The sequence below is a fragment of the Chenopodium album genome, chromosome 9 (assembly GCF_948465745.1).
Source record: "Chenopodium album chromosome 9, dcCheAlbu1.1, whole genome shotgun sequence".
Classification (NCBI taxonomy): Eukaryota; Viridiplantae; Streptophyta; class Magnoliopsida; order Caryophyllales; family Amaranthaceae; genus Chenopodium; species Chenopodium album.
Window position 1 is genome coordinate 19,562,942 of NC_137842.1, and position 144,179 is coordinate 19,707,120.

Below are 144,179 nucleotides of genomic sequence, written 5' to 3' on the forward strand. Positions count from 1 at the left end.
ACTTTGTATGATTCAACTTTAGCCATACAACGTTAAAAAGTAATAAAATTTAAAATTAATCTCACAACTACTGTTTCACAATTCAACTTGCATTAGAAATCATGTATACACCATCGTTCAACTTGCTTCAATCTCACAACTACTGTTTCACAATTCATAAATGCACTTATACAATAATTCATAGGTTTCGACTTATATACAATAATTCAGAGGTTTCCACTTATAGCCATGCAAAGAAATAATAATTATATATTTTCATATTTAATATAATCCATTACTATATACTTCCATTTTCCGGGTAATGAACTGAAATAATTATCCAATGTAAGGAAATAAATCATCAATATCTGTAATGAACCTATTCCAACATTAAGTTTTCCATTATATCAAAATATTTAAATTTTCTTTACAAAAAATGCCAACACATATACCCACCAGCATACTCACAAGTTGTCAAAATATGCAAGTTAGAATTTCTTTACAAAAAATAGACCTGAAGGAAGACCATTTTCCTACAACATAAAGCCCAACTAAAATAACAGGCTTTTCAATTCACTTCAGGTGGCTGTTAGACAACTAACTCTACCCACATCCCAGCAATTCTACACAAAAAGGGTGGGGTCATTGCTACACAAAGTTACTGTGTACTGTTGTTAGACCGACCAAGGTGCGGAGTTTCACTCACACTTCCAGGAGTTGCGCGATTTGCAGGCCTCAGCTAGTACGGGAACTGAGACACGGCCGTATTAGGCGACATATAACCATCCATTTACATCGGAAATCCCTACATTTGACAGAACTGTTGGAACGCCATATAATATGGGGGAAAAAGGGGCCTTTGAGTTCGAGAAACAGCAGCCCTAACAGAAGGAGGACGCTGAACTCCAGACAACGAAGTGAAGTAGCCCAAAGAACCATCCCCATCTGTCATTTGAATGCCTCCAACACAATGTGGACTAAAACCCATCATATGAAATGAATGTTGTTCCTATGTACATAATGAATAACGAATCAATAACACATACACCTTCTAATTTCAACTTACATAAATTTATGAGTTAATTACCTGTGGAAAAGAGGATTGTGGGTTGTTAAGACTACCCCCTCCAGCGGCTGTGGCTTGTTTCTTCTTACCCGATTTCTTCGATTTTTCAACACAAGTCTTGTACCTCGAATCTATAGTACGGTGAGGAGGTTTCTTCGGAATTGGCGGGACCTTTATGGTAGCAAGTTGTAGAGACAGGTCCTTCGCACAACTGCCTTGCTTTTCAGTAGTAGGTGGTGTAGCCTCCTTTTCCAAACACATAGAGGATGGTGTCCCGTTACACCCCATAAGATCAGATCTATTCCGGGTCAGCATGGACAGTTTCTCTTCAATTTGGATATCAAGCAACTGTAGACCGTTTAACACAACATCAGAGGCACTCTTGCAAATCGATGCCTTAGAACAAATAGGAGAAAACTTCACCATTATCTTATCAAATCTACACACCGCCTCCGTCTTACTCGGATCATGGTACTTCACTTTCACTCTAGTGTGCTTCCTAATAACATCTTTCCGCCAACGACGTAGGATGTACTTGTCGGGAATTTCTGTACAGTCGTTCATTTGGTACACCATAATCATATGGCGAAACATGATACCATGGCAATGAAAGCACCTGCATTCACAATCTGCTTCTTTTGTGCTTCTGTTGTATGTAACCTTGTACATCCGTTTCCTCTGCGAGGGAACTTCTTTTCTTGAATTCTTTGGTTTGAACCAAACAATATCCTCAAGAACATGTTCTATCATTGTGTCTGATAATTGCCTCTTCTCCAGACCCGTCACATATAACAACCTACTACATTCCCTTTGGACTTCTTTGAATTTGGCATCGGTATAAATTTTGCAAAACACAGACTCGGCTGGGAAGGCTATCATGGGTTGCCTAACAAATCTGGAATTGTTGTCATCGGCTCTTTTCTCACTAATAGCTCTAACCTCCAGAGCTTCACAATATCTCTCCACAAATTCACAAAGCAATGTATGTCTGCTCAAATAACCATCGAAGAAACTATGTATACTCTCAACCCTTTGGGTTGTTTTCATGCCGGCCCAAAACAGATGCTTCACGAAAGCAGGTATCCACATATCACATTCAACATACAGGCCTAAAAACAGAAGGTAAAAGGCCAAAACCAGAAGGTAAAAATTGTATACGACAAACAGTAGAAAAATTAGGGTATAATTTGCAAAAGGCATCAACATATCAGGTCCTGTTCCAGAATTATATCACAATTACAACCATAAATGAAATTTTACCAAATTAACACCATGAATGCTGATTCAGAGACAACAAAAACAGAGGTGTACGGTACAAAATTGAAATTACCACAAAAATCATCAACCACAAAAATCATAACCTCATACCAGATAAAAGCCATGTTATAGTAAGCCATTCAATATCAACCTACTTCAACCATACTGAAATTTAAAAATATTAAATGTTAAGATGGATAATGGATAAATAACCATTTAAGTTCCTTCATATGGATACATAACCATTTAGCATGTTAAGATGGATACATAACCATTTAATTATATTATGTAACATAATTGACATGAATTGTGGCCTTTACTCATTTAGCTACTACTACTTAATGGAGTTGTTATAAACAATGACAAAATTGAAGGAAGAGAGGTGGAACCTACCCTGAACTATTGGTAGACAGCAATATTATGATAACAAATCAGAAAGTCGATTTATTGGACTATTACTTATTCATGATCTCTTTCTGCAATATTTGTTATATACTTCACATTTGTCTGATAAGTATTTGCCTAATTTTAGCCTCTCAATATTTACAACATGAGTTACTTCATTGTAGTCATTAATATTTAAGAATTTATAATAAATAGTAAAATCACACAAAAAATTAAGATTTTATCCAAACCATCTAACCTTCCAGCCACTCGTCCATTTCACATTTGTGTTTCTTGATCACTTCTTGCCACCGTCTTTCAAACTCTTCACAATCCAAACTATCATACACAACACTCTCTAACTCTTCCTTCAACTCAGGATATTTTGGATGCTTCCCCAGTTTTGTAGAAAATTTTTGCAAAATATGCCAAATACACCATCTATGTGTAGTCCCTTTCATTGTAGTCTTAAGCGCTTTCCTCATGGAAGGGTCCTGATCTGTAAGTATTGCAACAGGGGTTTTGTTCTCCATACAACGCAACCAATTGCTAAACACCCAATCAAAGGTCTCAGCGGTCTCTCTACTGACAAGCGCGCATCCAAAAAGAATGGTTTGGCCATGATGGTTAACTCCCACAAAGTTGCAAAACGGTAACTTGTACTCGTTAGTCAAGTAGGCGGAGTCAAAACAAACTACATCGCCAAACTCCTCGTATGCCATGCGACACCTTGCATCTACCCAAAGTACATCCTTCAACCTACCCTCTTCATCCACTCGATATGTGTAAAAAAAATTTGGGTTATCTTCAACCATACTTTGGAAATAGGTAAACATTGCTTTAGCATCACCTTCTTCAAATATTTTTTTCTTCTGCTTCGCCACTTATTCATGTAGATCTTTCTGGGCAAAGGGCATGTTCTCCAACCCATTACGCTCCCTGGCCATTTTTTTATAGATTTTTTCCACGGGAACCTCGCATCTCTTTTCGTTGAAAAGCTGCCTGACAACATGAGGATTCTCAACCAAATTTTTTTTCCTCAACCTACTAATATTCTTAGCCTTCCCTGGAGTAGGGGTGTGTCCAACATGCTTCATATGTGCCCTTTGAACAACCCATTCACCACGTTCATTAACATTTGCATACACATTCATAGGACATTGAACTTTCTTACTCCTCTTCACACCAACCGCTTCATCCTCAACAATCTGAGCATCCGTCACTAACTTATCCTCCACCTTCCTCCGCTTCCTATTAGGCAACCCAAAGCACTCACACGTCCACAAACAATTCCTTCTCATTTTTGCGTTAGCCCATTTCCCTACTTTACAAGCACTTGTACGAACTACCCCAAATCCATTTTGCTTCCCATATACCCTAAAATATTCATCAAGTTCCTGCCATGACTGGAAGACCATCCCAATTGATGGAGGAGGAAGACCAACTTCTACTTCAACATACTTCTCTATCTCAACAGATATTGCAACACTACTAAAGCCTTTCTTGGGAGTCTTATAAGACTCTTCACCAACCACAACCTTTCATTGAAATACCCAAATAATTGAAAACAATTAAAATTAACAACAAACACAAATAATTGATTACCATACACATATACCAGAGAACTACATCAAATACATCTAACATACCCAAACAAAACATAGAAAATGCTAATACCCAAATGACAACCCACCTCTACCAATTTCAATTTTCCATTTTTATTGTCAATTCCAAATTCAATTTTACACTCCTATACAACCCTATATTGAATTTCTTCCAAATTCTGACTAATATTTAATTAGACTAACACAACATTAACAATAATTCACATTTCTTATCAAACTTTGGTTAGCTCAATTACAATGTTCGACTGCAATCAATAAATTATAAATTTTTCGAATACATTAAAAAAAAACCCTAATATTTCAAAAATTAATTTCAGACTAAAATTCCCATATACTGTTAGTAATTAAATTCTTACCCCTTTCATCAGCTCCCTTAAAGTAGCACCGTCGCACGACTCTTTGAACTGACCTCCGTCTACACCGCCACCTCCATCATTCACCACCTCCAGACCATCATCGCCGGTGTTACTAACGACACTATCGTCGTCAGTAACACCATCCATTGTATTAATTCGATAGAATAAACAATTGTTTTTTTGGTGCTCTCACGACTTCTTCCCTCTGCAATGGTGTTATCAAATATAACAGAAGGAAGAAGAAAGCTGAGTTTTTTGCTTTTCCAAATACTGAAGTTGAAGTACACTTTTCTTTTTTGATGAAGAAGTAGAAGTACACTTTCTCTTTGAGCTGTCACTTTCTTTCCTTCTTTCAATTGGGACCACCACGTTCTTTTTTTTTACTATTCCGTTAACTTTTCCCTCCAAATACCAGCCCCGTTTTACTTTATTTTCCACTTAATTGCAAAATTGCCATTGTGAGACATCTTTAACTTGTCTCACAACCCTGGGTTTTTACTTCCTCTTGATTTAAAGGCCCAAAATGTCAATGTGGCTTAAAAATGGTTTGTGCTATTGTGATCACATTTTTGGCCCTTTATCACATTATAATTGGCAAATGTAAGTACTTTATACTCATTCTTTTCAATCAAAAGTTCTACCCTGTATATATACTTATTAATTTCAATTAATTAAAACTGATATTTATAAAACATGTATATTTTTGTCTTTCTTAGTCCCTACAGAGTGAGTAGTATTTCTTTGCTTATTTTCTCACTTGTAGATCTGAATGAGTAAAAGTTTATGAAATTGCTAATCTATTAATTATTACTAAAACAAAACACGCTGACATCATTAAAGGACACTTATCAATTTCTTATGAAATTTTTTCCCGCCAAAAGTAATTTTGACATCATCATTTTTTTTCTCCTAAGTTCTAAAACTAAACAATTACAATATTTCTTACAAAATTAATAAATAAGATTATGATTAAACTTTTTTTTTTGAATCCTTCACAAAAAAAAAATTGGGGTACACTTTTTTAATAAAGAATATTGACAACTATTTTAAACAAATAACATCTATTTAAACCGTGCAATGCATGGGATTAATCTAGTTAGTTTTATAAAGTGTTATAGTATTGCAAATGACCCTTTATAATTGTAATTCTTGAAATTAACGCTTTTTTTTTATTATTTTTTTTACAAAACTATGTATCTTTGCAGGGGTGGTTGAGATTTGAGCTTTGAGGAAAAATTATTGCATTTTTTGATGAGCGTCATTAACGAAAATTGTAATTTGTAGCATATTCTCAAGTGTAATACAGATTTTCATTAGCAAAAATTGTTTAGATATGATTTTTTTTAAAATTTATATATATAGTTGTTCACTTAGTCTTGTTCCACAACATTTACTAACTCAATGTGAAAATAACATACTTTGTTGTTAAGCATAAGATTCAAATGTCCTCAACAATCTAAGCTAACAATTCTTATTGACTTATTGTATGTATATTATGAAAATCAATCCCATGCCAATTTTATTTTTAATAAATGTGAATTATGATTATTTCTTGAAAGTTGTTAAATATTACCAACAAGACTTAAATTAAGAGTTTTTTTTACTAGTTGTCCCATCACGCGCAGGCGCGCGATCGGCCAATATTGAATATATCAGGTGTCGATAGTGTTCATAGGATTCCTCGGTTAAAGCTTTATTTTGGTATTTTATTTTTGTGAAACAAATGATAGATTTTAGTTTTTTTTAAAGTTGAGTTGAATATGGAAAAATTTGGAATGATTTAAATTCAAAATGGGAAATATCGGGTGTTGATATCAAAAATTCATACTATAGCACTTGTTAGGAATATATGAAAGTAAATTATTGTTGGAAATCATTCAAGCATTATTAAGTTTTTGGTTTATTAACTTATAGATCATGCATTCTCAACGCTTGAATGTTTACACAAAATACAGTAAGCTGCAAATAAATAAGTCAGACACGAGAATGCTAAATCAAGGAACTTTATTATACCTTAAACGATAAATACTCGAGTTATAGGAATACATATGAAGCAATTACAGAGGCTAAAATGAAAAATCAACCTGCTAAAGATAAACCTCTTCTCTACTTATCATATTCCTATTAACAGCTGCACTTATGCAACAACAGCGAACTAAAACGTTTTACATTATTAGCTCTTGTGCCAACAGAATACCACATAAACTAAATTTCAATTCCCACTATACAGGAACAAGGGTAGACCAACATTTCGTAATCTATCTTTCTATTAGTATTTCCTACCCTGAATCCCCTGCGGAGGACCATTAACTGTTTTTGAACTTTGTTCTGTCTCGGATTGCTTAGCCTGTTCGCGACGATTCTGTCCATCCATCCTAGCAGCATCAACAACAGCCTGAAGTTCTTCCATCCTTCTACCTGTCTGCAGAATATCTTCATCCACCTGCAGCATCGACCTTTGCAATGTAGCCATTTCTTCCCCCAATTCACTCTTCCGAGATTGCAAATTCTTTAAACGACGACGTAGCAAAGGTATCTGCATCCAGCATCCAGGTGGCCAAATGTGAAAAAGGAACATTTGTAGGCACTTTAGATGATAAAGATGACCTGTCAATCCTATTTTCCATTCTAAAATTGAACAAACCTTTGAGTAGGTTAGTATACAGAGAAACACGAAATTATAAACCTAAAATTTTTCCAGGAATTCAAAAAATAACCACAGTCAAATTACAATGACCCAGGCTTTTATAGAGTTCTTAACATTCATTATTATGCCTTTCATACATATACAAAAACAATACAACATTACATAGGAAAGATAAACACAAGCTATAGCAGTCTTGCTGTAATTAATATTCCATTCCATCTTTATTCTGTACAACAAATATAGCCTAGAATTGTACCTCTTGACATGCAATTATACATTGCGATTCCTTCCTTTTGAAAACAAGCACAATAAATACTTCTGGTACAAAGCACCTGCTCCTACTTAGCTAACTGGATAAGCACGTGGAATACACAGAATGTGCCATAGAACCCAAGATTCACTGCATTATATCCTTGAACTTTGTACAAAGTCCAAAACTACAGAACTCCTAAGACCAAACTATATTTAGACGAATGTAGTAAGAAACCAAAAGGCAGATAGAAGACCCATATAATTAGTCACACATTAACTATAAACAAGAAAAGGAATGTATAGACAAAAATGGGACACAATTAACAAGCTACTTCAACATGAAATGAATACTCTACATTAAAAGATTTATAAAGTGTCTTCTTAAACCAAGACTAACCTTTTCCTAAAACCAAAAACAACCTAACTTCTGCTATCATTATTGTACAATATAGTGTTCAAGACAAAATTGGTCCCATTATTAACCTGAATTCCATTTAAATTCAAAATGGGAAATATCGGGTGTTGATATAAAAAGTTCATACTATAGCAATGTATTGTATTTTTGGGAAATGTTAAAATATTATTATTTATAAGTTTATAGTATATAATTTTCTTATAATTATTTTTTTGGCTTTATTTGTGTTTTTAATGTAGGTATAATCGTGGAACTTAAGGTGAACGAATTCTTTTATTGCGTTCCTATGGTCTAGAATTTAAAGTTATTAATGAGAAGGATCTTGATGTTGAAATTGTTATTCATGACTTTTGATACGGTGTTTAATTTGTTTTTTCAATTGATTTGAAGTTGAATGAGGATATAGTAAAGAAGTGAGGTAGACATTTTAGTTTAACTGAATTGGTTTAAGATGTTGTACCAATTAAAGTATTAGATGTTAGAAAGGTGTGTTATTATTTATTTAAAATATTGGGTATCGATAGTCCAAAGTATTTAAAAGATTTCATGGAGAGGAAAGTTTGGTTTAGAATAAAGAGAAAGGTTATGACATAAATGAATGTTGTAGTTAGTAAGAGTTGAAAGCAAGGGCAGTTTCGAAAAGAAAAGAAAAAAAAAAGGCAAGGGAAAAAACGGCAAGTCACTATTCCTTTGGAGAAACACTGTTCACAAAGCATGGAATTCCTGTTTATAATTTTTTAAAAAGTAAGTAACTTGATTAAAATGATATTTTTATGGGTCGAACTAATAATGTGAATTTAATTATGGGTAACTGTAAATTATAGCTTGTGTGTTACATCTTTGCCAAAGGTGTCAATTTTTTAATCTAAGATCAAAGATGCTATTTGCTAATCTAATCTGTAATTGGGATATTACTTTGAAAGGCCACATTAAAACCAAGGTTGCACCCTTTCCAAACATGGCTAGCAAAGGTACAGTCCCTAAATAAGTGTTATAGTGTCTCAAGATGATAGCTATTCTGATTCACATCATACCAGCAGAGAGGGCATTGATGTTTATCACCCAGACCTCGTTTTTCCCTTTCAATCCCAACAGGCAGTGCTTCGTTCAATATCTTCCAGTTGAAAGTTTTTTGCTTCAAGGTTCCAGAATATTTCCAAAACTTTTTCCATTTAGAGATGCTTGTATCCCTCGAAGATTGAATTGTGTAATATATTGTTATACTTTGCATCAAAAGCAAACCTGTAGCCATTTATGGACATTTTAGATAATTAATATGATCATGGTCTTATTGAATTATCTAATTTTAGTGTTTATTTACATTAAATACATTATTGTTACTCTTTTTATAATGTTTGTGATCATAGACAATATTGTTTATTTGATCATAGAAAAATGTAAGAGCAGAGATTCTTCAGTTCTCTGATAGACCCATATATCTTGTTGGAGAAACAATTGAAGGATGTCTTGGAGCTAACTTGTAGAAATTGTTTTGAAAATCTGATAAGTGATAGTTCTTGATTTAAAGCAAGGCTGGTCCTAGGTAGGATCTTTGTGTGAAATGTGGAGATTATATATAACATAGTATATCATACTATTTCAAAGGTAATTGCTCAAAAATTGGTCTTCATTAAGCTTATTGTAGGAAGATATACTTTGCATGCCTTTATAGCCTTTTTTTTTTTTGGAACAATTCTGGAAGTTATACTATGCCTTTATACTTTGCCTTTATAGCCTATTTTTGGAAGTAATAATTATTAAGCATCACTTAAGGCCAGTAGGGCAACAAAAGAATAACAAATGTATAATTGTAACCATAAGCAGCTATTTTTTTTCATAAAATATACATCAATAATAGTGTTGCTAATGGTTATTAAATCTGCTTGCCCGTGGAAGTCATTATTCATAGAGTACATATAAGATATCTTATAACCACTATTACCCATATTGTTTTACTTGTTTTACAATTTATGAAAAGAAATTGTTTCAAATTCGACTTGTAACTTTATAGGTAATTAATTAGTTTAATTGTTCTAAATTTAAGTCTTGTAAAAAAAAGTAGGATAATGCAAAATCCACTCTTTATTATTAATAATGTAAAAAAAAAAAAATCAAGTTAGAGTGGTACAATGTAGAATAATTTAAGTGGACTAATCTTTAGGATTATATCCCATTTAGGAAATTTTGTCAAATGTAAGTTAAATTTGGCGTTAGAGTATTAATTATACTAATTACTAAGTGTTGACGAATGGTTTTATTATTTAGTAATATTATTGGCCTACTTTGTAATATGAGAGTTATAAATTTGAAACCTTGTAAATGTGATTCTCTATTTTTTTTTGGGTTTTCGAATTTATTTATTTTTTTAACTTTTTTTTTGAAAAATGCATAAGAAGACTTATATGTTTTATAAGTCAATAGGTTGTATAATTTTTTCCTTTTTAAATACGCTTAATTAGGGTTTTATTGTTTGTATTTCATTCTCGCAGTCATTGAAGCATACTCCTCGTTTGTGCTCTGAATTGAATTTAGGTAAGGTTTTTTTTTATTATTATTTTTTTTTTTAGAAAAAAAAAAATCTTTGTTCTAATGTGTTTTATCAATTAGCATTTTGAATCACGATAATTTTATATGAAATGATCAAATAGTGTTTTTAAAATTTGTATTTTTAAAATCTTATTTGCTGATGAATAGATAGATGAAATTCGTTAATTGAGGGCTTGTTTGTCATCGTTTTTTATTTTCAGTTTTCATATTTTTTGAAAACAAAAAACCAAAAACAAGAAACAAGAAAAAGGTGTTTCCACTTTTCGGTTGTTAGTTTTCAAAATTATCATATATTTAATAAATTTGACTAATTTTTTATTCATTATATTACATATATCATATGATTTTGGAAAACAAAAAACAAAAAAACTGAAAACCACAGCGATGCCAAACGAACCCTGAGTTGTTCGATTTTTGATTTTGCTATTTTAAAAAAGGATATAATCAATAAGATGAGAAAGTTAAAGGAGGTTAGAGTTTTGTATGAACACATATTAATTTGTCTGTAAAAAATGAACTAAATTCTAAGATCAATTGAAGATGAAATAGAAAAACATACAACTTAAACCTTAATTGCTGAACTAATTGATCAAATTGTATTATATGCTATGTTTGATTTTTTTCATTTCTTGAATAGCTGTTGAGTCACTTAAGGTTTTGAGTGATGACAAACAGCTGACTAGCTGGTTCTTGTTGGTTTTATATCATATCAACTGACATTTTGAACAGGAACAGCTATCCCAAGTACTTGAGGCAATATGAAGTCCTTTTGAATCAAAGCATTCAAGAAATATGTATCAGAATGTTCTATCAAGGAAGGCCGTCAAGACTTGAAGATTATGAAGTCTCTCAGATTAGGATAGTTGATCTTTGTAGTCTTTATAATGTTAAGTGTGCATGGATGTTTGTACGTAAGCTATCTGTATCCCTTACTTAGAATATTTAGTGTTGTAGAGATCAGGAAAAGTTGACCTGATCTCTAGGACACTAACAGGTTAGGAAACAGCTGCTTCGTAGCTTGTTTCGTGAACCTGGACATTAGTTCAGTAAATATTTTCTGGAATATATATTTCCTATCCTTAGAGAATATTTACTAAACTAATTGATTCAGTTTATGCAGAGTTGGAGATGAATTATTTCGCATATAACTTAGAATATATTATTCTACCCATTTATGGAAAGTAGAATAATATCTTAGAATATCTCTTATTTACAAAATAAAAGATATTCTATTTTCCTAAGTTATGATCTGAAAAGATCACGAAAGAATTCATCTCCCAACCTTATAAAAGCATAAACTCGATCAGAATTTCGAGTTAGCTTTTCTGAAAAACTTCTCTATCTTTGAAAGCTCGAAATACACTCTAAGGGAAATAGTTAGCTCATCTCTTACAAACTATTTATGCACACAGTAAGAATTGTTTTGTAATTATCTCTTGTAAGCTTTGAGTGGAAGCATTTAGAGGGAAACAAAGGGTTTGTATTGAATCACTAAGAGGTTAGTGATTGGGTAGCATTTACGAGTGTGAGTGCAAGTACTTGTGAGTTCAAGTGCGAAGTGACACCTAGAGTTAGGTGTGGGGATCACGAGTGTGATCATTTGTAATTGCTTTTGTTTTTCAGAGTTGATTAATAAAAGTAATTAGGGTAGTGGAGGACGTAGGCTCAGAGTTGAGCTGAACCTCGTTAAATCTTTGTGTTGATTATTTATTGAATTTTCTGTTTCCGCTGCAGGACCAGTTCATCACCTGGTCCCCTTACTTAAATAGAGAAGAAAATCCAATAATTCTTAACACTGCCCTGTACTCAATTCAACCCCCCCCTTCTTGAGTACCAGCTGCACTTTCAATTGGTATCAGAGCCTCGGATTCTTGTAAGGGTAACACCTAGAGAAGTAGATCATGAGTACTCAGGAAATGAATGCTATGGGATATGACAACAAGACACCAAAGTTCAATGGGAAGAACTATGCATGGTGGAAGAACAGAATCAAGAACATCATCATTGGCATTGATTATGAATGCTGGTTGGTTGTTAAGAATGGTCCCTTGACCATTGAGAAGTCTGATCCAGAAGGGAAGCTAGTCCCAAAGGCTGAAGATGAATACATCTCCACTGATTACAAAAAGCTGGAGAAAAATGCTAAGGCTATGTCGATACTGCAACAGGCCATTGCTGAGAATGAGACAAACAGGATCTCAGCATGCACCACTGCCAAGGAGATCTGGGATACCCTTGAACTTGCCTTTGAGGGTACCAGTGAGGTGAAGAGGTCTAAAATTGATTTACTTATGTCAAAATATGAATCTTTTAATATGTTTAAGGATGAAGATATTAATACTTGTTTTGGTAGATTCATGACTATTGTAAATGATTTAAAATCTCTTGGTAAAAGCTTTACTGATGAAGATCTTGTTAGAAAGATTTTGAGAAGTTTGACAGGTGAATGGACTCCCAAGGTTACAGCCATTTATGAAGCAAAGGATCTTTCAATTCTTTCAGTTGAACAGTTGATAGGCTCCCTCATGACCCATGAAATGCTGGTTGGATCTAAGTCAGAGAAGGCACCAGCAAAAGGAATTGCTCTAAAGGGAACAGTCGAAGATGAGGATGATGAGATAGGAATGATGGCTAGAAGGTTTGAAAGAAGTTTCAGAAACCAGAAGGGAAAATTCATCAAGGGTAAGTTTAATAATGCATCAAATAAAAAATCTAACAACTTCTCTACAACAGGATGCTTTAAGTGTGGTGAGAAGGGACACCTTGTGAAGAATTGTCCTCAATGGAAGGACAACCAGTCCAAGGAAGCAGACAAGATGGCCTACAAAAAGGCCATGGTTGCTGCTGTCTGGGGAGATACAGACAGTGATGAAGAGGGAGATGATTCAAGTCAGTCAGATGTATGTATGACAGCAATACTGAATCAAAGTTCAGAAGAAGGTACCAGGAACAGCAGAGGAACTAGCTCAGATGTCCACTGCCTCATGGCAAAAAAGCACCCCTTGGATCAACATCAGGTAAACATTGATCAGATCAAAAAGGATATGCTCTTTTATGATAGAGAAAACTTGATGGAATGTGCTAGTAGTGCTTTAGATCAATGTTTAGAACTTGGAATTGCTTATCATAATTTTAAGAGAAAGTTTAAAGAAAAGTCTAAAGAATATGATATTGCTAATTCAAGTTGTGATTTGTTGGAAAGTGTCTGTGCTAACTTGAAACAGGAAGTGGCTGAACTAGAGATTGCTTTAGATCAAAGCAAACTTGAAATTCAGAGAATAAAATCTGATATGGGTTTGTGTGATGACAGTGATGATGAATGTGAGAAACAGTTTACAAATTGTGTCATTAACGTGCTTGATTATAGTGATGATGACTTGTACGACTTTGATAGTATAAAATCTAGGGCAAGTGTTCTAAATAGGTCTAAACTGTTAGAAGGATTCAACTTGTTAGTTGATGATGTAGAGAAACTATATAAAGCATATGTCCTAGTTAAGGACAGCAAAAGTACTGGTTCTGAAACTGTTTCTAGTAATATGCATGATGAATGTGAAGCTAAAATTTATAGCTTGCAGGTTGAGTTAGCCCAGCTTAGAAAGACTAATTCATGTGATTCTGTAGTTTTGCATGATTCAAGTATTTCAAAATTGCAAGCTGAGCTTGAAAGAGCTAAGCTTGACTTTGAGATAGTTGTTGACCAGAATTTATCCCTGCATGAGAAAATGAACTTAAAGGACAGAGAGTTCATAGAATTTAAGAAGAGAATGGATAAAGTCCTCCAATCCCAGAACTCATTGAACCAGTTAACCTTAACTGCTGGAAACAGTGGTAGAAGGGGACTTGGTTATACTGGGAAGGGGAACAGGAGGAACTGGTCTCCCAGAGATACTACATGGTTACAGGAGTATAAGAAAGGTAAGTATGTCTTAGCGAAAGACATGCATGTGTGCTATCATTGTGGCAAGAATGGCCATAAGAAATATGAGTGTAAAGACAGGAAAAGTAGATTGGATAAAAATGAGAAAAATGTTAAACAGATTTGGGTTAGAAAAGACTTGCTTGAATCTGTTGTTGGAAAGGGACCCAAAAAGATTTGGGTTCCTAAAGCTAACGTTTGAATTTTTCCTGTGCAGGCTGAAGTGAGAGACAATACCTACTGGTATTTGGACAGTGGCTGCTCAAGACACATGTCAGGGGATAGGAAACAGTTTCTCTCACTTACAGCTCATGAAGGGGGAAAGGTGACTTTTGGTGATAACAGCAAAGGTACCATTCTTGGAATTGGTAAGGTTGGTAAGTCACTTTCCCATGCTATTAGTGATGTATATTATGTTGATGGTTTACAACATAATCTCTTGAGTATTTCACAATTATGTGATAAAGGTAATAAAGTTGAGTTCAAAGACAACCTTTGTCACATAGTGAATTTGCAAACAAATGAACTTGTCTGCCAGGGATTCAGACATGAAAACGTTTACATTACTTATTTAAACCAAATCCCTGAGAACAAGTCCATCTGTTTGAGTGCTGTTTCTGATAGGGACCAGTGGCTTTGGCATAAAAGGATGGGACATGTCAGCTTTAGACTTCTTAACAAACTCAGGTCTCAAGAATTGGTGATAGGCCTGCCTAACATCAAGTTTGAAGCAGATAGAGTTTGTGAAGAATGTGCTAAAGGGAAACAAGTCAAATCCTTTTTTAAGCCAAAGAAAACTATCAGTACCAGCAGACCTCTAGAACTTATTCATATTGATTTATGTGGACCCATGAGAGTCCAAAGTAGAAATGGTTCTAGATATGTGTGTGTCATTGTTGATGATTATTCCAGATACACATGGATTCTATTTCTGTCTTCTAAAGATGAAACTTTTGATGAGTTTATTGTATTAGTAAAGCAGGTTCAGAACAAGATCAATCATCAACTGGCTTCCATAAGATCTGATCATGGATCAGAGTTTGATAACTCTAGCTTCATAGAGTTCTGCAGGGAACATGGAGTTTCTCACAATTTCTCTGCCCCAAGAACTCCTCAACAAAATGGAGTAGTTGAGAGGAAGAACAGGACTTTGGAAGAAATGGCAAGAACAATGCTCATTGAGAGTTGTCTCCCCAAGTCTTTTTGGGCAGAAGCTGTAAATACAGCTTGTCACATGTTAAATAGGTTGATGTTAAGGCCTCAAATGAAGAAGACTCCATACGAACTTCTTAGAGGAAGGAAACCAAACATAGCATACTTCAGAACCTTTGGTTGTAAGTGTTATGTGCATAATAATGGTAAGAACAACTTGGATAAATTTGATCCAAGAAGTGATGAAGCTGTTTTCCTTGGTTATTCTTCTCACAGTAAGGCATATAAAGTATTCAATAAGAAAACTTTATGTGTTGAAGAAAGTGTTCATGTAGTCTTTGATGAATTTAATATGTGTTGTGAGAATGTGCAGGTTGATGACTTAGATGAGATAGGACTTTTGTATTTTACAGGAGAATCAACTGATGTCTCCTTAGAAAAACCAGGTTCACATACTGGTTCACCTGATGCTGCTGGTGAAGGACTTGGTCACAATGAAGGAGATCCTCAACAAGTGGATACTCATGAGGATGGAGATGAAGGTCCCCAAGTAAATGGAGAAAGCAACACCTCAGGGGGAACAGAAAACTTTCAGGACAAGTTTTCCACCCAGGTAAGGGAGGTAGGGGGAACATCTCAGCATACTGGTCCATCTGCGCAAAACCAATTCGATGGCACAAATGAACCAGGGATGCATGATGGTTCTGATGGATTAAATGAGAATGCACCTAGATCTAGCATTTTTAAATATAAATCTTCTCATCCTTCTGAACAAATTCTGAGTGATATCAGTAAAGGCATTCAGACTAGGAGAGCAGTTTATGAAAACTTTTGTGCATTTTTCTCATTTTTATCTAATATAGAACCAACTGACTACAAGATGGCTTTAAAAGATCCTGATTGGGTTTTGGCTATGCAAGATGAATTAAATCAATTTGAAAGAAATAAAGTGTGGCATCTTGAGCCAAGACCTGAGAACAGGTCAGTCATAGGTACCATGTGGGTCTTCAGAAACAAATTGGATGATCTGGGTACTATAGTCAGAAACAAAGCTAGACTGGTCGTGCAAGGTTATAATCAGCAAGAAGGCATTGATTATGATGAAACCTTTGCCCCAGTAGCTAGACTTGAGGCAATAAGGATCTTGATTGCCTTTGCTGCTCATAAGAACATTAAGCTCTTTCAAATGGATGTTAAGACAGCATTTCTTAATGGTTATTTGAAAGAAGAAGTATATGTTGAGCAGCCCCCTGGCTTTGCTGATAGTCAATTCCCAAATCATGTATATAAGCTGGACAAGGCGCTCTATGGTCTTAAACAAGCTCCTAGAGCTTGGTATGAAAGGCTGTCCAACTTTCTGATGGAACATGACTATAGAAGAGGAACGGTTGATAAGACCCTCTTTATCAAAACCAGAAATTTTGATTTGATCGTAGTACAGATATATGTAGATGATATAATATTTGGTGCTACTAATCAAATTTTGTGTAGTGAGTTTGCAGATCTGATGCAAAGTGAATTTGAGATGAGCATGATGGGAGAACTAGGATTCTTCCTAGGATTGCAGATCAAGCAAACAGTTGATGGGATCATGATACATTAACAGAAGTATCTAAAGGAACTAATCAAGAAGTATGGATTGCAAGACAGTAAATCATATGCAACTCCAATTCCTACAAATGCAAAGCTAGACAGTGATGATAAAGGAGAGAGTGTGGAAGCTACACTGTTTAGAGGTATGATTGGTTCTCTTCTCTACTTGACAGCTAGTAGGCCAGATATAGTGTTTTCTGTGGGATTGTGTGCACGTTTTCAAAGCAATCCCAAAGAATCTCACCTAAAGGCTGTCAAGAGAATATTTAGATACTTAGTAGGAACAGATGACCTGTACTTGTGGTACCCCAAAGGTGGTTCAATTGAACTATTAGGATACACAGATGCAGATTATGCTGGATTCCTAGTAGACAGAAAGAGCACATCTGGTATGGCACATTTCTTAGGTCCCTGCTTGATTTCATGGGGATCAAAGAAACAAAATTCTGTTGCTTTATCCACAGCAGAATCTGAATACATAGCTGCTGCAGCTTGCTGCTCCCAGCTGTTGTGGATAAGGAACCAGTTGAAAGATTTTGGTATTTTCTATGAAAATGTACCTATTTTATGTGATAATACAAGTGCTATTAACATTTCTAAGAATCCTGTGCAGCATTCCAGGACAAAGCATATTGAGATAAGACATCATTTCCTAAGAGATAATGTTGAGAAAGGTCTTGTAGAGCTGAGTTTTTGCAACAGTGAAGAACAAATTGCAGATATCTTCACTAAGCCATTGGGTAAAGAGTCTTTCTGCAAGTTTAGAGTCATGTTAGGTCTGACTAGGTCAAACTAAGAGACCTCTCTCAGCTGTTTTCCCCAATGATTGGCTAATTAAGTATTCTTTAAATGTGTGCGTGCATCATACCTTTGCAATCTGTCTATTATCTCAATGTTAATTGCTTATCTCTATGTGAGCAATATTGCAGCTAATCACTTTCAGGATTGAAGGCCATATTGAACAGATGAGCAACTGTTTCAGTAACCCTACCAGCAGAGGAAACAGCAGCAAATACAAACGGATTAATTTTGAAATTAATTTCAAATTAAACCGTGAGAAAATATTTTTTATTCTTATTTGATTTTAAAATCTTTTAAATATGGCAGTTATTTTCCTCCAACGGCAATTTGTTCTGACAGTTGCAATTATGGGCAGTTGTTCATTTATGGAAGTTATTTCCAAATTAAAATAACTTCCAAATATCTTCTGATTCTCTGATTTTATTTCTGATTGTCTCTATAATTCCTCTTGCTATATATTTGCTTCCCTTTCCTTGCTCCGTGATTATTCATCATTCATCAAAAATTCTCAACTTCTCTCTCTACACAAGATCAATTCTTCGAAGCTTAGACAAGCAACAATGGTGAGAAAGGCTGGAACTGGAAGGAAAGGAGGAAGGAAAGGAGGTTCCAAAGCAAGTTTGGCTAGTTCCCCCTCGTCAAAATCTCAAGAAACAATCAAGGATGTTCTTATGAACGTCTCTGAGCAGACTCCTTCACAAGCAACACCAGAAATCAACCCCTCTGAAACTGAACCCATCAAGGCCGTTCCCTTGAGACAAACTCCTTCAAAAGAGAATGTCTTGAAGGAAAAACCTGCTTCACCATCAAAGACTAAAACTTTAAACCCTTCTCCACAAAAATCCAAATCCAAAAAGGCCCCAAAAGAGAAATCCATCGAAACCCTCACTCAAATAACTGAAACCGTTTCTTCAAACCCCAAATCACCTTCTGAGGGGGAACCTGTTAAAAAGATAGCCAAGAAACTTGAAAAACAGTTAGAGGAAGTGGCTGATGAAGGATTGGATGAGGAGAAGGAGGACAAGAAGATGGAGGAGGATCTAGATGTAGTGGTGACCAAGGTGGTTGCTGGTACCACTACTGGCTCTGTAAGGAAAAGGCAGACTAGGGCTGCTTCAAAGGTCATTAAGGGCTCAGAAGAGAAGGAGACTACACCATCTGAGCCTAAGAGAGGAGAGAAAAGGAAAGCAACATCATCTGTTTCCCGTATCTCCAAGGCTGCTAAAGGTAAACAACCTGTTAACCCCAGTACTGGTGCAACTTCTTTAAGTTCTAGGACTGTGTTATCTGGTTGTGGTGTTGAGAATGAATATTTTGATATTCCTGCTTTGAGTCAAGTTAAGGAACTTCTTGCGTTCCAAGGATGGATGTCTCTGTTTAATGATTTAAATGATGCTTTTGTTGGTCCTGTTCGTCAGTTTTTTTTTAATCTGAAGCAAAACATTGATATGTCTGTGGCATCAACTGTTTCTGGTAGTATTGTCCATGTTTCTGAGTCTGTTTTATCTGAGTTGCTGGGTATACCTAGAGATGGTTTTGGTAGATATAGCAGTGATGGGTGGCCCCTAATGGGAGGAGTAACACCTGAGGAGGTTACTCAGTTTTTGTTTGAAAAGAAGGAAGAAGAAAAGACAGCTGAGGAAGGTTCTGACTTCGAGGAGGAGATCAACCCAGAGGATGAAGAAGAGGATGAAGATGATGATGAATGATCACTTCAGTCTCCCCCTCCCCTTCCATTAACTGCCATAATATTTGCTGTTCCCCCACACTGCTAGACTGTTTTTCATGCAGTGTGGTTTCTATTATGTTTCTAACCTTCTGGTGTGTAATCCTGAACAGTTTTAAGCTTTTTCTGTTTCATGTGATTGAATAACCTGTTTGTGCTAACCTGCAGCATTGAGATTGATCAGTGGTTGAAACTACTGATTTTTGGCTTACTTGCGATATTTTGGTGTGCAATTCTATTTTTTGAATGCTTTTTAATGATGCCAAAAGGGGGAAAAGCAGGTTGAAGTTTCTGAAAAGGCCTTGTTAGACAATTAGATTGAGTCTTTTATTTCCTTGAGTTAGATAATCACAAAAACAAGTTAAAATAGAGAGAACAGTTAGATTAACTAACTGTTTCAGTGTCTTTTTCCAAAAATCCAAAAACAAGTTGTTTCTTTTAAATAAAGATGGCTATCCTGGTCAGTCATCAGTGTCATAAGTCTTTTACACAAGATATCCCTTGTGTAGAAAGTCTAGTAGAAAGTCTTGTCTTCTTAAGTGTAGATTAGAACTTTCTTTACTTTGCTGTTTCTCACTAACGTGCAGGTGCAGGAAACTTCAAAGTGTTTGTCATCATCAAAAAGGGGGAATTTGTTGAGTCACTTAAGGTTTTGAGTGATGACAAACAGCTGACTAGCTGGTTCTTGTTGGTTTTATATCATATCAACTGACATTTTGAACAGGAACAGCTATCCCAAGTACTTGAGGCAATATGAAGTCCTTTTGAATCAAAGCATTCAAGAAATATGTATCAGAATGTTCTATCAAGGAAGGCCGTCAAGACTTGAAGATTATGAAGTCTCTCAGATTAGGATAGTTGATCTTTGTAGTCTTTATAATGTTAAGTGTGCATGGATGTTTGTACGTAAGCTATCTGTATCCCTTACTTAGAATATTTAGTGTTGTAGAGATCAGGAAAAGTTGACCTGATCTCTAGGACACTAACAGGTTAGGAAACAGGACATTAGTTCAGTAAATATTTTCTGGAATATATATTTCCTATCCTTAGAGAATATTTACTAAACTAATTGATTCAGTTTATGCAGAGTTGGAGATGAATTATTTCGCATATAACTTAGAATATATTATTCTACCCATTTATGGAAAGTAGAATAATATCTTAGAATATCTCTTATTTACAAAATAAAAGATATTCTATTTTCCTAAGTTATGATCTGAAAAGATCACGAAAGAATTCATCTCCCAACCTTATAAAAGCATAAACTCGATCAGAATTTCGAGTTAGCTTTTCTGAAAAACTTCTCTATCTTTGAAAGCTCGAAATACACTCTAAGGGAAATAGTTAGTTCATCTCTTACAAACTATTTATGCACACAGTAAGAATTGTTTTGTAATTATCTCTTGTAAGCTTTGAGTGGAAGCATTTAGAGGGAAACAAAGGGTTTGTATTGAATCACTAAGAGGTTAGTGATTGGGTAGCATTTACGAGTGTGAGTGCAAGTACTTGTGAGTTCAAGTGCGAAGTGACACCTAGAGTTAGGTGTGGGGATCACGAGTGTGATCATTTGTAATTGCTTTTGTTTTTCAGAGTTGATTAATAAAAGTAATTAGGGTAGTGGAGGACGTAGGCTCAGAGTTGAGCTGAACCTCGTTAAATCTTTGTGTTGATTATTTATTGAATTTTCTGTTTCCGCTGCAGGACCAGTTCATCACCTGGTCCCCTTACTTAAATAGAGAAGAAAATCCAATAATTCTTAACACTGCCCTGTACTCAATTCAACCCCCCCCTTCTTGAGTACCAGCTGCACTTTCAATAGCTACGTCAAATATTTTGTTTACATATGTCTTAAACCTAAATTATTGAATTAATTGATGAGATAATATTAATGCTATGATTGTGTTTTTTCCTTTCTTGAATAGCTTCATGAAATTTTTTGTCTGGTGCTATGTTAATAAACAGGTTAATTGAATTATTTGATTTAAATTTGTTGCATTTGTAACATTTTTATATGATCCAATCAATGAGTAGAGTAACTATTAATTGGTTTCCCAACAATCTGATTATTATAGAATACTTTGTTGGTCATTCTTAGATCAATTGAAGATGAAACAAAAATACATATGCCTTAAATATCAATTACTGAATTTATTGATCAGATGATATTATATGCCATGTTTGATTTTTTTCTTTGTTTGAATAGCTACACCAAGTATTTTGTTTGATGCTATTAACTTGAAATTAATAATTAGATGATATGAGATTTCTTTTGGCTTTTGAATTTAAATTAGGTGATGGTAAGTTCTACATAATTAATGTTTTTAGTCAAGGCACTGGTCTATTTTTTTTCTATGTTAAATATGTGATGCTTTATTAGAAATTTCTTTTTCATTTGTTTTATATTTTTGGTATAGGTTTAGATGATTACGTTTTTATTCGAGTTTTTACATATATTTTTTGTATTGATTATTTTTACTTTCCATTAGGATGATGAAAACAAGAGCTAGTGTACTTAAAAAGCGTGGTCCCAAGCCTTTTGTACAAGGGTCTTCGGAGATAGTAGCTGAAACAAATGCTTGGTTTAATTATGTCGCGGCTAATTGCAATGGGTCATTTTTAAAATTGTGTTTTCGGAATCTTATCATACACAAGGGGTCATCGTATGTTTCAAATTTCAGTGTTAGTTTATATTTTAAATATGAATTTGTTTGGCTATTAATGTTTAATTATGTTAATGCCTTTACTTAAAAAAAAAAATAGAATGTTCCGTTGGACTTTGCTAAAGAACATTTTGGTGGGTTTCCAAAGTCGACTGATGTCGTTGTGCAACTTTATGATACGCGATTTGAAGCTTAATTGAAGATTCGGAAGAATGATAATAAGATTATTCAATGTTTTATTAAGAATGGAATTGATAAGTTAATTGATTATTACGATGTATTAGTCGATGAAGGTGCACTTGTTAAGTATTTGCATGGGAAGCGTATTGTGTTTGATGTAAAATTGCAATTGAACTGTGATGATTGATATATGATAAGCAATAAGGATGTTTATCTTTAGTAGTTTGATTTTTCGTTTAAGTCTTTGTAATTGGTTCATATGGATTTCTATAACTCTGAATATCTATCATTTAGGTTCTAATAAAGTTTCTTGTTTTAGCATTCTTGTGTTTGATTTATTTAGTTGCAGCTTATTGTCATTATTGTAAACATTCAAGATTGAGAATGCATGATTTGTAAAGATTTTATTGATAAGTGGTATATGTTAGTGAGAATGAGACATCGAAACATATCAAAGAATGGTGTTCTGCCGATATTGTATGCCAATGGTATGAAATATTGTAATAACAGAATGATTTTTCTAATAATGAAGAAATGTTAGGTTGTCATTGCAACATTAATCTGGGAACAATTACTAAACATGGCTTAGAAATGTTAGGTTGTCATTGCAAACATCAATGATTTGCTTAATTTTCCAGTTTTAATAAGTTGGATTTAATTTAAACATTATATTAAACAATTGTCACTCAATTAACATAACAAGGTCTTATAATAAACAAAAAAACTTATGAAACTTGTTTAGATCCATATTTACTTAATTAGTAATAGGTACACTTGTTTGTTTAATCAATACTAAAAATAAAACATGGTAAGTTGCTACTTTTAACTATCAAAAAATTATAACATTGTCAGTTGTTACTTTGTACTATTAAATATGAGTAAAGTTTCATTTGATTTGGTCAATTTTTAAGTTTTAATAAGTCGGACTTTAAACTAAACATTATATTAAACGAATGTCACATAATTGACATAAGAAGTCCTTATAATAAACAAAAATTCTTATGGAACTTGTTTTGTTTATATTCACTTAGTAATAGGCACACTTATTTGTTTATTTAATTGATATTAAGAATATAATACATATCATACATAAGTAAGGTCAATAGAAAACTTTAATTTAGCATATTTAGAATGAATTTTAATTTTTTTTAAAAAAACCAAGCCTTTTTTTTTTGGAAAAATGTTTTAAATTTATTTTACTTTGGGAATATGTGTAATGTAATTAATACACCTTGGAATATTTCCTTGTACCAAAGGTTGGGATATTTAAAGTTGATTACTGTTTGCTAAAATTACTTTATGTAGAAATTAGTTCTAAGAAATTTTTCATTGATTATTTTTGTCCAAAATTTGTATAAAGATGTGAGAATTAGAGGAGCGTGATGCTGCTATTGCTAAGTTTGAGGATTTCTGCGCTATCCATAGCCGTATCATGGAGGTCATTCAAGCTGGAGCGCAGTCACTACGAATGGAGGTTGACAAAAAAACTGCTAAAGTTAATGCGATTCTAAGAAATGCGTCTGAAGGTGTGCAAGAAGCTGTTGTGCAAGCACCTTATGTGATACCTAAATTTGTGATGTTTTTAGATCGGGTAGAGAAAACAGCTGCTGAAGGGGCTATTCAACTTGAACAATTGAAAGAGGATAAAGAAAAGGCAAGGAGTGATTTGGATGAGGTTTTGAAGAAGTTTAGAAAAGGGCTAGGGAATAGGAAGGGTTCTATATGATCAACAAATGAATTAAGTTGTAAGTTTTAGTTGGTTTGTCAACCAATTCAATTTGTAGAATATAAATATTGAAATTATTATTAGCCAATTATAATCAACTATTTTGCATCTTGATTGAGTTTGAAACGTGATTTAGTATTAACCTTTGTAAATAATAATTTAATTTTATGTTTTTGTACATGTTTTCGAGCAATTTTTTTTTTAATATTCGTGTATTTTATTATGTTAATATAAGTAATTTACATATTAACTTTAATTGATTGTTATAGAAGTGGACTTTTTCGTGTAGTTGTTTGTAGACACTAAATTATAGTAAAATACCAACTTTTTATATCTATTTTAAGAACGTTCTCATGTAGTATATTTAACAAACTTTTAATTATTAGAGAATTATAACTTTTTGTTCCTTGGTATATGTAAATTATGTGAATAGTTGCAAATATTTTTGTTGCGTAAAAGGGGGTTGGCAAAGGATATGAATTAACATGTATGTGAAAAAGTTGCAATTGACAGTTACATAAGCCAAGTTCTCTTCATTTGTTTTTATGTCAACAAACAAATCATTTCTTTGTAGACTCTTTTATCTTGTCAGTAAGAAAGTTTTATTTATTTTTTTTATTAACTTGTTTAAAGCCTAAAAAATGGGTGAAAACAATGGAAAAACTTCATTTTTGCATGCATGTTGCTGCTTTCTGGATCAAAAGAAGGCAAATATTAAAGAACAACTCTGTGCAATCCTGAAATTCCGAGTGGACTTGATACACAATGTTGATGAGTTGCTAAAAGAGCTCATTGAGGTAAACAAGCAGCTTAAGGATTGTGGTAATGATGATGAATTAGTTCCTCCTACGAAGTTTGGCTTTATTGTTGGTGAATCATCTCAAATGCAAGGTGGGGTTGATAATGGAAATGGTGTTGTGGCTAGTGATGTTAAGGCCGAAAAGTTGAACATGCATATAAGTGATGATGAGAAAGTGGTTAAAGAAGTTGTCCATAATAAAGTGGTTGTCTTGGGTAATCAAGTGGAGCAGATTTTTGTTTTGATGAATGAAGTAGAAGAACCTCTTACTGTGCCCATGCTAGAGGAAGAAGAGGAGCAGGAAATGGAAGAAGAAGAAGAAGAAGAAGAAGAAGAAGAAGAAGAAGAAGAAGAAGAGGAGCAAGAAATGGAGGAAGAAGTGAAATAGAACGATAATGATGATGAGGAGGGGGGTGAAGCTGATGGATATGGTTTTGAGGAGGAAGTCGATGATGATGATGAACATGATGATGGAGGACATCAATCTTCTAGTTCTGATAGTGGAAATTACTTTAGTAGTGATGATAAAATTTATGACTCTCAGTCTTCGATTGATTCAGATGCTTATCGTCTCTCTCCTAGAAATTTCGATGGTATTTGCTAGCTATGGAGTTTAGTTGGTGTAAGATTTAGGTATGGATCTTAATTAGTGCAGGATTTTGTCTATGGAATTTGCTTATTGTAGGAAGTTACGAATGAATTTAACTTAAGTAATTTTTTGAAGTATGCAAATGTATTTTGATGTTTAATGATTGTAATATATTTATTTATAAGTATTGATCATCAATGTGTTTCATGTTTTGTAGCATTGGTAGAGTTACAGGAATTCTATGGATATGTGAACAATTTCGACATCAAGATCCTTCTCATTAATAACTTTAAATTCCAAACCATAGGAATGCAATAAAAGATTTCGTTCACCTTAAGTTCCACGATCAAGATCCTTCAAATTTGATAGTAAGGACTTGGGTGAAAATATTGAAAACTTTGACAAGGATATATTTAGATGGCTTGTTTTGTTCCAATTTCTTAATACTTGATAATTATTGGTACATAACTATTAGAATTTAAGTGTCAGTTTAATGATAGTAGTTCACCATTATCCTTCATAAAAATAAGAGCTAGGGAAAAGGAAATATTATGACGTGATTTTTCTTTAATTAAATTACTTCTCTTTATCTTTGTAAATTTAGGAGTAGTCATAGCAATTTTCTTCTTCTAATGAATAGTGCAAATGAGGCAAATGTTCATATAATGAGTAATGCAAACAAGGCGAGGTTGATAGTAGGGATTTAGGTGAAGATATTGACAACTTTGACAAGGATGTAATTAAATGACTCATTTTTGTTCCATTTTCTTAAAACTTGTAAACTATAGGTGCATAACTATTAGAATTATAGTGTCTGTTTAATGATAGCGGTTTACCATTATACTTCATAAAAATAAGGGCTAGGGATCGGAGAAGGAAAGGCCATGACCTGGTTTTTCTTTAATTAAACTATTTCACTTTATCTTTGAAAATTTAGGGGCTTTATTGATGATTCATATGGATGGTAAAGTCGATTTCTGCATTGATTTAGATGCTTATTGCTGCTCTCTTAGTAAATTTGATGGTATTTGCTAACTATGGAGTTTATTTATTGTAAGATTTAGGTGTAGAGTGTAATTAGTGTAAGATATTGTTCATGGAATTTTTTCATTGTAGGAAGTTATGGATAATACTTTCTTATTTAAGTGTTTTTTTTTTAAAAATATGCTATTTAGGTATCTCAAGGTTTAATGATTGTAATATATTTTTAAAGTATTTATTGTTAGATTATCTTATGTTCTATGTTTTTCACAATGTTTGTATGGATTGATGTTTATTGGCAATAATTTTTAGTGACAATGCATCAAACCTATAAGTTTATGATAGACTCAAAGTAATTCATTTTGAACTATCGTGCCTCATCATGTTGGTTTCATTGAAATTGTTAATGATATTTGATAGTTATAGGCTTTAAGATAAAATGCATGCGTGAGCTTGATTAATTAGTGCAAGATATTACTTATAGATGTTGTTCATTGTAGGAAGTCATATGAAAAGTAATATGGGGAGTTATTTAAAGTTTTTTTACTAAAACTTTAAAGTATTATTTTCATAAGTTAACATTATTAACTTCTTCTCTTACATCTATTAATTAGTGTTTTGACATTAAATTGATTTAAGTGATCATTTGTTGTCAAAATGAAAAATAATCTGACTATCACGACAACTTTCTTCATCTGATGAGTAGCGCAAAAAATAAAGTTTTCAATTGGGAGTTGTGCAAAGGAGGCAAGATTGATAGTAAGAACTTAGATGAAGATATTGACAACTTTGACAAGGATATGTTTAAATGACTTATTCTTGTTCCACTTTCTTAAAACCTTGAAAAATATAGGTATATGACTATTAGAATTATAGTGTTTGTTTAATGACAATGATTAAAAGTAGATAACAATGATAAACATAGATGAAAAACTTAATAGAGTTACTCCCTCCGCCCCCTTTTGATAGTCCCTTATGGGCTATTTTCAGTCCCAAATTGATAGTCCCCTTTGATATTTTCAAGTACCATTAATATGTCAGTTTTACCAAAATACCCTCATTTTTTTGTCCTTTTCCTCTGTCCTTCCTATATTACCCCCGTAATTTAATTTGATTCATGTGCCATTTTTCTCCTAAATTTCTACACTCTTCCTCTTTCCTCTGGCGTTTAATTATTTTGTCCCCTCTTTTTCTCTCTTCATTTTTCTCTGTTATCTCTCCTAAATTCTTAAATAACCCTAGTTTTTTCTTGTTCTCTCTCCTAAATTCATGGGTTTCGAGTTACCATTTGGATGATCGAGTTGCAGATCGGTATATGCATGCGACCTGCGAAGCAAAGCCCCCTAAAAAAACAAAAAAAAAAATCGGCATTTTTCAGGCCAAGGTATGCGTATTAATCCTCCATGTTCGTTTTTTTTCTACTTTAGCAAGTATGTGATGATTTGGTACTTGGGGGTGTTTCATAGTGGCAAATTATTTGTTTATGCATTTGGGTTTGATAATCTGGATGGTTATGGTTTCGTATTTAATTTGATTTTTTTGTTATTATACTTTTCTCTCAATGTTTAGTTTAATTGTTGTTCAATTTGTAGATCTTGCTAAGTTATTGATGATGGTTATTGTAAATATTGAATATTCTAATTGCTCGTTTTGATGACTGCTCTTTTAGTTAATTCAAATTGAACCTTGTTTTGTCAATGTTTAGCTTAATTGATTTGTCTAAATTTATTAGTACTCCGTATATACTCCCTATAACATTAATTGGTTTGTTACTGTATTAGTCTGAATCTTGAGCCTTGTTAGTTAATTTGACTATCTATCATACTCTAAGTGGTCATGAATACTATCATTTAAATGTGTCATGGTTGAAACAGGAATGACAGATTAATGGCTGCTAATAGAGCTAAATAAAATTGATTATCGTCCTTGCATTTGCATTTTTCCTTCCTGTATTTCTCAATACCTATCATGTTGTCTAGCATGCCTTCTTATCATGTTTGATGAAATGTAATATGTGAGCTGCATCTTGAGTTGTTGTAATGATGTAGCCTTTGTGAGGTACATATGTTATTGGATTGATTTAGTCTATTGTTCATTCATGCACATATCATGAGTCAGTCCCCTGGTTCAGATGAGGAATCACACTCTCATCACACTTACAGTTATGAAATGTATAGAATGCAGAGGGCTAGTAAGGATTAGGTTGATAATCCCACCAAAACTCCAGCTACATCTCCTCCTAAATTTCCAGCCAAATCTCTAGTCAAATCTCCTCCTAAATCTCCTCCCAAATCTCCTCCCAAGTCTCATGCCAGAATCCCCATCCCCTTAGAGCAACAAACTAGTTCATTCATGGACAGGCTGTTTGCTGATTTTATATCACACTATACCTCTGAGCCCTATGAGTGCACTGACAGAGATTGTAAATTAGGAAGTGGGTGTGACGGTGAGCACAGCTACAACAATGAGACTTTGAGGCTTAGGTTTGGCATTGTCCCACCTTGAATGCCACCTGTAGATTCTGACTACTGGCCTCATAATTGGTACAGAAGGCAAGCAAGAAAACAGGGTTTGCCAAGAAGCTATGACAATGTTTATTTTGATTTCTCAGACTCTAATGATGATGATGGTGGTTGATCTCCTTCTAAGAATTCTAAGTCCCTTGTCAATGATTCTGATAATGAATCAAAGAGCTAAGTTGCATTTTGCCTTATCTTGTCAATATCTAAGATTGGAAAGCTAAATTAGGTATTCCTTAAAATGTTGTGGATTCAGCTTTGCATGTGAATTTATTCCTAAGGTTTTTTTTTTTTTTTTTTTTTTTTTTTTTTTTTTTTTTTAATTTTTTTATTCAATGTCCACTAAGTAACATGTTTGGATTCTAATGTTTGGATTTTGGAATTTGAAATATAGTTGGTTTTTGAATTATGGAATTAGTAATGCTTTGGTTGCCTTGATTTTGCCTTGCTTCCTTGTTGCCTTCATTTTGCCTTGCTACCTTGTTGCCTCAAACTTGCCTTGCTGTCTTTATATTACCTTGTTGACACCACACAATGATGAGTCTATTTTTGCTCAGATATCCAACTTTAAACGCCCTTAACTTCCGTTGTCCTTAGTGTACAAGACCAATTAAGTTGATTTGTTTGCTTTGCTGACTTTTGAGGTTAAGTGGCTGTTTGGTTGGATTGTCTATGAGAGATTGGGGACTTCTAAGTTGTTTAAAATGTTGTGCAATGATGACTTAAGCACAATATTTTAAAACACAATGTGTCTGTTTCCATTTCATGGAAAAAGATGTGATTACACTTTTCAAGTGACCTAAACTGAACCCATTACACTTTGAAATTTACATAGTTCCCTCCTAGTCATACTTAAATAAAAAAAAGAACATTAAAAACAGACTTGCATATGTTGTTCAAAAGATGATTAACTAGTCCCCTACTTTTGGATGTTCCTTGCATTTGCATTTGATGTTGATGCTTCATGGTCATTTGCCATTGCAAAAGAATGTTGTGATGCATTGTGCTGTGTGCCTTGGGTTTGTTGGTGCTCTTGTTCATCATCTGTGTCTTCTCTGTTTCACTGAACTCTTTCCCATGCATCAATCACTGCCCATAATGGTGCTTTAACTGGATCTTGAAGTCTACATTCTCTATCTAATTTAGCTTTCTTATTATGTGGAATTTCAAACTTATTTGAACCCTTAGCCTTTAACACTTCATTCATCACAAAGTATAATGTAACCCAGCACTTGAACAAAGTCTTTGCACTCAACTCAAAGTATGCATCTTTGACGGCCTTTAGTAGTTGATCTGGATTCCCATTTTTTTTGTTTTGAAGTGACTGAATGCTGTTGAAAAACCCCAAATCTAGAATGTTCAATTCTTGACTATTTGGTGGCTGTTGAATGAGAATGAATGTGAACCCTGGTTGTTCACAATGTTACTGCCACTCTAGATCTGATTGAAGTATATGTGCCTTAGCATTGTCTTGTTGGATATAAATTGTGTTGTGATGACCTGTGTGTGGCCACTTTGCCATAATGGCTAGTATGATATTTTGAATAAGCATCTTCCTTGATTCATCTCTGTTCACTCTTTCCACAACCTTTGTGACCATGTCTCCCTTCTTTCTGTATTTAGAGTTCCTTTGGGCTGGCTCGGTATATGTGAATGGGAATATACCAATCTTCCCATCCCAAACGCACTCCTTTTGTGCATTGTACCATGGCTTTGCAACAGCTCCTTGAAACATGAATTTGGGGATAAATTTGGTTGATTGAGCAAATCTATGAGCTCCCTTCTCCCCTTTAGCCAAGTATGCCCTTTGACTCTTTTTAGTTAAGCTGAACCATTTTTCATCAATCATTACTATGTTATACATGCTCTGATACTCTCTTTTTGTGCCTGGTGAGTCCCCTATGAGTTTACTTAAGCACCATCTGAGTCTTTCTTTTTTGTTTGCTGCTGTAAGGGCAGGTTTAAGGGCATTTGAGTGTGGCCTTATGTCTCCCCTCTTTACCATCCTTTGAACTGTACTTTTAGAGATACCAAGCATAGTTGCTAGATCTCTTTGTCATGATCTGTCACCCATAGCAATACTCTCCAATGGGTGACAGATCATGTCCAAGACTTGTATTAGCTTGTAGCTTAATCCTTTTTCTTCCAGCATTGTGAAATTTTGTTGTGACATTTTATGTTTGATCAGCTCCTTCATTCTTGTTTCTCTTGTTCCATATTCTGCTGATATACTTCCTGTTGATATTGAAATGTTGTGCATCAGCTTTATTAGCTCCCCTATCAAGTTTGCCATTTGTGGATCTATTTAAGAGCCACAAAAGGATATTCAACTTGTCCCTATTGTTGAGCCTGTGCTTCTGATGACCAACTGGTTGTTGATTTTGTGGCTGTTGATTCTGTGTTGGTTGCTCATGGTCTTCTTGCTGGTCATTGTTGAAGTCAGTCTTCTGGTCTGTTGTTTCCATGTCATGATTGTCTGGAGTTTGATTAAGATCAAGTCCATCCATGTCTTCCTCATCTTCACACCAGTAAGTTGCGTTAAGATCGAATTTAAAGATGGCATCCTCTTCTTCATGATATTCTTCTTCATTACCAACATCTTCAACATCAGCATTCAAATCGATAAACATGTCTGAAGCCATTGAATACAGGCAATGATGATAGTGGATATACTCAGATTTTTTTTTCCTTATTTTTGATGTTGTGAAATGTTTAAATTTAGTTTAGGAGGGAATGAAATTCTTTTTTTATAGAGTAATGATTTTCAAGTCTAATTTGATTAAGAAACAGCAATCTGTGTACTTTAATTTGATTGGGTATTGTAATAAAATACTCTAATTTCATTGGTCAAAATAAATTCACATGGATTCAGCTTTGCATGTGAATTTTTTAGTAGACAATGAATAAAAAAAAAACCCCTTTGGTTTCTTCTGAAAACGGAAAAACAGCAAAGCAAAACAATTTCTCTCTCTAGAATTTATTTGCTAATCATTATCCTTTTGTTTTCCCCATAGAGTTGTACTTCTTATTTAAGTTTCTTAATTCCCGCGAATCCGCGATTTCAGCCCATAAGGGACTATCAAAAGGGGACGGAGGGAGTATTATTTATGAGTAATATGATTAAGATTTTGTTATTATAATTTTCAATTAGATTAAATTGTTTGTTTCAAGTTGTTTGACAATTTAGTTTAAAAAGTCTTGTTTAATGTTAAATTCTTATTAATATAGTGAGATTATTTAAGTATTGGTAAGCATAATTAAGCATTAAGGTAATTTAATTTTTTAAGTATTGAATTCAGCTTAAAAAAAATCATATAATGCAAGAACCCACAACTTTAATATGTTTATCAACTATATAAATTATATTGCAATATAATATAATTAATAATTATATTTATAACTAAACAAAAGTTAAATTGTAATAGTATTAAAACTTGTAATTATTATTTTTATTGAATATTGGAGAAGAAAAGTTTTTGTAACTTAATCTTCTTAATGAGTTTTCTTGTCAAGATCATATATTTCGGTATATGTGCATTGCCAATAAATATTTTAATTAATAAAATACCTTCTTTCTTGCTCTATACTTTGCATGCCTTTATAGCCTAGCAAAACTTAATAAATTCTTTAAATTGAAACCATATGTGTATAGCTCAGAAATCTACATTGAAATTGCATGGCTGATTTTTCTTTCAAGTTTTCAGTTCCCTTTGAAGCAAAGAATAACAAATTTTTGATATGATTCAATAATATTTGCCTAAACTATCTTTTTTTTTGTAAATGTATTGTTAATGTTTCTTTTTTGGGTTTTTAATTTGTCCAATCTTGTATTTGTATATAGTGTATTCTTGATGGTTTCAAATATTTGTTAAATGATGGGAAGTTAGGCGTTGAGTTGTCAGTTCCTAATGATTCCAAAATTTGGTATGTTACTATGGTACACGAAGAAAAGAATGATGAATGGCAAGTTGTTTTGGGAAAGGGCTGGTCCAAATTCGTGAAGGGTAATAGTTTAAAGGCTGGTGATATTATGAATTTCAGTTATTCAAGTTACAGTTCATTTCTAGTTCAAATTGTTAGAGCAACAACAAATAAGAAAGTGCAAAGGTCAGAATACATCAAGGGTTCACCTAGTTCTAGTAAAAGGCATGGGCGCAAAGCTGCAATTGAAGGCAAATCAGAGAAGATGATTGAATTGAATGCTTGGATTGATGAAATTGTTGTTGATTGTCAGTTGCCAAATTATAAGTTCATTTTTAAAAAAGCTTATTTTCAGCAAGCCAAAATTTTAAGTCTTGATAAACTTAAACACATTTTAAAACTTAATTTGATTTTAGCATAAGCCTTTTTTGAATTCAGTTTTTGTGGTTTTAGTGTTGTTGTTTACCGAATGTTCATTTAGACTTTGCCAAGAAGTTTTTAAGTGGATTTGGTGAGACAACTGATGTTATTCTGCAAAACTTTGATGAACAATTTGAGATTCAGCTGAAAAATATGAGGAAAGGTAATATAATTACTAAATGCTCACTGAAAAATGGTGTGAGGCAATTCATTGAAAGATACAATGTTCAAGAGGATGAAGGTGCACTTATCAAGTTTATAAAATGTGACTCTAATATATTTGATGTTGATCTAGTGTTGAATTAATGTTAGTAGTATTCTGAGGTTGTTATTAGATGATTATATAAGGATGCTGGTGTTTTAATTAGATTTTGTGTTCTAAAACCTTAGATTTGCTTTTGGGACAAAGACTTATTATAAATTAAGTTATATGTTTAAATTTATTTTTGTCTTATGAACAATTAACTAATGCAATGATATTTAATTTGCTATGCTACTTATAATGTTGTAAGTTTTAAAATTAATAAGTTACTCTAGTGTGCCTTAAGTAGGAATATTATGTTTTATTGTAGATGGTTAGTTTATAAACCTAGTTAAGCTAACAATGAATAACTTAGTAAACTAAACATGTATAGACAATCATTCAAACGACTGAGGAGAAAATTGTTATACAAAAAGAAATAAGAAAAGAAATTCGGTTATAAAGTTTCTAAGCAAAAGAAGCACAATTTGGTAGCCTTTGTAAGCATATAGCAAAACTCTGTCATGTTTAAACTTTGTAGTAATTGGAATAAGCAAATTGGATACATGTAACCCAAAACAATAATTGAGGATGCTTTTCAATATTTTAAAATCACCAAATGATATTGGATAGCAATCAAGAAGGTAACAAACAAGAATATCTCAAAAGTGATAAGAAAAACTTATCATTAACTACGTGTTCTAATTTGAAACCATAGATTATCGAGATTGGTATTCAATCTCTGGCTATGGATTTTAGCAACCATCTTAGTACCTCCGCCCTGTCTAATGCTTGAAACGGTTAACTCGTGATATGCATTGGTTTGGATATGAAAACCTTGCATCTTTTAAGTCACCTTAATCATCCCAAAAATAAGTATATAGATAATAAATAAAATATATTGTGAAACCTTAGATTGATGAGAAATAAATAACATGATTACTCTATTTGATCAATATAATAAAACAATACAGTATAAAATCATTTGTGAATCAATATCATATCATTTAAATAACATTAAATTGGTATTGTGAGGTTTAAGTAAATACTTACTTCGTAGCAATTTAAAATCTACATTGTTAAGGTGAAGAAAATCAGGCTATAGTAAAAGAAAATGCAACATTATACTACTACCATGTGATTCCATTCTTTCCATATGACTCAACGCCATATGAGTACTATTACATGTAATAAATAGTCACCCGAAAATTCTTCATATATGTAATCAGATCATTATCAACCGTAACCTTTTACTACAATTATACATTATATATTTTATTAATAGACAATCAGCTTTCAATTTGTTTACTAATAGTAAATGAAATTACATAGATAACCTTAATACTTAATAAGATTAAAGATAGATCTCATGTAAGAGATTAAATGTAAAAGATTTAATGTAAAATATATTTAGGAGCAAGTACAATCAATCTATACTCGATATGTGTAAAAATTTATGTAATATGAATAGTTTAAGCCAACTTAGGGCCTGTTCTCATTGACTGAACTCAGCTGAACTGAAATGAACTGAACTGAACTGAACTGAACTGAACTGAACTGAACTGAACTGAACTGAGCTGAACTGAAATGAATATTATATAAGAGAAGGAAATTAGGATCTGAAGTGAACTGAACTGAGCTAAACTGAACTGAACTGAACTGAGCTTAACTGAGCTGAACTGAACTGAACTGAACTGAACTGAACTGAAATGAACTGAATTTCAACATAAGAGAACAAGCCCTTAATGTACTTTTGTCCATTTTTTTTTGTGAGATTAAATAAACCATTTTAATCTTTTATAATCTTAGCATGCAATGGGAAATATAAGTTTATGTAATGTGAATAGGCAAAGTTGTCTAAATATTTACTTTAATTTTGTGCATGAAATAAATATTATAACTCTATATAATTTTAACACAGAAATTGCTTAGTAAAAACTTTACGTCACAAATGTTAAAATTATAGATTTCCCAAAAAAAAGCTTAACGTCACAAATGTTAATATACGATAAACTTATAAATAATAATATTTTAACATTTCCCAAAAATACAATACATTGCTATAGTATGGATTTATTTTTAATTGATGATTTCTAGGCAAAAATAATAAATTTGGCGGCAATGTTGAGTTGAAAGGTGATTGATTTGCTCTTTGTTTTATGACTTTTGGTCTTCTTCAAAACCCCTTCTTTTCATTTCTCTTAACTTCTCATTTCTGTTTCTTTTTCAAATTTATTAAGTCTTATAATTTTCTTTGTCTAAGTTTATGGTTCACTAATTTTAAAATCATCTGTGTTTTTTCAAACATGGCTAACAACAAGGAATTACAAGATCTGGAAGCACGACTTGCTATGTTGTACAGGGATATGGATGTAATTGCAGAAGAGGAAAGGTAAAAGAAAGAAGAATTGGCAAATATTAGAGCAGCGTATACCAATAAGCTAAAGGAAGCTAAGGTTTTGTACGAATAGTCTCAGAGTATTCGACGAGAACGAATTACCGAACTAATCGGGCGTCTAAGTGAACGCCGTAAAAGGCAATATATAGAGCAGGGAGGAATTGGGCACAATATTGGATTCATGGGTATAAATGCGGTAGAAGAAGGTAACCATGAATACCAGAGGGATATTAGTGGTGTTAGAGGAGGGCCTTTAGAACCAGAGGTTGCTGTTGAGAATGTACAGATGGAGAGTCCTATTCAAATTGATAGTGACAGTGATGATCAACCAGTCAGAATGAGGAAAATAGTACGCTTTAAAGGCGAGTCATCTAAGAGAAGAGGCCAATGTAGCAATTCTCATGAGGTTAAAAATGTTGATGTTGAAGGAGGGAAAACTGATATGGAAATCAGTGATGATGATGCTGAAGTGAAACAAGTCATCTATTCTACAATTGTTGTTCGGGTTGAAGAAGTGCAGGAACAACCTGCAATTGGTGAAGGTAATGATGGTTTGGTACGACAGGAGCAACAACATCCGCAAATTTATCAGATGAGGGACTTAGAGGAGGAGCCAGAACACGAAGAGGAGGAAGGCGAGGATCAGGATGATTTATTGTACGATGATTCTGAAGAGGATATTGGTTATCCATACCATTATCACTCGCCTGAAGTTTCTGGTGACGATGATGATGCTTATGGGTTCGATTCTGATTAGTCCATTTAGTACAATGCTTAAGTAGATATCATTTTTGAGGCCATTTAGGTGTTAAAAGTACTCCTAATATAATTTAATCATCGAAAGTTCTAGCCTTTATATATTTTGACAAAAGTTTTTGTAACTAAGGAAGTTAATTCCAAAATTAAGCTGTAATGATCTAGATTTCAATAGATTATATAAATATCTTTTTTGAAATTTTCAATATTGATGGTTATATGAAAATCTTGGTTTCAATTGTTAGCTTATTTATTTATTTTAATCAAATAGTTACATATTGCATTACTAAAGAAACTATAATATTAGGCTATATTTGATCATAAAGTGTATTTTAATGTCTCATACATAGTATATCTACACTAACAAACATTTTTTCTGTGTTAAATTTCAACATGGTTAATAGAGTAATAGCCACATTACAAGGTGGTATATATTATTTTGTATAGAATCATTTGAATCATTCAGTCTATAGACTCAGTTTTTTCTGACTCAATTGTAGTATTCAGATTGAGCCTGCTTATTAGTTTTCCAATGCCATGTTAGAATCTAACATTCATAATCTGAGATGATTGAAGATAAGGATGGATTGTGGAAACATAAGCACTTTATGGTTGATAGTTGGAGAAAGTACTAATATTGAATGGTGAAGATGAGTTGAAGGATATTGTTTTTAGTAAATGATGCCAATAGAGTATTAAGTTGGAAAATAGTAGGAATGTTATCACTATTACCGCCATTCAGCTCCAAACAGCTAATCTTATGTGTCACAATAGTTCACAGAACAATATGCATTTTAAGTTGTTCCCCAATGTCACTATAGTCATAGACATGCACCTGAGTGCTAGATATAGTCATATTATAAAATTTTTGCTTGAGTTTGATCCAAAATAAAGTTACTTAGTGTATAAAGCAAGTACCTAAATTAGCTATATAAGACATGATATTGAAAGGCATAGATTAGATGGAATAAATATTATATTTCCATCATTATTAGAAGTCTATATTAACTTATAAAAACTTAGTGAAAGTTTGTTCAGGCTTGGATAACCGGAAGAATTTAATCAAGACATTATTCTCGTATTTTATCAATTGATTTACTCAAATCTGATTTAAGGCTTTATATATACGGATAAATTTGACAGCTTCCTTAGAACAACACTAACTTGCCGCTCCTGACCAAAGAGTTACTTCAAAAACAAGAGTGAATCTTACAATCCTGATGTTATGCAAAAGGAACTCTTCTTCGCTTTCAACTTAGATCAAGTCATTGGTGAATGATAACCTAATTTGAAAAGATAACAAAATGAATAGGCAAAAAAAAGGAGGACAACTCATTGTTCTCAAAATATTTTCCTCCTTAGCTTCTTCCTAAACCCATTTGAGAATAAAATTATTTAGAAACTGTAAGAGTGCCTTTAAATGATTTCATGATTTAAGGTGTATGTGTAGATGTATATGCTGGTTATGCAAACAATATTTTGCATGAGTAAGTGTAATCTCAGTTAAAAGAGAAATGACAACAGTAGGTTTAATGGTCTTATTTACATATGCTGGTAATTAAGATCTTAAATAACTGAAACTTGATATACATAGCAGAATGCATGCACTGATTGTGAAACATAAAAGTATATAATAAAACAATCTGCAAAATTCATGCATTAGTTAAGCATACAAAAGAAACATTGTCTGTAAGCCTAAGTAAAAGTGCATGCAAGGCAGTAACACTAAGCTTTATTGAAAATAATATTACCACCCTTTCCCTCTTCAATGATTGTGCTAAATAAAGTATGATGTCTATTGGTGTTGACTCCAGAGCTGCAGCAAGGTGATCAAATTGAGTCCAATCATCCTGAGAAGAGCAGAAGATAATGTCATGACTAAGATTAATAGAAGCAAGTGATTTTGCTAAATATATAAGCTATTAACATAGATTAATTAGGCACCTCAGTTTTCATGTCAAAAATTTCTGTTGCAGTAAGGTTAAGGATCTGCTCACACAATGGACCTCCCAATCCTAACTATTTTTTGTTATTTATGCTAACATTAGACCTATTTCCTGCTGTAATGTTATATACAAGAGCATCTCTTAAATCATTTTTGAGAGATTAAGACTGGTACTTCCAAAACTCATTGCTGAAATTCAAAGTTTTAATTCAATCAATCAAATCTGTTATGACTTACAATATAACAGATTTATTCTATAAACTCCCTAAATTTTCTAAAATAAAGGAAAAAGTTAAATGAAATAAAAGAACGTAAATATCAGTTTAAATAATTGCAATATGCCTCGAAAAATGATCGTGATATTTAACAACTATAGCTTAAATATCACTGTATATAATTACAATGTAATTTGTAAGATTATGAGAGCTTAAAAGGATTATATTTGTAAGAATATACTCTTTGCGGAATTTTTTTTTTTTAATTTATATAACAGCTATAGCAACTTGTTACAAAGGAAGATAAATCACCAAAACATTGCCATTCATATCAAGAAACAAAAAACATATTTCTTACCACCTACTTATAATAAACTAAAAACTTTACAAGTTCTAAATCGAATTCACTAAACAAAATAACTTAACTTATTTATCAAAATAGCAGTAACCTAAGTTAACAGATTACACCCGAATTTACGGAAGCCTTTTACTCGTAGCTATCTTCGTAGCCCATCATCTCATACCTATTGTTGCTGCCAAAAGATAAATATTCACCACAATCATCTCCATCAGCACCTGGAATCTCTTCATCAAACCGATCTTCTATTTTCCTTTTGAGATCCCAAAATCGTTTTTATTCCATCCAAATCCTCCTACTTATCAAAATCCCATGAAGATTGAGACTTTCCCTCTCCCTTTTTACAATCCCAGTGACTCAGACAGTTATCAGAATCCCACGAAGAACAAGACTCGCCCTCTCCTTTTTTACAATCCCGGTTACTCAGACCGTCTTCACCATTTGTCTCAGCATTACTCTTTGGTTGTCTCCAAGAGGATTTTGCATTGTTCTCTTTTTTCTTCAAATCCCAACTACCATCTTGTTCTTCAACTTTATTTTCACCTTGTTCCTTTACAACATCTCGCTCACCCACATCGCCATCATATTCCATAACCTCATCACCACCGACATCCTCCCGTTCTACAAGGTCTCCACCAACATCAACAGTCCTACTCACAACACTACCCTTGTCATCTTCAATAATTATCTCCTCAGGTAGCACAAATTCTTCAATCGGTCCAATACCCCCATGGGCTATCATAGCCCTTCTTCTATCTTTCCCTCATTGCCAATATAGCTCTGAAATGCACTGCTCCCGAAGCCAATGCAGTTGAGATAACAAAACCGTCCCTTCTTGTAACTTAACCGTGCGTGCAGTTCTGATGTTGACTAATCCATCTACTTCAGCCTTTTCTTGCTCTCGAATGTCTTTCATATCATCAAAAATAGCATCAATATGTGCTACTAACTCTCGCAATTCCCTCCTATCTGTCATTGTCTACTTACATAAGGAAACCTAAAAATAATGAAAACAAATTGAGCAACATTTGCAAATTTTGTTTTTTTTTTTTTTTTTTATATATAAAAAATGAAATATGTAATTTAAAAGCATATAACTAAAGAAGATAAAATGATCAAACAATATAACATAATTAATGCACATGAACTAACAATGCACTAATAGTGATTTAAAAAAATAAGAACTGATACTCACCAAAAATTAGACACTAATCATGCCAATTCTAATAATTTAATCTAACTCTATTTAAGTCCACCATTATCTATGCATTTATCTTGAATAAATCTCTTGACAAATTCTAATAAAAATCAAAACCACAAGAAGCACAACACAAGAACTGGAAAACAAGCAGAAATAAAGGTAATTTCTCAAAACATCATGGAAACCCACAACACTATATGCTCTCTTTTATATATACCATAGGTGAAAGTCCTAAATTCAACTTAAAACAAATTCGAGCACAATGACCAATAACAAAACACAGTAACCACAACAGAACAAAACAAAAGATACAACAATGTACTTTAAAACAGAACAAAATAAACAGAACAGATCAAGACAAACTAATAACCAAAATTAAAGCACTAAAACAGATATCAACATACAATGTAAAGGATGATACCAAACAAGAATTAGACATTGGTCACTGCAATATGTTAGAACAACTTAAAAACAACGCTACAAAATCTGATACCAAATCCTCAACAATTCATCTCACCTAATGTTGTTAAAAAAAAATGCATCCAAACATAAAAAATAAAAACTTATAAATAACCACAAAAAAATTATAACAACCAACCTAAACATGGAATCAAAACTAAGACACATAATTGTAGGCGTCATTTAAAGTGCGCCTACGTTAAAGCATGTTGTGAATATGCTTGGCACTCTTAGGAAGTGGGAATTGACATAATACGTTTAGGGACAAGGAAAGTAAGGAGCCGCCTACAAGTTTTTAAAGAACTTGTAAACTGTTCACGGATCATTTAAGGCAACCACGATTAAGGGACAACGATAGGCAACAACAATTGACCCGTGAAGGTTACACCACATTCATAATCCATGAGATTACTAAATCCATATGGTTCGGAACCACGAAAGGAGGATCGGGGATGATGGTACGAAGTGAGTCATGGAGTCACATTCGCCCTTATTGGCCTCTACTCGATTCTTATCGTGAAAAGTGATTCCTGCGATCTCAAAGGCATGTAAACAAAGATTCAACTCGCTCTAATCTATCATTAGGCTAAATTGGTTGAATATTAATGCAACACAATATTCCAAAATATTTGGGATCACTTGAATTAATAACAAGATTAAAAAGGAACCTAAAACCGTCGTCTAAATTATCTTATTAGGCGTGATTTTCAATTACACATTCCCTTTAACATGCAATATGGTGATCAGTAAATAATAATAGATTAAACATTAATATTGGAAGCAATTTAACCATAATATCGTTAGTCAAATCAAATCATAAATTAGCCTAATCATGATACTAGCAATAAGAATAAAAATAAGAGTTATTAAGTGATTAATTACTCACTTTTCGCGTTTCCTTGAATTTCTACATCATGAATAAGCTGTTAGTAATTCAATTAAAATATAAATCAAATTGAAACAATTAAATTAAATAAAAAGTAGAGTTGATTTGGTCCAAACCCTCAGTTAATTATACCTTTCACACCTTGGTTTAAGTATAGAACTTTGGGTATTGTATAGACTCCTTAGAGTGTTTAGGGGAAGTATTTTGAGAGAATAAGGTGGCTAGTATTTAGGATAAAGAGGGAGAATAGAATTATTTGATGATCAAGATTGTTGATCATTGAAAAAAGGGGAGATATGACCTCTATTTATAGAGAAAAAAGAAGGGTCGAAAAAACAAGATAAGATTCGAATTAAATCGGAATAAAACTCAATAGACTGCAGTTTTTGCCGTTTTTGTTTTTATCATATCTTTTGATCCAAAATGAGAATAAGATAAATAAGATATCTTTGGAAAGTCTTGAAGTATAATTTTTAACCCAATTAGAATCAGATTAAAATATTTTGTATAATAAAAGATATGGCCGAAATAGTAAGACGGTGTCAGTTTTGGATAGAGTTTGATATTTTATTCATATCTTTTCCGTTATAGCTCGGAATTGATATTATAATATATCATTGGAAAGATAATTTCACGGGCCATCCAACCATATAATATTTGGATAAAAAATGTGAGGCACATAAATAATATCTGTCTATCTTTGAACGTCTTTCAATTTGAATAGAATTAGGACTTTCAAAAAGAAAAAATTTATTCAATTTCAAACTCTTTAGTTTTATCTTTTCAAAATGGATAATTAAGATATTTTAGAAACTTTTAGAAGCTTCCAATTAATCCTAGTTGGTTTATTAATAGTATTAAATCCTTTGGACCCTCCACATGATCATTGGGTCGTAGGTAAGGTGGGCTTAGGTTCGGTTTGGGCTCAGTTTAATGTTTTGGTCATAACTTATTCGTTATAACTCGGATTTGGGTTTATAATATATCGTTGGAAATCTCTTTTCAAGCCCCATCCAAATTTTAAATCATTTGATCCAGATTATAGACCAAAATAAACTGAAATGAACGTTTCTATAAAAAGGACACGAAATGAATGATTTTAAAGGACACGAAATGAATTATTTTGGGTTTAAAGGCACGAAAAGAGGAAAATAAGTTATGGTTTAGGGAAATGGTTAGAAATTTTATTGGTTTATTAAATGTATTGGGATATGAATATGGATTTAAGCACTCTAAAGATTAAATACTCAACCCGACCAATAATGGTAGTGAAAGGTTGTTCATCATCGGGTTTGGTTTTGGGAAGACATTTTTAGGTTTCTACAGAAGCCGCCACTTTGATTGAGTTTGTAGAAACGCCAGTTTCGAAAACGATAGTCAAAGTAGTCGATAAGGACGGAGAATGATTAAAGACGTTCTGCGATCCTAAATCACTCTGTATACGCCGATACCTGCAGAAATATGTTAGTTCCACAGATAAAAGAGTAAAGGGATAGAATGCTTATCTGACACCAGTGTATCGGTGACAAATGAGTTTGGCAGCTTCCTATGCTTGAAGGAATCCACCGGATGACGTTTCGTTGAAATACTTTCCATGCTTGAGGAAAGTAGACATATGAATTGATGATTTTCTATGCTTGAAGAAACCCACCGATAATACTTTCCATGCTTGAGGAAAGTCGACAGATGATTTTGGCAGTTTTCTATGCTTGAAGAAACCCACCGGTTGAGATACTTTCATGCTTGAGGAAAGTCGACATATGATGTGTTTCGGGGGTTTTTGTCCCTTGGGAGAGTTACAACACTGAGACTGGATTCAGCAAAGGACGCCTGTACCTGCAAAGAAAACGGACCGCCGGATGGTCGGTGGTCCGCCTCCAAAGATTAAGTTAGTAAGCGTTCGGTAATAAAACGTGCGGAAGTTAAGTTATCTGCTCGGATTCCAAGCTCAGGTAAAGTGCTGTCTGTTCTTGAAAATGACAACTCTGTAATACGTGACGTATTGTCTCGTATTGCGTGTATATTCTCTGTCTTGTCATAAATGTAAGAATGTCCCTATTTATAGGGTCCTTTTGGAAAGTGTGCCCTCCCTAGGATCTGGTGACCTAAGAATTAGGTCACGCCGCAAAACGGCGCCTCAGGATTTGGGCCCTTGAAGGCCGCCATTCCAGAGGCAATGCCTGAGTGACACGTGTCACTGAGCCCAAAAGGCCTCTGGGCACCTTTTGGGTGCCACGCGTCGCCGCCTGAATGGTCCATGCTGGATCATCAGTCTGTTTAGGGCAGAAGAATGTCCGCCCTCCACGTGTCATTATCTCATAGGTCCAAATGGCACCTTTACTGAAGACACGTGGCGTTTTCTGATTGGGCCACTTGGCCGGGTAAAAATACCCAAATCATTTGCCCCTCACAGGGGTCACGTGCATTGCACGTGGCACCTGTGACAGGTGTCTTCACATGACTGGGCTGATTTTCAAATTGTTTTTTGGGGGGAAAAATTAGGGTTTCCTCTTTCTATAAATAGGAAGGTTTGACTTCATTTTTGTTTTCACACCTTTGCGAATCTTGGAGAATCTCTTGACTTTTGACTCTTAAAGACTCTTAAAGACCCTAACTTTTGTCAAGCATCCGACACTCGGCTTTTCTGACCGACTGCTTCAGCCAACCAGGCGCCTCAAATACCTTCTTCTAAGGTAACCGCATGCTCTTTTCTTTTATTTTTTCTTGCGTTTTTCATTTATTCAAATGGTTTCCCAAACGTACACGGCACGACCTAGGTTAGCGATCAGCCGGTCACCGGGGACGGCTGAATCTAGAACTAGGAGTGCCGAATGCTCGTTCGAGAACTTTCCTTTAAGTACATCTCCAAATCCGACAGTGTCTGTGCATCTGCAGGACACGATGGCTCGAACAAAGCAGACAACAAGGAGATATAGGCCGGATGGTTCCTTTTACCATTCGGACAGTGAGACTCCAAATTCAGACGGCTCCATTAGGGTGCCAGCTAGTGAGATTTCTGAGCACCCCCGTAATCCCTCTTCTGACCTTCCCCAAACTCCATCTTACTACTCTCCCTCTTCTTCAAGCGGCACCCCCAGTGATTCTATACTGCGGGAAGCCGACAGTCAGTACCAGGCCGAGCCTTCAGAACAGGAGTCGGAGGAGAGTCTAGGGGAGGACCCTGCTGGCCCTAGCCGGCAGTCCCCTAGCTCTGGGGAAAGTTCTGATGAGGATTCGGCCTCGTCATCTTCTGATAGCGCCTCTGTCAAGTGAGAGGAGGTCCGAGCAAAAATAGATACTGCAAGGGAGTCCTTGTCAGTAGAAAAAGGGGAAGGCTGGGCGGAGCCGAGTGCTTCCAGGCGCTTGGAGCGTGCCCCATACTATCACCATGTTCCGCAAAGTAAGCGGACCTCCATGACATCCGGTCTTTCCAATTTCAGGCGCAAGACCGTAATGGGACATGGCTTCTCCTTGTCCGTCCCCAACAAGGAGGATACTATAACCTGGCCCTCCCTGGCTAGTTATAAGGACAAAGCCTTCGGCTGCTACGAGGCGGTCCTTCAGGCTGGTTTACGTTTCCCTCTCCATCCAGCCGTGGAGAGGATACTGGACGGATACCAACTGGGTATCTGGCAACTTGTCCCGAACTCATGGATAAATATCATCGGGTACGTTGCCGCATGTGAAATGCTGGAGGTGGATCCCAGCTTTGAGGCATTCGCCCACATGCACTATCTCAGCCGAGCGCCTGCTAAGGGCGGCGACGGCTGGTACACCTTGTCCACCTGTAAGGGGTACATGATGGCAGTCGGCAAAGAGAACAAATGGAAGGACTGGAGAACAAAGTTCTACATTGTCCATTCCTCTGAAAGCCGACTGAACCAAAAATACAATCGGTGGAACAAGGATCCGCCCCTCCTGGCTGGCAAGAGTGCCTTGCCCCCTCTCCCTAGGCGGGCCCAGGAGGAAATTTTAGACCGGGGTCTGTTTAAAGTGTCCGTTCGGACAAACGAGCATGGGGAGAAAATAGTCGTCCCCCAGAGCTACATTCCCCTTTACAAGTGGCTAGAAGATGGGGTGTTCTTGGCCGCTTGTGGTCTAAGCTCTGAGATGCCGAGAGGTAGTCGGCCGTCTGTTTTTAAGCAAACTTTAAATTGTTTTCCATGTGCGTCTATAAAGCCTAACTCCTTCTTTTTGGTGCAGACAAGGCAATGGAAAAACTCTCGGCAACAAAGAAGCCGGTTGCCGTCTCCGCAGCTAAGTACCGCACCAACGTCCTCAACAGGGCGAGTGACGAGTAGAAAGCAGCCGGGACTCCCAAGGTAGCTGTTTATGATACTTGGTATATTTTTTCAATAGAGGTTAAATTTTGCCCGCCTGCTTTTCTGAAGCCTTTCTTTTTGTTCATGCAGAGTGTTTCCACCAGGCCTTCTCCCTCTAAGCAATCCCAACCCAAAATTCAAAAAACAGGGGCGGGTGATGTGAGTGCATCCGGCAAGAACCGAAAGCACATCGCTCACAGGCCCAAGAAAGGGGGACGGCTCTACTCTCGAAGCTGACAGGGAGGTCAGCAAACCGGATGCCACTCAGGCATCAAAGGGTGGCTTTAAGCAACCCAGCACTGCTGTCGGCTCAGCAGGAGAAAAGAGGCGTCATGGGAAGGAGAAGGAGGAGGAGGCTCAGCCGGACGGTATGAGCCGCATCTTTATTGAATTTCGATACTTAATATTGCTTCTTGGAACTTGACTAACATATAATTTTGCAGCTCCTGTGCAAAGGTCGACCGTCGTCCAGATGGCCAAGGAGATGCTACGGGCGCTTGATCTAGAGGACAAGGCGTCCGTAAGAGGAGTCGACACCCTTAACTTGGATGCCATTTTGGGGAACCTCTGCGAGGTATAAAAGTTAGCCAAATTTTCCTCAATATTCAGCACATATCCGACTGGTTTTGACCATCCGACTCTTTCTTATTTCCAGGCCATGCTTCGCGTCCAGGGGCTAAGACGGCCAATCCAGGAAAAATCGAAAGAGGTAACAGCCGCTAAAGCTCGAGCCGAGTCCGCCTTAGACCGAGCTCGATTTGAAATTGCTCAGAATGAGCTTCTGACCCTTGACATGATGTATTCCCAGGCGGACGCCCACCTGCAGGTGAAGAAAGACCTGGAGTCGGCCCGCTCCAAAATCAATGACCTTAAGGCCGAAGTTAAAGGGCTTAAGGAAAATCTTGAGCCTCTTCAAGAGGCCAAGAAAGAGGCCGAGAGGGCCAAGGAGCGGGTTGGCCGCCTGGAGGGGTGCCTGGCGAACCAGGAGCAGCAGCTGAAGGATAAGTTCCAGTCCCGGGCCGAGGAGGAGAAACAAGCCCTTGTCAAACAAATGATGGAAGACTACGAATCCATCATGCAGGCGACATGGGAGGCGGTACAGCCGGGTGCTGATTTTGGCATCTGGAAATCTAAGTTTGATCAGGCAAACGAGGATTACAATGCTGAACTCCTTCGCTAGGCTGAAGAGGAGGATGCTGATGGTGAAGAGGCCGACTCCTCTTCAAGCTCCTCCGGGGATGAAGACGGGGAAGAGGAGAATGATGAAAATGAAGGGCAGCCGGCAACTGATAATGCGGCTGCCAATGCTGATAATCCCTCTGCCCCTTAAAGCTTTTTGGTAGTTATTTCTGCGGCCGAATGGCCATTCATTTCATCTTACGGCCTGCGTGCCGAGTATCCATGTATCTTTACCGACCGAGGGGTCGGGTAATTTGACAATTTTTCTGGCGTGGCCAGCAAACAATCTTACCCAATCGTCTGGTGACGATTGGATTTTTTAATCTAAATTCATTCGGCCGTTTGGCTGAAGTTATTCATATTGTTGTTCTTTAAAATTTTTTTAGTTGCATGTTTTTTGGCCAAGTATTATAACCTGTATAGCATGCGAATGTTCTTGCCCCTGGACGAATGTCGAGTGGTTTCGGTTGAGTGGATTGATTGACTTAGAAATTATTGATACTTAGAAGAGTATACATGGTTTCTAAGTCAATCAATCACTATGGTGATTGCCCCAAACCACGCGACAGACGGCCATCCAGAGCTAATGAATAATTGTTTTCATTCGGCCATTGGCTCAAACGAAATACAAGATTTTTGACTTAGCAAATTTGCTAAAAAGAAATTCCTCGCCTATTTTGTTCCAAGAACTAAAAGCAGGCGCTACCGGCCTAAAGCCTTGACGAGATAAGATGCTAAGTTTTACCTTAGTCTTAATTTTACTTTAGAATAATCCGCATGTCTTTCCCCAAGAGCAAAGAACAGGCGCATTCGACCCACAAGTCTCTTTTTTAATCTGCTAAGTATTTTAGCTCGTTTTCTTGGTAAGTAATAGTCCGCCTGTCCAGCGTTTGGGCAAAAACAGGCGTATCTGGCCAAGGGCCTCATTAGTTTTGTAATCAGTAAAATTTTCCGCCTGTCTTGCACTAGAGCAAAAACAGGCGCATCCGGCGTAATGCCTCAATAGCCTCTACTTATGAAACAGCGACCCTTTTCCGACTGTGCTAGAACAGTTAGAAAATTCTGGCCTTTAAGATTTCACTTTCGATTAAACCAAACGACTGCGAATGCTGCCTTAGCATTCGGTAGGGCCGCTTGGTGTATTTGTAGAGCAATGTGTCACCCAAATGGGAGATGCTTCTCCTCGACGAATTCGCCCGAATGGACGTCGTCGGTTATCCGACTCATGTTGGAGCAGACGGTCATACTCATGTTGGAGCAGACTGTGACCATTCGGCCTCTATGTGTTTTTCCTAATATCCGGCCATTGGCCTCAAAATGATTTTATCTGGCCTTAGGCCTTTTAAAGATTTAAGCAAATATTCGTTTAAGTGTTGGCGTAAATTTAAAGAGTTTCGTAGAAACGACTGCTTTAAAGCAGTCGGCTTCTTCAGAGGGATTGGGACGTCTGCTGTTGGGACAGACGCTATCCAAATGCATTGGTCGTCTGTATTTTGTACAGGCGCCACTAATGATAAGAAAAGACAAGCTGGAAATGAAGGCATATTCTCATTAAACAAATTTTTAAATGACAAAATTTGAGGTATTTACATTCGTACTTAGAAGTAGTAATTTTTCAAGTTGTCTACATTCCAAGTCCTAGGCAGCTTCCTGCCGTCTGGTTCTTCCAGGCGGTAGGTGCCGTCTCTTAATTCCTCATATATTCGGTAAAGGCCTTCCCAATTTGGGGTTAACTTTCCCTACTTATTCGCCCTATCGACTGCCTCCATTTTTCGTAGCACAAAGTCCCCCACTTTGAGAGGACGCTTGTGTACTCTCTTGTTGTAAGCCCGTGTCATTCTCATACGGTAAATCTCATCGCGCAAGGCGGCATTGCCCCTGCGCTCTGGAAGTGAGTCCAATGCCAGCCGCATGGCCTCCCAGTTAGCTTCTTCGTCATATAACATGACTCGAAGAGTCGGCTCATAGTGTTCGATGGGTAGGACAGCTTCTGCACCATACACCATGAGGAACGGGGTTTCTCCAGTCGCCCCTTTAGCGGTCGTTCTGATGGACCATAGGACGTGTGGTAATTCATCCGCCCAAAGACCACCAGCCCGTTCAATTTTCTTTTTAATCCCGTTTGAGATTAACTTGTTGAAGGCTTCAACCTGGCCGTTTGCTTGGGGCCGACCGACTGATGCAAAGAGGCTTGAGACCCCTTGTTCTCCCAGCCAAGTCTTGAGTTGAGGCGTCTCAAATTGAGGACCATTGTCAAAAACCATAGACATGGGCACCCCGAAGCGAGTGATAATATTCCTCCAGATGAAGGAAATAACGTCTTTAGTCTTGATGTTTTTGACCGCCTCCGCCTCTACCCACTTGGTAAAGTAATCCACAGCTACCAATATGTAGCGCTTGCCGCCTGGGGCCGCGGTGTAAAGCCCAAGTATGTCCATGCCCCATTTGGAAAAGGGAATTGGGATGTGGATGGCCGTCAGGTCTGTGGCCGGACGATGGATGAGCTTGCCAAACTTTTGACACTTGTCACATTTTTTGACCATTTCCATAGCGTCCGACTCCAGAGTTGGCCAGAAGTAGAGCCGCCTAGCCTTGGCAGCTAAAGACCTGTCGCCTATATGGGAGGCGCAGAAACCCGCATGCAAATCTTCGAGAACCTCTCTCCCCTTTTCTGGGGTAACACACTTCAATAGGGGTTTCAAGAAACCAGTTTTGAAGAGTTCTCCTTGTCTCAGCTCGAAGTTTGCCGCTTTCTTTTTCAGAGCAGCCGCCTCCTGAGGTGAATCAGGGAGCGTGCCGTCTGCAAGATAAGCCCGGATGTTGTCCATCCAGGTAGAGCTTCGGTCGAGAATTCCAATGGGGTCTTCATTAGATATACTTCTCTTTTCCATGACCTCCCAGAAGACCGACCAAGGCGTTTCACAAGAGGCGGATGACGCTAGTTTTGACAGAGCATCCGCCTGATTATTTGAAGATCTGGGCACCTGAGTTAACTGAAATTCCTCAAGTGCACCAACTTCACTTTTGACTGCCTGCAAATATTTTATCATGGCCGGATGAGTGGCCTCGTACGTCCCATTAACCTGGAGTACGACTAATTGAGAATCAGAGCAGGCAGCTATTTTCCTTGCCCCTGCCGCCTTGCAGTACCGAATGCCGGCCAGCAGGGCCTCATACTCGGCCTCATTGTTAGAGACCTGGAACTTAAACTGTAGTGCGTATTCGTACTTATCTCCCTCAGGAGATTGACAGATAATCCCTGCACCACAGCCGTTCCCAGTGGAGCTCCTATCCACATACACTTTCCAAACCTGGTCTGTATTGTCCGGCACAACCGGCCTTGTCATTTCGACAATAAAGTCGGCGAAGGCTTGCCCCTTTATTGCCTTCCTTGGTTCGTAAGTGATTTCTAATCCTTGCATTTCGATAGCTCATTTAAGCATTTGTCCAGAAGACTCCAAGGTTGTGAGTGGCCGTTTGATCGGTTGGTCAGTATAGACTTCCACCGCATGCACCAAGAAGTAGGGTTTTAGCTTCTTGATGGCCATGTAAAGGGCAAGGCCGAATTTCTCAACCATGGGGTACCAAAGCTCCGCGTTTCTCAGAACATGGCTAATGAAATACACCGGGAGCTGGATGCCGTCTCTTTCAGCTAAGAGAACGGCACTGAGGGCATGATCAGAGACGGCTAAGTACATGAAGAGCTTCTCTTTGGGAAAAGGGCTTACAAGCCTTGGCAAAAAGTGCAAATGAGTTTTCAGCTTTTGAAAGGCCGCCTCTGCATCATCCCCCCATTCAAAGTTGGTCTTCTTTTTTATTTCCTGGAAGAAGTAGAGACACTTGTTGCCTGACCGACTGAGGAATCTCCCCAAGGCCGCCAGACAACCTGTTAGTTTTTGCACTTCCTTCATAGTACGGGGCGACTGCATGTCGATTACCGCCAGTATTTTCTCAGGGTTGGCCTCTATTCCCCTTTGGTCAATCAAAAATCCGAGAAACTTCCCAGACTCAACACCAAAGACACACTTTTTGGGTTTAGCATGACCTTGTGCTGCCTGAGTGTGGCGAATGTTTCTCGGAGATCAGCAAGATGATCCGCCTGTTGTTTGGATTTGACTATCATGTCATCAATGTACGCCTCTACATTCCGTCCGATTTGATTAATGAAAACCGTATTAATCATTCGTTGGAAAGTAGCAGGTGCATTCTTCAAACCAAACGGCATCACCGTATAACAGAACAACCCCTGATCAGTGACGAATGCCGTCTTTTCTTGATCTTTTTTCCACAGGGGAATCTGATGGAAACCTGAATAGGCGTCCATAAAACTCATCAAGGCATGTCCGGCTGTTGAGTCGGCCAGACTGTCGATCTTAGGCAATGGATAACTATCCTTTGGACATGCCTTGTTGAGGTCTGTGTAGTCAACACACATCCGCCAAGTTCCATTCGGCTTTTTTACTAACACAACGTTAGCTACCCACTCAGGGAAATTGCACGGCCGAATGAACTTGGCATCAAGCAGCTTTTTTACTTCGGCGGCTGCCGCCTGACTTCTTTCCTCGTTGAGGTTTCTTTTCTTTTGCCGGATGGGCTTCTTTTTAAGATCCACGGCGAGTTTGTGGACAGCGAGATCCGGGCTGATGCTTTGCATCTCCTCCACTTCAAAGGCAAAGATGTATTTGAATTCTCTGAGTAGCTGGTGAAGGCTTTCACCCAGCTTTGCAAATGCAACCGTCCTCACCTTAACCGTCCGTTCTGGACGACTATCGTCCAGAGGGATATCGATGTGTTCACCAGCAGGCTGGGGACGGAGATCATCCGACCGTTCCCCGGTCACTGATTGCTATTGTTTTTCTTTTTTAACCACCACTAGCTGATCAGTCTTTCTTTTCTTTCCGGCTGGTGGGGCCGACTGTTCTTCCTCGACATCGTCGAGGTCGATTGTTTGTACGGCCGCGGGCTTGACGTCCGAGAGGTAACACTCTCGAGCCGTCTTTTGGTCCCCATTAAGGGAACCGACTGTTCCATCATCCTTCTCATACTTAAGTAGCATGAGTGCAGGGATGATGACGGCCTTACACTCATTAAGAGTGGGACGGCCAAAGATGAGGTTGTAAGCTGTGAGCTCTTCAACCACTAGGAAACGGATGGTCATGTGCCGACCGTCTCCCCTGCTTCCCAGGCGGAGAGGTAAGTCAATGCGTCCGACTGGGTGCACAAGTCCTCCCCCAAACCCAACAAGGGTGTGGGAGACCTCCATTATGCTATCCGGTTTGTACATGAGATTGGAAAAGCATTTGAGACTGATGAGGTCAGAGGAGCTTCCTGTGTCAATCAGAATTCGACCAACCAGCTGGTTGGCGACCTTGCATTCAATGACAACAGGGTCATCATGCGGTCGGCGGACTTTGCCTCTGTCGTGCTCGGTGATGACAACTTTAGGGAAGGCGGATGTGCCTGCCACATCCCCTTCTTCAACAGAGTTGACCATCTTCCTCAAATGGTCCTTGGTGCCCCGAATGGTCGGGCCACCACCGGCAAAGCCGCCTGCTATGGTGTATACCGGTTCTTCATCAGTTTCGGCACTCACAGCAGGCTGGGGAGTCTTTTTCTTGGACTGCCCTTGATTTGCCTTTAAAGTCACTTTGGACTTCACATAGGACTTCAGCTGTCCTTTGTCGGCCTGACGGTCAAGCTCCCGCTTGAGACTGAAGCAGTCGTTCGTGTCATGGCCAACATCCTCATGGAAATGGCAATGCTTGCTCTTGTTCCGATTTTCAACGGAACCTTTCATAGGAGTCGGCTTTTCAAGAGTCAGCCGATCCTTAATTTCCAAGAGGATGGAGAAGCAGTCCTTGTGGAATTCGTACCTTGGGACGTACGGTTTCCACTCTTTTTTCTTCTTCTGGGCCGGTTGATCAGAGTTATCAATGGCCCAGACTTGTTTTTTCTTTTTGCTCTCTTCTGGCTTAGGAGCCGGCTGAGCAGGCCGACTCTCTTTCTGCCAGTCGGACTTCTTATGGTCCGACTGCTTATTGGAGGAGTAGAGTTCGGTCGCCTGTATATAGGGTTCCGCCTCTCGCAAGGCTCCTTGCAGAGTAAAGATTTGTTTGCGGACGAGTTTGTACTTAAAAGTAGACCCGTCCTTCAGACCCTTAAAGAAGTCTGTGAAAGCGACCTCATCAGACAGCCCATGAATCTGGATTCAGACCAGATTGAACCGCCTGACATAGGAACGCAAGCCTTCTCTATCTCCCTGCTATACATTGCCCAAGTCAAGACTTGTCTTTTTGGCAGGGATGTTCATAGAGAAGTTTGAAGCAAACAAGAACGCAAGCGTCTTGAAGCTATTTATGCAACCAGCCGGCAGATGTCCAAACCACTATTGGGATATGCCCTTCAGGGTGGCTGGAAAGCACCGACACCATGCGGCATTATCCAACCCCTGTAGATACATGAGGTGGGTGTATGCTAGCAGGTGGTCTTCTGGGTTGGAGGTCCCGTCATAGGCTCCAACCAGAACATTTTTAACTTTAGCCGGCTGTACGGCTTCAGTTATTTCCCTGCAAAAACCAGAGGGTTGATCCCCAAAGGTGTTGCAGCCTAAGCTGCCAGTCCATCGGCTGATAGCCGTATGCCGCCTGTCCTCCAAAGAGGGCAGGCTGCATGTAAGGTAAAACCGGCGCCTGGTACAATGGTTGTGCCATGTACTGGGCCGACTGAATCATATGAGGACCAGACTGAACCCGCGGGCTGCTTGCTGGAGTCTCATGTACAGATTGGGAATACCTCACAGAGGTATTCCGAAAGCTATCATGATAGGTCGACGTTGAGGTCGACTCTGATAGCTGGGTCCTCTTCTGCTCAATGTATTGCCGAGCATCAGAGAATGTTTTCTTGCTACCATCCGGTTGTATGTGCCGGATGGCTTTTCTTGTGACCGTTTCTGGGAAACGGAACCGGGAAAGGTCAAATTGGGGCCGGGCCTTCTCCGTAGGGGCAGGATGAGGAGTCGGCTGACGGTCCCTGACCGACTTCTGTTTGCCAGCTTGGGCTGGCTTCTTGGCCGACTGCTCCTTTCTAGGAGTAGGCGACTTCTTTGAGGCGAGTTGTTTGATTTCATCCCTGAGACTGCCCAGGAGTCTCATTAGTTCATCTCGAGTGAAGGGAGTTGATCCTGCCGCCTGGGAAGGATCACCCGACCGCCCCGAGGACTTCTTTGGCTGACCAGTAGTTTTGCTTGGCCCTGCCTGGTCAGGGTGACGCTCCCGCTTTTCCTTACTGCGGATGCGTTTAGAGATGAAGGATCCATTTGGATCCACATAGGTTTCGACGTCAGCGTCGTCACCTGAGTCATGGTCCGTCTGGACCACTATGTCTTCTGGAGGCCGATTGGCCTCTGGAATCGGTACAGGTGCTTGTGAAGCCGTTTCAGAGGTACTCTCCCCACAGACGGCGCCAAATGTTTCGGGGGTTTTTGTCCCTTGGGAGAGTTACAACACTGAGACTGGATTCAGCAAAGGACGCCTGTACCTGCAAAGAAAACGGATCGCCGGATGGTCGGTGGTCCGCCTCCAAAGATTAAGTTAGTAAGCGTTTGGTAATAAAACGTGCGGAAGTTAAGTTATCTGCTCGGATTCGAAGCTCGGGTAAAGTGCTGTCTGTTCTTGAAAATGACAACTCTGTAATACGTGACGTATTGTCTCGTATTGCGTGTATATTCTCTGTCTTGTCATAAATGTAACAATGTCCCTATTTATAGAGTCCTTTTGGAAAGTGTGCCCTCCCTAGGATCTGGTGACCTAAGAATTAGGTCACGCCGCAAAACGGCGCCTCAGGATTTGGGCCCTTGAAGGCCGCCATTCCAGAGGCAATGCCTGAGTGACACGTTTCACTGAGCCCAAAAGGCCTCTGGGCACCTTTTGGGTGCCACGCGTCGCCGCCTGAATGGTCCATGCTGGATCATCAGTCTGCTTAGGGCAGAAGAATGTCCACCCTCCACGTGTCATTATCTCATAGGTCCAAATGGCACCTTTACTGAAGACACGTGGCGTTTTCTGATTGGACCACTTGGCCGGGTAAAAATACCCAAATCATGATGTAATCGCTGACATCTTCGCTTTGGGAGATGACAACGACCAAAAATTTTCCATGCTTGAGGAAAAACTTGTCTAATAAGATTATAAGTCTCTGTGTATCGAGAACCTTGCGCCATGAAATGATGGTGGTTCGATTGTCCCCGAACGTAGGCTGTAGTTGGTTCGCTTGTCCCCGAACGTGGGCTATAAATGGTTCGCTTATCCCCGAACGTGGGCTGTAGATGGTCCGCTTGTCCTCGGACGTGGGCTGTAATTGAGACCTGCAAAATAAAATTTACTAAGGGACTCGTATAGACTATGATTGACTAGACCAACTGACTTTACCAAGCTTGACTTGACATGACATGACATGTGTATAAGTTGTGGTTGTGTGTATATATGGTGTGGGTGTGTGCAAACACAAGCAACAGAAAATGCAAAAGCAAAAATTTTCCGTCATTTTTTTCATGAGACGAGTGTAAGGTACTGACTTTCTCTAGAAAAAGAAAGACGTGAAAAATGAATTTTTATTTTCGAACTTCCCTCGATAAAAATTTTGAAAAAGTTTTTGAACTTCCCTAGAAGAAAATAATGAAAAAGGGAAGAAGTTTTGAACTTCCTCCTTGAGCAAGACGAAATGAATCGTATGGATTGAATTGCTTGTCTTGAAAATAATGTATGCCTGATGCATGTTCTTAGGCCAGGAGGCTAAGGACAATTACATCATGTGACACGATATATGAATGAACTTAGGTTATGGAGCTAAGCATCATATATGGTGTAAAGAAGCGATCTTGAACGTCACTTAGATTTGGAACACTAGTGGAAAAAATCTTATTTGTAACAAGCTATTCGTAACAGGCATATGATTTGCCATTACAATTACATCATTTGTAACGGGAAAATTCAATGTCCGTTACAAATAACGAACTAGTCGTAACCAACAAGTCTTGCCCGTTACGAATAACCAACTAGTCGTAACCAACAAGTCTTGCCCGTTACGAATAACTAACTAGTCGTAACCAACAAATATTGCCCGTTATGAATAACCAACTAATCGTAACCAACAAATCTTGCCCGTTACGAATAGGTTTCAAAGTAAACCCTAAATTTTAATTTCCCCTTTCTCACTCTCTGTCTCAAAATATTATTTCCCCTTTCTCTCTCTAATGTTGAAGCAGCTCGACCGTCGTCCTCATCCTCACTCCCGCAACTCCATTGAAGCAGCTCGGTTATCAGCTCAAGCTTCGTTTTCTCTCTCTCTATTTATTTATAAACTCGCTTTACTTCTTCTTGTTCCCCTTCTTAGGGTTGTCGATGCGTTACCAAATCAAGTGAATGGAACTTGGATATGAATACATACTTGTTTTTCTCTAAAACCCTACATCAGCAAAGACAATTCTCCAGTTGAAGCATACAAAACTTAAAGTTGTGAACCCAGGTATTCTCTCTCCTCACCTTCTTACTTTAAATTTTCAATCCAATTTGTTTCAGTTCAATGCAATTTATCTTCTTTAATTGCAGTTAAGAAATTGAATTCAGCATTTGAATTCGTTTAATTTGTGTTATACTCTTCCTTTGCCTGTATAAATTCAACATGTAAGCCTAAAATTCATCGAATCCTTGCTTTTTAAATTCGTAATTTGATGTTCATTTGATTTGTTCGTTGTTTTATTGATTGTTTCAATGTTGAATTGATTAATTTAGTGTTCAATTGATTGATTTGATTAAACAAGAAGCAGTGTGACGGATACATGGCGTTATAGCTAATATCATATATTCTTTGTTTTTGGTTGAATATGACAGATTAAAATGTCAAAAGTGTTATGTTGGATTTTGTGGAAAAATTAAAATTGATTAGATTTGAGTTGTTGTTTTGCAGCTTGTGAAATTAAGGGTTTGAGTAGTGGAATGGGTTATTGCTTAAGAATCGTGTTGGGTTCCGGTTGACTCATCTAATCCCCAAAAACCACAATATTACAATGGCTTCGATGTAAACTTAAACATGATTAAGGCATTATTATTACATGTGCATTCTGGTTTCAAGATTTTGTTTGTGACTTTTTTGACAATGCGTTCTAATTTTCAATTAAAATATCTTGTTTTGAGCACTCATAAGTGATTCATATACCTTACAACATTATTTGGTTAACATGCATGGTGTTGCTTTTAGCATAATTATATGCTTCAACTTTTTTTTGAGTATATTTGGCTGTTTTATTATAATCAACTCTTCATTGTCCCATAGATGATTTGATAATAGTGGATTTGTAATATGTATAGCTTTAATGTCATTGCAGTTGAGATAAGTTAATGATTTTGCTTTGTTTGCATTTAGCTCCTCTGAAGTCTGAAATGTAGAGCTGTTGATTCTGGTCTGCTATCTTGATATTTCATGAAAATAAGTTCTTTGATAGATTTATTAAGGAGCGGAAAGAGAAAGATCCAAAGATGGATGTAGCAGTTGCAACTAAGTTTGCTGCATTACCATGGAGATTAGGACGCGAAAGTGTTGTCAAAGCCTTAAAGGATCCTCTCAGTCGCCTAGAACTCTCGTCTGTGGAGCTGTATCAACTACACTGGTGAGCATGATCTTACAGAAAATGGCCAATAACTATGTTAACATTCTGTTTTCCTTTTTTTGACATGGTTCGCGGAATTTTTGATGATCGAATTTCCATATGTTGCAGTCTATTTAGGTGAGTTATTATATTAGTGTGTTATCATTGACTACTTCATTTTAGATTATTGGATGAAATTGTGAAAATTGGCAGAGCATGTTAATAAGATAAGCAAACTTATAGAAAATTTGTGCAAGTGGGTATGATAAAGAAAAAAAGGCAGCTGGGTCTTTTTTGATCAGTTCTGATTAGTTTCAATCAGTTCTGAAATTTCAGTTCCGATCAGTTCTGAAATTTTAGTTCCGATCAGTTCTGATCTATTCTGAAATTTTAGTTCTGATCAGTTCTGGAATTTAAGTTTTGATCAGTTTAGATCAGTTCTGATCAGTTCTGAAATTTCAGTTTTGAAATTTCAGTTTCTATCAGTTCTGATCAGTTCCAATCAGTTCTGAAATTTCAATTCTGATGAGTTCATTTCAGGCCTTTTCTGTTTATTGCTAATTTCCTGAGTTGTTTAATGGGCTTGGCTAAATTTGACCTACATAATGGTTTATATGCACCATCTACCTCTTGCTTCTACTTATCACATCAGTAGAAAGCTTAAGATAGGGAAAGTGTTACCAAAGTCAATTCCCTTGATGTCTTGCATGCGTGTTACCCTTTTTCTTGATGAAGAGGATTTTTGGTGGACTGAGTGGTTTAACTTCTTGTTCAGAAATATATGTTAATTAAGGCTATATTTAGGAGTTTTAGAATCACCTTTTTTTCCCCTTTATATTTAATTTTCCCACTGCTGATTTGGTATGTATCTAGTGGGTAAAATGAATGAATGCTTGATCATTTGAGCACTATGTTGATATAAACTGTACATTTACATATACTCATGTTATTCATCTTTGAAAGTGGTATTTGGACACATGGTAATTATATTTAAGCAATTAGATTATGATAGTTACAATTTACAAATTGTCAAAGATTGATAGACTCATCAATGTTAATATGAGATTGAAGTTGGTTATAATTATTTAGTCTTCCTTTTACGAAGTTCTGTTGATTGGGAAAGTAAGGTGTCCGTTACAAATTAATACTTATTTCGTAACTGGCACCTTTCTGTCCCTTAGGCAATTTTGAAGCCTTTTTGGCTCTATACGCTCTCAATGAGTAAATGGTCACTTTTCATTGATTTCAATTCATAGAAACCAAAATATAAGTTAATTAAGGATGTTATGTGTTTTATTGTGTTAATTTGGAACAATACATGATAGATGGGAAAGATAGAAGTCCCTTAGGCAATTATGAAGCATTTTTGGCTATATATGCTCCCAAAAGTGAGTAAATGGTAACTTTTCATTGATTTCAATTCATAAAAACAAAAATATAAGTTAATTAAGGATGTTATATGTTATATTGTGTTAATTTGAACCAATACATGAAAGATGGGAAAGATAGAAGTCTCTTAGGCAATTTTGAAGCCTTTTTGGCTCTATATATACGCTCCCAAAAGTGAGTAAATTTTCACGTTTCATTGATTTCAATTCATAGAAATCAAAATATAAGTTAATTAAGGATGTTATGTGTTTTATTGTGTTAATTTGGATGATTACATGAAAGATGGGAAAGATAGAAGTCCCTTAGGCAATTTTGAAGCCTTTTTGGCTCTATACGCTCCCAAAAGTGAGTAAATGGTCACATTTCTTGATTTCAATACATAGAAATCAAAATATAAGTTAATTAAGGATGTTATGTGTTTTATTGTGTTAATTTGGACGAATAAATGAAAGATGGGAAAGATAGAAGTTCCTTAGGCAATTTTGAAGCCTTTTTTGCTCTATACGCTCTCAAAAGTGAGTAAATGTTCACGTTTCATTGATTTCAATACATAGAAATCAAAAATAAGTTAATTAAGGATGTTATGTGTTTTATTGTGTTAATTTGGACCAATACATGAAAGATGAGAACGATAGAAGTCTCTTAGACAATTTTGAAGCTTTTTTGGCTCTATACGCTCCCAAAAGTGAGTAAATGTTAACGTTTCATTGATTTCAATTCATAGAAATCAAAATATAAGTTAATTAAGGATGTTATGTATTTTATTGTGTTAATTGGACGAATACATGAAAGATGGGAAAGATAGAAGTCCCTTAGGCAATTTTGAAGCCTTTTTGGCTCTATACGCTCCCAAAAGTGAGTAAATGTTCACGTTTCATTTATTTCAATTCATAGAAATTAATATATAAGTTAATTAAGGATGTTATGTGTTTTATTGTGTTAATTTGGACCAATACATGAAAGATGAGAAAGATAGAAGTCTGTTAGGCAATTTTGAAGCCTTTTTGGCTCTATACGCTCCCAAAAGTAAGTAAATGTTCACTTTTCATTGATTTCAATTCATAGAAATCAAAATATAAGTTAATTAAGGTTGTTATGTGTTTTATTTCTATATTTTGAGTTTTATTTCTTTAATTTGGACCATCACATTTATTCTAATGATTGTTTTTATTATGGATTGTTTTTATTTTGTAACCTCATTCATATGTTTTTTTTTCAATAGGATTTTTGTCAAAGGACAGCCCCGTATGATGTTGACGAGTTGAATGTGGTTCGAGAACAGTGGGCGCAATACTTTAGAAGTGAATATTTATTGAATGCATAACTATTAGCTTAGGTAGAACAAAGTAATATTATTAGTGTTGTTGTATGTGTTGGATAAATTTATACAAGTTTTTATTTGTAATGTATTACTACTTCAATTTTTATATTACGTTGTATTAATTTTTATGAAAGATTGTTCGGTATAATTGTTTATTTACAGGAATAGGTTTATTATAACAGGTTTAATTAATATAAATTAATTATATATAAATACATGCTGCCAAAATTTAATAAAAAAAATTTAATTTAATGATTATTTGTAACGGGCAGGAGAGTTGTCAGTTACAAATAACCACTTATTCGTAACGGGAATTTTTGTTGCCCGTTACAAATAAGTATTTAATTATATACTATAAAACTTTATTCGTAACGGACATTTCAAATGTCAGTTACGAATAATCATTTATTCGTAACGGGCGTTTGAGGTGCCCGTTACGAATAAGGACTTATTTTAATACAATAAAGGCCTTATTCGTAACGGGCACCTGAAATGTCCGTTACGAATAACCCATTATTCGTAACGGACATTTGAAATGTCAGTTACGAATAAGGGGTTATTCGTAACGGACATTTGAAATGTCAGTTACGAATAAGGGGTTATACGTAACAGACATTTGAAATGTAAGTTACGAATAATGGGTTATTCGTAACGGACAGTGCCCGTTACGAATAACAATGACCATCCGTAACGGACGCTGCCCATTACGGATGGGCCCTTTTTGTCCGTTACGGATAACCTTTTTTCCACTAGTGGAAGTAAGCACGTATATAGATGAAGTGATTATGAACGTTGCTTAGGTCAAGGAGCTAGGCACGATATGCTTTTATGATTACAAATCAAGACTATATGCTTTGTATGATTACAAAACATTGATATATAAATGTTGCTCAGCATATTATGCGATGCATGAAACAATGAACATTGCTCAGGTCAGGAAGCTAAGCAAGTATACAATGTTTCTTTTAATGAATGTTGTCTTGAAAGATGATGAAACATGCATAGTTTTGAAACAAGAATTCATGATAAAGGGTTCTTACAGGGAAGGATGATCGATATGGATATGGATGTGTGAGTGAAGTGTGTGAATGTGATACTAAGACTGGCTGCAAGGGTTATGGTGATGGAAATATATGTGAGAAGAGTCAAAGATGATGACTCTTTAGGTTGGGTACGCTAAATGATGTGGGTTCAAGCCCCCAAGTCTAGCTCTAGATGGGTAGGGGTAAGCATTGGATATTCTTTGACTCGATCATGCATGGATATAAATATGAATGTGGCCGCACCTCGATGTGAGGTTGCCTATGTATCTGTTAGGAATCAGGCCGAACGTAGCTCTAACCGAACTTTGCACAAGTGTATGTACACCTTAAAGAGGCCTTTCAAGGGTTGTAATATGGTTAAATTGATGGTTTGAAGAAGAAAGGGGTAAAAGGCTTAAGACCCGTGAAAAGCCCCCAAGATGTGTAATTGTGAATTGGACTTTGCAAGTTTTATTTCAACATTTTTTTTGCTTTGATTTTTTTTTTGTTTGAATCAATGTGGGCAATCTCAGATCATGCGGTCCATCATTCACTTAGCATTCATGTTTCTCAGGCATGGTACCAATAAGCACTCGATGAGAGACGCAATTTGAGACGTGTTCATATCAAAGACATTGGAACACTTGCCCTTAGACATTTTTTTTTTTTTTTTATTTACTTATTCTTTTTTTTTTTTTTTTATTTGAACTTGCTTTCTGACTGTTACACAAACTGAACACCTTCCCATCCCAGGTTTAAGTGAATGTGGCTTGAATAAATAAGGTTAATCGTTAGACAAGGCTCAAAGTGGTTGATGAAGAAATGGATATGTGATTGAATGGTTAATAGGGAATGAAGGGTTGCAAAGGTGCCTCAAGTCATTGGTGTACCTTGTATTTAGTTCGGTAATTTTTTTTTATTTTGCTAATTACGTGATCGAATGTAAGAAAGAGATGCTCATTTATGAAGAAGGTAAGAAATGTGACACATAGACACATGGATAAGGAGAACCTATGCTAGACTTTTTAGGGGGAAGGTTTTGAAAAAAAAGAAGAAGAAAACAAGAAATCTTGGTGAGAAGCTTCCATCGTGAATTGTCTTCATGGCTGTTTATGAGTAACTTCTTGCCGCCTGGTGAGGAAAAAAGTTTCTTGTTGTTGATGCTTTGATTAGAAGGAAAGAAGGAAGGAGTGACGTTCTCCTTATTCTTCCAACTATTGCCTAGTGATTTTAGACTCAAGTACTGTGTAAGGATGAACTTAGTTAATGCATTCACTCAATACTCGGATTGGAAAGGAGGAGTCTATATGAAACAATTTCGAAAATTGATGTGAAATACTCCACTCATTCCTATTACGACGGAAAACGATGCATGCATGGTCCTAATATACGATCATAAACAATATAGTGCATTACTCGAAGATAAAGTGTGTGCAACGACTCAACAGGTGTGATTAGGTGAGTTTATTGAGACTCGTGGTATGATCGCAAGGCTAGACATGAGGACGTTGTGAAAAACAAAAGACTCAATGACCAAATAGCACAGAAGACTACAAGACAAACTAACTTGATTAATTTTGTCCAATTTTAATGTTTATACTATTTACTAGGTGAAAACGGTCCATTGGCAATCGTTAGTCATAAATAAGATCAGCCACAATCAAAGACAAAGAACACATGTTAAGGTTAGCACAAAAATCGTAAGAAACTAGGAAGAGTATTAGAATTCTAGAAGAGTTAGGACTCATGGGTGTAAATAAATAAATAAATAAATAAAAAATCTATAATCCTATGTTATACGAGTTGACACGGATTAAAGGACTTGACTAAGACTAGCTTGACACGAAAAGATATGTAAAAAATTAAAATAGAAAAAAAGAAAGTTGACGCTAAAAAGACACCTAAACTGGACAGGCTGTAGTATATCAGTTATAACTTTTTATCTCTGACTTTGATTTGGACGAAACTAACTCCAAATGAAAGATAAAACTCGGGGCTACAGATCCATAGGTGGCACGATACATGACTCTTTCTAGAACTCTGGATATGACCAAAACAAGTTGACTCTTGTGCAGGATACGAGAATAAAAATCCGGCTTGACTCAAATAAAAAAAAATCTATGACTCGACTCTAAAAAAATAAAAAGCGTTTAATATGAGAAAAAAAAAATAATTAAAAAAAACAGTAAAAAAAATGCACATATAAGCACATCGTCAAACATGATGCAATGAAGTTCGCAACCTAAAGTCAAGATCTATGTTCCACTATGGTCAATCTTTTGGGTGTCAAAGGGTACCATGGTTAAGAGTTTGGACGCGTTTGCAAGGAAGCCTCCGTTGAGGGTGTATGTCAACGGGCCGCTCCGCGAGTTCATGATGAAATCGAACTCGACTCCATGGTTTGGATTGATTTAAAATTCGGATGAACCGTACCCTTTTTGTCATGAACGTTTTCGGGTTGATAGAGCTTAAATCCCCCGGGCTAGCCACATACGTAGAACACGTACTATTGTGGAAAAATAGGTGACCTAAAATTGCATATGCATGACAACGCCAATTAAATCGCAGGAATACAATTCAAGAATCTTTCAAGTCTCATCCACTCATCTCAATTCAATACCGATCACTCAAATCGATAAATAACCAAGAATCCTCCCCAGTGGAGTCGCCAAATTGTAGGCGTCGTTTGAAGTGCGCCTACGTTAAAGCATGTTGTGAATATGCTTGGCACTCTTAGGAAGTGGGAATTGATATAATACGATTAGGGACAAGGAAAGTAGGGAGCCGCCAACAAGTTTTTAAGGAACTTGTAAACCGTTCACGGATCATTTGAGGCAACCACGATTAAGGGACAACGATAGGTAACAACGATTGACCCGTGAAGGTTACACCCCATTCATAATCCATGAGATTACTAACTCCATATGGTTCGGAACCACGAAAGGAGGATCAGGGATGACGGTACGAAGTGAGTCATGGAGTCACATTCGCCCGTATTGGCCTTTATTCGATTCTTATAGTAAAAAGTGATTCCTGCAATCTCAAACGCATGCAACCAAAGATTTAATTCGCTTCAATCTATCATTAGGATAAATTGGTTGAATATTAATGCAACACATAATTCTAAAATATTTGTGATCACTTGAATTAATAACAAGATTAAAAAGAAACCTAAAACAGCCGTCTAAATTATCTTATTAAACGTGATTTTCAATTACATATTCCCTTTAACATGCAATATGTTGATCAGTAAATAATAATAGAATAAACATTAATATTGGAAACAATTTAACTATAATATCGTTAGTCAAATCAAATCATAAATTAGCCTAATCATGATACTTGCAACAAGAATAAAAATAAGAGTAATTAAGTGATTAATTACTCACTTTTCGCGTTTCCTTAAATTGCTACATCATGAATAAACTATTAGTAACTTCAATTAAAATATGAATCAAATTGACACAATTAAATTAAATAAAAAGTAGAGTTGATTTGGTCCAAAACCTCAGATAATTATAGCTTTCACGCCTTGGTTTAAGTATAGAACTTTGGGTATTGTATAGACTCCTTAGAGTGCTTAGGGGAAGTATTTTGAGAGAATAGGGTGGCTAGTATTTAGGATAAAGAGGGAGAAGAGAATTATTTGATGATCAAGATTGTTGATCATTTAAAAAATGGGAGATATGACCTCTATTTATAGAGAAAAAAGAAGGGTCGAAAAAACAAGATAAGATCCGAATTAAATCGGAATAAAACTCGATAGACTGCAGTTTTTGCGGTTTTTGTTTTTATCATATCTTTTGATCTAAAAATCGGAATAAGATAAATAAGATATCGTTGGAAATCTCTTGAAGTCTCCTTTCTAACTCAATTAAAATAAGATTTAAAATATTTTGTAGAATAAAAGATATGACCAAAATAGTGAGACGGTGTCATTTTTGGATAGAGTTTGATATTTTATTCATATCTTTTCCGTTATAGCTCAGAATTGATATTATAATATATCATTGGAAAGATAATTTCAAGGGCTATCCAAACATATAATATTTGGATAAAGATTATGAGGCACGAAAATAATATCTGTCTATCTTTGAACGTCTTTCAATTTGAATAGAATTAGAACTTTTAAAAAGAAAAATTTTATTCAATTTCAAACTCTTTAATTTTATCTTTTCAAAAAGGATAATTAAGATATTTTAGAAACTTATAGAAGCTTCCAATTAATCCTAATTGGTTTAATAATGGTATTAAATCCTTTGGACCCTCCACATGATCATCGGGTCGTAGGTAAGGTGGGCTTAGGTTTGGTTTGGGCTTAGTTTAATATTTTGGTCATAACTTATTCGTTATAACTCGGATTTGGACTTATAATATATCGTTGGAAAGCTCTTTTCCAGCACAATTTAAATTTTCAATAATTGGACCCATATTGAAGACCAAAATAAACTAAAATAAACGTTTTTATAAAAAGGACACGAAATGAATAATTTTAAAGGACACAAAATGAATTATTTTGGGTTTAAAGGCACGAAAAGAAGAAAATAAGTTATGTTTTGGGGAAATGAGATTGGAATTTGATTGGTTTATTAAATGTATTGGGATTTGCATATGGATTTAAGCACTCTAAAGATTAAATACTCAACCCGATCAATAATGGCAGTGAAAGGTTGTTCATCATCTGGTTTGGTTTTGGGGAGACATTTTTAGGTGTCTACAATAATACTCTAGCTCAAGGGTCTATTACATATGATACTTGCATTATTTATAGTTTAGAATATGGATTCACATGATGAAAATGAATTTGATTTGATTTGAATTTATTTTAAATGTGATTATTACAATAGGTTGCACTCTTGACTCGTAGCTCGAATGTGGATTCACAAGATGAAAATGCATTTGATTTGATTTGAATTTATTTTAAATCTAATTATTACAATATGTTGCACTCTTGACTCGTAGCTCTTGGCAATTGACATCCCTACGACTTAATGAGTGACACTTGCAGTGTACTTCCACTCATATTATCATTTTCAAATGGAAGTGCACTCCAAGTGTCACTAATTGAGTTATGGGATACTTCTCTTACTATTCTCATCTTCTTCTTCCTCATCTATTGTGTCATCCACATTAAATCAAAACAAACATAATTGATCAAACTATATAACAGAACCTAAAGAAGGAAACATACCATTAACATCTCAAAGTTAATGCATGCAAGTCAAAAAATGTTCTAACACTGTAAAAACTTCAATAAAATCAATAACAACGTTGTTGCAACTTAAATGCATGCTGAAAAATAACCCGATTCATCCAACACATAAACCAGATTATTCTCACAATATCAACCTAATTGTTTTACAAATTCAAGGAAAAAAAAAAGACATTCCCACACATAACCATTCAAATTAATGTTCAAATTCAAGGTAAAAAACAGACCTCAACAATCTAAATGCATGTACGAAAGGAAAAAAAAAATCAGTAACACAAACAAATTCAGGCCAAATCAAAATCAAAGCAAATAAATACACCCAAATTTTAACCCTAATTAATCACATCTTTTAACGCAAAATTGGCATACTCCGTACACTTATTCGAACCTGTAAACGCCATGATCGCAACATCCCAATCATCAGTTACTTCTACCTTTAATTTCACTTTGCCTACTTCAATTTACTCAACTTTAACAAAAATTCAAATCAGAAAGTAAATTGTACACATGCAAGTCTTTAAAAAAAAACCTAAATACAAAAAATCAAATCAAAAAGTAAATTCTAAACCTAATCAATCTCACATTATTAACCCAATTAACGCAAATTATATTCCAAAATCAAAACAAAATTACCTCGCAATCTGCTTCAACAATGGCGATAGCGAAGAAAGCAAAAAAAAAAAAAACAATATGGAGAAGTAATATCAAGTGAAATGAAAAAATAAGATGATTGCGTACAGGAGAAGGATTAAAAGAAGAAGACAGAAGGGCATTTTAAAAAAAAAGGGCAAAATCGGGAAGTCACTATTCCTTTCAGAAATCACTGTTTACATTTGCTAAACAATGTGGAAATCCGAGTTTTAAAGGTAGTAGATAAGTTCTTTTGGTCATTGTTAACTTGGGTGTTGATATTTTATACTCACGTAGTTGTTACTTTAGTTGTCTTTTTGGACTAATAAGCAAACTATGGACATGTTTTCGTATTTTTGCTTGTTTCAAAGTACCTTTAATTTTTCACAAACAATTCTTATAACCAATCCAACTTCATATAATTTTGCTCAAATCCTTTGCATTACACTCACAAATAGGTGCCCAACAATTTCCTTTTATCTAGTCAATTAAACCCAATGCTCACATATCAACAACACACATAACATTCCTTTCTTATAAAAGAATTTAAAAACTAATTGGCTAAAATATCAAACATATAGCCTCCTATTTTGTATATTCATATAATAATCTACCATTTACTTAAATAATAAAATCTCCATGATAAAAATGAAATATTATCATAGTATTAAATAGAGATGACTTATTTAATTAATCATTCAGTATATTTTGTTCTTCTTGTACTACCTCTACACTACTTTTTCTTATCCTTTTTCTTATGCAAGTATCCTTTGCACTAAATCTGCCATACATTAACATAATACAATCCGTTAATAAATGAAACCTATAAATTAAATACACATGTAAACAGGCTTCCAAAAGAAAAGACAGCAGCAATAAAATCTTTGCATATAATGTTTCATGAAGGGGTCGATACCTTAAGTAATTCTTTAATACTCTTCTGTTCATAATCATATAACTTTTGGGCAATGTTTCACTAAGGGGTACATTCTTCTGCAGTAATCTGATTACTAACATGAATATAAATAATAACATAAAAATAGCAATTGCATTAAATTTTCCATACATTGACATAATACAATCTGATTACTAACATGAAAATAGCAATTGCATACACTAAATCTGCCATACATTAACATAATACAATTCGTTAATAGATGAAGCCATAATAATTAGTTGTAAACATGATACTCTTCACCCATAGTATCATGAATTCTTGATAGCTTCAGCTCAAGATGCTTGTAAACAAACTACAAGAATGAGGCAAGTGCTTTCGGCTTAATTAAAGAAGTAATCAGAAGACCTAAGAATTATGCAGTCTGGTGTAGCCCAAAACCATCTTGATAGCTTCAGTTCAAGGTGCTTGTAAACAAATCACAAGGATGAGGCAAGTGTTTTCGGCTTTCAAATCTCTTGGGTCCTAAAGCCACGTACTGCCCGCATCCGCCACGAAGTTTGTCTATCATCCTGCATATAGTGAAAAAGAGAGCTTTCAATATCTTGGGTCCTAAAGCCACTTACCTTTTGCCTTATTAACTGAGCGTGCAACTATGATGGCTTAAAAATATCTTGGGTCCTAAAGCCACAAAAACAAATATTTGCATCAGAGTATTACAGTCCTACCAATCCCATTCAATTCCCACTAAAGAATATTATATTCCAGGCAATCCTATTTAATTCCCATAAAAGAATATCGCATTCCTACTAATCACATTCGATTTCAAGTAACTGAAAACAATATTCTCTTAATTTTCCAATCTAAAAATCATCAAATTAACTTGCAAATACACCTATATATTCAACAAAGAAAATATTATCACCTTAAAGTTTACAATTCTACAAATCAAATTCGATACCCGTCACAAAATTATCACTTCCTACAATTTTTATTAGGAAAAATTGTAAATAATAATCCAACTTTGCTCCATTTTCTTTTAATAATCCCAACTTTGGATTATTCTAGAATAATCCCAACTTTTGGGGTTGTTTTCTTTCTTCAATCCCAAACCGATCAACAAAAGTCAATGAACTCTAATAGTAGGTCATATTACACGTGTCAGCTTATCATTGGTGCAAAAAAAAATAATAAAAAAAACCAGAAAACACCCAGCCTCCCACTAGAACCCTCACGCCCCAACCTCATCCACCGCCTTGCCCTCTGCCACCAAAAAATCCATGCCCACACATCAAAAACACCAGACTCCCCTGAAACCTCCCCTCGCGTCGGAAACCTTCGGCGCTCGATCAAAAACCACAAAACACCACCAGGCCTCCTCCCTTCTCATTTTCTCTCTCCTCGATCTTCCTAACCAACCGCCGCACCACCACCATCTTTCGACACTTGCAATGCATATACCTAACAAACACCTACATCTCAGGCAAAAAACTCCACCCCATCTTCAAAACCCCTTCAAAACAACCTTCTAGCTTCAAATCAATTCTCACAAAGTCACAATCGTCATTAACAGCAAAGATGAAATAAAAATTTGGAAGGTTTTTGTCGGATTTCACATAGAATTCCCCCCCCCCCGCTGGTACCGATTTTCCGGAGGTTGTAGGAGTTAAAGGGAAGACTTACCGGCGGGAGGAGATTGATGGGTTTACCGGCGAGGGAATAGGAGTGGAGGGTGGGGTTTGGGGTTCCGGTGAGGGAAGGGGGAAAGGATCGGGGGATTTCAGTTTTCCTTTTTATTTATTTATTTATTTTTAAAAAAATTCAACCAATAAAACTGCACCAGGTGTCATTTAAAGAAAAAAAATAAGTAAAAAACCCATTCAACCGGTAACCGGTCAATGAGATTGAAGAAAGAAAACAACCCCCAAAGTTGGGATTATTAAAAGAAAATGGAGCAAAGTTGGGATTATTATTTACAATTTTTCCTTTTTATTATACAGATGAGTTCTAAAGATTATACCAAGAGCATCTAAGTATGCCATACACTGATAAAACAACACCAAAAACTTTAATTGAAAATGAGATATCAAAGAATCAGTTAAAACATACTTCTGGTGACGAAACTCTGGTGGTGGATTAAGTAATGGACGGTTTCAAATCAAAAGGCGCGTATTCTGAACAGGAGAAGGTAAATCAACATCTGATTAAGTTATCCTGCCTTGACTAATTTGGTAAGTCTAGGTGTAGTTGCAGACTTGCTGCTGGGAGTATTATACCTGCTTCGGATAAAAACATAGAATTATACAGATAACCATAATATAAATTGTAATCAAACATCAGTATAAGCAAGAGACACCGTCACAAGAAAATGCATTGCAATAAAAAAAAGAAAAAGAAGTCTTAACAAACATGGGTATAATCAATAATGATATTTCTAAAACGCAGATTTGGTGGAAGAGACACATCGAATCTCTTTCCCCAAAAGAAAACAAAAGTAATCAATGTCATATCTTAGACCCATAAAATAGCAACTCAATCAATATTGCCTCACCTCCTCCACCATACTTTTTCTGCCCCTTCCATCAATAATTACCTAATTAATATGTTATAACCCACTATTATAAAAGAAACAAAAGGCTAAAGTGAAATTCCAAATATGAAGGTTTGAGTTGTTGACTGTTCATATAACATTATTCTTTAGAATTCAATTAGAAACCAAAATTCACTTCATGAGGGAATGCTTGTTTGCATAAAATGTAGCATACTAATTGAAATGATGACAGATAGGACCAAATGTTAATCAGGGTAATGGTACACAATGATATATCATGGTTCAAGGTGAAAAAATAACCTGGATTTGCAAACAACATGCCAAAAAACCAGTTGAAAACTTCTTAATGTTCTAAGGGTTCCTTGTCTTGCCTCCAAACCATATGTCATCATAGGCCAGTGATCCCTCCAAAAGCTTTGCAACAAGAACTTTACATGTATGTAGACTTTAATATGTCACTCTAAATAATGCATTCGATATTCACTTTTTTAAAAAAAAAAAAACTTAGTTGCTTAACCTGTGAGTTGACCCCATGAGAAAAGAAAGATGAATGCACATATGTAGAAAGGAATTTCCTTAGTACCTTTGATAGATCCAAGCTTCAAAATCAAGCACTTGATCTTTCAAACTTCGAGAACCTAAATTGGTCTCATACTGAAAAACTGTAATTAAATCTTTCAATTCAAGAGGGATCCCATGAAATAGACCTGCAAAGATTACAACATGCAGATCATGTAATCAATATTTATGCAAATGGAGATACAAAGTTTATATTAAACAACTCAAAGAATTTAATTTGATTTGTGTCGCAGTCATATTAGATTTAGCTAGCTAAGAGCTCGACACAAGGGAGAAAATGTGAATACATGCAAGTTAATTAGTATATAGCACGTTAAATAAAATTAACAAAAAAAGCCCCTCTAGTTACATTATGCAAGCTGTGGACAAAAACACATACTCACAAGTCACAACGTACATGATTATATGCCCCAAACTTGAATTATACAACCAAAACCTCGTAGTATAACTTTACAAGACTGAAATTAGCCAACTCAAAAATCAGTGCGACTAATATTGATTTAATAATCATAATAAGCTAATTTAAAAGAGACTTAAAAAACCTGAACCAACATGACCATGAGTTGGATGAATCATCACTCAATTATGACCTTAGTCGAACATGATACAAACAACCAATTTTTCTGTCTCTATACATAATAATAACAAACAATTTATTAAGTGATCTAACTTTCGGTATACTAAAAACTCTCCCTCTTCGATTATCATTAGGCTTTGAATCCTTTGATATAAACTAATTAAGATTGAAGGCAAAATAAGGATTGTCAGCCATATTCATAGGATTTAGAAGCTATTAAGGAAAACATTATTTCAATTATAATTAATTACATAATATACAATGACCTTGTTAGTGTATTGCTTCAAATTATTAGGAATGTTATGCTTTCTTATCTTTTAGTTAGTTACCACTAGTTGCTTAATGTTAAAAGTCAATAATTATAGTTAGTCAATGTTAGTAGTAGTGGAACGTGGAGTTTGTTTCTCCACTTTGAGAATCATGTTAGTTAGTGGAGCTTAATAGTAGGGATTAGTTGTGGTTAAGGTTAGCTTATTAAAGTCGTAGAATGCCGCTTTGTACTTTGTTATGTTAATTATGCAATATTATTATGAGTAGTTTCATATGTTTCATTATTGTATTCTCCTTCTCAAATTTACACAAATAGCACTAACATGGTATCCGAGCTAATCCAGATTCCGATCCTAAAACAAAATTAAATGTCGTGAGTGTCGTGAGATTGGTTTTGAGTGAAACCAAAAGGTTAAGTCGTGTTTTATTTTTTTAGTGCATGATTGTCGTAGTATTTTTTGTGGGTAAGTTTTTTTTAGTAAGTATGGCAACCAATGGTTCAAATGCAAATACACAACCCTTAATTCCAGTTTTCAAAGGTGAAAAATATCATCTTTGGAGTATCAAAATGCAAACAATGTTCAAATCTCAAGAGTTGTGGGATATTGTCGAGTGTGGGTATGTAGAACCGACGGAGTCGCCGGCGGAGCCAAATCAAAAGTTGCGTGAAAATCGCAAAAGGGATGCAAAGGCATTGTTTTATATTCAATCGGGAGTAGATGATGATATTTTCCCTAGACTTTTATCCGCAAAGACATCCAAGCAGGAATGGGATATCCTAAAAACTGAGTATAGGGGTGATAGTAAGGTAATATCTGTTAAATTACAAAACCTTCGTCGTAATTTTGAGTCACTATTAATGAAAGAAAAAGAGTCGGTGCATGAATATTTGTCTAGAGTATCAAAATTGTTAACCAAATGAGATCTTTTGGTCAAAATATTAGTGATAAAATGTTGTGTGTAAGGTGTTAAGGAGTTTAAACCCTAATTTTAATCATGTTGTTGCGGCAATTGAACAGTCTAAAGACATGTCTAATTATAGTTTTGATGAATTAATGGGTTCCCTTATAGCTCATGAAGATAGAATTTCAAAGTCTCATGAGAATGAAGGAGATGAAAAAGCCTTTCAAGTTGAAGGACAAATGTCAAATGGAAGGTATTATGAGGGTAGTCGAGGTCGTGATGGAAGTGGTCGTGGTTATGGTCGAGGTGGTTGTGGTTGCGGTCGTGGTCAAGAAGAAAATGATAGTGGTGATCAATTTGAAGGACAAAGTTCATCCATGAGTAGAGTCCAATGCTACTATTGCAAGAGGTATGGTCACAAGGAAGATAGGTGTTGGGATAAGCAAAGGGATAAGCAAAAGAAAGCGCATACCAATTTAGCTCAAAATGTCGAAAAAGAAGAGAGTAAGCTCTTTTAAAGTCGTGTGTCGTGGTTATGTCGTGGTTGTGGTGCCTTGAGTATCGTGAGTTAATGTATGTCGAGTTCAAGTCGAAGTCCGTCGTCACAATATGGTCGTTGGTGTTGGTGGCTTTGAAGCAAGGGGGTGTGTTGGTGTATTGCTTCAAATTATTAGGAATGTTATGCTTTCTTATCTTTTAGTTAGTTAGTTACCACTAGTTGCTTAATGTTAGGAGTCAATAATTATAGTTAGTCAATGTTAGTAGTTGTGGTACGTGGAGTTTGTTTCTCCACTTTGAGAATAATGTTAGTTAGTGGAGCTTAATAGTAGGGATTAGTTGTGGTTAAGGTTAGCTTATTTAAGTCGTAGAATGCTTTGTACTTTGTTATGTTAATTATGCAATATTATTATGAGTAGTTTCATATGTTTTCATTATTGTTTTCTCCTTCTCATATTTACACAAATAGCACTAACAGACCTTTAAGGAAAACATTATTTCAAATCCACTAAAGTGGTTGACATGCATTTGCAAGTATGTCTTATATATAGTGGTCAGTGTAATCAAATTATGTATTATCTTTTAATAAAAATTCATGTGCTTATCACCTTATTCTTTAAATGGCATTGTCTTTTAGCATGAGTAAAAAGAACATCGGTGTCAAGCACAATTACTATAAAGTTCCTGATGATATTGGAGGCTGTCTACATAACAATTTCATATTTTTTAAAGGGATTTAATGATTTGGACCTGAATTTTTTATTTTATTTGATTTATTTGATACTGAGTAATTAATTGATATGAATAAAATAAACTCTAATATGCATACTTTGGAGTTGGGGCAAACTAATAAATAGGTGAAGTGCATTTGCATAGCATAAAAAGAAAGATGAATAATTTGTCATCAAAATGCAAACTTTTAGAATTTCATCAAACTATACCCTTAAGTTTGAACCATCAATAATTAAAGAGAAAAGAGCAATCCATAGGATAAACTCCTTTATGATTGATTTTAGAAGGCAAATAACCAGGCAACCATGGAAACAAATTCTTAAAATATATTCTTCAAAGGTAGAAAGAACAATTCTTTACAACACTGACCTCGGAAACAGCGAAACTCGATTCTTCGAGCATTCTTCTTTAGGCGTTGCCGCTTGACACCGGTATTTCTTTCTTTCTCATCAAACCATAAAATTAATCCCAAGAAACCTAATTGAATGAATACAATCAAAACCCAATTATGTTCTTAAAACCCAATTCGTTCTAGATCCGTTAACCGTCAGCAATTGTTCTTGAAATACAAGTTCAACTTTGAGATTTTTTCCTGAAATTAGAGTTTTTCAAATCTGTAACAGATAAAATCAGAAAAAACAAAACATTACCTTACCTTAAAAGCCATGAGAGGATCACAAAGCACTTTTTGGCAACGCATGCGCCATCCCCATTGTCGAAGCTTAGAGAAAAAGCTCTAGAGAGAAAAAGTGAGATGAGAAATCTGAGAAAGAGCTTAGAGGAGAGAGGAAAGTCAAAGAGTCAAAGAAGGGTACTCACTACTAACAAGTCACGGGTGAGAGTGTATTTTTATTTTGAGGCAAAGTCACAGGTGAGAGTTAGCTACAAATTTTTTATTTCTTAAAAAAAGTAAAGTGCCACGTCAGCATTTGCACGCCATTCCCACGCGGGACTACTGCTCCTAACGGGCATAGGTGAGACTTTTTAACGGTTGAGGATACTATCAATTGTGACGGGGGATGATGGACCGCTACCCGATATAGGCTACCCCGCCCAATACCAAGTGACGTCAGATTTTTATTTTAATTTTTTTTTTTTGGTATATTTTATTTAGGATAAATAACAGTACTTAATGACTTAATAACAGTATTTGATAAATTAATAACAGCACCTTAATTTAAAATAACAGTTTTTAATAATACACTGATTTTTACTATAATTCGATCTGATAATTACTTTAAATGACTTTTAACGGTACTAGTTATCACAACTCTACTATTTATACATCAAAATAAATTAATTTAACATATTAAAAGCCCACCATGCTTCACAATAATAGTTATTTAACTAGAGAGTTTTGACCAATACCTGAACTTAGTCGACAATGGAACCTCCGGCGTTCTGAGCTTCCGGCTTTATCAAGGTAGCTAACCCCAACCCTGTCTTCCTTAGATCAGGCTCAGCACAGATCTAATTCGTTTCCTACCTTAGACCGTAATCTCTAATTAGACAATCCTTATTGTGTTTATGATGGAACTAAATAGAAAGATAACTCATTTGATATATAAGGTTCAAGGGGATAATGTTCCCTTCTTGAACGAAACTTTTATTTAATTTGAAAAGATTACTACACTCATATATTACAACAAACACAAAAACTGAAAGCTTAAACAGACATAAGCTGAACTAGAGTTTTCTCTACTTTAAGAGAGATGGAGAACCAATCTGTCTCTTAAGTTGAGTATTTTTCTCTAGAGGACTCTCTAATGCTTTCAGATCAATTCTCTAGCTAACTCTTCCAACTCTGCCTTCACTTCTTGACCTAAGTCCCTTTATATAGGGAAGCAAACTTACATAGGATCCTTATCCTGACTCAGCAAGCAATTCTACACCATTGCTTTTTTACAAAGATACTTTAAGACAGAAACAATTAATAAAACGTGGCTACAGTAATGATGCCTTGAATTATTGCTGGTGTGGGCTCAAACATTCATAATTTCATCCATCATCATCTCTTGTAGGCCGCCCCCACTATCTTTACAGTCTTCGTACATAGGATTCTCTCTGCAAAGGTCTGCGACACATTTGGCTGCATACTCTTCATCCCAACTCATGAATGCTTCAAACAGATACTCATAGCCTTCAAATGACAGAAACTTTCCTCTTTCGATATCTTCTAAATATTTGTAGATTGACTCGGTGTTGTTTATGCCATCTACTAAATATTCTTTCATCTCGTTAGGCGCCACAATTGTTGTGTTACCAACATGAAACATGACAAGAGGAATTTCTTTCCTTTTTATAAAATCATTAAGATATTGTGAAATAATGTAGAAAAATCCCAATGCTCTTGCTTCAGTTGGGTTTCTAACAGTCTTCTGACGAATTAGTATGGGATCTTTTCAATACCTCACTCCCCCAAATAATATTAAGTAATGTGGGGGACTAACTTTTCCTTCTTTAACTTCGATATTAGCACATTGTACCTTTTACGCTTAACCGAAATTCGTCTTTTTTGTCATCACAATATTTTCGAACCTTGTTGAATGCGTACTGCTGGAACTTTGTAAGTCTTGGAAAGAAAGAGTCATTAGGAGTAGGGAATTCATAGAAATCATGTACCATTCCATAATCCCAAGCCTTGTAATGTATACTAATGAATGGAGCATTTTTATTAAGAGGATATGGGTAGATTCGCAATGATGCAACTTTAGAGTTTTTGGGAAACTCTACTCTTTCTCCGCATAGATCTCGAAGATCAAAGAATTTACCAGACCTTGTAGCCACCAACTCGTACCATGTCCTAAAATCGTTATCTCTTATTTTGTTTAATATTGTATTTCGTACATCAGGAATGAGCTGAAATAACATAATTGTTATTTCGAACATCAATAACCTTTGGAGTGCCTGATGGCAACCCTTAATTAAACCATCTCGCGAACGTTGTTTTGCTGATATGATCAAGCCTTGAATTAAGGCCCAACTGGAGGGTGAAACCCGCTCCATTGCCATTTCGGTCTCATCAATGAGAGTTTTCCTCTCTACATCCATCTTTTGAAGTTGGTATGCAGGAGGTTTTTGTGTAGTCTTGAGCTTCTTGGACGACATTAGCTAATTCTCTGGTCAAGCTGTCTGCCAAAGAATTCTTTGTTCCCTGTATATGTTCAACAGTAAAAGAAAATTGGTTAAGCCATAATTGCCAACGCAGGAGTCTCCCTTGCGCTTGCATATTAGACAAATTCTTTTTAACAAAACCGAGTATGCCTTTGCAATCTGTTCTTATTAAGAACTGTTTAGGGGCTAAGAAGATTAAAAACTTCTCGATCCCTCTAATAACTGCAAGGATTTCCTTTTGCATTGTAGGATAGTTTAACTCAGCTTTGTTAAAACTTCCACTGCTATATCTGCAAAGTCTTTCTCCTTCTTTTATTTTTAACACAGCACTCCAGTGCTCATTACTAGCATATGTTTCAAGGGTTAAATCATCTTCACTAGTAGGTAGTGTTAGTACATGAAGGTCTTTACACATAGCTTTTAAATATTGAACAATTTTGGAATCACTTTCCTTCCAGTTCCAAGTCATTTCTTTCTTAAGTTTTTGTTGTAATGGCTTTCTTAATAAAGCAAGATTTTCTATAAAATCAGAAGCATAGGTTAAACATCCTAGAAACCTTTCTAGTTGTTTTCTATCTTCAATTTTATCGGGAAATTTTTCAATCTTTTCTAGAATATGTTTTTGTAGTATTATTTGTCCTGCTTTAATTTCTAATCCTAGAAACTCAATTTTATGTTTAGCATAAACACATTTATCTTTTCCAAGGATTATACCATGCTCTGCACATTTTTTAGTTACTGCTTTAAGATCATTTTTATGTTGTTCTAAATCTTTTGAAAATATTAGAATATCATCTATATAGACCAAACAACAATGATTAAGTTTTCTAAAAATATTATCCATTCTTCTCTGAAATATCTGTGGAGCATTTTTTAATCCAAAAGGCATTACTAGCCATTCATAATGCCCTTGAGGGGCACTAAATGCAGTTAATGGAATGCTTTCTTCTTCCATTTTAATTTGCCAGTAGCCACTCTTACAATCCATTTTAGAAAACCATGTGGCTCCTTGTATTCTATTAAATAACACAGTTTTATTAGGAATATAATAGCCATCAAAAACAGTATTATCATTTAGTTGTTTATAATTAATAACCCTTCTAGCTTTACCTCTTTTTTCTTCTGCATGATTTCTTACCATGAATGCTGGACTATTATGAGGACTTTTGCTATTCCTAATTAGCTTTTTATTAAGCAATTCTTTTATTTGTTCATCAAACTCCTGAATATCTTGGTAGGTATAAACCATTTGTCTCACTCTAATAATCTTATTGGGATTTGTTAGAGTTATCTTAGCAAATGCTTTATCCTTTTCCCAATGTTCTAAAGGATTTGTTGAATATAATTTTTCTCATAGTTTTTCTTGTTGCTTATTTATCTGATATATTCATGATGAATCACACTCAGAAATTCTAAGTGCAACCTCTCGTTGTGTAGGAGTAACCCTATCACCACGCTGGCTGCGCGTAAATTCCATTGTCTGATGAGTATATGCCTTTGTTATTTTCTGTATGGGAACATAATGACCATTAATAGTAAGGATTATTTGATCAATAGTTTGAGTACATGGGGAGTATAATCTTTGAAAATTATTTCCTATTATCATATCATGACTAGGTTGATTAGTTGCCCATAAAATGGGAATAACACATTGAACTCCTCCAATTTCTATTTTTAAATCTTCAATTATCTCTGTATGCATCATGACACTATTATTAGCAATTCTAACTTGCATAGGATTTTTGGCCTTTTTCCACAAGAATTCTGGAAATAAACATCTCTTTCCAAAACATGTAGAACAACCACTATCAATATATGCACATAATCTATACTTATTGTAATCCTCAATGCATATATCAATTGGAATATAAATGCTATTAGGATTAGTACTGGATATTTCATTACAAGCTTCCATTTGCATATTAACTTCATCCTCATATACTGGTTCACTCACAGTTTTGGTTTTATATCCAATTACCTTCCTTTTATCAATAGGATTATTTGGATCTTCATTTACCTCGAAATTAGAACATGATCCCATATCAATGCTATGCCTTGCCGATTGTTTTAAGGCTTTTTTGCTTTCATATTTTTCATTTAGTTTCTTTAGTAGAACTAATATTTCTTCTTCATCCTCTTCTGGCTTTTCATCACCTTGTTTTTTCATTTTTATTATTGTTGAATTTTGTCTACTTAGACTTGGTGTTCTAAAACTCAGATTTCTCTGCAATTTAGGTTTTGTATTCATTCCAATATGAAGTAGTCCTGATTCATCAATTAACATCTTACTTGATCTATTACTAACTGCAGGGTTCATAAAGAATTCTTCCCAAGTTTTTTCAATTTCAATTTCATTAGGATTTACCTTTATAGGTGTAATTTTCTTCTTAAGACCTCTTCCTTGCTCATATTTCTGGGCATCGACTATTTGTTTCTTAAAAGAGGAGTCTATAGTGTTTACCAACTTATAAACCACCTTCCATCTTAATTGTATGGGTCGTGTTCCTTTATGCATTTTCACTCCTTCTATTAACAGCTTGATAGCTAAGAACTTTGACGCAAAGGAATCCTCTAAGCTCACATAATATCTAGGTTCACATATATAGCTTACCGTTCCTTGACTTAAGTTACATGTGATACCTCTAATTATTTGATCATAAAATTCTTTATGTCTAATATCACAAATAAAACTCAAGCATTTAACATCCTTGCCAAAATCTTGCAAAGGAGTTATGTATACTTGTACTGCACCAATACAAATATAGCTATAATTTCCTTTTTCTTTATGTTTTTTAATACTTTTCCAGTTTATGATATTAACTTCGGCTGATTTTTGTTCACAATCTTCTATTACTATACTTCCTTCCATTTCTTCACATACATATTTAGTTCTAGTCTTAAAGAAAGAAGTTTTAAATATTTTATCTTTAGTGATTTGGGGAAAATTCCAGCTTTCTTTGTTTACTTGATCTAGGTCATTATCTTCAAATGAATACTCAGCTCTTTTTAGCTGTCCTATTTTCATTTTACTTTTATCTTCCTCATTGTCATCTGACTCTGAATTTTCTAATTCTTCTCCTTCCATCATGTTATTTATTTCTTCATAATTTTCATCTTCAAACTCATCATTAACTTCAGGTTCTTCATTATGCTCATTTTCTTCTTCTACGATTTCTACTATTCCTTTATTATTGCTTAAAGCTAATTCTAAAGCCTCGTCTTCTGGTATTTTTATGTAATCCCAACTTCCTAAGGCTTCCATTAGTTTATGATTAGCTTTCTTACATTCATTAGCATAATGTCCTAGTTCTCCACAAGACCAACACTTGCATGTTTTCTTTTTCTCAGGACAATATGTTGCCTTTCTGAAAAACCTACTTGGCTTTCTATATTTATGTTTATAATACTTCTTCTTATAGGTTTCTCCTCTTGATCGGTCAAATTTATTTTTCTTATAGCTCTTTCTTCTATTATAGTTTTTTCTTTCGCATCCATAGTTATTTGGGAAATCCCAACAAGTGAGAAATTGTCTCTTCATTTGTTGAGTTCCTGCAACCTCTCTACACTTCTTTTCAATCCACTTTCTAAGGAAAGAAATTCTATTACCTAGGGCATCCCTAGCTAATAATTTCTCTCTCCATTCTTGATATTTTTCACCAATTTCTTCATTAAGAGGACTGGGTAATTTGTCATAGAACATTCCAAGATTTGTTTCATTTTCACCAATTTGATAATAATATGTTTCAAATTCCATAATATAATCATCAACATATCTCATATTACAGATGGACAAGTTACTTAACTTTCTTTAATATTCCATTCGTTTTTCATTAGGATCGGCTCTAGGACCAATGAACTCTAACTCAATATATTGACATAACTGCCTAAACATTCTAGTAGGTGATTCACTAGCTCTTAATGCAGTCTTTACTTCTTCATCTATTCCATCGTACCAATCTTCTACACAGCCGTAGAGACTATGTTCAATATAATTTAAGAAATTTTCTGAAGTCCATTCAGTATTTAAATTAAGTACACTACTCATACTCTTCTTCCATTGATCTAAAACATCTTGTTTATCTCTTACACCGTCTAATTTAAGTTTATAACCAGTTTGACTAATGGGTTCAAGAGTCACTTCTTCTTGTTTAGGTATATGAGTAGGCATAACCTTGACACTGAACCGGGCAGTCTTCCCTGGTATGTATCTTGGTCGTGTGCAACTTCCTTCTCCTTGGTACCTAGGTCTTTGGATAACATTGTTTACATTAATAATTTCTTCTCCAACATCATTATTATCCATTACTCTTTTTCCTAATTTGTTTTCGATCTTTTGTTGAACAACTTCTATGGGTAGAAAGTCAAGATCATTTAACTTCATTAATCCCATTTGTTGATATAAATCTTCCTCTAAAGTAGCTGTAGACACCCATTTGTGTCTCCCCAAAACCAAACCCAATGATGAGTACCTTTCACGTCGAATCATAATCGAATGAAACGAAAGTGTGGAAAGTCTAGTGTTGCGGAAAGTTTTTATTTCTTTTCTCTTCTCTCTGTTTTTGAAAACTTATTTTTAAGAAAACAGCCAATCCAGTTTGGTTGGTCCATGATATGGGTCCAATAGTAGTGTAGTTGGATGGGGCTTGCAAAGACCTTTCCAACGATATATTATAAGCCCAATTCCGATGAATATTGAGGAAGTTATGGCCAATTTACTAAACTGGGCCCGGTTTGAGCTTTATGTACGGCCCAATGATCTAGGGGAGGGCCTAATATGATTTATCATTCCTAATGCAATTAGGAATGGTTTTAGTCTTCTAGATTCTTCTAGAAGGTTCTTTTCATTCCTAATTCAATTAGCATTGATAAATTGACTTTTGTTGACTTTTCAGAGTTTTAATCAAAATCAAATAGCATTTTCGAGCAAATTATATGATTTTATCCTCCAGTACGGTAATTTATCAAATTTTCGAAAACGTGTTGGAATCAGGCTTGGCGCCTAATCCCAGGCCTTGGCGCCTGGAACCAGGCCTGACGCTAGCCATTGGCGCCTGGCGCTAGTGCTGGTGCCTGGCGCCAGCTAGCCAGGGTTGGCGCCAGCTCTGTTTTCTGAGCGACAGACTCTGTTTTGTCTAATTTATCTTTTTGGCTGATTTTCTCTATAAATATCGTATTAAAAATTCCGTTTTCATTCACCAATTGTTTTCATTCATCATCTACATTCATTCAAAGACCAATGGTTCTACATTCATTCATTCACCAATTTTCATCATTCACAAGTTCTATAATCAGTTTTAATTAGCATTCTTTCAATTCTTTCTTCAAACTTTGCTTTTCATACAAAATTCCGCATTCACAAGATCAAGAAACACCTAGCCATATTCGAAGTTGCCTTCGCCCTAGACGTGAAAGGTTTTAATTTCTGAGGGTTTGGTCCCAAATCTCTCTTTCAATTATTTGATTTAATTGTTGTTTATTATTTTCCTTGAAGTTACTAACGTGTGTATTTTGTTATTAGAAAGAGGTACGAGGCATCAAAGTAAGTACTTTAATGATTTATTGATGTTATGATGTAGAAATCATGTTTACATTGTTATTATGATATTCCTAGTATCATGTCTAGGGTAACTTTAATATTAAATATGATTCCTGCGATGCTTCCTATGTTCTTCCTAATATTTATGATTGTTAGTATCATGTTAGGGTTAAAGATTTGATTTTTATTGCTTAGTGACATGCTAGGGTTTGTTATTAATCTTGTTAGTATCATGCCTAGGATCTTGCTATTATTATTATGCTTAAATATTAACATGATTATGATTATGATTATAATTGTTATAATTTATAATGATTATGAATATTATTATTATTATTATTATTTTGATGATGATTATTTTATTTATGATGATATTGTTATTATGATTATAATTATTATTCATGATTGTTATTATGATTATTATTATGTTGCTTGATTATTTATTATTATTGCTTGATCACACCTTTATTGCATGTTTAAAGGGAATTTTGTACTTGTAATCACGCTTAATAAGATATTAATAATCTTGTTAGGGTTAATTGTGATTATGATTTCAAGTGATCGCCAATAATAGTTTATTTGTGCATTAATAGTCAACCAACATAGATAAACAGGTTTAGGGTTAATCCTATTGATTGCATGTTAATCGGAAAGCGCACATGAATACGATCTGAATAAAGTAGAGGCCTATTATTAGGGCAGGTTCAATCTCTTTTAGGTTGGATTTGTACCATCATCCCCGAACCCTTATTTGGTTCTAGACCTTATGGAGTTGACGATCTCTTGGATCGTTAAGGGGTGTAACCTTCACCTCGTGAATGGTTTACAAGTTCCTAAAAAACTTGTTGGCGACTCTTTTGCTCTATCTTCTTCCCTTTTGGACGCCACCGTACTTTAGTGTATGATCACATTGGGGTTCAAGCTAGTGGGATTTTTAAAGGCTTGAAATTATTCCCTACAGTTTTTGGCGACTCCGCTGGGGAGGATTTCTATTTTAATTCCTGAATTTGTTTCGGCAATGATTTAGAATGAGTGGATGAGACTCGAAAAGTTCTAAGTATTTCATGTGCGTAATTTTGATTAACATTATTGTCATATGCATAAAAAAGATCTCATTGGAAAGACCATCCGTAATGAGTTAAAAACATAGGATTTTACACGTAGGAAATTTGAGAAATATCTTTCACAACTAGGACTGAAATAACACCGCGCGAAACTGGAAAATTTTATCGAGCACAGAAAGCTGCTGAGGCATGTGGGAAGTAGCGTCAGGGGCCAGAGCTTGGCGCCAGACTTTTAGCCGTAGCGCCAGATGCCAGCATTGGCGCCAGGCGCTACAGTTAAAAGTTGGCGCCAGTCTCTGTTTGCTGGCGCCAATTTCCCCCAATACCGAGCCAGAAATATGAGTTCTAATTTCGACCAGTTTTTCGTATTGTTTGCTCGATCCTACTTCCTGATTGAATTTTTTCTCACTTTTCTGAAACCCATATGTGTTCTACATATGGACATAATCCTCTGGGAATTCATGCTCCATCTACCCGATTGAACGCTCCGTGCAACAAAGGGTACATCCGAGATGTTGAATTCACCAAACCATGGAAGCGAGTTTTTTCTAAAACTCGCGGTGTCCCATCCACTCGCACCAACCCTTCACGGTTAGGCTTCCGCGCGGTGCATCCGGACAATTAACCATGGACCCTTTTTTACTAAACCATATCCCGAACTTTAGAGAACTAGATCCATGGTTAGGTTGCGAACTCATTGCATCATATTGTGCCTACTTGACTAATTGTGCATTATTTGTTGTGCATATATATTCGATGTTTCTCTTAACCGTTTGTTGACTTGTGTTGAGACTAAATAAATTAATGACTTAAAGAGCTTTGCCTAATTAATTAATTAATTAATTAATTAGAGTCAATAAAGTCTAATATTTTAATCAGAATTGACCTAGTACAACTTTAGGCATACCCCAGTTGACTAATAACACCGAAAACAGTCCCAGACCGAAGCTCCAATATTGGCGCCAAGGTCTGAGCTGTAGCGCCACACTATGGAATGTAGCGCCTGACGACAGCTCTGTCGTTTGGCGCCAAGCTCCATGGTGTGACGCCAGTCCTGTCGCTTGGCCGACAGTTCGGATTATTGGTCGAGTCATCACCTAGGGTCTAATTAATCAGTTTGCTAATTAATTCGGGTAATTTTCGCTGTCAATAACACCTTGTTGAGTCATTAATCGAGTCTTAGTCACATAGTCTAGCCACATGGTCATGACACAAGTCTTAACGCACCATCTACACTCACTAGTCTTAGCACACACTTTGAGTATATGTCACCATGACCATGTCTTAGGTTCATGCATGTCGGTCTTTTCCGTCATTTGAGTTGGGGGTACATTCTACTCCTAATTCTTCATATATATTCCTCCATCTACATCTTTTTCCTTCATATTCTATTCCAATCTTTCTTCACTTCCTCCATCCATTGCATGTTGAATAAAGTTTGAGTCAAATAATTAACAATAAGTATCCCCAAATTCCTTTTCCACAGTACTTGGTCAAGGAGAGAAGGGCGATTAATCAAGGACAACCTCTTTATTTAAGTCTCGCTTTTTGATAAACCGATTCGTCAAAAGAGGAAGGCTAAGAAGATAATGGCAACTCAAGAAGAAGTCAATGATCTTAAGAACCAACTGGCTACTGTGACTGAGACACTGAAGCTTCTCGCCCTTAAAGTCGATGATCCCGTGAAGAAACAACAAATGAACCTCATGCAAGAAAGTTTGAGGAAGCTATCTAGTGACTATAAATTTCAGGGCATGAATTCACAAGGGGTCTCGCTGGACAAGGAACTTCTTCCGCATAAGTTCAACGCCACTGACATCCCTAAATTCAAGGCAACAGATAACCTTTACTTCCATCTAAGAGCTTTCGAAACCATAATGAGTATTAAGGGTATCGATAAGAAGGTTTTCCCCTCTCTGTTCTCACTATCTCTTGAAACCGTTTATCAACAATGGTTCTTCTCCCTTGACAAGGAGAAAACATCTTCCTGGGAATCGATAATAAACACTTTCATTGATAAATACAAGTGCAATATTCAAGTTGAAACCGACCATAGACAACTTGAGATGCTAAGAAAAAAAGAGAATGAAGGTTTTACTTCTTTCTTTAATAAATGGAGGGAAACTTCCGCCAAGATGATTGAGGTTCCCACCAAAAAGGAGTCTGTGAGGATGTTTGTCAAGAATCTCCAAGAAAAGTATTCAAAGCACTTAAAATATCAACACAACTTGAATACTTTCAAGGCCGTTTATGACATCGGAATTGAAATCGAAGACGACCTCGCAAAGCAAAAAGCTACTAACAATAGTAACCACGGTGGCTGGAAAGGAAAGAAGAGCGACAATCCTTCTTCTTCCGAAAACTCCCACTCTAGTAATAATGTTATTACCTTTGACCATAATGATGTCTTAGCCATGGACAATCAAGGATCTAAAAGGAAACCCAGGCGAGAGTTTACACCCATTGGAATGACCTACGATGTTGCTTTCGATCGTCTTTACGATCGAGGATTAATCAAACCTATTGGCCCTACCGAGGATCCAACACCAGAAAATCGATCTTCGAGATGGAATCCAAACTCCTATTGCAAGTACCATCGAGGAAACGGTCATACTACTGTCGAATGCTACAGGTTTCAAAACCTCATTCAAGATCTCATAGAGGCAAATACGATCCCATTGCCTTTAGCTAGCAAGAAGACTGGGTGATGATGAAGCAAATGACACCAGACAAGAGGCGAGTTTCAACGACAAGATTTCGTGACCTCTTCTTTCTATTTCTCTTTTATTTACTCTTTCCCCAATAAGTCTAGCATAGACACCTTTTTTTTCTTTTAGATTAATTTTATAGGATTTTTTCCTTTTTCTTTTAATAAAATGAGCATTTATTTCCTTATATATGATCATCACATTGCATTGCATTAAAAAAAAAAAAAAATTAATTTGGCTTAATTGATTGATTTTCTGGGTTTAATTAATCGTTTTTGGAATTGTTTGAGTTTCTTAATCGATTTTAATTTGGTTTTAAATCGATTTTAATCAATTAATTATGGGTTTTTGTTTTTTGAGTTCGTGAATCAATTTCTTGTTTTTTTTTCCTCGGTTTTTTAACTTATTTCTGGGATTTTGTTTTTATTTTTGTTTAATTTTTTTTTTGGGTTTTCTTCTGGGTTTTTGTTTCATTACTAGTTATTGATTTTCCTGGGTTAATTAGTCGATTTTGGATTTTTTTGAGTGTTTTCATCGATTTTAATTCGATTTTTAATTGATTTTAATCGATTCTGAGTCGATCTCCTTCTGGGTTCATTCGATTTAATTCTGGGTTTTTTTTTTTTAGTTCGTGAAAATCAATTTGTTTTTTTGAGTTCGATTTAATTCTCATTTTGTTTTTCATTCTCGTTTTGAAAATCAATTCGATTTTTTTATTTAGTTCGATTTAATTCTCGGGTTTTCACTAATTTCTGGGAATTTTGTTTAATTTTTTTTCTGGGTTTTTTTTTTCTGGGTTTTAGTTTTCTGGGTTATTTTTCTGGGTTTTTGTTTAATTTCTGGGTTTTTTTTATATTTTTGTGTGTTTTTTCTGGGTTTATTTAACCGATTTAAATCGATTTATGGGTACCATGCATACTGTTCTGGTTTTTATTTTTATTTCGCAGCTTATTTATTTTATTTAATCGATTTTTTTTTTGTTTGATGCAGGTATATTGATTTAGATGTAGATGTTAAATCGAAGAATAAAGATGCTGGATTAGTGATTTAGGTGTTATATGGGTTATTTTTTAATTTTAATGTTGTAATTTTTTTTTGGTTTTTTATTGTAATTTTTTTTTTTTATTTTAATGTTGGAATTTTAGTCTTGTGTAATTTGATTAATTTAGTTCTTTTAAATTGGAATTGTTGTATGAGTAATTTAGTTGTAGTTATTAATTTAGTTTTTTCACTCTTAAAAAGTGTACAATTACTAGATACTGATGAATATATATGTGTTTTTATGTATTTTACATATATATATATATAGTTTCTACTACAATTTAAGTGAAATAAATGCAAATTTTTTATTTTTTATTTTTGTTTTTTATGGCCATTATTGTCACCGGTTAACCGGTGGCAATACTTGTTAATACCATTAAAAAAAATTGCGGGAAGCATTATTGCCACCGGTTAACTGGTGGCAATATTTGTTTTTGCCACCGGTTTTGAACCGGTGGCTTTTTAATAAGATTATTGCCACCCCCCAAATGGCCACCGGTTCAAAACCGGTGGCATAGGGGGGTTTTGAACCGGTGGCCAATTCATATTTTCGTCTAGTGAGGGTAGAACGAAGTTGGTTGACCCTAATGAATTATCCTACTTTGACCTTATTCGATTGGGGAAAGATTGTCGTAGTGGTAAAGCTTTTCATTGGTTGCTTTATATGATTCCTGGACTTAGTATTATTAATGGTCTGAGGAGGATAGTAAGTGATGATGATGCGTTGGAGGTGGCAGCTATAGGAAGGAGGTTTAGGTATGTGGAGTTATATGTGAGTCATAGTGAAAATTCACCAGATCTTGTCCTAGAAGATCAAACACACTTGCAGCCAGTAGTAACCCAAGCTTCTCAAAGTACACCTCAGACTTCTACACCAAAGAAAAACAAAGTCAGCAGGGGCCCACAACAAAAAAAATATTGATAAAAGTGAGGTTAAGTCCTAGGAAGACACAAACCACAGATTCACATTTAATTTCAAAAGTTTCTCCCCCTACCTAAAAAGAGAGCATCTTCCACCTCAATCCACATAAAAGAACCTTTTATTAGTCCTGTACCCACACCTAAGGCATCAATTCCAGATCTACAAATTGATAACCCACCTCTAAAAATCACAGAGAACCCAAACAACTCCTCACAGCTTGAACAACCTGAAGATGATGAGTTTGAGTGGTATGATGATAGGCCTGACAGTCCAATTCCCTTAAATGACCTTATTCTAGATTACAGTGTTGAAAGTGATGAGGGTGACCCTAATTATGATCCTAGAGTAGACAGAGGGAAAGGAGCTATTGGGAGCAAAGACAAAGGGAAAGCAGTAGCTGGGGATGGTGCTTTCTTTGGTGATGTGTTCACTGATGTTGAAAGTGATGAGGATGATTATATAGTTGAGGGTGGGGATGATTTACAGTTGGAGCAGTTAGATGTAGAGTTGGAGGCAGAGTTTGATGAAGCACTATTTAATGAAGAGTTGCATTCATATTCAGATGTTAGTGATGAAGAGTTTACATATACAACATCTAAGGAGAGGGTGAAGGCTTGTAACACCCACCTTGTTGAGGTAGCTCAATAGAAGCAAAGGGAAGCTACTGCAGGAAAGACTGTAGAAGAGTCTGCAGCAACTGAAACTGAGCAAGAGGTACCACCAACTTTTAGTGAATATGAAGACTCTTAGAATGAAGCTGATACACCTAATGAAAGTGAAGATGAGGGTGATGGTTACAGTAGGAAAAGGAAGTCTTCTTTGTTAGTTAGGCCAGACTGTGATTTTTCTCAGTTTCAGTGGAAAGTGGGTTTGAGATTTGCAAAGAGGGAATATTTTAGGGAGTCAGTGTCTAAGTATACAGTACTTCAAGGAAAGAATATGACATTTACAGTTGGGAACAGGAACAGGCAGCAGAGGTTAGGGGTTAAGTGTACTGAGGGTTGTCCTTTCTACATATATGCATCTTGGCATTCTAGAAAGGCATCATTTATTGTGAAAAGGGTGTGTAGCCAGCATACTTGCAATAGAAATATGAAAAAGAACAGGCAGCTGAAGGCTAGTTTGGTGGCTAAACAATTTCTTGAAGTTTTCAAAACCAGACCACATTGGCCTGCCAAAGAAATAGTTGATTCTGTAAGAAGGGCATTCAAGGTGTTGATGACTAGAGAATTTGCATACAGAGTGAAGTATGCTGCACACAAACAGCTACATGGCACAATGCATGAGCATTATCAGAAGGTTGGAGGATATTTGGCAGCCATGGAGCAATGTAGTCTTGGTAGTCATTGTAAGCTAGTTACTTTGGTTCCCAAACAGCCTAAACCAGTCTTTCTAAGGTTGTTTATTTGCTTTGAGGGTTTGTCTAAAGGCTGGAAAGAAGGATGCAGGAAATTTCTTGCTGTTGATGCCTGTTTTTTAAAAACATTTTTGGGTGGCCAATTGCTATGTGCTGTTGGGAGGGATCCAAATGATCAGATGTACCCAGTGGCATGGGCCTGCTGAGGGAGAGAATAACCACAGTTGGGAATGGTTTTTCAAACACTTGCAAACATCACTTGAGTTGGGGGAAGGTGAAGGTTTAGCCATCATATCAGATGAGCATCAGGTGTGTTGTATTTTATTGAAGTTAGTTTGTTATTGTTAGTTTGTTATTGTGATTACTTTGTGCTGTTAGACTTATAGTGTGTCATGTGTGTTGTAGGCAATCTTGAATGGTGTAGCCTCTGTTCTGCCTAAGGCAGAACACAAGCACTATGCCAGGCATGTATTTGCTAATTGGCACAAAACCTATAGGGGTGATGAGTTGAAAATACAATTTTGGAAGATTGTCAAATGTTACAACAACACTGATTATGAGGACGCCCTGAAAGAATTGAAGGAAATCAACCTTGATGCTGCACTTGCATTTGAAGCCTACAACCCTAAGTTGTTTTGCAGGGCATTCATGAGCACAGATATGAAGACTGATGCAGTAACTAGTAATATTGCTGAAACTTTTAATGGCTACATAATCAATGCCAGAACCAAGCACTTGTTGTATATTCTTGAGGATATCAGAACTAGCCTGATGCAGAGGTTGCTTTAGAAAAGGCAGTTGATGGAGAAATGCACTTCTGTTTTGTGTCCAAGGATTCAATCTAAGCTAAACAAAGAGAAAGGAAAGGCTAGTTATTGTGAGGTCCTTCCTTCTACATATTCTTTGTTTAATGTGACTTATAATTTTGATCAAGTTGTTGTCAATTAGGATGAAATGAGCTGCACTTGTAGAAAATGGGATATGTTTGGCATTCCCTGTTGTCATGCAATAGCTTGTATGTTCTTCCTCATTAAGGAAGCTGAAGAGTATGTGCATCCATGCTACATAAATGAAATTTACATGACAGCTTATGCAGGTACTGACCAAGTATCAAATTCATTCTTACTTATAACTAACATGTGGTTTCAAAATGGCATAACTGAGTTAATGTTTGATTAGTCAGTGTCTATACCACCTTTAGTAGGTGAAAAATATTGGCCTAAGGTGTCATATGAATTGGACCCACATGCAATCAAAATAGGACCAGGGAGGCCAAGAAAGAAAAGGGTGAAAGACCCATTTGAAAACCCATAGAAACCTGGTGTTTTGACCAAGACTGGTGCTGAGATGACCTGCTCTTTATGTAAGGTCAAGGGTCATAATAAGAGAACATGTCCTAATAAGGACACAATTGTGCCACCTGAACCACCAGCAAAAAGGCCTAGGGGGAGACCAAGGTCTGATGGACAGTCATCCAGCCAACCACAACAACCTGAAACACAACAACAACAGATGCATTCAGCTCTTCCCCACACCACTCAGTTACTGCACAGCCTACCCAACTTGGAAAAGGTGGAAGAGTAGTAAGGGGAGGAAGAGGCTCAAGGGGTGGTCAGGTTGCTGGGGGTAGAGGTCAAGCTCAGCAGACTACTTCTGCAGCTTCTGCCCCTGCTACTGTTGGGGGAACAGGACAAGTAGGGTCTGTGAGAGGAAGATGTGGTAGAGGTAGTGGTGGGAGAAGCAGGGGTGGCAGAGGGGGAAGACAACAAGGCCCTAGGGGAGCGGGAGTACTGTTTGGAGAAGATGGAACACCTATACCTAATGTATGGTTTTTGGTAACAAATCCTTAAACTTTTCCAAGGGTACTATAATTTGCATCCTAACATTGCATTTTTTTTTGTGACAAGTCCCAAGGGGAGCTTCCACTCACAAGCCAAGAGGCAGGACTATGTCAGTGAATCAGAATCAGGGAGCCTTGAATTTTTTGATCATGGGAAGCCAATCAAGTCAGCAGTCCACTGTACACCAGCAGACTTAGTAGGACTTAGATTTTAGAAGTGAATCTCTAGTTTAATTATCATATGAAACAATATTTCCAGTAATTTGCAACTGTGACTATGTGTGTTTTGTTTATTTTGCTCCCACCACTGTGATAATGGATGGGTAATGTTTCTGTAAACAATTATGTTGAACTAGGGGTGGCTTTAACTTTTGGAAGCCTTGAACTTGCTATTTATGGCAGAAATGAAAAAGTTGCATACTTTTGTTATAACATTGATTTCATTTCATCATCTCAATTGATTACAACAATGTCATAACACAAACAACTTTACTTCAAATACATCAGCACAATGGCAACAAATACACAAAGAAAAAACAAAATCCTAGAAAAATTGTCTCAGCCCTAGAAGTGTGCATCATCTCAATCCTCAATTGGCAATTTTCCCTTCTCATTTCTTTCACTTCTTCCTCCAATTTGTCTTTCCTTCCCTGCAATTTCTTCACTTTGTCATCCAACATTGTCTTTTGGAATTCCAACTCTGCTATAGTAGTGTCTTTCTCAAACAATAGAAACCGCCGCTCATCCTCGTTGTTTGATTCAATCCACTTCATGAAATTGCAATTTGTATCCTTCACAACAATTCGCACAACATAAAACAAACAAATTATTCATTTAACAACCCTAATTTACCACCAACCTTAATTAAACTCAATTACTCTTTTTAAAATAAAAATTAACAAATTCTAAAAGAATTAATTAACATACCAGCCATTTAGGACATCCAAAAAACTTTGCACCAAAGTTCTGCCCCTTCTTCACAGTACGCACAACAGCATTCAACCCGCAGCTACACTTGGTTGTGGAGTAATTAACTCCCCCCCTTGAGTTTGAAGACGACCCAGAAGACCCACCTTGGAATGACCTACCACTAGCCATTATGATTTTGATTTTGGAGAAATTATAAAGGAAGAGAATAGAGGAGAAAGCAAGGGAGAAGATTAATTTGTAACGGTCAAATAAGAGGGGAAGCAGAGTAAATAAAAGGAAATAAAAGAAAAATAAAAAAAACTTTAAGTTATAAAGTGGATGCCACGTAGGATATGACCGACATAAGTGGTAAAGGTGATCTGAAGGATTGTAGAAACAAAACACCCCCAAAAGTTGGGATTATTGTAGAATAATCCAAACTTGGGATTATATAAAAAAACGGAGCAAAGTTGGGATTAATATTTCTAAAAAAAAATACAATTGAAAGTTAACATGCACAATGAACATGCACACTTGAGTGCTAAAAGCCCATAAAGTGGAACGCTCCAACACTAATGTTATACTTAAATCATATGAAGCAACTTACGAACAGAAGATCAATTAAGATAAATAACAGGTTTTGTTTAGCAAAGGAGCTTGAGATGAGAACAATTAAGAATGAGAGCTATCTTGGCATCCCCACAATCATTGGTCAATTAAAAAATTATCGTTTGATTTGTTGCTTTAAAAATATTACTCCCTCCTTTTTTTTTGTATCACTTAATGATGTGCGGAGTTTTAAGAAAATAATATAATATTATGAGTAGGTAAATAATTTATTATAGTAAAAGTTAGATGGGGACCATGAAAGAGAAAGAATATGAGGGAGAGTAAATATTTTTATTATATAAGTGGGGACCATGAAAGAGAGAGAAATGATAAAATAATTTAAGTGGGATTTAAAGTAATAAAGAGAAATGATAAAATATAGTATAAAATTACCCAATAAGGAGGTGATGCATTTAAAAAAAAAACACCCATAAAAAGAAAGTGATTCATTTAAAAAAAAACACCCTTAAAAGAAAAGTGATGCATTTAAAAAAAACAGAAGGAGTATGATTTAAAGTAAAAAACAAAAAACTTTCTCTCTCTAAAACAGATCTTCCTTCTCTAGGATTCTAGATCCTTACCCATCCATCGCTATCATCATCCACCGCTTAACACCACCGCTTGCTCCCACCTCTCACAAACCACCAAAAATCAATTTTCAAAACGTTTTTCAGTTCGAAGTTGTCGCGTTCTGTTTGTTCTGTCGGATTTCCAAGTCTTAAACTGATTTGGTGGTGTTTTAATCCTGCCAATTAACCTCTGTTTGTTACCAAAGCTTGCGGCTCAACGTCGGCTTTTGAAGCTCGACAGTGACACACCCAGCTCATAGAAACTAAGACAGTTTGTGTTTTTTTTTCATTTCTCTGTTCGCTTTGGTGTTGCGACCGAGTTCCAGAAGGTGTGTTTCCCCAAATTGCTTCTTCTTCCTCTTTCACTCGAATTGATGGAACATCAATTGAACCGGAGTTCTTGTGGTTATAAACCCCAGAATAATCGATCATCCTCAGGCTATAACTTCTGTTTGCATCGTCATCTTAGACTTGGCAGATTCTTGGATTACCGAAATTTCTCAGAGATTCGAATTCAAGAGTGGGTGTCAAAGCAGTGGGTTAAATTTGGGGAAATCAAAGTCTAGAAGTTTGACAATATTTGCAGTGGCGGACTTAAAAATTTGACAATGGGGGACAATTTCAATAATTCAACTAACATTAACATGTTTTTTTTAAAAAAAAACGGTACACAATACAAATAATTCGGGTACATACTGGTTTAATACTTGACATATCCTAATTCATTTAAAAATTAAGCTTTAATATTCAATAATCATCTTTTTAACAATAATCATCCAAAATCTAACAAAACCAAATCACAAACTAATTCAATACACAAAGTTACAAACTAATTTACATATTAATTAAATTCACAAACTACTTGTCTACTTTCAAAGTTTCAATCTTCCCTTCACTATATTTACCAAATAATTCACAAAAACACAATTCAATTCACAAGCTAATAACAAATAAACTAAATCACAAATAAATTAAAAAACATGATTACATAAACACAATTACTCAGAAACTAGTTCATTAATTTTTGGGAAATTCCCATTGGTACCATCAAGGTTTTGACTTTTCCCAGCGGTACCACATTTTTTTTTTGACTTCCTAATGATACACCCCAGTTTTTGACTTACTAACTGACGTGATTAAGTCTGTTAATCAGACGTTAATAAGTTGGTTTTGTAGCAGCTTAGGTTTAAAAAAAAGGGAAAAGTCTATTATGCCCCCACTTAAATCATTTCCCTCCAAACTTTCCCTCTCTTATTTTTCTGTTATTTCCCACCAAAACAATTCCCTCCCTTTAAATGCGCCACTTCCTATTTTTTTCTCCATTTCATTTCTCCCCCATTACTGAATTTATCTTACTCTCCAATTGTTTGACATAGCTGGTTCTTCAAGCTCTGGTTTTTCTTCTGGCAGCAGACATGGAAGGTCCACCCAGGGAGAACCTATTTCAAGTGCAGACACTGTGGTTTTTTCATGTGGGTCACTGAAAATCAATTGATGGGAAACAGAACAGGGGAGAGAAATGTTGCTGAGTATGCTAATCTGAGAGAAGAATCCAATGAATTTACAGAGAGATCATATGAATTTGCAGCCTCGATTTAGTTTGTACCTGATTTTACTTTATTTTGTTGCTCTCAATTGAAAGTGATGTACTATGTGAAATTATTAGCAATATTAATTTGTCATGCCATATATTTGGTAGATTATTAGCAATTAAAGGTTGTACTGTTTGAATTTATGAATGACAAATGAAAAAAGGGAAACATCAATTAGCTTTGTGTTTTATATACTTTTTGAAATTAGTAATGATTCTAAGACAACCTTTTATCTAAATGAACTGATATCACAACTTTAAACAAGGCCAAAGTCGGCTGATTTCATATAACCAAAATGTAGATAGTTAACAAAGTTAAGTTCCAAACCAAAATATATCAATTCCAAACAGCAAACTACACTGTCAGAATCCAAAAATAAATACTTAAATTCCCTAGCTTTTACTGAACAAAAAATCAGCTTAAGTATCAAAAAAGAGAGTTGAATACATATAACTCTCTGCTACTGTATACAAACTTAGAGAATCAGATTAGGCTTGAGATTGGTTCAATGGTTGGGTAGGAATCTGTGAGGCATTCAATTCTAATGGATGTTCAGCTGAGGGTCTTCCTTGATTCATGGACTTGGATCCTGCAGCCTCAGATGTTGCTGTCTTTGAAGCTTTTGCTGCATTAGATTGATCTCTGACCCTTGGGTTCTTGATGACAACAGGCTCAGAAGTCTTCAACTCTTTTCCAGTTAAGCCCCCCTTATAGGTTGCCTTATTGTGCCCAAAGCAACCACACTTTCTGCACTTCACTGTTTTGCTTCTTTTGCCTGGTTGCACTTCTCCTTATTCTCTTTTTCTATTCCTACTTGGCCTTCCAATTCCCCTCTTCATCTTAGGGGGCATGATAATTCTACTTGAGTCATCAGAAGGCCATTGTTCTGTGTCTGGAATAGGGTTAATGCACACACTGTAAGACTGCTTATATGTCTTCACAGAGTACCAGGAGCTAACAAAGTCATGTGGGTCTAACTTTGCATCAATTAGTGCCCTAATGGCATGCCTACATGGTACCCTAGATAATTGCCATGCCCCACATGAACAAATTTTCTTGTTAAGGCTCAGAGGGAACTGAGATCTACCTTCATGGATTTCATACTCCCCTGGGCTGGACTTGTACACTCTACAGTTTGAGCTTGCCTTTCCTATCTCTTTCACCAGTTTCACAATCTTTGGACAAATGTCTTCATCTTTCCAAGACTTTGCATTCTCAAGCCTTGTTGCAATTCTCACCATGCATACCCTCCTTATGCCTGCATATTCAATCTAAATTAGACAACTACTCACAATTTATAAACATTCAACTGAAGTAAACAAGTTATGCACAATATACCTTCTAGCAAAGTTAATACAGGCCTACACCTATTAACTCCAAGTGTGGAGTTAAAGCTTTCCACAAAATTAGATGTATTGGATTCATTGCATACATCAGGGTCAAATTTATGCTTACTCCACTTGGGTTGTTCCCTCAAGTCTGCAAACCAAGACATGACTACATCACCTCCATGTTTCTGAAGCTTCTCCATAGCTTTCCTGAATGTTATATGCAAATGTTGAGAATTGCAGAATGTGAATGCACATGTGAAAGCAGAAGTTGAGTAGTATACCTGAATGTGAAAGCAGAAGTAGCATTACAAGCTCTCCAAAACAGGACATACAAGAGAGGGCCTGGAAACTTCTTTTTGTAGTTCCTACTAAGGTGCCTACAACAGAACCTTTTGTCAGCTTCTGGCCACACATTGTCCAAAGCTAATTCAACTCCTTGAAACAGTGATGAATTAGATAAGTATGCATATATATATATATCAAGAACAAAACTGAACAACAAAATTAAAGTTAGGTACTTGCATTTTGCCTATCAGAAATGATTGTCCAATGCTTTCTTGAGGACTCTTTGACAATATTCAGCAAATGCCAGAAGAAATAGCTCCATGACTCCTTGTCTTCTTGGCTTACTACAGCATAGGCAATGGGAAAAATCTCATTATTGCCATCTATACCCACAGCAGATAGCAATATGCCCCCATAATTTCCTTTGAGGTGTGTTCCATCTACACCAATCAAAGGTCTGACACCTCTAAGAAGGCCCTTCCATTGTCCAGTGAAAGAAATGAATATGCTTGTAAACTGAAGCTGCTTAGGTAGGGACTCAGATTCTTTCCAAGCAAAAAAAGCTTTACTTCCAGGGTTTGTTTCAATGGACATTTGAGCATACATAGGCAGTAAAGAGTATGACTCATCATGTCCTCCAAAGAGCTGCTCAATGACAAAACTCTTTAACTGTACAAAGTGGACTGTCTCATGTATATGCCATATCTTTGGAAAAGCAACTCATTTAGTGCTTTGCCAGGAATGTCAGGGTTAGCTCTGATGTCTTCCATAACCTTCTGAGAAGCCCACTTAACATTGCATATGGGGTTGTATGTCTCTAACCCCCTGCAAGTATGCACATTGGGCCATATCTTCTTAATGGCCCAGGTTCTGCCATCTGAAAGTCTGCTTGCATGTAACCTCCAGTGACAACACTGAGATTGGCACACTTCAGTGTACCTCTTATTTCCAGCATACTCAACATTAATAGCAAATCTTTCTTACACAGCAAAGTCTTTCAGTGTATCCTTAAAGTGTGCTTTATCTATAAAAATCATCCATGGTCTGAGTTGAATCTTGCCAAAATCTGCATCCTCATACATCTCTCCATTCTTGTACAACCTTTTAAAGTAATCCTCATCATCTTCATCATCTAAAAATTCAAACCATTTCCCTGGTTTCCAATTATCCTTTATTTTAGGAATCCTTTGAAGCTGTACCAGGCTACCAGCTCATCTGCAGGTATATCCCCCTTTGGTGCTACTTCTCCATCAGAATCTTCTTCATCACAATCACCCTCTCTTTCTCCAGATTCACTACTTTGCACAACAAACTGCATATTTTTCCTTCTCACCTTTATACTAGAGACTTGACCCTCCTCTTCACCCTCATTCAAACCAGAGCTAGTACCCTCCACCTCACTCTCATTCCTACCAGATTCATCACTTTGGACGAAAAAATCCATCTTCCTTCTCACCTTTAATTTTCTAACTGGACCCTCCTCTTCACCCTCATTCAAACCAGTACTAAGGTCATAATCTTGATTTTTAATCATACATGACTCAACACCAAGCATCCTTCTCTCTATGGCAGCAGTACCAACCTTTAACCTTAACCCCTTTCTAATTGCTGTGGTCCTGGGAAGCTTTTTTGCAAAAACAGAGCTTTGAGATGATTTAGGCAAAAGTTGGACATTATAATCAGCTGTCTCAGTCACTGTAATAGGTGAAAATCTTGGGCTCCTTCTCAAAGGTAAGCTCTTGAAAACAGTATTTGGTGACCTAGGGGATGGTGGTTGCATTGGGGTTGATTTAGTGGCAGCTTTCTTTTTTTCTTTGCAACATTGACCTTCTTTGCCTTTTCTATCCTTGCCATGGAAGCCTCAAACAGTTTCCTACCCTTGGTATACTCATGTTCATTTTGTTCAGGAATTAGTTCATCTGCTGGTGAATCATGATCAACATACCTAGGTGGAGATGAATCATTTAAAATGATCTCTTCTATGGAAGGCTGAGAGGGATCTCTTTGTGATGATTGTGTTTGGGGTGCAGTGTTATTAGTGGATTCATCAATCTTAGGAGATCCTGTTTGGGGTGCAGTGATCTTAGTGGATTCATCAATTTTGGGAGGTTCTGTTTGGGGTGCAGTCAACTGTGAAGATTCATTAGTTTGGGTTGCATGTTTGGACTTCCTTAAGTTCATGATCATTATATTAAGAGGACTTGGTTTTTTGGCAAACCCAACCCAAATGTCATACACATCACACTGACCTAGGCTCTGAAACATCTTATATAAATCAGTATCATCTAATAAAGGGTTATGCTTTTGATTGTAAGCATAATTAAAGGAAGGGTTTATGATAGGAAACTCGGGATCTATGTCAACATTGTCTTCAAATTCAACAACCAAGTCAATCAAATTGCATGTATCTAAGTCAACTTTAAAGTCAATATGTTTCCCAAAGTAATGAAACCTTAACACAACCTCATTACTATCACCCATTCTGCAAAATAAGGCAAACAAAGTACACAATTACAACATGCACAAATATTCTACACACTTTAAACAACGCACATTCAGAGATTCACCTAGCAATCAAACATGATCAAGCCATATCATCCATATACATCATATACATCAACATATACATTAACAAATTAACCTAAATTAACATGTAGATGTAAATAACCAAAATTCGCATAATTACACAACATATTCATCAAGAAATTGGTCTAAATTCACTCAAAACAAAACACCAAACAAAATCACCAATTTTTTAAAAAATTGAACAGTAGTAGTACTAACATACCTGAATTATGGAATGTATCAATCTCCAAGCTTTGAAACCCAACGAAAATTGCAACAAATCTCTGTAAACCCTAGGTTCTCCCTTCGATTCAACAGAGCAAATTAGAAATAATTTTGAAATTGGTTTGGTTTATGTCAAATCGACATAAATGGAAGGGGAAGGGGTTTTGATAGTTGGAGGGAAGGGTTTAAAAGGGGGTAAATTAGTCTTTTTAATTTTTTTTTACCCAAATTATATTTTAACCTAGATTCACTAACTTATTAACGTCTGATTAACAGACTTAATCACGTCAGTTAGTAAGTAAAAAACTGGGGTGTATCGTTAGGAAGTAAAAAAATAATGTGGTACCGCTGGGAAAAGTCAGAACCTGGATGGTACCAATGGGAATTTCCCTTAATTTTTTATAATCTAAGATAAAAATTAGGAAATAACAAAAAAAAAAAAAAATAAAAACTGAATAATGGTAATTCATCAAGGAATTCCCCTGTTTCAATTCACTCTTAACCACTTATCTTCCTTTTGTTAAACATATAAATATATGTTGGTGTTCTTTCCTGCTTCCCAACCCAATATCTAGCACATCAGAGGTTACTTCTCATTCGATCTGCACTTGATCATAACCGAGTCGGCCAATGTGCAGAACCCAAAACACTCGGCCGTAACATTTGCTATACTTACCTCTTTGGTCTTCCATAGTTGCTAATAATACTGTTGCATCATCTATTGCTGCTGATGTTTCCTTATTGAATCTTAATTTAATGAATGTTCAACCTCTCTGTCTCTCTTTTTGCTTTCTTCCTAATGTTTTCTCTTTTTCTGAAAAAATTTCTCTTTCCTTGTTTTCTTAACCCACGTGCTGTCTTGCTGATTTCTTTCTTTCTCTTTTTTTTTTGTTCTTTCTTTTTAATATTTCTCTTTTTTTTTAAAGTGGGGGGACAATGGTCCCCCCTTGTCCTCACGTGGGTCCGCCCATGAATATTTGTGATGATGATGTTCAGGACAAAGATGCTAATCAATATTCGTGAAAAGAACGAAAATAAACAAGATTCGCCTTGGCTTAAGTCATCAATAAACAATTAATTATTGAATTCTATATTCTTTATTTAACACTAGATACTATGTGAAATTAATTAATTAAAAATTCGTTTAAAGTGATCAAACAACACTAATTAATTAATTAAAGTTATTTTAAGCAAGAAAAATAAAGTGTTGATCTAAGTATTCGGGAATTTACAGCTTCTCTTTGCTAGATCTTCGTTTAGAACACTTATGGACTCCTTCTTTTTCAGGGACCTCCACCGTAGTAACAAGTATTAAAGGGGGCGAGTGTTTAGGACAAGAGGGTTTGGCAGTTCACAAGTTCACAAAGTTTCTGCTAGAGTTTAGGTTAATTTTTCTGTATGTTTGAGCCTCTTATTAAGCCTCTATTTATAGGGAATGGGTATGTTTAGGGTTTTGAACATTCTGCTGCAGCAGGTGTCGCGCGCATCTGAATGGGTTGCACGCGACAACCCAGCACAAGTGAATTGGTTGCGCTGCTATGGGCAGTGCAATTGTAGTTTTTTGGGTTTTAAGCTCGGGCTTAAGCATAATTATGATCGGGCTTAGTTGATTAGACCTTAATGCATTTGTTTTTGGGTTAGGCTAGTCATTATTTTTGTGTTCTTATGATTCAATCAGTTATCCAAAAGTATTCTTCACGTTGATCCAACACGAAGATGGTTTTTTTATCGTCATAACACTTCCTGTCGGGACAGGAGGCCAAAAGTAGATGTCTACACCAAGGGAATTGAATACTAGCCTTACCTTGGGCCTTAGGCTGGGAGGGCTCCCCTTCCCCAGCCGCTGCAACGCCGTCTGTAGCATTGAGTGGCACGCCACCCTTTGACGCCCTAGAGGCGTTCGACAATTTCCTAGCGCATTCTAAGCTTTCGCTTAGAGCCTTCACCACAGCCGGGCTCTTACCCCTGGTTGTAGGTCGACTTGGGTTGTGCTGAAGTGACGGACTTGGAGGAGTTTTTCATTGTTGGCTTAGCCGGGGTCTTGTTTAACACTTCCCCCGGCCGCTTGAGCATCTTGCTTATGGAACGGGGAATGGTTCTACTGCCACTCTGCAAATGAAGAAGAGGGGTTAAAACCGGCAAATAACTAAGTTAAAGCAAAAAAGCTAGGAAGTATGGCAGGCGGTCTTACCCCGTCCTTATTAGCCTCCTTGGCATCTAAAGCTGCCTTCTTCTGCAATAGATGTTCCTTCCTCAACTAGGCAACCGATTTTGCAGGCGTTTTATTGGCATCCACCATGTTTAGCACTTTTTCTACAAAAGACAAGGGAACAATTAGTTCAATAAAATGATAAAACGGTCAGTGCATCGATACAGGCGGCAAATTGCCGGATGTATAGTAATTCTACCCTTTTGGAAACATGGTGTTAAGACCGCTAGCGGAAAGAAACGCCTCATTGATCCTTTAGAAAATTCGGACAGGGTACCAAATTTTGGGTACAATTATTTGGGTCCCGTCACCCAAGGGCTCAGTAGTAGTCTCGAAAAACTTGGGCTCCATTATTTGCTCCTAGGCCCTAAACGGAATGCAAGGAAGGGCGCATTTCTTTCCCAGCAAGGCCGGCTCCATATTATACCGGCGTAGGAACCGGTTGTGTCCCAACCTGGGCGAAGAAAACAAGTAGAACTTCTCCCTCCAGCCGGTCCAGTTGGACGGTTTGTCCAAGGTCATCATGTATTGCGGATGGGTGGTCAGTGTGTACCACGCCCCATATCCACCTGGAGCCCGGCTCATATAATACATGTGAGCAAAAGCTTCAAAAATTGGCTCAATTTTTTGAAACTCACAGGCGTCAATGTAACTTAAGATATATATCCATGACTTTAGGGTGAGTTGCAAAACACCTAACTCGTACCCCTTCAAAATCTTTTTAATCCCCTAATGGAGGAGAAAGCGAAGACCGGCTCTAATCACGACCTCATAAAATCCAAAACAATTGTCGGCATTCTCAATATCATCCTTCCAAGATATCGTCACCTCGACTGGCGGCACCTTAATATGCCAGCCATCTTTTATGCGGTAGGTGTCCTTAAAAGATTGAAAGATACTTTCCAAGGTAGCAATGTCCTTAGAGGACGTGCCCGTCTGTGTAGGGTATGATGAAGAAGAAGGCCCCTTAGACGGCTTCTGACAATCAGCCGTAATATTTTCTTGGTCAGAGCATGATGCCTCTGACTCGGATCGTTTAGCGGCCTCTTTGCCGCCTGACTTTTCATCCGAGTCATGAGAAGAGACGACCTTTTCGCCGCCTAAATCTCTTAGAATCCCATCACTAGAGTAGATGGGGCGCCACCTGGAGAAGAACCTGCTCGCTCCTCCAACCCCTCGTACTCCTCATCTGGAGTAATCTCATTAGCGGGCACTTCCAAAGCACACCGTCTTCTTGGCTTAGTAGTCGTCTGTTTTACTTTGGCTATCGTCTCCTGCATAGAAACAGAGCCGGAGGGATTCGAGGATGAGAAAAGCAGGTCTAAAAGTCCAGAGCAGGCACCCCCGATTCTAGACTCAGTCGTACCAGGAGACCAGCTGAATGACCTAGGCATTGCTGTGTGTGTTGATTGAGAGTCCGTTTTTTATTTGGAAATCTATATACACAAATGGAAAAAGCGTAAAAAATTTGAAGAGGGTAGAGGCGGTTACCTTTAACTTTGATTTGAAAAAAAAAAAAAAATCTGAAAACAGCCTCATATGGTGACCGATTATGTTTGCCTAGAACGCAGACAAAAGCTTCAAAATTCGTTGTAGACGGAGTCAGAGCCTTTCTCTCTAGAAAACTTCTCTCTTTTTCTCTCTTAACTTATAAAAAGGGTCAAAGATATAGGAGAAGGGGGGGGGGGGTAAAATCTATTTATAGAGGGGTCAAACGGGGGCATCCTCGTCACACCCTAGAATGTGAACGCTTGTTTTTACTGTTCACCACTCACAGGGAGACACGTGTCACAGGCGTAACGTGACCTGCCACGTTACCCCTGTGAGGGGAAAATGTTTAGGGTATAAATACCTTAGACACGTGGGCTAATCAGAGAAGGGCACGTGTCAAGCCAAGACAGGTCCCACGTGGGCCACTCACCAGCTGACACATGTCGGCCTAAGATAATCTGCTGGAATTGTTGCCTTTAGGACCCAATTCCCGAGAAAGCCGCAAAGCGGCACAGCCCATTAAGTCAGAATAACCTAATGAGCACATATCCCTATGACCCTATAATTAGGGAGATTTCCCCCATTTTGGGGACAACTACATTCATTTATTACACGATCCTACATTCTCTCTTATCAGAGAAAACACCCGATCTTAGAATCCGAGAAGATCCCACTTTACTTTTTCGCAACTTTTCACATTCTCCTACACGTTCTAACTAGTGTTGGGTTTCAGTGAGTTCGACCCACCGTGGAAGGAAACCCAAGCCAAGACCACACTCACAATAATTATAACCATTAAGCATAATTAACTTAAACACAAGATTAAGAAAGAGATTAATACCTTTGTTGCGTGCTTTACTCACTTAATTGTGCTCTTACTTCGAAAGCTCTTAGCCCCGCTCACACGAGGACCTCCAACGAAGTCCACCCGCAACCCAAGCACTGAAAATCGTCTATTGCTTAGGAGTTAGCTAAGACCGACCTAAACCCGAGTAATTAATTGCAATAAAATGTTTTCACAATGGTGATGCCTTTTTCAACACTTACTCAAGTGCGTTTCCCAATACCCCAAGTTGGGTATTTATAGGGAAATGCAAGAGTGAGAAAAGCTCACCCATCAATGTGGGAGATTTGATTTTTCCATTTTATTTTAAATAAAAAATAAAATTAAGTAATCAAGCTACTAATAAATCAACAAGTGGCATGCTCACAACATAGGTTAGGTGAGGACCATTTGGAGAAGGAGCGACCAAACTTGCTCCCCACTCCTCCACCCATAGCTAACCAACACAGCACCCCAAAACCCAATTGCTTTGCGCCACGTGGCAGCCCCACACTTGGGCACCAAGCACCCAAGGTGGGCTGCCTTGTCGTTGCTACTCCTTTCGACCCATTAGGCCATGCAACATGTGTGCGGGTTGTTGTGGCCGAAGGCTGCTGCTAGCAAACCACGCACCATGTGCGGGCTGCTAGCTGCAGCATGCTAGCACGCCACGCACTAGGTGTGGGTTACTAGCCGTAGCTTGCTAAAAAGCCTCGCACTTGGTGCAGGTTATTAGCTTCGGCATGCTGGCATGCCACACACCAAGTACGGGCTGCCAGCCTCGGCCAGCAGCTAGCATGCCTCGCACTAGGTACGGGATGCTAGCTGGCCATGCTAGCCAAGGTGCGCTAGCTAGCACACATTGCTAGCCACCTTGCCAGGCCATATACCCCTGGCACTCGGGCATTCCGATGCTAGGGGTATTTTAGTCATTTTGTTGATAAATTAGTAATTTTCTCATCTCGTCTTTAATTATTTTCGAATCGACTTCCGACGCTCGGTTTTGACGCTCCCAACTCAAAATTCCGACATCTATATATTAATTACTTGGGCGACTCATTAATTTCTTCTGAATTAATTCGTCTCTTTGGTTCGTTAGTTGCTTGGGTGTGACGCGAAGGGTTCAGTCAAGATTAAGCTATAATATTAATTATACATTAATATTACTGATCGGAAGCTGCCTCCACCTACATTCCGATCACTTGAACTCATTGAATAATTAGCTTTCTAATAATTATGAACCCTCTATCGATATAATTGTAGGGAATATTTCAAGCATTAATCCCCATGCTTGAACCCCACTGTGATCATACACTAAAGTACGGTGCAACCAAGAGGGAAGAAGATAGAGCAAAAGAGTCGCCAACAAGTTTTAGGAACTTGTAAACCGTTCACAAGGTGAAGGTTACACCCCTTAACGATCCAAGAGATCGTCAACCCCATAAGGTCTTGAACCAAATAAGGGTTTGGGGATGAAGGTACAAATTCAACCTAAAAGAGATTGAACCTGCCCTAATAATAGACCTCTACTTTATTCTGATCGTATTCATGTGCGCTTTTTAATTAACATGCAATCAATAGGATTAACCCTAAACCTGTTTATCTATTTTGGTTGAACATAATGCACAAATAAACTATTATTGGCGATCACTTGAATTATAATCATATTAACCCTAAACAAGATTATTAATTATCTTATTAAGCGTGATTACAAATACCAATTACCTTTAAACATGCATAAAAAGGTGTGATCAAGCAATAAAAATAAATATCAAGCAACATAATAAATAATAATGATAATAATCATGACAATAAAATTATAATCATCATCAAAATAATAATAATCATAAAAATAATAATCATCATAAATAAAATAATAATCATCAAAATAATAATAATAATATTCATAATCATCATAAATTATAATCATTATAATCATAATCATGTTCATGTTCATGTTAATATTAAAGCATAATAATAGCAAGATCCTAGGCATGATACTAACAAGATTAATAACAAACCCTAGCATGTCACTAAGCAATAAAAATCAAATCTTTAACCCTAACATGATACTAACAATCATAAATATTAGGAAGAACATAGGAAGCATCATACTTTTAATCATATTCGATATTAAAACTACCCTAGACATGATACTAGGAATATCATAATAACAATCTAAACATGAAGTCTACATCATAAAATCAATAAAAATCATTAAAGTACTTACTTTAATGCCTCGTACCTCTTTCTAATAACAAAATACACACGTTAGTAACTTCAAGGAAAATAATAAACAAACAATTAAATTAAATAATTGAAATAGAGATTTGGGACCAAACCCTCAGAAATTACACCTTTCACGTCTAGGGCGAAGGCAACTTCGAATATGGCTAGGTGTTTCTAGATATTGTGAATGCGGAATTTTGTATGAAAAAGCAAGTTTTTTTTTTTAAAAAGAGAGAAAGAGAGAGATGAATGAATGAATTAGAAGAGAATGAGAATTGAAAACTGACTGTAGGTGAATGAAAACGGAGTTTTTACGACGTTATTTATAGAGAAATCAGCCAAAAAGATAAAATGAACAAAACAGAGTATTGGCGCACGTGAAACAGAGCTGGCGCCAACATTAGGCTACTGGCGCCAAGCGCCAGCCTTAGCGCCAGGCGCCAACACTGTTTTTGACGCGCTTTCTCAAATCAGATAAGTTTTTCCGTACAGGAGGATAAAATCGTATCTTTTCCTAAAAAATGCTCTTTGATCTTAATTAAAACTCTGAAAAGTCAACAAAAGTCAATTTATCAATGCTAATTGAATTAGGAATGAAAAGAACTTTCTAGAAGAATCTAGAAGACTAATACCATTACTAATTGCATTAGGAATGATAAATCATATTAGGCCCTCCCCTAGATCATTGGGCCGTACATAAGGTTCAAACCGGGCCCAGTTTAGTAAATTGGCCATAACTTCCTCAATATTCATCGGAATTGGGCTTATAATATATCGTTGGAAAGCTCTTGTCAAGCCCCATCCAAATACACTACTATTGAACCCATATCATGGAACAACCAAACTGGATTGGCTGTTTTCTTAAAATAAGTATTTAAAAACAGAGAGAAGAGAAAAGAAATTAAAACTATCCGCAACACTAAACTTTCCACACTTTCGCTTCATTCGATTACGATTCGACGTGAAAGGTACTCATCACTGGGTTTGGTTTTGGGGAGACACAAATGGGTGTCTACAATAATACACTTGTTTGAAGGACGCCATTCTTTTCAACTAGATCGTCGGAGGCGGAGCTCCAACCACCTGGAGTGTCCGTGTTTTGCAGGTACGGGACATGCCGGACCAGTCTTCGAGTTGTAACTATGCCGAGGGATAAAAACACCTAAAAAAAATGCTACTCATCGTGATTCTCCCCGAAAGGGAACATTATTTTAGTATCCTCGCTCCCGAACTCATTTCTGGTACTATAGACACCTAAAAATGTCTCCCCAAAACCAAAACCGATGATGAACAACCTTTCACCGCCATTATTGGTCGGATTGAGTATTTAATCTTTGGAGTTCTTAAATCCATGTTCTATTCAATACATTTCATAAACCAATCCATTTCCTAGCTCATTTCCCTAAACTATAACTTGTTTTTCACTTTTCGTGTCCACATCGCAAAACTGAGAGAAACTGAATTTTTGACCTAATAATTTTGATCCAATTATTATTTTGTTGAATAGGCCTTGAAATAAGCTTTCCAACCATATATCATAAGCTCAATTCTGATATATGACGAAGAAGATTTGAGCCAAACACTAAACTTAGCCCAAAACCGACACCCTTCTACTAAAACGACCACAAATGATTTGAACTCATTCTGATTGGATTGGAAAGTATACTTGATAAGATTTCCAATGATATATTATACGCTTTATTCCTAGTTACGGATCAAAAGTTATGATGATTTTAAAAACGTGTAAAAAAACTGGAATTACCGTGCATAGTGTAAAAGTATTGTGTCACGGCGCCTGATGACGTGGCACGGTGCCTGGTGTCATGACACGGTAATTTACAACGTGTCACGGTGCATTTTTCCATATTTTTAATCCACCGTGTCACGGTAATATTGCCGCGCCACGGGATTTTGCACCGCGTCACGGTACAATTTCCCGTGTTACGTTGGCCATTCCGTGACACGGGGTTGTTCCATGTCATTTCCGCTAACTTTTTTTTACTGTGACACGGTGTACTGTACTGTTCCACGATGGAGACTGCCGTGTCACTGTACGTGTGCCGTGTCACGGAATCTTCTCTTGTCTTTACCGCATAAACCCTTCACGCGTTTTTACTCCCGTAGGTCAAATATTTCCCGCGTCACTCCAGTTTTTCCCGTGTCACTTCAGTTTCCCCCGTATCACGGTATTCTTTGCCGTGAAGCAACAACCTTTTTTAGGGGTTCCGTGTGTTCCCTCTACTCATTTTCCCTATAAATACCCCCCTCCTTTCTACAGTTCGGGGGTATCAAATCCTTCTCTCTTTCTCTCTTTTACACCAAAAATCCTTCTATTCTCTCTCTCTATCATATTCTAAGCCTTAAACATATATTCCTAATTACACCATTCTTCCCTTAAGCACTCCAAGGAGTCCATACTTAACTCGAGGCTCCATCCTTAAACCAAGGCGTGAAATGTACAAATAATTGAGGGTTTGGACCAAATCAAATCTAAATTTATTTAATTTAATTTTCATTTGATTAATATTTTTTATAGAAGTTACTAACAATTTATTCATGATGTAGCAATTTAAAGGAACGTGCGGAATGTGAGTAATTAATTAATTAAATTACTCTTATTTTATTTTAATATTGGTTGTATCATGATTAGGTTAATTTATATTTGATTTGACTAACGCTATTATTGTTAAATTGCTTCCAATATTAATGCTTATTTTATTATATTTATTGATCACCATATTGCATGTTTAAAGGGAATATGTAATTGAAAATCACGTCTAATTAGATAATTTGGGCGACCGGTTTAGGTTCCTTTTTAATCTTGTTATTAATTAAAGTGATCACAATATTTTAGAATTATATGTTGCATTAATATTCAACCAATTTAGCCTAATAATAGTTTGGAGCAAATTGAATATTTTATTTGTATGCCTTTGAGATCGCAGAAGTTACTTTTCACTATAAGAATCGAGTAGAGGCCAATACGGCGAATGTAACTCCATGACTCACTTCGTACCATCATCCCCGATCCTCCTTTCGTGGTTTCGAACCATATGGAGTTAGTAATCTCATGGATAATGAATGGGGTGTAACCTTCACGAGTCAATCGTTGTTGCCTTTCATTGTCCCTTAATTGTGGTTGCCTTTTATGATCCGTGAATGGTTTACAAGTTCCTTGAAAACTTGTTGGCGGCTCCCTACTTTATTTGTCCCTAATCGTATACGTCAATTCTCACTTCCTATGAGTGCCAAGCATATTCACAAGCTTTTACGTAGGCGCACTTCGAACGATGCCTACAATTTGGCGACTCCACTGGGAGAGGATTCTTGGTTATTTATCGATTTGAGTGATCGGTATTTAATTAAGATGAGTGGATGAGACTTGAAAGATTCTTGAAAATATTCCTATCATAAAATTGGCATTTTTACATATGCATAGATGTTTTAACGTCGTATCTCAGGTCGTGAACGAATTGGATAAGCTGGTCGTGAACGAAGAAAACAGAGGCACCGGTTAGATTTCCTTACTGCCGCGCCACGGCAGAGCTTGCCGTGTCACGACGCTGGGCACCGTCTCGCGGTGTTTGGCACCGTGACACAGTAGTATTTGTCGTGTCACGACAGTCTTGAAATCTGTCCAGTGGCTTATTTCTCTTCTCACAGTCAGCTTCCTTCGATTTTTTCTAAAAAAAAACGTGTGTGCTCTACATACGTCTTAACCCCAGGGGATTTAAGCTCTATCAACCCTAAAACTTTCATGGTAATAAGGGTTCATCTGAGTTTTTAAATCCACCCAAACCATGGAGTCGAGTGCGATTTCATCACGAACTCGCGGAGCCGCCCGCTGGCATACACCGTCAAGGGAGGCTTCCTTGCTAACGCGTCCAAAATCTTAACATGGTACCCTACTGACACCAAATAAACCTGACCATAGTCGAACATAGAACTTGACCTTAGGTTGCGAACTCTTCTTTGCATCATTGTGCTTACGTGTTCTATGTGTGCATATTTGATCGTTTTGATCCTAACCTTAACGATCTTTCTTTTTCTATGGTGGATTATTTTATGACTAATGATTGCCAATGGACCATACTCACTTAGTAATTAGCGCAAACTCTAAAATTAATAAAACTAAAAAAAAAACACAAAAATACCTGGAAGTAATCACCACAACACGGCAATCAATGCCGCGTCACACCAATCAGTGTTGTGTCACGACAGCTTGTACCGCGACACGATACAATTTGCTGTGTCACGGTGCCCAGGGAATAAGTCCAGTCAGCTCCTTTTAGTCTTCCGTGCTAATTTGGTCCGCGTGTCAGTCATTTTGGTTACTGTTCACATATCTAGCCATACGATCATACCACGAGTCTTATAACAGCACTTAATCACTTACGAGTCAAGTATAGTCCACACACTTTCTTTATGTTCCGACTCGAGTCGTTCACCATGTCGTTTATGATCATATACTAGGTTCATGCACCTTTTTTTTGTCATAATAAAAAAAATGAGTGGATTTTATTCTCTCATGTTTTCAAATGTCTATTTTTTCCCTTCCTTTCCTGTCTTGAGCAATGAGTCAAACAATTAACTGAATTGTTTTATTTCACAGTACTTGGTCAAGGAGCAGGGGTAGATTAATACGGTTTGAGTCATTACCGCATTAATCTCTTAAATCCAAGAGGCGTTCAAAGAGAACTTCGCCATCTCCACATCACTTATCACATTTCAATGGCTACTAAGGAAGATATTGAGAACATCAACAAATCCATCGAGGCACTATCTTCCATGATGGAAACCTTTACCACTAGGGTCACAACCATGGAACAAAACAAGGTCACTGTTTCCACCCTGGACAAATTGAAGGAACAAATGAGTAAGATTTCTGTGGATTTCACTTATGTGGAACAGCCTCCCATTCCTTTGGATGTGAAAGACAGGCTCCCTGAAATGTTCTCCACTGCTAATATTCCAAAGTTCAAGTCTACTGACAATCCAATATTCCATTTGAAGGCGTTCTCTACAACCATGGCTCTTAAGGGATTGGACATAACACTCTTCCCTACGGTGTTCCCTCTCTCCTTAGAAAATGATAGCCAACAATGGTTTTATTCCCTAGATGCCAAGTGTACTGCGACTTGGCAAGATGTCACCGACAGTTTCATGAATCGTTACACGTGTAACATTCAAACTAAAACTTCTGAACGTGAACTCTCCATTCTCAAATAGAAAAAGAATGAAGGCTTCACCGCTTATCTGAACAAGTGGAGGGAAATGACTTCACTCTTGGTAGATCCTCCCAAAGAAAGAGAGATGGTTCGCCTCTTTATTCAAAATCTGACTCATAAATATAGGGAACATCTTAAATTTCTTCCATTGAACACTTTCGAAGCTGTATACGACATCGGCATCAATATCAGGGATGAGCTAATAAAGACTGCTAGTAGTAACAATAATAACACTAGGAAAAGCAAGAAGAACGACCATCCTTCTTCTTCGTCTTCTAAGCATGAAAATACAACCAACAATATAAGCCAAGTTTATCTCAATGAAGTGTTAGCTCTTGATGCTCCATTGCCCAAGAAGAAAAGAAATTCCTTTAGGAATAACTTATGATGCGGCCTTTGATTGCCTTTATGGTCAAGGCTTGATCACACCTATTGGGTCATTTCCAGAACCAAAACTTGCATGATTAAGGAGCACCAAATCAAGGAAGGGGCCACACTACGGAGCAATGTTGGAATTTGAAGGACGTCATTCAAGACTTGGTGGATGCAGACAAACTTCATGTCCCTCCAGGCGGCAAGAAGTAATGAACACAAGGCGCACAAAAGATCCTTCGTGCAAAATTTCATGATTTCTTTTTTTTTCTTTATCATTCATCTCCATTCCTCCATTCATGTCTAGCATAGGTTTTCCATTTTGAATTTTTATATGTTTCATGTGTTTCATTAACCTTTTTCATTAATAAAATGAGAAAATTTCCTTTACATATTGATCATAGCATTTTTCATTCATTCATTCTCAAAAAAAAAAAAATCAATTACCGAACTAAACACAAGGTACACCAATGACTTGAGGCACCTTTGCAACCCTGTCATTCCCTGTTAACCGTTCAATCACATTCCATTTCTTCATCTACCACTTTGAGCCTCGTCTAACGTTTGTCCCTTATTTCTTCAAAACCCTGGGATTGGAAGATGTGTAATTGTATAAAATTCAAAAAGCAAGTAAAAAAAGGGCAGCAAAGCAATAATAAAACAATGTCTAAAGACAAGTGTTCCAATATCTTTGATACGAACACGTCTCGAATTGCTTCTCTTATCGAGTGCTTGGTACCGTGCCAGAGAAACATGAATGCTAAGTGAGTGATGGACCGCATGATCTGAGATTGCCTGCATTGATTCAAAAGAATGAAAAAATACCAAAAGCGAAAAATAATGAAAATAAACTTGCAAAATTTAAAATTTTCAATTCACAATTACAAATCTTGGGGATTCTCTCGGGTCTTGAGCCTTGTACCATTTTCTTCTTTAAACCATCAACTTAACCATATTACAACCCTTGAAAGACCTCTTTGAGGTGTACATACACTTGTGCAAAGTTCGATTAGAGCTACGTTCGGCCTAATTCCTAACGGATACGTAGGCAACCTCACATCGAGGTGCGGCCACATTAATATTCACATCCATGCATGATCGAGTCAAAGAATATCCAATGCTTATCCCTACCCATTTAGAGATAGACTTGGGGGCTTGAACCCACATCACATTAGCTTATCCAACATAAAGAGTCATCATCTTTGACTCTTCTTACATATATTTCCATCACCATAACCCTTGCAGTCAGCCTTAGTACCACATTCACACACTTCACTCACACATCCATATCCATATCGATCATCCTTCCCTTTAAGAACCCTTTATCATGAAATCTTGTTTCAACACTGTGCATGTTTCGTCATCTTTCAAGACAACATTCATTAGAAGAAACATTATATACTTGCTTAGATTCCTGACCTGAGCAATGTTCATTGTTTCACGCATCGCATAATGTGGTGAGCAACATTTATATATCAATGATTTGTAATCATACAAAGCATATCGTTCTTAGCTCCTTGACCTAAGCAACGTTCATTATGCAATAATCACTTCATCTATATACGTGCTTAGCTTCCAGACCTAAGTGACGTTCAAGATCATTTCTTTACACCATATATGATGCTTAGCTCCATGACCTAAGTTCATTCATCTATCGTGTCACATGATGTAATTGTCCTTAGCCTCCTAGCCTAAGAACATGCATCATGCATACAATCCATGTAATTTATTTCATCTTCCTCAAGGAGGAAGTTCAAAACTTCTTCCCTTTTTCTTCTTTTGGGGAAGTTCAAAAACTTTTTCAAAATTTTTTCTTATCGAGGGAAGTTCAAAAATAAAAGTTCAGTTTTCACGTCTTTCTTTTTCGGGAAAAAGTCGGTACCCTCCACTTATCTCATGACAAAAATGACGGATTTTTTTTTTGCTTTTTCATTTTTGGTTGCTTGTGTATGCACACACACACACCATATATGCACACAACCATAAGTTATACACATGTCATGTCAAGTCAAGCTTGGTCAAGTCAGTTGGTCAAGTCAATCATAGTCTACACGAGTGCCTTGGCAAATTTTATTTTGCAGGTCTCAATTACAGCCCACGTCCGGGGACAAGCGGACCATCTACAGCCCACGTCCGGGGACAAGCGAACCATTTACAGCCCACGTTCGGGGACAAGCGAACCATCTACAGCCCACATTCGGGGACAAGCGAACCATTTACAGCCCACGTTCGGGGACAAGCGAATCATTTACTGCCCACGTTCGGGGACAAGCGAACCATTTACAGCCCACGTTCGAGGACAAACTAACCAACTACAGCCCGCGTTCGGGGACAATCGAACCTGCCAAAATCAGACAAGTCTTTCCTCAAGCATGGAAAGTGTCATCTGGTGGATTTCTTCGAGCATAGAAAGCCGCCAAATTCATATGTCGACTTTCCTCTAGCATGGAAAGTATTATCCGGTGGATTTCTTCAAGCATAGAAAGCCGCTAAATTCATATGTCGACTTTCCTCAAGCATGGAAAGTATCATCCTGTAGATTTCATCAGGCTTAGAAAGCTACCAAACTCATCAGTAGACTTTCCTCAGACATGGAAAGTATTTCAAAGAAACGTCATCCGGTGGATTATTTCAAGCATAGGAAGATACCAAAATCATTTGTCGCCGATACACTGGTGTCAGATACACATTCTATCCCTTTACTCTTTTATCTGTGGAACTAACACTTTTCTACAAAGTATCGGCGTATATAGAGTGATTTAGGATCGCAGATTTCTTAAATCATTCTTCGTCCCAATTGAATAATTTGACTATCGTTTTCGAAACTGACATTTCTACAAACTTAGTCAAAGTGGGGGCTTCTATAGACACCTAAAAATGTCTCCCCAAAACCAAACCCGATGATGAACAACCTTTCACCTCCATTATTGGTCGGGTTCAGTATTTAATCTTTGGAGTGCTTAAATCCATGTTATATTCAATACATTTCATAAACCAATCTATTTCCTAGATCATTTCCCTAAACCATAACTTGTTTTCCTCTTTTCGTGTCCACATCGCAAAACCGAGAGAAACTGATATTTTGGCCCAATAATTTTGATCCAATTATTATTTAATTGTATAGGCCTTGAAATAATATTTCCAACCACATATCATAAGCCCAATTCCGATATAAGACGAAGAAGATATGAACCAAATACTAAACTCGGCCCAAAATCAACACCCTTCTACTAAAACGGCCATATCTTAAAATATACAATTATTTTGACCAGATTCCAATTGGGTTGGAAATTAGACTTGATAATATTTTTAATGATATATTATATGATTTATTCAAAGTTATGGATCAAAAGTTATGATGATTTTAAAAACGTGTAAAAAATTGGAATTACCGTGCATAGTGTAAAAGCACCGTGTCACGGCGATGACGTGGCACGGTGCCTGGTGCTATGACACGGTAATTTGCAACGTGTCACGGTGCGTTTTTATATGTTTTTAATCCACCATGTCATGGGAATATTGCCGCGCCACGGGATTTTGCACTGCGTCACGGTACAATTTCTCGTGTCACGGTGCCCATTTCGTGACACGGGGTTGTTTCGTGTAATTTCCGCGTACTTTATTTTACCATGACACGGTGCACTATACCGTGCCACGGTGGACACTTTCGTTTCACGGTATGTGTGCCGTGTCACGGAATCTTCTTGTGTCTTTTCCACGTAAACCCTTCACGCATTTTTACTCCCGTAGGTCAAATATTTCCCCCGTTACTCTAGTTTTTCCCACGTCACTCCAGTTTCCCCCGTGTCACGGTATTATTTGCCGTGAAGCGACAACCTTTTTTAGGGTTTTTATCTTTTTAGGGTTCCGTGTGTTCCCTCTACTCATTTTCCCGATAAATACCCCCTCCTTTCTACAGTTCGGTGCATCAAATCCTTCTCTCTTTCTCTCTTTTACACCAAAAATCATTCTCTTCTCTCTCCCTCTCATATTCTAAGCCTTAAACCTATATTCCTAATTACACCATTCTTCCCTTAAGCACTCCAAGGAGTCCATACTTAACCCGAGGCTCCGTCCTTAAACAACGGCGTGAAAGGTACAAATAACTGAGGGTTTGGACCAAATCAAATCTGTATTTATTTAATTTAATTTTCATTTGATTTATATTTTTTATTGAAGTTAATAACAATTTATTCATGATGTAGCAATTTAAAGGAACGTGCGGAATGTGAGTAATTAATTAATTTAATTACTCTTATTTTATTTTAATATTGCTAGTATCATGATCAGGTTAATTTATATTTGATTTGACTAACGCTATTATTGTTAAATTGCTTCCAACATTATTGCTTATTTTATTATATTTATTGAGCACCATATTGCATGTTTAAAGGGAATATGTAATTGAAAATCACGTCTAATAAGATAATTTGGACGATCGATTTAGGTTCCTTTTTAATCTTGTTATTAATTAAAGCGATCACAATATTTTAGAATGATATGTTGCATTAATATTCAACCAATTTAGCCTAATAACAGTTTGGATAAAATTGAATGTTTCATTTGTATGCCTTTGAGATCGAAGGAATCACTTTTCACTATAAGAATCGAGTAGAGGCCAATATGGGCGAATGTGACTCCATGACTCACTTCGTACCATCATCCCCGATCCTCCTTTCGTGGTTCCAAACCATATGGAGTTAGTAATCTCATGGATTATGAATGGGGTGTAACCTTCACAGGTGAATCGTTGTTTTCTTTCATTGTCCCTTAATCGTGGTTGGCTTTTATGATCCGTGAACGGTTTACAAGTTCCTTAAAAACTTGTTGGCGGATCCCTACTTTATTTGTCCCTAATCATATACGTCAATTCCCACTTCCTATGAGTGCCAAGCATATTCACAACATGCTTTTACATAGGCGCACTTCGAACGACGCCTACAGGTACACATAGGCCAATTTGGGCATGGGTAAACTTAAGATTCATGCTATATATCCCTTGAACTCTACTTGGGAGAAAGGCATGAACGAGTTTTATGAGTTTTCCTAAAACTCATTGGTGACTCCTACTTGTTGCTTACAAAAAAGAGTAATGATAGGATCAATTCTAATTCAAGGTCCCCCAAACAGTAAAGAATTCAAATCCTAATACACTCTAACAAGTATAAAGTCCTAGGCTTTTACAGGGCTATGGGCATTTAAGGAGAAGGATCCCCTACGATGGGCACACCCTCCTTACAGTGGCGACTCCACTTGGGAATTAGAGGTTACAATATTAATTTTTAGTTATGGTCTAAGGTTTCCAATACTAGGTTGCCAATGTGTTATGATGGGAATTAACTTGGATAATCTCTAGTTAGAGAGCGAGACTTGAACGCATAATATCTTCCTTTTTCACAAAAGTAAAAGCCAAACAAGCAACATAGCATCCTGCATAAATCATAGCACACTATAACCTTTGGGGATTGGCTCATTGACTAGGGGTTGCCAACACTAGGCTTCTATCTCGAAATCAATAACAATCATCCCACCCATATTACAAACAAAATGTTGGGAGGGCTATGTCATGAGTTAACACGTTGATTGATTGATTTGTGCATCGTTCCTTAAGATATGGTACCTTTGGACACCCAAGCTTTTGACCTTAGAAAGGCATTATGTGAATCTTAGCTTATGGTATGCTTATGTGATTGACTATATGCGACGTGTTTAGGATAGATTTTATAGTTTGGTTAGGTTCCCAATTGCGAAGTTGTCCCTTCGTAATTTTGAGTTGCATTCGAAGGGTATCATAAAAAAAATCGTTAAAAAAAAAGAACACACAAATTAAAAAAAATGCTCGTAAAAAAAATTGCACGAACTGGTGATGCGCGCAACTTATGCAGTTGTGCGACCACGACCAGCGCAAGAGCTAGGGATACACGCGCCTTCTGCGGGCAACCTGGTTACTTGCGCGTGCCTACTGTTACGAAGATCCTTTTGATTCCTCAAGAAAAATTGACTCGTACAAAAATATCATTATTAATGAATTGTTTAAAGGCGATATTATCCATTCGAATGCATCTTGTGTCTTTTTCCTTTTTTTTCTTCCTTTTCTTCTAAACAAGCGTATAAATTTCCTTAACCTTTCGTACTTCCTTTAGGGCCGGTTTCTAATCTTGGGAACGAAGACTCTCGAGATCTCGCATTCTACGTTTACCATCAAACAATTCACCCCTTTCAAACCACCTTCCCTCAACAACTTGCTCTAGTCCAACAACGATGTCAACCATAGAACAACTCTAAGAAGAGATTGTTCATTTGAGAGATGAAAAGGCTCAAGAGGACAAGGAGAGAAGAATTAAGAAACTAGATAAAGCTAAAAAAAATGCCAAAGCTTTTGCTTTGCAACAAAAGATGGATGAATCATCCATAAAAGAAATGTCGTTAGAGAAGCTTTTTCTTTGTTCCACAATGGGGAACAAATACTTTGACGCAGAAAATTTTGCTCCTCCTACAGGACTCACTTTACCAGAAAAGTTCGTAGCTCAGACTTGCTAATATTCAAGGTGACCAATAATCTAAAAAGTTATTTAATAAAATTTACTGACACCATGGATTTAAAGGGAGTTGATCTTAAGCTTTATGCTTTGACTTTCCCTTTATCTCTAGTCCTAGCCGTGAGAGAGTGATACTATGGGCTAGATGCTAAGTTCAAAACTGAAAGAAATGGTATCCTTTGAACAAGTGTATTATTCCGATAGAGGGTTCGGAATTATTAGAAATATAATTATTCAATGAGGTCTAGTGATCGGAATGCCAAGGTGGAGGCCGCTTCTGATCAGTAATGTTAATGTATAATTAATATTACAGCTTAATCTTGACTAAACCCTTCAGGTCACACCCAAGCAACTAACGAACCGACGCGACAAATTAATTTGGAGGGAATTAATGTAATTCCCCATATTTTTAAATATGTTATAAATGAAATATAATTTTATTTATAATATTGTTTTGTATTTTTTTTCGTAATTTAATTTCAAAATATTCAAATTATTAATTTGGGTCAAAAATTATTTTGGTACAAATTATTTTATAAACCTTCATTCTATAATTTATTTCAATACAACTAAAGCTTAGTCCATTTCATTCATTTGGCCCATTAATTTTATGAGGCTCAATCTTTCTATTTACCCTACAACGTTCTCTCCTATAAATACCCCATGAATCCCCAAAAATTTCCCACAAAAAAAAGTTAGTCTTATTTTCTTCCTCCTTTGTTTCATTATTTTGCTTAATGTTAATTTAATTGTTTTGGGTTTTGATTTTAGTATAAAGATTATATTTTTAGTATCAAATTATATTTTGATGGTATAAAAATTATAAATTTCAGATTATATTTATGTTATAAATTTTCATATTTTATGAATTATAAACCTAGGGTTTCAATTTATTGAAATTGGGATTTTAGGGTTTTTATGAACAATTGATTTAGGGATTTTATAGTAATGATGTTTTGAATTTTTGGTGATTATAACTAATGATTAATTTAACTTAATTCCAGATTATTTTGAACACTTAAATTCGTGTTTTAATTTTTAGATTTCCGTTCGTTAATATTAATTCCGTTTAAATCCCGACTAGGTTCTGAACTCATCCGATTTTGATGAAAAAGTAGTGTTTTTCATATGGAAACAATGTTTTAAGAAAGTTAATTAACGAAGTTTTTGATTCGGCCAAATTCAGCCTCTAAATATGATTTTCGGGCAGTTTTTGATTTTAACGAAGTTTTTTTATACTTAAAATATTATCCTTGAGTTTGATTGATAAAATTAATTATGTTTAAAGTTAATTAAGCATAAATATATGTTTTTATTGAAGTTTTAAGTGCTGGAAATAGTTTCTAAGTATTACTTTTGATGTTTTATAAAGAGGGTTTAATCACCCATTAATAAGGGAGATTATTAGGGGTTTTTAAATAATTTTAAGATTTTTATTAAACTTTAAACTTGCTGTAATTTCATGTATAAGAGTGTATTTTAAGGTTTTTATGAAGAAAATTTAAAGAACTATATATAAGCCTTTAATTTTAACTAAAGGGAAGGTTTTAAAGTGTTGTTTGATTTGGATTTTGAAGGTTTTTAAGTAAGTTAGTATTGCTGTATATTTGATTGATTGGGTATTGATTGAGATGTTATTATTTGGTTTAGGAGAGGAGTTTATTGAAGGTGATTTCTAGATAGTAAAGTGGCATACCAATTCGTTTATTCAAGGTACGTACGAGTTACGAAACCTTGCCTTTAGGTGCATGTCTAAGGACGGATCGAGAACTTAGTATCATGTATAGGGATGAATGAGTTAAATTGTTTGGTTATACATTGTGAATTTCGTATGACGTGTACTATTTTATATTGCAAGTATTATTTGTGCTTTAATTATGCAAGGTGCGCTTAGAGGCAAAGGTATATGATTGGTGTAATGATTAATTTATTACTCATTCATGATTATGCAAGCACGATGATTAAAGGAAGAATTCAAGTCTTATAAGACGAGGTTAAGGTTTTGAGGTGCCTTATGCACTCAAGGTGTTTATACACCGAGGTAGTTAAAGGAATAAAAAATAAATGTTGCTTGTCACTAATAAATCAAGAATTGAAATTGGAAAGTTATTTTACTTGATTGATTTGGTATTGGATTGATTGTATTGTTTGTATATGAGTCATCACCAAGTCTAAACCTGTAAATCACGTAAAGTGCAAGATGGATGAGCAATAAAACTCTGAATTGGTGCACTTCTAGAGTAATGACAATCAGGGGTTGGGGTACACGGGGTATTAGCCGTGTACTTTTCTCGAGGTCGTCTGATCTACGAGTATCTTATTTCAAATATATTTTTTTAAAACTAGGAGTTAGGTGAGATCTCATACTAACTACGGTCACGGAGTCGCGCCCGTGGTCGTTGGATGTTTATTGATGTTTCCGAAATTAAGGTTGCATGGGGTTTTCTTTATTGATGTTCCAAATGGAGCATGGGTTGGACAACCTTGTCTATTGTTAAATCTAATGAAATAAATAAATGAGTTAGTTAATATCAACTAGTGAAGACTTAATAAAATTGATAGTTGAGTCGTGTGTTGAGTCTATAATTTAATGATGCTTATGCTTGATTATTAGTAGCAGCTTGTATGTACTCAACTTTGCTGATTGCGTGCTTTTGTGTGTGTCTTTCTTTGGTCATGGCCTTCGCCTTTCAATGACCCTGTGACGATCCAATTTTTACACTTGTAATATTGGGGAGCAGATTAACCACGGGTTCTTACACATGCATCATTTGCATCAGGGTCGTGGGATTATGAGTGGAGAATTGGTTATTATTCGCAGTTTATTTCTTTTCATAAGTTTGAATTTATTCAAACTCTGGTTTTATTTATTTACTACTTTTGTGGGGTTTTGAATAAGGGCCTTAATGGTTCCAAGTTGTATGATTTAATTTGATTTTGGTTATTGGTTTTGAAACTTATTTATAACTGAGTTAGTTTTTCCGCTGCTAATTTCTGATATAGCCTTAACGTTTGAACACGTGGCGGTAGCACGCCAGTAATTCTCTTGGATTTTGTTCAGAGTACTCATAGGTTTAAACAGAGAATTATTAGGGTGTTACAATTAATGAGTCTGCCGAGTAATTAATATTTAGACGTCAGAAATTCGAGTTTGGAGTGTCGAAACCGAGCGTCGGAAGTTAATAAAAGAAGAGACGAGAAAATTAGTAATTAACAAAATTACCAAAATACCCCTAGCACTAGAATGCTCCAAGAAAACCAAGTGCTAGGAGCATATGGCCTAGCAAGGTGGCTAACAAGCACACTAAGCCGAGCTTAGGCTAGTTTGGTGCTCACTAGCGCAACATGGCTAGCTAGGCTGGCCTGTAGCCCTCACATATGTGCGTGGCGTGCTAGCAAGCCCTGGCCAGCAGCCCGCACATATGTGCGTGGCGTGCTAGCAGGCCTCGACCTGCAGCCTGCATATATGTGCGTGGCTTGCTAGCAGGCCTCGACCAACAGCCCACACATATGTGCGTTGCGTGCTGGGCCGAGTGTGCGGCAGTAACCACAACCTACTTGGGGTGCCTTGATGCCCAAGTGGGGCTTCCACGTGGTGCTCATGGATTGGAGGCTTGAGGGTGTAGGTGGTCGGTTATGGGAGAGGATTGGGGAGCAAGTTTGGTCCCCCCTTTTCCAAGTGGTCCTTACCTAACCTCTCTCCTAAATATGCAACTTGTTGATTTATTAGTAGCTTGATAATTAATTTTATTATTGTTTTAAAAATAAAAGGAATAATCAATTCTTCCACATTAATGGAAGAGAAAATCTCACTCATGCTTTTCCCTATAAATACCCAAGTTAGGGTATTGGAAAAGCACTTGAGTAAGGTGTTGAAAAAGAGATCTCCATTGAGAAAACTTTGAACACATATAATTACTCGGGTTTAGGTCGGGCTTAGCTAACCTCTAAGCATTGGACCATTTTTGGGGGTTGAGTTGCGGGTGGACTTTCGTTGGAGGTATTCGTGCATGCGAGACTTAGAAATTTCGAAGTAAGATCTCTTTTATTGAGCGAAGCATGAGCCAAAGGTATAATATCTTTCTTAATCTTGTTGTTTAAGTTAATTATGCTTTAAGATTATATTAATTGAGAGTGTGGTCTTGGCTCCGGCTTTCTTCTGCGGTGTATCGGACTCATTGAAACCCAACAAAAACATCATGGGAAGATGTAGTTTTGGCTTTCATTACCCAAATGAGAGTAACGTAGAGTTCAAATCAACTTTGCGTGAACTTGAAATGGTTAAGGAAGGCGACGATGAATGTTTCCTTGCTTTCTATGGTAGATGGTGAGAAAAGGCAGCCCACCTTGACCAAAGGCCACCTGAACTTGAGATAGTAGAAAATTTCATTGACAATTTTCATAAAAAGTACAACAAACATCTACGGGTCCTTGGTTTAGATACTTTCAAAAGGTCTATTCTGTGGCTACTAGGATTAAAGATGATCTTGCTAAAGAAAAGGCAAATAAGCCTCATCTACATCAACCTAAGAATAACTACAAAAAGAGGAATGATAACACTTCATCCTCTATTCACGTATTTACAACTTCCATGCAATATAATAACACAATGCGATATAATGACCCTCAAAAAACATGGACAAAAGAAAGAAGATTCAAGCAACTAAACTAAAACTTACATCGAAAAATTACATAAATTGCTTCTACACCAACCCGTAATATTATGCGCTTTAGTTAGTTGGTCCCTACCTACTTTCCAAATAGTGCACACATCCAAGAGCCCTCCTTCCTTAAATAATTCCCCAATAGTCCAAAGTAGTCTCACCTCCCTACGATTAGGAAAACGCAAGAGATGGATGATAGATATAGAGTTTGTGAAAATTGTAATGTGTTGATAGCCTTTCAAGCGTGCCCATTTAATAGCTATTAAGCAAGCTAACAATTCCGCATGAAAATTTGAGTAGTAAAGATTCAATCTTTAATTGTTTTAAGTGATAAACTTTGAGTTACTAAAGTCCATGATTTTTTGGTTGAACTTTTGATTTAATCATGTATTAAGTTGATTGGAATCATTCATGTGATAGAAATTTCATCTATCTTCATATTGGAAGATATAATTTTTCAAGGATTCACAAGTTAAAGTTGGAAGCTTTATTTGAATATTTGTGTTCATAATTCCAACTTCCCTCAATTTTGTCAAATCTCATGATTAATTTAGATTACTTAAATTAATAGTGAGTTATTAGCCTTGTTCATTTTGTTGCACCAAGTTAAACCAATTTTATTAAAGAATGGTTCTTAGAAATAATTTTGGTTATATGCACCTTACTGAATTTTGTAATTTAAGTTGGACTTGTATTAATATTTAATTTTGGCTCATTTTATGAATTCAAAAAATAATTTAGAATTTATTATTTGTCACGCAAAATATGGGTTGGAGACCCGAGGTTATGGCACGAAAATCGAGGCAAAAGCCTCACTTGGCTGGCAGCCCGCATGTGGTTGCTAAGTAGGCTGCCTCGAGCTTGCGTGTTGTCATGTGTGTGGCTGCTTCTTGCTACCAGCATCGTGGCGTGCCATCCAGCAACAAGCGGCAGCATCATGCTGTGCGCGCACCATGCGTGCTGCTGTGCTTTGCATGGCTGGTCGTGCTTGGTGCAAGCTTGAGCGGTTGTGTGCGATGCTTGTGCATTGCTTGGTGCGGCTTGTGTGCGTGTGGGTGTGCTAAAAGCTTGTGTCACAATGTGTGCAACAACAAGATTGCGTGGCCTTCGTGGCATGTGTCGCAAGCACGCCTCGTAGAAGAGTCGATGCGTATGCGGTATTCTGGGTGTGACGCTTGACATGAGTCACGACTGTGCACATATCCCCTCACTAAGCACTTGTGCCTCGTTTTAAGGCTATCTTAAATTTTCCATTTTATTTATTTTAATTAATTATTTTGGATTTAATTAATTTTAATTAAATTTTGAGGCTAGGCCTCGGTTTTGAGCGGCATTGGCAAAATTTAATTTTGGCAAATTTTGGGTTTACCGACTTAATTAATTGGATTAATTAAGATGGATGCGAAATTTAGTGGGATCTTCAATTTTAATTGCACTAAATTACATAATCAATTAAACAACTTTGACTAGTTTTAATTAGGCATGTTAATTGGATTAACGACCTAAATTAGTTACTATCGTATAATTGAAGGGTTGGGGATTTAGAATACATTTTTTATTAGGCATTATACTACGTGCAATTTAGAGCCCTCCTCTAATATAGGAAATATATAATGCTTATACTATATTATTAATACGGGCGTTAATATATAATGGGATGGGAGAAGTGAATAAATCTATATGCATTAGTATGCGCACCTGTGGTAGCAGAATGGATGGCGGTGTAAACTAAATATTAAAATAAAATAAATAGATTTTATTTTATATATATATATTAACAATAATATATATATTATAACAATCACTCTATAGACTATATTTTAATAACAAATAAAATTTATTATATATTATTTATATAATTATGAATATATATATATATATATATTAATCAGCATATTAATTATCCAATTAATTAGAGTGATTTTTATTAAATATATAATATTAATATAATATTTTATATTAATAATAACTACTCTTGATATAACAACAATCACTCTATTATACAATTAAGACCTCCAAATCTATAGTCTAACAAGGTTTGACTCCAACTAACTTTATTACTAATATTAGTTTATATAATAAGTATACAATCAGCCTATAGATAATATAATTTGAGGAAACCTTATTAACCTTATATAATAAGTATATAGAGTTTAAATATAATATAAAGTGATTGTTATTAGCATTGTGATATGAAAGTTTTATTAATTATCTATAATAGATTTAAATATAACAAAATATAAAAGATAATATATTTAAAGGATTGTTAAATTATCTATAATATAAAACCTTATATTATAGAGTTATAATTTAACAATAATCTATTATTTTTTCTCACTCTATTAACCTTCATATATATAGCTCAAATCTTGCCTTATGTAAGGTCATATATATTTATTATATAATAAATATAATATATTATATAGATTTTACTTAAATTGGATAACTCTATAAGGTCGCTTTGCCACAGAATTTATTAATATATATGCTAATAATAGATTAAAAATATTATATTATATTTTTGATATTCTGATAGTATTGGTGAATTGGAATAGTACTTGAAATTTATTATATTGGATAATAGTTACATACTAAAATTAATTGGATAAATATTGTTAAATTTGATAATATATGATAGTATTGGTGAATTGGAATAGTACATGAAATTTATTATATTGGATAATTAATATATTACCTTGAAATTTAAAAAATTAAAAATTAATACTCAGTTAGATTTAAGTATATCTTTTATATTTTGTTATATTATATTTAATTAATTGTGGATTTAGTATATTATAATTATAGAGGTGGGTGACCTTTTAATAGATTTAAGTGCTTAATATATATTAGCATATAAAATATATTAAATCTATTTAATCTATATGGGATATATATTAGAAACAATTACTCTATGACCTTATATTATATATGATTTGAGCTGTAAGGTCATAGAGTTTATATTATATATTAATTGGATAATTAATATATTACCTTGTCAAATATATAATATATTCCTTTATATATTTGACTCCAATCAATAAATTATATAACCTCCAAATCTATAGTCTAACAAGGTTTGACTCCAATTAACTTTATTACTAATAATTAGTTTATATATAATATAAGGTTTTAAACCTTATATTATATATTAATTGGATAATTAATATATGTTATATCACTCTATTATTCTATTTCAAATTAATATTATATATTTAATATTATATATATATATATATATATATATATTAAAGTAATTGTTTTAATTTCAAATTTAAGGGATTTGATATGTATATTAAACTCTATTTAGCTCGTATATAATTTCATACATGGCGGTATATATGATATAACAACCTCAAGTTACTAGCTTTAACAAAGTATATTAACAATCACTCTAAGCTAGTATTACAATCATATATTAATAACTATTTGCAAAGTGATTGTTATAAAATTAAACTAAATATAAAATTGACTCTGTAATTATAATATACTTTGTTCGCTGAGGCTTTAACAAAGTAGATTTTGATGTGCTATATTTTAGTAAAATATAACACTTAAATATATATCCTCTAATATAGCACATTATTAATACGGGCGCATACTAGCACAGGAACACTCTAAGTCTTAAGAATTGAGGCTTATAAAATATATTATAATTACAGAGTCAATTAATGAGGTTTCTACAAAACCTCAATACTCAACTCTCATGAGTTTAGGTTTTTTTTTTTTTTGTTTTTTTTTTTTAATAACCCCCTTTAAGTAACTTCCATCTTTAAAAAAAAAAAAAAAAAAAAAACTTCCGTCTTTCCAACGCAGTATTATTTTTCCTTTCTAAATATACATGTTACATGTATAATTGAAGGGTTGGGGATTTAAAGTAATATAATTGAAAGGTTGGGGATTTAGAATACGCGAAAGAAAATAAGACAAAGTGAAATGTTAGTAATGTTTTTTTAAAAAATTGAATTTTTATTAATTATTGCAATTTCTTGAAAAAATCCCAAAAAAAAACAGGTGAGATGGGTAGTTATTATCCTTATTGATGTTTTTTTTTTTAAGTTAAAAAATAAATAATAAATAATATAATGGGATGGATTATTGGTGATTTGAAGGGTTGTGGTGAAGTGACTCTTCAATTATATAATAGATAGATTTGCCCCTCCTCTCACTCTTTTTCTCTCTCCTCTAAGGTTCCCCTCCTGCCCCCATACTCTTCTAGTTATTTCTCAATTTTTTCGTAAATCAAACCTAGAAATGGTGCAGATTACTCCCTTTGGCGTCCATATGTTAAGCCAAAAACAACCTCACATGTTTGCTTGCTGTTTAATTGTTCAATTAAAATGTCTTAAATATAAGAATTGAGGAATTCATAGCGCTCTAAGGGTTTACTTTTGTGATTTGAAGTTGGGTTTCCATTTTATGGTGAATTTCTGATTTTTTGCTGAGAATTTATTGCTTAGCTTATTGATTTTAATCGGTACATACAATTTCCAAATTCATCCATTCAGGTTTGTCATTTATTTTTCTTATTAGGTTTACATTTTAGATTGTAGGTTTTGATTTTGTTTTTTGTACTGCACATTATATTTGGGTGAGTAATTAGTTATAATTTGTTTTCATATTCCTTGTTTATTATAATCTATTATTTATTGGACGCGTTTCTTATATATGGTTGAATTTTGGGGGTTAGGGTTCTTAGTTTTTTGTGGAGTTGATTAAACTGATCTAAAGTTGATTTTTTAAATAAATTTGTATAAGATTTGCAAATGTTTGCTAATGATGTTTCATTCTTAGAGATATTCAGTGGGAAATAGATCTTGATGGCAATATGAAACAACGAAAGGTGTGATGGCGAAGGTGGAGATCGATGGTGTCTAATTATGGAGTTGAAGATGATCGTTTTCGGGGATGCTTTATGTTTAGTTTTGTATACTCCGTTTAAATTTAGATCTTTATAATTTCTTTTCAAAATAAAGATTTTAGTTGATTCTTGTACCGAATACAATTTATTATAATTTTTTTTTGACAAGTTGTAAATTCAGTAGTATAAAATGCTGATAAATATTAATGAATGAATTTAATTATTTGAGAATAAAATTGAGTTTATTATATAATTAATATTTGTTGAGAAAATACCTGTTAATATGGCATATTAACAAAACATGTTAATATAGGGGTGCGGAGGTCAATTTGCATACTTTAGTAAGGATAGACTCGTAATTTAGTCAATGTCTTTATTTACCAAACTCACACCCGTTAACAAACGTCAATGTACTCGGTTGTTTGATGGTGTTCTGTTCTATGATAGTGCTCCATTCAAATCATCATGTCGTTCTAACACCATTGTTCGATCCATATGCGTTTAAATTCAAAATCGCTGCCAAAACACCATTCGCCGTTCAAAACCTCAAAACATTTGAGCTTCAAAGAGCCCGACGCAAATCATTCAGCTACATTGAATTTGATAGAATGGGTAATTTGATTATGCATCATGGTAAGAATTTTCGATTTAATTGAAGCTTGATTGGTATTGTAATTTGGTATAATCGTGTTATTCACGGCAATCGATTTGCTATGAACTGTTGTTCAACTAATATTGTGACCAAGTTGTTAATGACTGAAAAATAGCTTCTTCATTTTGCATAGACATATTGGTTTACGAGCCACTTGGTATAAGATGTTTAAATTAACTCAATTACCAGCAATTATTAAATGACGGCTTCCAATACGGCGAAGATCTGAGCGCTAGGAGAAGAGTACAATGAGAGTCAGAGGAGGAATGACTTGTATGAAATTTGGTGTTTTCCAGAATGAAGAACAAACGGAGTTTCAAAAACGTTAGGAAACGTCCAGTTAGTTGCCACGTCACCGAAATGCGAAAATAACAATAAAATATTTAAGTAAGTCCTCATAATTGCAAATGTGCCATTATATTAACAAACTTTGTCAATATGCCATATTAACCGGGCATAGCTCAATATTTGTTATAAGGTTCTAGTAAAAATTGATATAATGGGGTTGGTAACAATATAGTATTTCTATTTTTTTAAGGCAAAAGCTAATGAGCGCCCCCGGGGCGTTAGATAAGAGAATTAAAGTGCAAATATTAGAGTAAAATTAACATTAATTACACCGAACGACGCGTGATTTTATCATGAATTCCTAACTTAATACCATTTCAACCAATATAATTTATCCTTATCTAATGCCCCGGGGCGCTCGATAGCAAGATCGTTTTTTTAATATAAAAAAGAGTCAAAAAGACGCCTATCTTACATATGGGGTCTGGATTTATTAAGTAAACGGACCACATATCTCTTAGGACAGGTTTCTTCCCCTACGACATAATTCATTTAATTACTTTCATAACAGACCCCCTTTCTCTTGTAACGGGTCTCTTATTTCTTTATAACAGACCCCTTGATCAGAGGCAGTCTGTTATCAAACAGACCCCCGAGATAGAGACCCGTTCAAATGCGGTCTTTAAGGCATATTTTGACGAGTATGTTTGGCTATTATTGTAGTAGTGCTAGTATTTTCATAATTATGGTCATGAAGACGAAGGTTCTTGGAAGACGAAGCCATGAAGTTGTAAAAGCTGTCCCTTGAAAACTTGAAGACTCAAGGGGTCATGCTAGTTGCCAAATTTCATCTTTATTTATGTTTTCGATATATATTTATGAGTACTTTCATATGAATTTTATGTTAGATGCATGTTTAGGATTTTTGAATTTTGTGATGATTAATTAAGTTCACTTAAATCAACCAACATAGAAACCTTAGGTCCCTAAAATATTGAGTGAAATTGTCATTCCAAAACAACACTTATCGACCTATTAAGAGTAGTGATGGGCTACGCCAAAGCGAGGCATCACTATTACTCCCTAGGATACGTAAGGCATGCCGTGTATGCAAGTTGGTTTTGGTTATACTCAACGATAAGAGTGATGGAGTCCTAGCATGTCGTGGCAAAGTGGATAAGTTGTTGAGAGGGCATTAGATGCGATGATTTATCCAAACAAAAATGGCTTGGAGCCATTAGCAAAGAGTTTCTTACCTTAAGAGATTGAGTGTTAAGACAAGCCAAAGCATGCTTAACCACTCTTTGTTTCTATGGATCTTGAAATCGACTTATTCTAACCATAATGGGGACAATTTTAATGTGTAAATGAGACGTTTAAATAAGTTTGATTAAAATGCATGATTTCAATCTTGTTTAATTATTATGAATGGTTTTTCATTTAAAATTCTTTCAATTTTAGAAACATGTCTTCAACTATCGACAACAATCTAATGTGCCCGGAACTTCCCGAGAAGTTACCATTTAGCTTGAATTTGGTAAACTTCAAGGAATGGGAAGAAGAACTCTGTATGACCCTCCGTAATTTCTACTTAGAGCATATTTTTGATTCACCCATCCCGAGTTTTTACTCAAAAGGGGTTATGAGCGATGAAGCTCATGAGGAGTGGAGTTATGATTGCAAGAGAGTCTCGCGACTCATAGAAAACTCCATTCCGGAACAGTGGAAGGAGAAATTCTCTAACTATTTTTCGGATATTCTTCTTAAGGCAACTATGATGGCCTTGTGGAGGAGGTGACTAGGTCACTCTCTAACCTGAGGATCAAGACACCGCAAGATGGGTTTCTCACCAAAGAGAGACAAGAAGTATGGGCTAGGGTCTACAGTGCAAGACTTAGGCCTGGGATGCCACTTCAAGCCCATGTGCTTAAGATGACAAGGTTATTCAACCACTTAGAGCTAATTGGTAGACCGGTGGAGGATGAGAAAGCGGCTCATATACTTCTAAGCTCACTCCACTCGGGGTATGTTGCAATTAAGATGCGACTTACCGACAATCGGAACAAACTTTCCTTGAAGGAAGTTGTCCAAGAGCTCCAGAAAACCTCTTCTTACAAGGCGGCTAAGTTTTCTCTGAGACCTAAGAGGAAGGAGTTCAAGAACAAAGCTAAGATGCGCTGCTTCTATTGTAGTAAGTAAGGACACTACAAGAGAGAATGTAGCGAGTATCTGGAAGATGAGGCAAGAGGAAAAGGAGCCTCAATCTCAGGTATCATCTTTACACTTGAATATAAGCAATTTATAAGGTATTAGATACCGAAAAATTGACTCACTATGTAATCCTATTTTAGGAAAAAAGTGAACGTTGCTTTTCAAGTGAATATGAGAACACAAGTGGAAGATGAATATAATCTGTCTAAAGAAAGCTTGTAATCTCTTTTTTTTTTTTTTTTTTTTTTTTTGTCTAGATTTAAAACTTGTTTAGTTTTATCAACCATACTTTTATCTTTTGGCGTTGGACGTCATTTTGACTTTGATCACAAGACTTTTGTCTTATGTCTTGTTTATAATTATGGAATGACACGTTTGTGTGTGTTTAGATAAAAATGTTTATAATGATACCAAAAGAGCTAAGACCATGGAGTCAAATCAAACGTACTTGTGGCATTGTTGTCTTGGCCACATTAACATCAAACGCATCAAGAAACTTATACAGGAATCTGTTCTTGACTCTTTTGATTTAAAATCATTTGAAAATTGCGAAGGGTGTTGTAGACACCTAATTTTGGCCTATTGTCCCGAAAGGAAGTGCGATGATGTTACAAAAATCCGTTCTTCATGTTAGATCAAAGTTGAAATGTTTATGGACTATGAAAATAATTATGAAGTAAGTTAAAACCCATATTTGAGACCAATTTATCTAAGATCCTTGTCCAATTACTAATTAGGCCTAAAACATGTTCATTCATGTTTAAACTTGATTAATAACAGACCTAAATGCGTCAAATACAATGATTGGATCCAATGGAACCTACATTGTTGAAAAACCGAGCCAAAAAGATGACCCAAACATCATTATCCCATGAAAGGCCTATACAGATGGATAGCCCTTTCAAAGAGCTTTCTAACGGTATATTATAAGCCCAATTTCGAGCCAAAACAAAGAAGTAATGATAAAAACACTAAATCGGGCCCTAAAACCGACACCCTTGCACTCCAACGGCCATAGCTTTTAATACATAACATATTTTAACCTAATTCTAATGGAATTGGAAATAAGAGATTTAGAGCTTTCCAATGATATCTCACACGCCTTAATCCGACTCCACAATAAAAAGTTATGGAAGTTTTAAAAAAACGTTTTCGTATAAGGCAAACCGCAAACCAGCGCAACTCAATCAGTTGCGCGCGCCTGGCGTGCGCGACTCTTTGAGATGCGCGCGGCATCCTGTGCGACTTAGAGAGTTGCGCGCGCCACCTGACGGCGTAGCTTTAAAACCCTAAACCTCCTAGAGACTCCATATGAGTTATGGACGAAGAAACCTCCTAGGTTGTCTTTTCTAAAGATATGGGGATGCAAAGCATATGTCAAGAAATTGATTTTTGACAAACTTCATCCCAAATTTTACAAGGTTTACTTTGTGGGCTACCCAAACGAAAAGTGTTTTTCGCTCGATCGAGATGGTGTCTTTTTGGAGAAGGAGCACCTTTCTAAAATGACAACAGGAAAGAAAATCAAACTCGATGAAGTTTGAGATGACGAGCAACAAAATCAGATTAATAGTCAAAGTGCTTAAACAGCATCTGTTGACGTTGGTCAAAATGGTCAAAGTCAAACCGATAATGCAAATGATCAGTCTATTTCCCTACGTAGGTCTCATAGGGCGAGATCTCAACCTGATAGATACCTTGGTAATGTTATAACTGTGAATCAGGACATCCTGATTATGGATGGAGATTAATCGGCAACCTACAAGAAAGCGATGGCAAACACCGACTCTGCTAAATGGAAAGAGGCCATGAGATCTAAAATGGATTCCATGTTTAAAATCAAGTCTGGGACTTGGTTGACTTACCTGAGGGTTACACACCTATCGGTTGTAAGTGGATTTTCAAGTTGAAACCCGACAAAGATGAAAATGTATTCATTTACAAAGCTAGATTGGTAGCAAAAGGTTACAAGAAAGTTCATGGTATTGATTACGATGAAACTTTTTCTCCTGTCGCAATGCTTAAATCCGTTCGGATCTAGCGATTGTTGCATATTACAATTATGAAATATGGCAGATGGATGTCAAAACCACCTTCCTCAATGGTATTTTAGAAGAAACTATATATATGACACAGCCTGAAGGTTTTGTCGACCAAAAAAATGCTAGGAAATTTTGTAACCTTAAAAAGTCAATTTATGGGCTAAAGCAAGCTAGCAGAAGTTGGAATTTGCGATTCGACGAAGCCATCAGTAAGTTTGGTTTTATAGAGAATCCAGATGAATCTTGTGTTTACAAGAAGGTCAGTGGGAGTGACATCCCCTTCCTAGTCTTATATTTCGATGACATATTGCTCATTGGAAATAATATTCCGTTGTTAGAGTCTGTAAAGGCTTGGCTCGGAAGGTGTTTTTCAATTAAAGACTTGGGAGAGGCTCAATACATATTAGGTAGCAAGATCTATAGGGATAGATTGAAAAGGATGATTGGATTGAGCCAAAGTACTTATATTGATAAGGTACTGGCTCGATTCGGCATAGAGGAGGCCAAGAGTGGTCACCTACCCATGTCACATGGCATAACCCTAAGCAAGAAGCAGTGTCAATAGACGCCTGATGAGCGAGAAAGGATGAACCAGATTCCATATGCTTTGCTTATTAGATCGATCATGTATGCAATGATATGTACTAGGCCAGATGTATCCTATGCCTTGAGCGCTACGAGCCGTTACCAATCAGACCCAAAAGAGGCCCATTGGACTACGGCCAAGAATATCCTAAAGTACCTTAAAAGGAACAAGGATAAAAACCTAGTGTATGGTGGTTTAGAAGAACTAGTTGTTGAAGGTTATACCTACGCGAGCTTCCAAACAGACAGAGACAATTTCAAATTGCAATCTGGATATGTGTTATGTCTAAATGGTGGAGCGTTTAGTTAGAAGAGTGCCAAGTAGAGAACAATTGCAGATTCTACAACTAAAGCCGAATACTTGGCAGTTGCTGAAGCGGCTAAGGAGGCTGTTTGGATTTGTAAGTTCGTAGGTGAACTTGATGTTATATCCTCCATCAAGGGTCCAATATCCCTCTATTGTGACAAAAATGGAGCTATTGCTCAGGCTAGAGAGCCAAGGGAACATTATAAGGTCAAACATGTCAAGCGGCGGTTTCACATGATTAGAGAATGGAAATCAGAAGGTGAAATCAGAATTTGCAAAGTTGAAACAAATGACAATGTAGTCGATCCACTTACTAAACCTTTGCCTCAAGTGAAGCACAACAAGCACATTGAGGCAATGGGAAACAGGCATGTTGGAGACTGGCTTTGATTTTCCTGTTTAGTGTTTTAGTTAATTTTTTGAACATTTTAATGTAAGGCACTAAGAAAAACCATTCAAGTTTTGGAGTAATTTAAATTTCATGCAAATTTATCACTCCGTTTGCTATTTAATTGTGGTTTAGGATTCATGCAACTAAGATGTCTTTGTTGTTTACAAGGCCTCTCGAAGTCCGAGACTGTAAAAATGCATTGCCTCGCTCGGATGGATTTTAGAAATCATCTGTTTATTGGCAGTCAGACTCGGGATCAAGAAACACTTCTAGACATAATAAGGATGACGGATAAATCTTACCTTATAGTTAATGAAGAGACATTAAGTGACTTAGGAAAAAGGCTATACACTAAATGCGCACTTGTCCAAAAGGAAAAGTGGGAGATTGAAAGGAATGGTGTGCTTCGAACAAGTGTATATTCCGATAAAGGGTTCGAAATTATTAGAATGATAATTATTTAGTGAGTTCAAGTGATCGGAATGCCCAGGTGGAGGCTGCTTCCGATCAGTAATATTAATGTATAATTAATATTACAGCTTAATCTTGACTTAACCCTTCAGGTCACACCCAAGTAACTAACGAATCGACGCGACAAATTAATTCAAAAGGAATTAATGAGTCTCACGAGTAATTAATATTTAGACGTCTGAAATTCGAGCTTAGAGAATCAAAACCGAGTGTCGAAAGTTGAGTCGAAAATAATAAAAGACGTGACGAGAAAATTACTTATTAATCAACAAATTTACCAAAATACCCCTAGCATTGGATTGCCCCCGAGCAAACCGAGTGCTAGGGGCATATGGCCTAGCAAGGTGGCTAGAAAGTGCACCAAGCCGAGCCTAGGCTGGCGGGTTCTTGCTAGCGCACCATAGCTAGCTAGGCTGGCCAACAGCCTGCACATATGTGCGTGGCGTGCTAGTAGGCTCTGGTCAGCAGCCCGCACATATGTGCATGGCATGCTAGCAGGCCTCGGCCAGTGTAGGGAATATTTCAAGCATTACCCCAAACTTGAGCCCCACTGTGATCATGCATTAAATCATGGTGGCATCCAAAGGGAAGGAAGCTAGAGTAAAAGAGTCGCCAACAAGTTTTAGGAACTTGTAAACCGTTCACAAGGTGAAGGTTACACCCCTTAACGATCCAGGAAATCGTTAACTCCAATAGGTCTGGAACCAAGACTGGAAGTTTGGGGATGAAGGTACAAATCCAATCTAAAAGAGAAAGAACCTGCCTTATAAAATAGGCCTCTACTTTATTCTTCTCGTATTCATGTGCTCTTTCTGACTAACATGCAATCAATAGATTTACCATAAACCTGTTTAATCTATGTTGGTTGAATATTAATGCACAAATAAAACTATTATTGGCGATCACTTGAATTATAATCATATTAACCCTAAAAAAAATTATTAATTATCTTATTAAGCGTGATTACAAGTACAAATTCCCTTTAAACATGCATAAAAGGCGTAATCAAGCAATAACAATAATAATATATCAAGCAACATAATAATCATAATCATGTTAAAGCACAATAATAATAGATAGATCCTAGGAATGATACTAACAAGATTAATAACAAACCCTGACATGTCACTAAACATATAAAGATCAAAGCTTTAACCCTAACATGATACAAACATGATATTAGGAAAGAAAATAGGAAGCATCATAAAAATCATAATTGATATAAGAAACTTATTCATTACCCTAAACATGATACTAGGAAGCATTCTTTTAATCTTACTTGATATTAGAAATTACCCTAAACATGATATTCGGAATCAAAATAACAATCTAAATTAAACATGATTTCTATATCATAATATCAATTAAACAACTAAATTACTTACTTGGATTCCTCGTATCTTTTTTTAATAACAAAATACACACGTTAGTAACTTCAAGGAAAATTATAATCAAAACAATTAAATCAAATAATCGAAATAGAGATTTGGGACCAAACCCTCAGAAATACCAAACCTTTCACGTCTAGGGTGAAGGCCACTTCGAACTTGGCTAGGTGTGTCTAGTGCTAATGTATGAGAAATTGTGTTTGTAAAAGGCTAGGCTAGAAAGAGGGAGAGAGAAGAATTAGAGAATTCTGATTATTGAAAAACGGAGGTCCAGGAACCCTATTTATAAGAAAATAGTCCGGAATCGATAGAAACAAATCAGAGTTTTAAAAAGAATAAAACACCTCTCTGTCGCCAGGCGACGAAACTGTCGTCTGGCGATGCAGAATATTTTCCACGCGCTTTCAACGCGGAATCTATTTCTCGATAAAATCAAGTCGTAAAATCTGTACGAAGAGTAAAATCGTAATTTCATTTAAAACACTTCTTTTATTCTAAATAAACTCATAAAACATAATTATCAATCCTAATCCCATTAGGATTTAAAAGAACTTTCTAGAAGATTCTAGAAGACTATAATAAATCCTAATTGCATTAGGAATGATAATTCATAATAGGCCCTTCTCTAGATTAAGAACTAAACCGGGCCCAGTTTAGTATTTTGGCCATAACTTCCTCATTATTCATCTGAATTGGGCTTATAATATATCGTCGGAAAGCTCTTTTTGAGAACAATCCAAATACACAATTATTGGACCCTTTTCATGGAACAAACTAAACTAGATTGGCTATTTTCATAAAATAGAGTAGGTTTTCGAAAATAGAAAGAAGGATTTTTAACCATTACATTAGACTTTCCACACTTTCACTTCATTCGATATGATTCGATGCAAAAGGTATTCATCACTGGGTTTGGTTTTGGGGAGACACAAATGGGTGTCTACAGAATCCCCCACTTTGACTGAGTTTTGAGAAACGCAAGTTTCGAAAACAAAAGTCAAAGTAGCGATAGGGACGGAGAATGATTTAGAACGTTCTGCGATCCTAAATCATTTTTGTAACGCCGATACCTGCAAACTAGCGTTATTTAAACAGATAAGAGAGTTAAGAAATGCGTATCTTGCATCGTCGAGCACACGTCTTTGAAGGTAACTAATTTGTTGTGACGATCTTCCTCAAGCTAGGGGATACCGCCTGAAGACTGCTATGTTTATAACTGCCTCCAATTTCCACTATGATAGTCTTCTGCAAGCCAGAGAACACTATCAAATATTGCTTCGCTTGAAACGATCTTCATTTGCCTTGTGACCATCTTTCGCAAGCCAGGGAACATGATCGAAGATCATTTCGCTTGAAATCACGTCCTGTTGTTTGTGACAACCCTCCACATCCTAGGGAACGCTGTCAAAGATATCTTCGCTTGAAGTCATCCTCATTTGTTGTGATAATATTCCAAAGAAAATTACCGAAGACCAACGCTTGTTGACCTTTAAAGCTCGCTTGAACTTTGCCGTGATTTTTGCTGAAATTGCTGCTATGCCAGTACGTCGGCACTTTTTGCTGCTTGTGAACCATTATGTCGATGCCTCTACTATTTATGAACCATTATGTTGGTGTCTCTGCTGTTCATGAACCTTTATGTCAGTGCCTTTGTATTGAGCCAGTGTTTTGGCGCTTTAAGCTAAGTGAGACGATCCTTTATTAGGTCGATCACTTAATGTGATTGTAATCGAGCCGATTACTAAATCATGTCAAATTTCTTAGAGGGGTTAACTGGCATACCAAGGAACCCAAATTGCTGCATGAGGTCCACATAACCATATTACAGGGCCATACACTCTATCGCTGCACCAGCGCCTGCTGGAAGACCTTGTCGGCGCGCATTTTGCTTGTCGCTAGACGATAGGCTTGTCGCCAGGCGACAATTTCGTCGTCTGGCGCTGCACTCGGGATTTTCGAATAAATCCCCTTTCTTCTTCATTTTTGCGTTTGCTGTTGCTTTTGTTCATTGCCTGGTTTCACTCTGAACTTTTAACTTGGTTGTTTCCTTTCAACCAAATATGCTTAAATTAAAGCTCTTCATCTCTAATTCGTAAGTTTTGCTTAACCTCCTCTTATCCTTAGAAGAATCTCATGCATTTATATTCGCGATTTTTTGAAAAAATCTGGGAATATTCTTACTCGTTTGCTCTTTGGAATGTATCTGCATTTATATTTTGGACTATAGGACTTTGCTCATCTTTGCAATTATCTTAGGGTTGTTTAAAGGCTCATTTAAGACTTAATGTATTTTTAGCACACATGACTTGTCATGACTCGACTCAAAGTGTTTTGACACACATGACTTAAGGTATAAACTTGACTTAATGATGACTCACTTCGTGTGACTCGTGTGCGCATAGTGTTGACTCATGAAGCTCGATATGTACATGACTCAAAATATAGAAAAACAAAAATTTCCGTCATTTTTGTGGAGAGTACCGAATTTCTCCAGAAAAAGAAAGACGCGAAAAAAGAAAGAAGCGAAGTTTTTAAAGGTGCATGTGGAATGAGCTTAATTTGTTAATGTTATCTCTCACAGTACAAGGATTATTGTAACATCTTAGACTATCCTAATTGACTTGGTAATGAAAGTATTTAGGTTACTTAGGCGCGGAGGCTAAGTACTTCATACTTTATGATGTAATGATGATTGATGTTGATATGACAAGGCATACTTCAGCGTTGTGTTAATATTTCATGACAAAGGGTTCCTAAGGGAAGTATATTTGGTCATGTATTTGTGATGTGTGTGAAAGTGACGCTAAAGTTAGGCGGCAAGGGCTAAGTGTGTGGAAAAATAAATTTTAAGAAGAGTCAAATAATGGTAACTCTTAGGCTAGGTAAGCTAATGATGTAGGGATCAAGCCACCAAGTCTAGCTCTAAGTAGATAAGGATGAGCATAGGGGATCCCTATATATGATGTAAATATGAATGAATTTTTGTTACGGTCGCACCTTGATGTGAGGTTCCCTACGTATTTGTTAGGAATTAGGCCGAACGTAGCTCTAGCCGAACCTCGCACAAGTGTGTGTACCTCAAAAAGGTCTTTTGAAGGGTTGTAACGTGGTTAGGCTAAAGGTTGAAGAAGAAAAGGGATAAAGGCTCAGGACCCTAGATAAGCCCCCAAGGTGTGCAACCTTGCTTTTGAATCTTTGTATTATTATGCTTGAGATTTCTCACTTTTGAGCTCTTTCTTTTTTTTTTTTTTTATAATTTTTGCTCTCTCTCTTTTTTTTTTTTTTTTTTTTTTTTTTTTAATTTAAATTTGAATTTTTTGGGTTTTAAATTTGAAAACTTGATGTGATAATAGTAATTGATGTTGAAATAATAACAAAAGAGGTGAAATAGGTTTGATTTTGCAAGAGAGGGTATGGGGTTTTAGGAAGGAAAAATAGAGAAATAAAAGAATAGGGTACGTTTTGGGGTTATAAGGGCTGGCAGCTGGTGCGTGCGCGCAAGCCCATGGAGTGCACGCACCAGAAGGTCGCGCCCGCTCCCAAAATCTTCGCGCTTGCAGGTAGCCCGCGACCAGCCCGCGGGGAGTTCCTTGTCAAATTTGGGGATTTTTAAGATGCAGACACCCGCGCCCGCGGGTAGTCTCTGTGGTGCGTGTGCGCAGCCTGGTGCGTGCGCACCACATGCAACTCGGGAGGGCTCTAAAATATATTACCAAATGCTAAAAATTTCTCCAAAAGCTCCAACTCCTATGGTGCGTGCGCGCGGGTGAGGTATGTGTGCGCACCATAGGGTGATCAAATTTGTTTGAAATCCGGCAATAATTTAGCAAAAGGTTAAAGAAAAACACCCTTAATGATGCTTTAGTGCTTGCATTCTCACCGTCCCTATCGAATCTCATGATCAAGTACTAAAAATTTTCATAAGAAACAATCCAAAATATGTTTGAACATGAATAAAAATCGATGGGGATGCAAACACGATAACATATAACCCCAACGAACCCCTTCCTCTAAGCTTAACCAAACCTCATGAAATCTTGAAGTGATACCAAAATTGTTGGAAATTTTCTTCGATCCAATCTCATGGTACCTAGGATCAAGATAACAAACAAAAATAAAGAGAAATAAGAAAATTTCTCAAAGGAAAAAATATAGAAAACTATAAAATCAAAAGAAAAAGGTTAGAAAACTGGGTTACCTCCCGGGTAGCGCTTTTGGTTAACGTCGTTAGCTCGACGATTACCACCTATTCAAGGTGGTTGTCGGAGAACCAATGAGTGAACAAAACCAACAAAATCATCGTCGAAATACTTCATTAGACGATTGTCATTGGCCTTGAACGGAGAAGGAGAATATTTCATTGAGACTTCTACAAAACCATTTGGAAAAACACTCTTAGCCAAATTGGGACCGCTCCATCTTGATTCCTTGATGCTAAGGTATGATGGAAGAGGTTTGAGCTCAACCATAGATACACCTTTACCTTCCTTTGAAGTGGTAACTTGCAAAGCCTCTTGGCTTGAAATATTCATGCATATATGATCATCCACTTCCTCAATGCTTCCATTTAGCAAATCCTCAAACATTGCCATTTCCTTGATAGGAGCACCTATCTTATCCATGTTCAATAAGACATTCTCAAGAGAATAATTAGAAGTGAGCAAGTGCTCATGCATGGAAGATACAACAAGATTAAGAGAATCAATCAACATGCAATTTTCCAAAGAAGAGCATGGATACTTCATGCTTTCATTCAAATCAAATTCAATGACCTCTTCTCCTACCTTCAGTGAAATTTTTGCATTCTTAACATCAATCATGGCACCCGATGTAGCAAGAAAAGGTCTACCAAGAATAATGGGAATGGTATCATCTTCATTCATTTCAATAACCACAAAATCTACCGGAATTACACTTCCCTACTCTTAAAGGAACATCCTCCAGCTTCCCTTTAGGAATCTTAACTGACCTATCGGCCAATTGCAAGGTAATTTTGGAAGGCATAAGTTCCCCTAACTCAAGTCTTTGATAAACCGAATATGGAATTAAGCTAACATTAGCTTTTAAGTCACATAAGGCATTATCAATTTGCATCTTGTTAATGGCATAAGGGATAACTTTCCGGGATCTTTCAACTTGGGTGGCATCTTGTTCATTATAATTGCACTACAATTCTCGGTCAAGTTGGTCGTCTCCACCACATCACAAGTCCTCCTACCACTCAAAATGTCTTTGAGGAATTTTTCATAATTGGGCATTTGGGTAACAACTTTGGTAAATGGTAGAGAAAGATGAAGTTTCTTAAGCATGTCAATAAATCTTCCAAATTGTTCATCCAACTTATGTCTCATGAATTTTTATGGATATGGAAGTTTGAGTTTCACAATTTCTTTCTCTACTCTCACCTCTCTAGGTGTCTCAATCACAACCTCACTCAAAGATGCACCATTTCTCTCATCCTCTACCAAGACCTCCTTAGTTTCACTCTTCCTAGGAAAACTCTCCTCAAGAATGAACCTTACCACTCCTTGTAACAATAGCATTCACGGGTCTTTTGGGATCTAAGCCTTGGGAAAGTAAGGAATAAGGACTAGAATGGTCTTTCAAAGCATTGGCAAGTTGAGAAATTTGGTTTTCAAGAATCTTATTATGACTCATCACCTCATTGAATTTCTTGTCACTTACGGCCATGTAAGTGCTAAAAAACTTTGTTTGATTTTTCAATGATTTCCTCTAAATTAGTCCTATAGGAAGAGGATTGTGAATAGGAATTATCAAATTGAGTCTTTAGAGCGGGAAGAGGGCCTCTTTGAGCATTATTTTGAAAATTGCCTCTCCCTTGATTGTTCCAATTACCCCTATTTTGATTTTGACCATAACCTTGATTATGGTTACCACCACCTTGATTATGATTTCCATAACCTTGGTTTTTATTACCATAATTTTGGTTTTGATTTTGGCCACTATAACCTTGATTGTTATAGTTACCTCGAGAACCTTGGTTCCCTTGGTTCCTATAACCACCACCTTGGTTATAGTTGTCAAAATTACCATGGTTTTGGTAATTCCTATTCCATTGACCCCTTTGATTATCAAACCTTTGCACATTATTATTGTTTGACACATAGTTCACATGTTCACTCTCATTGTTATCAAAATCATCATTCCTATCCGGAAAAGCATGAGGGAAATTACTAGCATCATGATCATATGAACCACACACATCACAAAACAAACAACCACTAGGCATGTTACTAGAAGAAGGAGGGGGATGAGAGTTAGAAGGAGTACCTCTCCCCTTAAATTGGGAGGGAAGACTTGGAGCTTGGGAAGAAGAGCTCTCCAATTTTTCCTTGATTGCATTCACTTCCTTCCCCAAATTTGTCATTTGTGAGGAGAGATTGTTGATTGCATTTGAATAATCAACCGAGTACACCGAAGAGCTACTCTTGCTAGTTGATTCTCTCTCACCATCTTGCCAATCTCTATAGTACCTCACAACATCCTAAATGATTTCTACCACTTCTTCTTCCGTCCTATTCATGATGGGACCTCCGGCTCCCCCATCAAGGCATGACTTGCCTTGGGGACTTAGGCCTCCATAGAAAATTTGAATAATTTGATAGGTTGGAATTCCGTGGTGAGGATACTCCCTTTGGTACTCCTTATATCTCTTCCACGCTTCATAGAGGCTCTCACTTGGCTTTTGTTTGAAACCTTGAATCAAAGCTCTTGCCTCCGCCGTTTTCTTTTGTGTATAGAAACGAGATAGAAATTCTTTTGTAACCTCGTCCCATGTCGTTAGAGAATTCGGCTTAACCTCCTTGTCTAGCCATTCCAAAGCACGCCCAATGAGAGAAAAGGGAAAGAGCTTGAGGCGGATGAATTCTTAAGAAACTCCATTCACCTTGATAGTGTTGCAATATTTTTCAAATTCCTTGAGATGATTTAGCGGGCTCTCATGCTTGGCTCCACTAAATTGTCGCCTTTATATCAAAGTGATCATAGCCGGCCTAATTTCAAAATCATTTGCCGGTGTTGTAGGTGGAGCAATTCCACTCTAAAATCT

The 144,179-nt window shown here is 36.1% G+C and overlaps 2 protein-coding genes, 3 long non-coding RNA genes and 1 other non-coding gene across 7 annotated transcripts; 3 read left to right on the plus strand and 3 right to left on the minus strand.

Annotated features, from left to right (window-relative positions):
* Positions 1 to 56,702: 56,702 nt before the first annotated feature.
* On the plus strand, positions 56,703 to 60,987 carry LOC145558467 (uncharacterized). The gene is made up of 3 exons (XR_014092489.1): positions 56,703 to 56,996; positions 57,894 to 58,137; positions 60,728 to 60,987. It is a non-coding gene; the product is annotated as an uncharacterized LOC145558467 (long non-coding RNA).
* A 7,618-nt stretch (positions 60,988 to 68,605) lies between these two features.
* On the minus strand, positions 68,606 to 75,559 carry LOC145558468 (uncharacterized). Its single transcript, XR_014092490.1, has 5 exons — positions 75,351 to 75,559; positions 75,065 to 75,172; positions 71,720 to 71,843; positions 70,695 to 70,861; positions 68,606 to 69,157 (listed from the first exon to the last, which is right to left on the minus strand). It is a non-coding gene; the product is annotated as an uncharacterized LOC145558468 (long non-coding RNA).
* A 17,149-nt stretch (positions 75,560 to 92,708) lies between these two features.
* On the minus strand, positions 92,709 to 93,676 carry LOC145559639 (uncharacterized). Its single transcript, XM_081621035.1, has 2 exons — positions 93,205 to 93,676; positions 92,709 to 93,068 (listed from the first exon to the last, which is right to left on the minus strand). The coding sequence occupies exons 1-2, from the start codon at positions 93,373 to 93,375 to the stop codon at positions 92,781 to 92,783; spliced, it is 459 nt and encodes a 152-aa protein (XP_081477161.1). The 5' UTR covers positions 93,376 to 93,676; the 3' UTR covers positions 92,709 to 92,780.
* Positions 93,677 to 96,747: 3,071 nt separating this feature from the next.
* LOC145557499 (uncharacterized) lies at positions 96,748 to 98,536 on the minus strand. The gene is made up of 5 exons (XM_081618676.1): positions 98,395 to 98,536; positions 97,806 to 98,255; positions 97,569 to 97,710; positions 97,295 to 97,494; positions 96,748 to 97,214 (listed from the first exon to the last, which is right to left on the minus strand). Exons 1-5 carry the CDS (start codon positions 98,534 to 98,536, stop codon positions 96,748 to 96,750), a joined length of 1,401 nt encoding a protein of 466 aa, XP_081474802.1.
* Positions 98,537 to 128,020: 29,484 nt separating this feature from the next.
* On the plus strand, positions 128,021 to 129,011 carry LOC145559640 (uncharacterized). Of its 2 annotated transcripts, none has more exons than XR_014092817.1 (2): positions 128,021 to 128,422; positions 128,709 to 129,011. It is a non-coding gene; the product is annotated as an uncharacterized LOC145559640 (long non-coding RNA). The 2 variants fall into 2 exon arrangements; XR_014092816.1 differs by having other exon boundaries at positions 128,719 to 129,011.
* A 14,731-nt stretch (positions 129,012 to 143,742) lies between these two features.
* LOC145561121 (small nucleolar RNA R71) lies at positions 143,743 to 143,848 on the plus strand. Its single transcript, XR_014093701.1, has one exon. It is a non-coding gene; the product is annotated as a small nucleolar RNA R71 (small nucleolar RNA).
* Positions 143,849 to 144,179: the final 331 nt, after the last annotated feature.

Bases quoted from the DNA above. Each gene is read 5' to 3' on its own strand.
- LOC145559639 (XM_081621035.1), bottom strand. From the start codon at position 93,375: ATGGCTAGTGGTAGGTCATTCCAAGGTGGGTCTTCTGGGTCGTCTTCA. The intron at 93,069-93,204 runs GTATGTTAATTA...ATTGTTGTGAAG, and splicing joins TTGGATGTCCTAAATGGCTG to GATACAAATTGCAATTTCAT.
- LOC145557499 (XM_081618676.1), bottom strand. From the start codon at position 98,536: ATGTTGAGTATGCTGGAAATAAGAGGTACACTGAAGTGTGCCAATCTC. The intron at 97,711-97,805 runs GTACCTAACTTT...GAGTTGAATTAG, and splicing joins TTCTGATAGGCAAAATGCAA to CTTTGGACAATGTGTGGCCA. The intron at 97,495-97,568 runs GTATACTACTCA...TATAACATTCAG, and splicing joins ACTTCTGCTTTCACATTCAG to GAAAGCTATGGAGAAGCTTC.